Genomic DNA, 144,179 nt, shown 5'->3' with positions numbered 1-144,179 from the left:
TTTGTGAACAGGCTCAAATGGGTGCTTCATGAGTTGTTGCAGCACCATATTAAGCCTCCATTCTAATAGGTGGAAACGTTCTGAAAAGCCCCTTTAGAAACTGTTTAATAAGAGAATTAGAGCAAAGGGATTCCGCTCCTGTAGAGCGCCTGTAGATAGAAATAGCCGCTAGATGAAGTTTAACCGAAGCAAACATGAGAACCGATTTAGATAACAAGCAGAATCTTATTTGGAGAACATTTTAAAGGATGGACATTCTTGTTCCTACACCAGGAACAGAATTGTTTCAATTTTAGCGCAGACGTTTTCAAGGTAGAAGGAGCTCTTGCTCGAGAAAGAATGTCTCTGCAGTCTTGAGGTAAATTTGTCTCCTTAAACTCAGTGAATCCAGAAACCATGCATGAAGGTGCATTTGGACTGGACGAGGGTGAATAATCTGGCCTTTGCTCATTGACAATAGGTTCGGGACTGCTGGAAGACGGTATGGTCTGCGTTTGGATAGTCAAAGAAGCTCTGTCAACCAATGTTGATGTGGACATCTCGGTAAAATGATAATCATGCAGCATAGTTCCATCTTGAGCTTGTGCAGAAGTCTTGGGATCAACGGGAAAAAGGGAGAAATGCATATGCAAAAATCCTCGTCCATCTCATCCTGAAGGTGTTCCCCCAAGAGCCCTTCTCTGGCTCCCGACTTGCAAAAATTGTCCACTTTCGATTGTTCCTGGAGGCGAAGAGATCCAGATTTGGCTTGCCCCACTTCTGAAATATATTCTCCACAATTGTTTGATCCAGCTCCCATTCGTGACAGGACTTTGAGGTCCTGCTCTGAGTGTTTGCTAAAGTGTTGTGGCTCCATGGTATATGTTCCACCTTGATTTTGATATCGTGAGAAAACAGCCACTCCCAAATGCCTTGAGCGATAGAATGTGGGACCAGGTACCTCCTTGCTTGTTCAGATAATGCATGCAAGTGGTGTTGTCGGTTCTGAACAGTTGACCCTTGAAGCCTTGGGAGGAAAGACTGCAACGCTAGAAAAATGGCTCGAAGCTCCAGAAAATTGATATGCATCTTTGCCATTGCAGCGGACCATTTCCCTCTGATGCAAAGATCTTGAAGGTGTGCACCCCACCCCTCTAGGGAGGCATCTGTTGTGAGGATGAAATCCGGTACAGAAGGCTGAAAAGTGAGCCCAACTGAGGCATTCTTGGAGCGCATCCACCAGGTAAGTGCTTCTCGCATAACTGGAGTTATTTGCACTAGATCGTCGAACGACCCCGAGATTTGCAGCCACTGACTGTCCAGTTCCTCTTGAATTGGTTGCATTCTTAGACGGGTATGGGGTACTAGCAGAATTGCTGATGATAGTATTCCCAGAAAAGATTTGATCATCCTCACAGAAGCGAACTTTCTTTTTAGGGGGTCTGACACCAGAGAAGTGAGGCAAGATTGTCTTTCTTTGGACAAGAATGCTATGTCTCAGATGGTATCCAACATTGCCCCAAGAAATTGAATTCTTTGAGAAGGACAGAGGACTGATTATTGAATGTTCAGAGACAGTCCTAGGGAATGAAAAACCTGAAGGCATGTGGATGTTGCGTGAGAAGCCTGCCGAAAGGAAGGAGCCTTTATTAGCCAATCATCCAGATAAGGTAATAATTGGATGCCCTGAAGTCTGAGCTGCTACTGAAGCTAGGAATTTTGTAAAGACTCTCGGAGCCGAGCGCAAGCCGAATGGAAGGACTTTGAATTGGAAATGTACACCTGCCACAGTAAATCAAATGAATTTCCCAAGCTTGGATGAATTGGGATGTGGAAGTACGCATCCTGGAGATCCAATGTTGTCATGAAGTCTGCATGGTCCAAAAGCTGAAGGATTTCTTGAAGTGTGACCATGCAAAAGGATTTCTTTTGAAGAGATTTGTTCAGTTTCCTTAAATCCAGGATAGGCCTCCGTTCCCATGACTTTTTCTTTATTAGAAAAAAGCTGGAATAAAATCCTTTCCCCACCTCAGAGCGAGGCACTCTTTCTATCTCTCCTTTCAAAAGCATGGTTTTTACCTGTTTTATGAGAAGAGCAAGATGCGGTGGATGCTCCTTCAAAGGTGGATGAGGAGGGGGTAATTGATAAATTCCAGGGTGTGACCAAATTTGATAATGTCCAATACCCACTTGTCTGTGGTTATTCTTTTCCAATTTTTGACATATCTGGATGCATTCGGAATCCTGCAAACCAGGTGTGGCAGATCTGGTGCAGGTGTTAAAAGATTGTCACTGTTTTCTAGCAGAGTCCCTGCCTTGAGGTTGGTGTCTTCTGTTCTGTTGTCTATAAGCGGCAGCTGGGGGATTTCTATAGGACTGTTACTGTTGTTGATAACCATATCGTCCTTGACTGCCCTGATTTTGGTATTTCTGGTATCCTCCACAAAATGAATATGATCCTCTGCCTCTAGCTCCTCGAAAAGGAGTCTTTCTATATTGTAAAGTACCCAGTGCCCTGGCGGTATCAGCATCTTTTTTTGATTTCTTGTAACGCTTCATCAATATGTTTCCCAAATAATAAATCACCATCAAATGGCACGTCCAGAATCTTTGTTTGGACCTCCGGGTGAAAGTTGGTGGATTTCAACCAACCCTGACGTCTAAGTGTTGCTGCTCCGGCAAGTTTGGCCGAAAACCCAAAGAAGCTAGAGCCATTAGAGATGTCAATAATCTTTGACGCAGCCCTTTCACCTTCCAAAAGTATTTTTCTTGCTTCCTGTTTCTTGTCCTCAGGAAGGTATTCGAGAGAAGGTGAATGTCAGACCATAATTGGCGGTCATATCTGACTAAAATCGACAAAGAGTTTGTGGCACGAACTGAGGCACCCGCCCTGGTGGTAAAGCGTTTAGCGATGTTATCCAGGCGTCTCCCATCCTTATCTGGTGGCGCCGTTACCGGAATAGATGGATTACGATACTTCCGTTGGCCCACCTGTGAAATAACAGAATCTGGTCTTGGGTGCCCAGAGAGGCAAGCAGGAGCATCATCTGGTGCTTTATACTTTTTAATCGATTCTAGGGATAATCGCAGGTATCGAAAATGGAGTTTATTATTTTCGTTCCTTCTTCCCAAATCAGTTCAGTTTTTAACGTCTTTATTTCGAATATTCTTCATAAAAGACAAAATATTTACATACATATGAATAATAACAATATTACATAATCAATGACATTATATGAAAATTAAGCGTAAAGAACAATAGAACAAAAAGAATTAAGAATTGATTAAAACCTCAATTAAATATGTGCATAAAGACGACAAGAGAAGATTATTATTGAACAAATGCATATAAAAAGACACAACATCAATACTGGTCGGAGACTCAATCTAGTAAAGTATGACGGTATGTTACAAACTGTCTTAGACCTTAATAACCAAGCCCATCCAAGGAATTTGGCCAATCCAATGGAAAGACATTCAGAGGTGTTAGTTCTTAGAATGAGCAAGGCTTCACTGCTCGACCGGGTCTTTAATCTATAGCATATAGGCTTTAGCCACTTGTGGCGTGGTTCACGGTAAGCATTACAAACAAACAAGAAATGACCTATTGTTTCTTTATGGTCAGTACAACATGGACAAAGTGAAGTCGCCGGCTTCTGCCAACCACTGGTGAAGGCCCGTAATGGCAATGTACCTAGACGGAACTGAAAGTAAAGTTTCCTATCTAAGGTTTTGACAATTACATCCCAAAAGCACTCGGTATGAGGGACTATTTTATGTAGCAGAAACAGACCGGTCAGGTTCGGTTTCTCTGAAAGAGCAACGTGTTCATCTTTAACCATAGACCAGAAGAGAGATTTAAAATCTTTCCTAGAGGGAAAGATGTGAGAGCCCGGCTCAAACCACAACTGGGGGAGGCCCATTCCGATAAGAGTGTTTCTAATTGACTTAAACCATGGAATTTCACCTGCCCCCTGTTGTGATCTAACATCCTGAAGCTCTTGGGCAAACATGGCAAGTTCCGGTGTGGACCATATGCGTCTCCATAACGCCACCATCCTGTACTGGGCTTGATGTTTAATTGAATGTAACCCCATATCCATCAACAGTGGTAGAGCGGGTGTTGATGGAGGAAGACTGACTAGGTTTTGGAAAAATTTGTTCTGTATCCTATCAAGGACAGCCAGGTCCACACAACCCCATATATCAGCCCTGTATAATATGGCAGAGCTGATTTTTGCACTATATATTTTAAGAGCGGGCAATACCCTTTTGGTCAGAGAACTTCGCTGCTCCTTCACCAGACAACCGGACAGACGCGTAAATTTCAAGCTAAGCGCCGCTATTTGCTCTTTCCAGCGTAATCTATAGTCCATTGTCACACCAAGATAGGTCATAACTTCAACCTTCTTCCCAAATATGATCGATTATAGGGTTTGAACAAACCGATTTCCTACTTTGGTACTTAAAATCATAAAGAAAACACTCTTTTCTGTACTGATATAGGAAGATGAAACCTGGTTGCTGCCCTTTCCACGATTGCGTGAAAACCTCCAATATCCTCAGGAAGGGAGTCAAACGCCTGAGGAACTGGTGAGGATGGCGTAGGAGTTAAGTACTCATCCCATTCATCCGTAGTTGTGGGTGAGTTTGGTATCTCTAACTCTTCAGCCACAGTGTCGCCATCATCATCTTGAGTGAAATGAGCAGACAATGCCTCTTGAGGCACCGAGATAGGGGCAGCAGGACTCGCAACCTACAAAACTGTAGGTTAAGGAGGTTGTTCAGGAACCGTCACTGGTGGGAAGCGTGTATTATAATCCCTCAACATAGCAGTTAAATCTTGCAACAAAGCCGCAGGCATTTGAACCATTGGTTACTGATGAAATGATTCCTGAGGGCCTCGTAGAGAATCACAGGGCTCATAATATTCCTCATCATTGTCATCCTCCTGATATTTCATCCGAAGCGGAGAAGGATTACGTGCTGGGCCATAAGGTCCGTCATCATCTGACTCCTCCAGATAGTGGCTAGGAGGTAAAGGTGAGATATGGGAAACGTCCTGATAAAAATGCCTTGAAGATGACAATTTTGATGTTAACACTGGTGTAATTTGCAAAGATGTAGGTCTTTTACGCTTCAGCATCAACGAAATGTACATGGACGGCGAGTTAGTATCAGTAGAAATAGCCATTATAGAAGAAGCCATCGATGTTGAAATAATGGAGGTCGTCGATGGAAAACCCATCGTCGACGATGTCATCAATGTAGAGGTTGCTGTCATCGTAGACGATGGGCTCGTCGATGAGAGTAGTATCTCCGTCGACAGTGGGCTCATCGACAGTAGTGTCGTCGACGGAGGGCTCGTCGAGAGTAGTATCTCCGTCGACAGTGGGCTCATCGACAGTAGCGTCGACGGAGGGCTCGTCTTCGGGACCTGTATCATAAGACAGTAGACACGCTGACGGAAGCTGTATCGTCGTCAGCATTGGCATTGTCAACGGCATGGATGTAATAGACGACGAGAATGAAGGCTTCTCTTTGTTTGAGGAAGAGTGACCAGTCTCTGAGTGAGATTTCTTCAGGGTCTTATTCTGTCTCTCAGGGGGATCTTCAGATCTATCCCTCTTTTTGGCCGGAGGGGTTGACGCTGGAGGACTTACGCTGCCTTCATCTCCAGAAACCACATCCAATGTAGCCTTCAATTTCGAGCCAAACCAAAAGTCTTCCATCTCTGTCCTTCAAGGTTTTGGCAGGGAAGGTTCTACAGATCCTGCAGATCTTGACCTTGTGAACTGGATAAAGACAATATATACATTCTTTATGTGGATCCTCAAAATGTAATCTTTTCTTCCCACATGAAGAGCAAGGCAAAAACAAACTTTTCTTTGAAGAGTCAGACATATCTACTCACAAAGGTAGCTAAAGTAAAGAAAACTGAGCAGAGCTCAGGGACACTCCCTGTCACACGAGGTGCGGTAGAAAATCTGAGGGTTTGCTTCTCCGTGGAAGGTTCAAAGAGGGTGCTGCAGCCTGATTGGCTGGGTTCCAAGTTTGGTTCTTTATAAAAAAAAGACTAAGATAGGCTAATGTAGTGACCGTGTTGTCCATAATAGCCTATAGTGTAATTATGTTATGACTATAATGTATATGTTTTATTGTACCACGAGACTCCCACCTCGTCGGCTGGGACGATTCTAAGCATGTGAATCTATGAAAGATACCCCAATACTGGATAAGTAAGACAGACTATATGATATAGCTATATATGCTTATGCTTGCAACAGTAGGTCAAGTGTCCATACTCTAATGAGGATATATAGAAATAATCAGTTAACCTTGGTGTGAAAAAAACCATGAAGCTCACAACCCACATTACCTAAGGGGTGTGAGATGGGACTTTCGCACTCCCCCCCTTTGGGTATACCCCACACAGTTTAAAACCAAAATGGCGTAGACTAGCTATGCCATGGTTCTGTTCAAACCACAGATAAATGTTATGTTAATTGGGGGATTCTCTGGCATGATTGGGATGCTAGAGGGGGAGGGGTTGTTTGTTTTACCGGTTACTACCACAAAAATATACAGATTGCACGAAAATAGACATGGCAAGTGTATGGAAACATATATGTCACAGATATGCACGTGAATAGCCACCAGTGATGCACACCCTTAAAAATTAATACCTGGAATGTTAGGGGATTGAATGACCCAAGAAAAATTAGACAAGAATTGTCGTACCTAGCCACACATCAGGTAGCAATTGCTATGTTACAAGAGACCCACTTGACAAAACAGACTGAAAACGGGGTAGGGAGGCGATGGGCAGGTGTAACAGTATCCTTCTCATACTCTTCATATTCCAGGAGTTATGACTCTGATAAAAAAAGGAGTGACATTTAAAGTGGAAAAAACACTGATTGATGACCAAGGTATATATATAATCCTTCTTGGAATATTATATGGCTTCAGAATGGTGATAGTGAATATGTATGGCTCCAATTCAGATGATCCTGGATTCTATACAACTGTATGAAATAAATTAAGGCCTCTCCCTCAAAAGGAGATACTATGGGGTGGAATTGTAAGAAAACCGAAGACTAACTTCTCCAATTAGATCAAAACAAAAGCACTTGACTTACAATATGTAAGAGCCATATATCATGCCAGTTCGGTTTATAATTTATATTTCATCAATATAAATGTATTTATGCTTTACAACAAAAAGTTTTTTTGAGAATATATACGCACATTTTGTGAGCTCATAGTTTCCTTCATTGGACTCTTCTCTGCATCTTTACCTCAGGGACCTTCTTCTGCTTTTGATTGGATACTATGGGGTGGAGACTTGGATTTACCAGTGGATGCAACCCATGACAGATTGACTGCAATAACAGGACATAATAAACAGGAGTGAAGGTGACACTATTTGGTATGGACGAATTCAATATGGTAGATATGGGTGACTGCGCAAGCCATACAAGGGAGAAGGTACCTATACCTCAACAATACACACCAGCTGGTCCAGAGTAGACTACTGGCTGGTGACAGGGAGAGCCAGTAATTGGGAAAGTGAGGTTCAATACCTGCCCAAGATGCTATCGGATCACAAACCGGTGATAATAACATTAGATATTCCAGCACGCATACTCCTGCAATATGCATGGAGGTTCAAAACCACATCTTTACTAGTTCCAATATACAAAGATACCATTAGAAGGGCCATAAAAGAATATTTTGAAACAAATAAGGGCTCCATGGATAAGGGAGGTACATTATGGGAGGACTTTAAGGCTATGGTGAGGGGCGTTTACATTAGTACTAGCGCAGGTATACTACGGTACATACGTACCCATCTGCAGAAATTAGAAATGACAAATATCAGGAAGAATACAACTGTACACATCGAGCAGATACCCTCAGCAACATTAGGAAACATCTCACCCAATACAATGAGTTTGCAGAGAGCAAAATTAAATATTTGATGCATCAACAGGTAGCAAGGGCATACGGGTAGGGGGTAGACCTGGCCGTACTCTAGCTAATAAAACAAGGGCAGAAAAAAATGCAGTTACAAAAATAACGAATGATAGAGGAGAAAACTACTATGATATAAAAGGGATACTTGGAGCATATGTGGCATTATATGGAAGCCTCTATGCATCCCGCAAATCTGTGGAAATGCAGGAGATTACAAAATATCTAGAGGACATAGCTTTAGCATGGCTCTCGAGCGGACAGAGAGAATATCTGGCACAGCGAATCACACTGCAGGAGGTGACAGATGCTAGAAGTGCCTTGCCCAATGGTAAGGCACCAGGACAAGATGGGTCTATAAAGAATATGTAAAACTGGTAAACTCGCACCAAATGGAGATGTATGTAATAAAAAGATACTACCAACAACACTAAGGGAGGCATGATAATGGCGTTCTTAAAACCACATAAGACACCGGATAAATGTGACTCTTACCGCCACTTATCACTCATCAACACAGATGTTAAAATATTAGCTAAAATCATAGCCATGAGACTGCACTCACTGCCACAACCCCTTATGTTGCCAGACCAATCAGGCTTTATACCAGCACGCTCCACATCGCATAACTTATGCACCATCTTTGCACTTCAGCATCAGCTGAAACCAGAATTGGAGGCAGCAGCAGTACTCCTTGATGCTGCCAAAGCATTTGACTCAATAGAATAGAATTATCTTTTCACGGTTATAAAACAAATGGGAGTTCAAGAGATGCTGATATAATGGATCAAACTCCTTTACACTAAACTGATGGCACGGATCATTGTAAACAGACAAGTATCAGAACAAATACACATACACTGAGGAAATGACAGGGATGTCCCTCTTCCCCTATCCTATTTGCAATTGCACCTGAACCCCTAGCATTAGGCAGAAATATGCGGAAGCAGCACTGAAGGCTCGACTACGCTAAATAGGTATTTCCTTATACGCAGATTAAACGGTGATAAGTCCGAAACCCTAAGGATAACCAGTCACCCATTTTAAAAGAATACATTACATTCCGGAGATACTCGGGCCTTAGCATAAACTGGAACAAATCCACAATACTTCCTCTGACTGAGGCTACCATCCCTCATCAACTAGGCTTACCCTTGCAGTGGAGTGATGACCCAGTTAAATACCTAGGGATATGGATCCATAGTGATCCTGATGAGGTAATCAAAGCAAAATACGGTGCAGCGATGGAGAAATTGGAAACACAAATAGATCGAAGAAACGGGATGCCATTATCTATGGCAGATAGGATAGCCATCATGAAGAGGGTCATACTGCCTAAGTTTCTGTATCTTTTTAACAACATTCCAATTGTAGTGCCTACTAACTTTTTAAAAATATTACTTGCATGTATGATCAAATTAGCATGCGCTAGGAAACAACCCAGAATTGATTGGACTACATTGATGTTGCCGTACAAGCAAGGAGGCTTTGAGGCACCAGATATATACTTATATTATTTATGTGTTCAAACGCAGTATGCACACTATTGGTTTCACCCGCCACGCTACATGCCATACCTATCAGTAGAGATAGAGGATGCATACCCTATCCCTCTAAACAGTACTCTAACACAACAACATAAAGACATACCACGACGACGACAATGGTGTGGCACAAAATGGGGGCCAAAGCACACAAACTTCCACTATACGTACCGGCCATGCCCATAACAAACCACCTGGCACTTTCAGTGACACAAGAAAGGGGGAGCCTTGCATTACTAAGACAGGTGGGATTGGTAACACTGGGAGTTCTATACCATGAGGGCACATATCTAGACCCCAATAACCTGACATATTAGCAATGAAATGGCGCAATTCAGATTTACATATTGTAAACTACTTTGGGCAGCAACTAAACAGCTGTACCCATCCTTTCCAAAGGAACCACTGACACTAGAACCACTCCAAGTGATAATCACTAACATGGCCACCAAACACATAGTTACAACATTGTACAAAGCAATACAGTACAGGCAGAAACAGCACAAGGGGAGAGCAGGGCAGAAGAGCACTGGAACCTAACACTGGGAGAACCCCTGAAGAATGACGAGTGGCAATTTCGCTGCAAATTAATAGAAATGCTGATTCATAATGGGAACCTACATATTCTACCCTACAAACACCTACTTCAAGTATGCTATAAACCTGCACGACTATATTGATATTAGTTGTGAGAAGATACGAAATGTTGTAGATGTGGGGAACCAGATGTTGATTTCCTACATCTGGCGTGGAAATGTGAAAAGATGTATAAATATTGTGGGGGAAATGGAAATATTAGGCATGATAAAATGCTCTATAGAATATTCAGCACTAGTATGCCTTCTGGGTATTATAAATATGATACAGCTGAAACAACACAAATTTCTAGCAGTAGCCCTACTTCTAGCAAAGGGGAAATTGGCCATACACTGGGATAGTAGATTAAGACCTACTTATAGAAAGTGGATAATGGACATGATATAGTGTAGAGACACGCTAAAAACATATGAGGGGGAACTACCCCATGCATCAAGGCCTAAAGACTTTTGGGATCTGCTAACAACATATTTCATGGAGTATCCAGAAGTTATGGACAATACTTGTGGGGACTGAAATTAGAATAACGCTATAGAGCTTGTTGGGGAAAGAATTGATGAGTATGACATAAACCACGTGCTATGTATCTGAATACAAAAACTGTGGCATGACCTGGTTATGGTTGTTGAGAATGTTCAGTAAAAATTCATACAAAAATATCTTGAGACCAGCACAACAGCTGGGTTTCTAGGTTTCATCATAGATACAGAGAAGGTTCAACTTCAATTACCTGAAAGGAAAAAGTTGATCAAAAGAGAAGTGAGTCATTTGAAGGGAAGACAGGAAGTCACTTTGAGAGAGATAGCTCTAGTGTTAGGTCTACTATCATCTTCAATTTAGGCTGTTTTCCCAGGACCTTTACATTACTGGGCTCTTCAATGTCTGAAGACCTCAGGTCTATCGGAAGGTCTGTTATGGGGACAAAGTAACAGAGGACATGAAGCAAGAGTTAACCTGTTTTTTAGAGAATTTGGAAGTATGGAATAGTCAGGCTGGTTTTGGAACAGCTCCAGATTTTATATTACTATCGGATGCAAGTACCCAAGGACAGGGAGCAATGTGTTTGGGTCAGGAAACAGGAGGGAGTGTGAGGGAGAAAGAGAAACACAAATTACTTGTAGGTAATAGCAGGTTTATTTGCCTTTCACTGTTGCAAAGAGTGTTTACAGGGCTATTCAGTCCTTCTGATGATGGACAATATTTCAGCAGTAACTTATATAAACAAACTAGGGGGAAGGAAATCCAAGATGATGTCGGATGTTGCAAACAAAATTGTGGGAGTTTTGTCAGGAACACAAGATTGAATTGACGGTGCAGTACTTGCCAGGAGAAGAAAATGTGGTAGCAGATAATAATTCTTGACACATCAGGGATTACAGTGAGTGGATGTTGATTTTTTTTAGGAGACAGAATACAATTTGGTTCTGATACAAGTGGATTTATTTTCTTCACGGTAAACTTTCCAAAAGGAGAAATATTTCAGTTGGCATCCGGATTGAGGAGCGATGGCAGTGAATGCATTCACACAGTATTGGAAGGGTCTGAAGAAATATGCGTTGTCTCCGTTTGCCAGGATTAAGTGTTGACGCATGTGAGGAGACAGAGGTGGCAATTGGTTTTAGTGACTCAGTTTTGGAACACACAGATGTGGTTCCCATCGGTCATGGAAATTACAATGAAAATTCAACTGCTAGTAAGATCATGCAGGGGAATGTTGAATGGTGTAGATCAAGAGGAGCATCCATTGGTGGAAGCAGGTATGTTTAACTTTCTAGAATGGAAAATATCAGGGGTTCATAGAGATTCCGAGGTCTTTCGGGGAAGGCCTCAGAGCTTCTCAATGAGTCCTGGGCACCAGTTACAAGGAATAGATATCAGGGGCATGGAATGTCTAGTTTCCTTGGAGCATGGAAAGGGATTTGGATCCAGCGGAAGCGGACGAGATTGAATTAGCCAATATTTTGGGCAGAATTGTTTAGCAAAGGTTTTTTATATAGGAAAGTGGTTTGTCACAGATCGACGATTGCAGCAGGACATTCTCTTTTAGAAGGATTAGCTATAGGTAATAAGGCAGTTGATTTGTAGAGAAATTAAGGGTATTCAATTAAAAAGACCTCCAAATGTAGCTAATGCAGACTTTGGGATGTGAATTTCATTTTGAAATTAAGCAGTGACTGGTCATGAAATGGATTTGTAGCACTGAAGGAACTATCTTTGAAATTAGCATATCTCTGCGTTTGTGTTTATTTAGTAGAGTATCAGTGGTTTAACCCCTTCCATGCTCATGAAGAGCTCAGCTTGTCATGAGTCACAGTGGAGCTATGCTCATGATGAGCTGAGCTCGTCATAACAGCCGCGGCCCGCCCATGCGCCGTTAATTCCCCACCTGTGCGGGAGAATTAATCAGTGGGCGGGTCTGTCGTCATGAGCACAGCTCCACTGTGAGTCATGACGAGCTGGGAATCATGACGAGCTGGGCTCATCACGAGCACAACGGCGCCATGGACCCCCCCAACCCCCGCAATGTGGGAGAATTACCCCCGCAGAGAAGGGGTTATGCTCTGGACTTAGGAGTAGGTTTTACCAACCAGATTAAGTATTTTTTTTTATTTGGCGTAGAACTAAGACTATGTCAGGCAGTGTTTTCCTTAAAGTTTCAGATGCCAAAATTGTGTGTGGTATATTGCATCAGGAAATATAAGGCAAGGGTAAAATATTTAGCGCAGATGTTGGAACATAATTGTTAATATCATACGTAAAGCCGTACAGAGCTGTATCAGTGGCAACTATTGCAAGATGGTTGAAGAGCGTTATTAAGTCAGTCAGTCAATACCACTTTATTTCGGCAGGTTACAGCCGAAATAAATAATATTATATTATACAATATAATATTAATACATCAACTTCATCATGGAAATAACAATTAAGAAATTACAAAATTAAAGGAATTAAAAAAAACATAGTGGGAACACTAGGGAATATTTAAAATTTCAATTATCAAGTACTATCCCCGCTTCAAAACAGTGGAGCAGCAACAAGCACCCGGCTAAGATAAAGCATAGAGCCTTAGTACATACAGTAGTATTACGCTTTCGGGCATCAATATCAGCAATTTACTTGTCAGATTCAATTAAAATAGGCTATTAAAAAAATAAATAAATTACACTAGGAAATCTAGAAAGGATTGAAGGGTGCGAAGGGCTTTGTAAATCCAAGTAAAAAATCTTGTCATGGTTAGGAAGCATCAAAGTTCTCCATTCATCCTAAAACATGATGCCTACGTTTACACCACATTGCAAATAGGAACGTGGCGCTAGCAACAACAAAAACTTGACAGATGTCATATTTGAATATCCTATAGGCCACATTGTGACTTCTTATGCCCAGATTCCTACAAAGTTGGAGGATCCATATGGTCCTGGCCATTCTGTATGCAGGACAGAAAAAGATCACATGGATTTCAGTTTCTTCTACAGTTTTGCAGCCGGGACAAAGCAGCTTTCTTTCTTCCGCCCACCTGTTCGTAAAGAAATAGAGCGGAAGCGTCCCGTGCCTGAATTGGAGGAACAGTTTCTTAGCCGCTAAGGGCTGAATGATGGCAAGAACGGCTCCAAGCTGTAGCACTGTTTAACATACAGAAATCTAGCGGTTAAGCAGGAGGAGATAACAGACTGGATTAGACGCTCCATTCTATGTCCAGTCCAGGCCAGAGTTAGGGATTGTTTGGAGGTAGCTAAGCAGGCCTGTTCGGGTTCCATCCATAAATCATTTCTCCCTATGTTACCAAGCGAATCCCAGATAAAAATTAACCAAGGGATCTTCCCTGCCCCCCTAATTAACATGACTGATTTTAACTCCTCTTTAAAGTTTTCCAGTTCTGGCTTGCTCCAGAGCCGTCGCCAGTACTGGAGTGGAGGGAGAGCAATCAGGTCAGCTATGGGGATAACACCCAAATCAAGCCTTAATGGGGTTAATGGGGTGCTTTGAGGAAGACCCAAAAGCTGCCTTAAAAAGTTGTTTTCCGTCACTATCAAGGATTTACTAGGGCAGTGACCCCAAAGTTCCGCTCTGTACACAGTGGCCCCACCTTGCTTGACCGTATACATTTCTACCGGAGGGCCAATCACTTTTACAGTGCAGATTCTGTGGACTTTTAGGATGCCCCCACTAGCTTGGGTGAGTTTTAGGTTTACCTTATTAATCTGCGGCCCACATTCCATTTAGTTGTTTATAGCGAGACCCAGGTAATCGAATACTGGGACCTTCTCTAGGGGCCTCGAGTCTAAGTTGGGGCGAGGACAATTAGTAGAATCAGAGTGGAAGACCATGTATTTTGTTTAATTTATGTTAACCTCCAGATTTGTTTTCTTGCAAAACAAGCTAAATGCTGCAAGGACACGCTGCATCCCCATAGGTGTTTTAGAGAGGAGCAGCATGTCATCCGCAAACATCAGCGCGGGTATTTTGCGATTAGCGAGTTTTGGGGCATCTATGTCCCTTACAGCTAACAAGTCCTCAATTAAACCGTTGAGAAAGAGGGAGAAGAGTGTAGGTGCAAGTACACAGCCTTGTCTCACCCCCTTCTCAACCGGGAAAGGCGCTGTGAGTTTACCACCTTTTCCAGATCTTACCCTGGCAAAAGTGCCATCATGGAGTCGTTTAAGTTGTTGGCAGAGGTAAGTTGGTGCTCCCATCTCAAGGAATAGGGTCCCTAACTGGGTTCGATCTACCATATCAAACGCGGATTTGTGGTCCGTGAACGTAAGGTAGAGGGAGCCGCCTTCCAATATAGTGGTTTTCCAAAGGATCAGCTGAAGTCTAAACAGCTGATCAATTGTTGAGATTTTGGTCCTAAAACCTGCCTGCAGCAGAGTTAGAATGTTGTGGTGATCCATCCAAGTCTGGAGTCTTCCCAATAGAACATGGGCAAAGATCTTTTGGGTTACGTCTACAAGGCTAATGGGCCTATTATTTCCCGTTTCCAGGGGAGACCCGTTTTTAAAAATGGGGATGATCTTCGCCCCCGCCCAAGTTGGGGGGTGATTCATACCACACAGAACTGCGTCAAAAAGAGACTGCAGATACAGGGTCCAGATGGTCGGTTCAGATCTAAACAAGTCTCTTGGAACCCGGTCCAGGCCTGGGGCTTTGTTCGGCAAAACTTTGGCCAAAGCTGCTGTTACCTCCACCAGCGTGCAAGGTGGTATATCATCTGGGATAACCTCCGTTAGAACTTTGACTGGAAAGCCAGTCTCAGAATTTTCCGATTGATTCTTCGGATATAAAAGTTTAAAATGGGCACGCCAGACCTCTTCCCCGAGATTCGGTTTGATAGCAGACCTACACTCAGAATTACCGGTTTTCACCAGGTTCCAAAAACCTCTTGGGTCTTTATCAATTAAAGCAGTCTTTTTTGCCTGCCACCTATCAATTTCCCATTCACGTTTTGCAGCTAAAATAGTATTCTTAAAATGTACCTTTGCTGCCTTGCTGCCTTGATGCTCGTGTTGCCCACCTCACGAAGGTTTACCAGGAGGGAGTTTTTGGCGTCTTTGCAAGCCCTATTGTACCAGGGGTTGTTGCATCTAGATTTTTTCCTTTTGGGGATTGACTCATTAAAAACGAACCCTGCCAGGTTGCCTATCAAATCCAGATGATTATTCCCCAACTCCTCAAGGTAATCACTAGCATCAGCACTTTCAGTGATAAGGCGAGCCCTTTCTAAGAAGGGAATAATAGATTCGTACAGGGATGCCATAGCCTCCGGAGTTTGTATAAAGGTGGCCCATCGAATCCTTCTACCCACATCTATTAGTAGCAAGTCAGGGGGAGCTATACTATTGTCAGCATGGACTGGTTCCAGTTTGGGCCAGTCCAAGGTTATAACCAGAGGGTTATGGTCACTTTCTGTACGAAGGTGCACTTGAAAATCTTCAATCCTATGCCAAAATTCTACATTTACCAGGGCATAATCTATAGTTGAGTTCGGACCCATCCTCCCAAAAGTAAACTTGCCAGGATTGTCGCCTGATAAGCGACCGTTACAAGCCCTTAAAGAATGGTTAAGAGTGAGAGTAGTCATCTGCAAAACTAAGGGTGTCCAAGCCTTAATTGGGTAGTGCTAACAGATTGGAATTCCCCAGGATGAGTTCTCTTCACTCGTGATGGGGTGGGGTGGGGTAAGGGTTCAAAATGGCAATTAGAATCCCCCCAATAATAAGGAAGACTTGCTCGGGCAACGTGGTGAGGAAGGCTGCCAAAGAATCTAGCGTCTGTGAGGCTAGTCCGTGCCTTACAGGACGAGAGTAAACATTGATGATGAGAAACTTTGGGGAGTTATTAGGGGAGACCATGATGCATAAGATGTCCGGGGAGTGGGTTTCTATCAACTTAACTTCACATTCAAGATGTATAGCAACTCATGTACACAAACCTCCTGAGGGTCTTCCCCTGGGCCCCTGTGTGGTTGGTTTAGAAAATGTTCCGAATCCTACTCTGTGTGTGGGGTTCAGGGACCACGTCTCCTGGAATAGACAGATCTCCTGGGTATTGATGAATTCACCCCAATCCAGTTGATCCATCTTAGCTATTAGACCAGCCACATTCCAGGACAACATTTTTAAACCCTGGTGCACTACTATCTTGGGTCTCTGCGTAACTGCACTGGGGGTATCTAAATCGGTGTCCCCAGATGGATTCATTGCCTCGCCCACACCAGTAAGTTCTTCATTACCAATAGAGTTACAAACTACATTCCCTACAGCATTCACTGTGTTTCGGGGGAAACAAACATCGTCAATTGCTGGTCGCAAACTTCACCACCCTGTAACCTCTGCTCTTCATTGGCCTATCGACGACTGGCGGTAGATCCCTGGGAGAGAATGAGGGTTCTGGCCCATTCCCAACCTAACATGAGAGTACTAGCGACCTGTACATTCCCAGCGACCACCCTGGGGGGTTCCCCAGACCCCTCCTCCTCACGGGAGACCACTATACCATCACAAGGGTAGGGACCCTCATGACCGATCCAAGGCCCTAGTGGGTGGAACCCCACACCAAGGTTGTATCCGGGGGTCAGTCAATCCAGCTGGTCCAAAACACTGAACCTATTGCTTAGAGGGATAGGATCTGATGGCAAACTATTAAAGGTATGATCCCGAGAATTTACACTGGCCACCTGAGCAGAAATGTCCCATCTTTCCCATGGTCTAACTCTCCTCTGTAGTCGAGGGTGGGATTGTTGGTGAGGATAGAAAAAGGTAAGGGGAAATAACTCAAACAATGGCCCCATTCCCGGGTGCCAGTTAAATATATAGTCAACCACCCTCCTGTTAATCACAATACAATCTCCCTCAAAGCATTTCCTGCCTTGACCCACCCAGCTAACTCTTCGAGCGAATAACATTTCACTGTGCACCTGTGGTGGTAATGGTTTGTTCGTGTTTAACCAATGGGTGCACCTATTTTTCAGTTCGATATAGGTCTCCACAACACCCTGTTCCAACGCCGGTACTTTTGCCAAAACAATCACATATGGGGTCGAGGCAGGGGGTAAGTCAATACATGGTAAACGAGGTGTCAGTACACAGGGAGTGAAGTGGGACAGTCGGTCATCATAGCCTTTAACATTAAGCGAGGGATTGGGTACATTATCTCTCCCCAGAGGACAAGACCCTGGACACAAAAGCTTGTTCTATGAGGCCCCCCCAAGTTGCGTAATGCCAGTGTTCGAGGTTGTGCCACCCGCAACAGTTCCAATAACAGGAGTAGATGGCAAGCTGGGCGGCACACATGGCTACTGCATGGTGCTCTGAAAATTGCAAGAAGAGCTCTCCGATGAATCTGGGGGCCCCCGTCGAGAGCCCAGAGTTTTATACCCATTGTGATGATTTGATAAAATAAGTGAGCCAAGATGCAGCAATTTATCCTCAATAAGCGATAGTCTCTCAATGATAGGGGTCAATGAGGAGGTGAGTAACACACCCAGCTTAAACCAGAAAGCCTCATTGGCTTGGAAAGGTAAAGCCCCAACAGAGTCAATCGAAGGTGAACCCAAGGAAGTGGAGAGTGACCTCCTTTCAGAAGAGGCCGACAATGTGGGAGTCTAAGAAGCGCCAGTCGGGTTAGGTTTGTGCGTTTTCGTATTTTTCTTCCTCCTGGGACTCCGCCCAGTTTTCTCTTTGCAGCAGATTCAGGCACGTGGGCCGTAGCTTGGGATTTGGCGTCACATATCAACCTTGTTGATACTCATTGCAAAGGGATACCATCAGAGACTGTTTGTGCTGGGGCCACAGTTTTGACATTAACTGGGGGTTCCAGTGTGGGGATGGTATCGGCTGTAATTGATGTGGCATGCAGAGACTGATCAATAGCTCCCCCCTGTACTGGAATTTCACTAGTCCCATCCACGAGTCACTCCGAGGACCTTGCGTACATCAGCCCTCCCAAAGATGAGCGTTTGGGCTGTACTGACTCCAGAGATAGTCTCTGCTCAGTCATTGCAATTTCGTGAGCCAATACAGAAGTTGCCCTTATTATAAACGGATCTAAGGTGCCAGCAACAGAGCCGCTCAGAGGTGGGTGCTTCCCCTTTCCACCAGCAAAATCCATCGTGAGGATTTCACTACCACAGTGATATGCCAGGAAAGGTTATAAAGACGAAAGCTAGGCTAATACCTTGCGTAAATATAAACAGTAAGAATGGTTTTTAAATGTCAATCTAGATGGGCGCACAGCCTGTATGGAAGCACTGAATATGATAGTATGTGGTGCAACTGGGTGAGTGGAAAACCATGTAACCACCCGATGGAGATGTCAGCAAGCTGAACAAGTCCTGTAATTACTGAAGAGACGTACCCTATGCACACACTCAGTAATGTTCTAAACGTTGGTCAATGTATACATTCCTAATGGTTGGACAATTATGCAGAGAAACAGCAGTAGTAAACAGTAATATCAAATAAATATGATAACAAGATAGAAACCCAGTGTCCTTGTTTAATTATCATAGCTTGACAACAACCATCCGACATGTGTTTCATTGCATCACGCGAATCTTCAGGGCTCTAGGTGGCTGTGCTTAAGCCAATCAGTCTCTCTTCCGGTGATAATTCCGACCCGGAAGGGCCCAAGACCGTCAATTGCTCCAATATCCAATGATTAAATATAGACTTGAAGCAAAATGCGCTTGTAAAGTCACCCGGGAGATGTTGTATAAAAGGAGTTGAGCAGGTATCTTCCGTATCCAGTAGGTTCGGCGTATGTTGCCTGAGCGATAGAGGTTGCTCTATGCTCTCGTAATATGTAATTGTATTTTGAAGTATCTGAAAACGCGCTGCTCCCGGGTCGCCGTGTTCGTGGTGTGGACCTTGTGTAAACTAAGCAAAGAGGAGGGACTAACCTTTTCAGATGTAGCAGCTTAGAGGGGGAGCCTGGCCAGTCCTCTTCCGTACTCGAACGGGCTCAAACGGGCCCGGACTTCGCCCGGCGCACGCCCGAACGCATGCCGCGCTGCAGGTGCCACGAGGTGCTATGTAGTGGCTGGGGGCAGGACTGATGCGCGTCAGCTGGCGTGGCCCGGTTTCTACTGACTCCAGTAGTCCTCTGCGTTCGGCTTTCCCTGGCAAACTAACACCTCCTGCGATACGGCACCCGCACAGCGGGTGCTGGGAGGTGCTATGTAGTGGCTGGTGCAAAAATAACAGTTGATGGACAGAAAGCAGAACAAGGTCATACATTCACCCCAGTACAGAGATCTGGGCCTAAATTCATCGTTTTTTTGCACTCCACACCACCCCAGTTCAGACATGGCCATAGGCAAATCAGCCTTGACCCTGTGCCTCATGGGAACAGTCCAGCCCGAACTGCCAAGCCATGTCTTTCCTGGACCGGACTCAAGCATCCTAGGACCAGTTTCTGGCTATCAGCCGTCTTCAGCCAGGATAGCTTGACTCCAGTGGTGTGGAGAGCATGGGACTCACTTCTGAGCATACCCATCCCACTCGGGTGACAAATGCAAAAATATTGTAGTGGCTGGGGGCAGGGCTGATGCGCGTCAGCTGGCGTGGTGTGGCCCGGTGTCTTCTGGCTCCAGTAGTCCTCTGCGTGTGGCTTTCACCGGCAAACTAACACCTCTGGCGATGCAGCACTTGCACAGCGGGTGCCGCGAGGCGCTATGTAGTGGCTGGGGGCAGGGCTGATGGACGTCAGCTGGCGTGGCATGGCCCGGTGTCTGCTGGCTCCAGTAGTCCTCTGCGTGCAGCTTTCCCCGGCAAACTAACACCTCCTGCGCATGGGGTGCCGCGAGGCGCTATGTAGTGGCTGGGGGCTGAGGTGATGCGCGTCAGCTGGCATGGCGTGGCCCGGTGTCTGCTGGCTCCAGTAGTCCTCTGCGTGCGGGTTTCCCCGGCAAACTAACACCTCCTGTGATGCGGTACCCGCACAGCGGGTGCCGCGAGGCGCTATGTAGTCGCTGGGGGCAGGACTGATGCTCGTCAACTGGCGTGACCTGGTGTCTGCTGGCTCCAATAGTCCTCTGTGGGCGGCTTTCCCCGGCAAACTAACACCTCCTGCAATGCGGCACCCGTGCAGCGCTATGTAGTGGTTGGGGGCGGCGCTGATACGCGTCAGCTGGCGTGGCGTGGCCCGGTGTCTGCTAGCTCCAGTAGTCCTCTGCGTGCCGCTTTTCCCGGCAAACTAACACCTCCTGCAATGCGGCATTAAGGAGAAAGGAGATGATGTTGAGAGGTTTATATCTCATTCCTGGAGAGGAGCTATAGCTTCCAGTGTTTTGTGCAGGAGCTAGGTTGAACAAAAACATTTATGGTAGGCTGGTTGAACGCAGAGGTGTTCAGAAAATTTTATTTTAAACCCGTTTAGTATGTATCTAGGTTTTAAGAAGCTTTAAACATGCATAATTTTAGCCTCAGGTCTTGCCATAAAATGCCGATTCTCAAAGCAATTATGAATAGAGGATCACAATTTTATTTTTTAATTTCAGGAAAATTTTATTGAGCAATTTTTTAAAATAAATAAATGAAAAGAGAGAAAAAGACAAATCGGAGAATACAAGGGCCCAGTTTAAGATATACAGTTCAAATGCAGAGTCCTGGAGGGTTGATTGAGACCTTTGGGTCTAGATTTTAGCGTATATAAATGCAGGTGCATTCCAGCTCATATGTTTCATTCAGTTCAAGGGTTCAGCCCAGGGTTTTGAAAGGTGGTGGTAATAGTCGATATCTCTCTTATTTGTACCTAAGAGATAGAGGACAGGTGTATAAGAGTACCGGGTGGACAATAGAGAATCACAGTGGTTTTGGGGCTGCGAAAGAGTTATCAAGATAGTTCCAGATAGATGTATTGCATTTAATCCATGGAGAGTTTACTAATGAGATGTTATCTGCCTCTCTCAGAAAGGAGATCCAGTTTAGTCAAGGACGGAAGGAGGTGGCGGCTGTGTTCTTGCAGTTTGTTAGAATAGATTTGCAGGTACCAGTAAGAAGGATATCAATTAGTAGACTGTTGTTGCGGGATCCGATGTTCGGGTCTAAAAAATTCCTTGAGTAGTGTTAAAAAAAGTTTGCTCCACAAGGACCCCATAGATAGAGTGAATAAAGCTAAACACTGAATCACAAAATGGGCCGACCGCTCTACAGTAAAAGAGAAGATGGGGGAGATCTCCCATAGGGTCATTAGTTCCAGCAACTTGAATTCTCTCAGTGAGAGTTTGTGGAGGCGTGCCGAGGTCCAGAAGGTCCTGTGTAATAATCAGAATTTCATCTGTGCAAGAGAGTGGGATATTTTATGAGACCACTGACCTCCAAATCTGATGCCAAGATTGTGACGTAATCGTTTCGCTAGGATCCCATTTAGTTTGGAGACTAGAGGATGTGGTGGAGGACTTCAGTTGTACATGATGGTAGAGCTAGGAGGCCTGTTGGCCGGATTTATTAAAGGATAGGATGATCCTGATGAGTGAAGGGTAGTTATATGGTTTTAGTTTAGATAGAGCAACCTTAAGTTTCAAGAAATCGTAAAAATCTATGTTTTGCAAGTTGAAGCACTTTTTCACTTCTCTAAAGGATAGCAGATTTTGGGAGGACCCAAGGTCTTTCAGGAAATTGATGCCTTTCAGAAGCCCAGTGAGACTAGCAGGCTGGGGACCCTTGGATTCTGATTTTAGAGTTGTTCCATCTGGAAGTCATATTCGAGTTAGAGATCAGGATTTCCAGGGTTTTATCTATTTTCAAGAGGGCCCTTGTTGTGTTGTAGAAAATGTATTTCCCAGAGGACGGGGTTTTGGGGTTGCTGGATAGAAGAGAGATCGGGCAGAACTCACCTAGGATCTCCTTTAATACTGCTAGCCACGTGGGAGTATAGTCCGGAGACTGAGTGAACCAAAGTGAGCCCTGTCTGGCCAAGAAGGCGGTTTGATAATTCTTGAAGTCTGCTAGATTAACACAGCCAAGTTGAACACGGGAACACACAAGATGATGGACGGAATGTTGCACATTGGCAAAAAATTCACCCCCAGTCAAAGATCTGGGTTTAATCCATCGTTATTTTGCTCACCACACCACCCCGGTTCAGACATTGCCATATGCGAATCAGTCCTGAACCTGTGCCTCATGGGAACAGTCCAGCCCAAACTGCAAGCCATGTCTTCCCTGGACAGGAAACAAGCATCCTAGGATTGGTTTCTGGCTTTCAGCCGTCATCAGGCAGGATAGCTTGACTCCAGTGGCGTAGTGAGCACGGGACCCACGTCTGGATGATGAGGGTTATGAACCCGAAACCGGTCCCAGGATGTTTGTTTCCGGTCCAGGGAAGAAATGGCTTGGCAGTTTGGGCTTGACTGTTCCCATGAGGCACAGGGTCAGAGTGCTTTGCATATTGCCATGTCTGAACTGGGGTGGTGGACTGAGCTAAAGAATGATGATGGATTAAACCCAGATCAATGTATTTAATAGTTTGTTAGTCTTTTGTAGAAATTCCTCTGATAGATTTAAGGGGAGTATATTTGCAAAGTAGTTGACTATGGGGGTGATCATCATCTTGATGGTCTCAACTCGGCCCACCACGTCAGGAATTTTGGGTTCCAGCCTTCAAGAAGAGATTCTACATTTCTTAAAGTAAGTGCCTCATTAGGTTTCAGGGATTTCAATAAATCAGAGTTCAATTCCAAACCCAAATATTTTGCAAATTTCAGTTGCCAGGTAAGACCTGTGTTGGCGAACAGGGCCCTAGAGCAGAATCTATTCAGAGCAAGGATTTCAGATTTGTCTTTGTTAAGTATGTAGTTAGAGACTTGGGCGTATTCTACAATGGTTTGGAAGAGAGCAGGGATAGATTGGGTAGCCAATTCAAACTTTATTAAGATATTTTCAGCGTATGCCGCAACTTTCACATTGAGATTATTGAAGGCGATACCATGAATGTGCGGCTTAGATCTGATCTTGTGTAGTAAGGGTTCGAGGCTGAGGATAAATAATGAGGGGGGGAGAGGACAGCTTTGCCTCATTCCTCTTTGTAGATTAAATGCGGAGGAAAGTAAACCACTTTAGCTGACAAACCACTATACAGGGCCATAATCCTTTTGGTGAATGTATCTCCTAAATTAAATATCTTTAGAGCTTCACGGAGAAAAGTTCAAGAGAACCTATTGAATGCTTTTTCAGCATAGAGGGTTACCGCTACCGTTTCAGAGGGGGCCAATTTAGCGGTTTCAATAATATGGCAGAGGAGCTGGGTGTTATCATTGGAAAGTCTATGTTTCATGAAGCCCACTTGTGAATTCCCAATTAGTCCAGGAAGAAGAGGTTCAAGTCTCTTGCAGAGAATTTTAGCGTAAATCTTTGCATCCTGATTAATTAGGGAGATTAGTCTGTAGTTTTGTACTTGAGTCTGGTCTTGAACTTCTTCGGGGATTACGATAGTGGATTCACAAGTGGTGCCGGATATGGTACCAGTGTCAGCAAAATGTTGCAAAAGGGACAAGAGAGTTGGTTTAAGAACATGGGTGTAGGTGTTTAAAAAATTGGCCGTATAGCCATCTGGGACGGGGGCTTTGTTAATTTTTAAGGAGCGAATTGCTAGGTCTATCTCCTCCAGTAAAAAAGGAGAACTTAGGTTAGCTTTTTCTTGGTCCAAGATGGATGGAAGTGTGATGTCTCTAAGATAATCTTCACAGGCTGAAGAGTTTATCTCAGTCGTCTGTGTAGAGACTGGTAAAAATCATTTAGTATTTCTAATATTTTCTGGGGTCTGGTGTGTGTGATGTTAGATTTATCGGTGAGAGAATCGATTTCCTAGGTGTTTTGTTTATGCTTAAGGTAAGAGGCCAGAATTTTCCCACCTCTGTTTGCATTGTACAGACTTAAGCTTTTGTATTTGTTGACACATATGCCCGCTCTCTCAATTAGGATTCTATTGAACTCATATTTCTTGTTAGTGAGTTTAGAGAGGGTTTGCGGATCAATGTCAGATCTGTGTGCCACCTCCAGAGATTAAATGTCATGTTCTAGGGTTAGGAGATCTTTATTATGATCTTTGTTGATCTTAGTTTGTATATTAATAAGGGTACCCCTTACCGTGGCTTTCAGGGCGTCTCAGTGCATGGAGGGGGAGGTATCAGAGCAGAAATTATCTTCTAGGTAGTTTAAGATGGTTTTCTCAATCCTCTCTTTTGAGGCAGTGTCTCTGATCGAGTCATCATTGAATCTCCAGATCTTACTCTGGATATTATCATTGGTACCAGTAAGGGAGAGAGTTATAGCTGAGTGATCCGAGACTAACCTCGTTAGAATATCTGTTTGGTCGATAAGATGTACATGAGGTTTGGATATCATTAGGAAGTCAATTCTGGAGTAGGATTTATGGGTGCTGGAAAAGATAAGGTAAGGTATATGCTGTTTTGTGCTGTATGTTACGCGAGAATCAGCCCTCCTTTTTTCGACTGAGGCACTGAGGAAGCACGTAGATGCGGGACATGTGGCAGCACTAGTGCTCCTGGACCTCAGTGCAGCCTTCGACACTGTAGCACATCATACGCTGCTACAGTGTCTGAAGAAAGGAGGGGTGACAGGCATGGCCTGGTTATGGCTGGAATCCTTTCTCACCAACCGTAGCTTCTCGGTAGAGCAAGGAGGAGCACGCTCCGACACCTTTGACCTCGGTCAAGGAGTGCCGCAGGGCTCAAGCCTCAGTCCAACCCTTTTTAATTTATATGTCACCCCCGTGGCTACTACTGCGGAACGATATGGGGTAGAAGTAGTGACATACGCAGACGACACACAGTTGGTGGTCGCTCTGACCCAACCTGCTGAACAAGCCGCCGCTAACTTCTCAGCATGCCTCCAGGAGATGGCTGGATGGATGGCGAAGAACTGCCTCCGTCTTAACGGTGACAAGACTGAGGTGCTGATTGTTGGAAAAACCCCCTCAGTCTGGTCATCTGCCTGGTGGCCGCAGACCCTGGGGCCCCTCCCTACCCCTAGTGATCAGGTCAAGAATCTGGGAGTATGGGTGGACTCAAAGTTGGACTACGACTACCACACCAGACGGGTAGCCGGTACGTGCTTCTCGATTCTACGGAAACTCCGCAAAACCATCGACCTGCTCCCAGAATCATCCAGGAAGACCCTGGTCCACGCCCTTGTCACGTCAAGACTGGACTACGGCAATGCCCTGTATCTGGGTGCCAATGCCACTAGCCGGCGGCGACTGCAGACAATTCAGAATGCTGCCGCCCGCCTGGTCCTCAGGCTGCCCAGAAGAGCCGCCTCAAAAAAATCCTTACAAACACTGCATTGGCTTCCGATCACTGAAAGAATCGATTTCAAAGTCCTCTGTATTGGTCACAGGATCGTACATGGCAGGGGGCCGGCCTTCCTTCGGAACCTTCTCTGCCCCTATACGCCCACTCGACAACTCCGCTCGTTAGGAGCAGGCCTCCTCGCTGTCCCCAGACACAGGAAGGCCAGAATGGGAGGAAGATCCTTTCGTACTTTGGCGGCACACAAATGGAACTCTCTCCCCCTGAGCTTAAGAGTGGAAACATCGGAGCTCATCTTCCGTAGAAAGCTCAAAACATTCCTCTTTCCTAAAGATTAGCCCGTCTTGTTTTGACTGACGGAGTAGCTGGCTCTTCTGACAGCGCGGGGACACACTGACAGTGTAACCATGCGCTTTACAAATTCAGAAATAAATAAATATGTTTAAGGCAAGATAAAGTGAGGTCATATCAGGTAATAGCAGAGGTATCAGCGATGATATCAGAGTAAAGAGCTGTGTCTGAGGTTCTCTTTGATGCTCTGAGATTCTGTAGATTCGGTAAAGCGGGAATTATAAAAATACAATCTTGAACTCATGCAGTAGTACATGCTCTCCGCAGCCTAAAATGTTAACCCATTAGATATCAGATATGGAGTTATAAAAGGATATAGAGCGAGGAGCTCTGTAGTGACCGAGTCATGGTTTAGCCGAGGAAGCACTAGCCGGTGCAGGAGCAGGGCATGTGTTCATTGGTATACAACTGTTGTCATCTACAAATATCCGCTGGTCATTTGGATTAGTGAAGATGAGGTTTTTCCGGTTGTCAGTAACTTTATATTTAGCCGGACAGATGAACGAAGATTGCAGGTTTAGAGACTTGAGGTTGGATCTGAGAGGTAAGAAACCCTTCCTTTTCTCTAAAGTAGGTCTGGAATAGTCCAGGGAAATGTAGATTTTCCTTGCCATAGAACATAATTTTTTTTCCCGTACATAGTTGAGAATCATTTTTGCATGTTGGACTCGCAGAGGGCAGCATACGATTTGTCTGGTGATATTCCTGGTCGTGGGTCCGAATGATGGTACTCTGTGTGCCCTTTCCAGTTCAAAGTCTTTTTTGAAGGAGAGACCTGTAACTTGGGGAAGCCATATTTCTAGGAAATCCAGGCATGAGGATGATGTGTCTTCTGAACTTTACGGCAGACCGAAGATGCGTAGATTCTCCCTCCGATTGCGATCTTCCAACTCGGCGACATCTTTTTTCTGTAGTGATTTGTAATTTTTGGACGTCCTTTTAAGAAGCATGGGGTTTGTCCTCTAATGTGCTGAAGCAGTATTCAGCCTCTGATAGTTTTTTGTTGATGGCGCAGAGTTCAGTTTTGATAGAGCTTAGGTCAAGTTGCATGACATCCATGTTGAGCTTGGAAGCTTTTGCTAGGTCGTTGACCATTTCTAGTTTTTTGAGCATCATGCCCATTGTGCTGGTACTTTCACTTTTGTTTTTAATTGAGGAGTCAGGTAGTGGGGGTTCCACTTTGGTGTGTTTATTACCTGATTTGGAATCTTTTTCAGCCATGATTTTCTGTAGCGGGCCGAGGTTGGATGTGCGCCAGTGTGCATCTCTTTTAGGTGTAAGACGAGATAACGTTAATACAGCACAGAGAGAAGGTATTCTCTTGGAGGAACCCTGATGTCCGGATCTAGAGATCGTCTGCTTGTCTGTGGGTGGGCCAACAGCGCAATGACCAATGGGGCAGATTGCCCAGCATTATCAGAAATACCAGAGCTGTTTAAAGTTGTCTGATCCCGGAGTCCGTCAAACCTGTGTCTTTCTCCTGGTCCTGTCTGGTATGTGTGAGGAGAATTATTAAGGCTTTCCGCTGTTAAGGTCCTCTCCCCCTAACTGGTGAGATGAATGAACTCAGAAAAGGCTTCTGTTGCAGAGGTGAGACTCGTGGTTGGTGGCCATCTTAGGGTCAGGCAGCCTGGTGGACATGTAGTACATCACCCCTCAGTGCATAGCCTTCTGGATAAAGGTGGGAGAATCAGCTCCTGAAATATGGGCCTGCAGACCGGTGATCCCATCTGCAGTCACTCTGAATCAGGGAGAAACCGGGGTTTCCAGCAGCCTCGAGGTGGCAGCCATGTTGCAATGGCAGCACAGTGGCACAAGTAATAGATCTGCCCTCTGGGACCAAACAGGTTGAACTTGGGTAGAAAACCCAGTGCTGGTGGGCCAGGGTCCAGCACCAAAGACCAGCGTATTGGTTACCTCACCGGTCATTGCACAGAAACAGGTGTCCAATGCAGCATGTAGAAGTCCACCATCTTGGAAGCTCCGTATACCGCTCGTGGAGGGGGCCTGCAGACTTCCACGTAATAAAGGAAGAATCCTTTTGGGGCGATTTCCAATTTAAAATGTGCCCGTAGCTTTCTGATCTCCGAATCCGGTATTTAGGAGCCCTGCCCGCACTGCTGACATAGACCTTACTCAATCACAGGATAGAGACAATTTGCGATCGGCTAGTCAGCCGTGGTTGAGTTTGTCCACTCTGACCTTCAGAGAGCTCACCAGGTGTTGAACCACCAGGGAAATGCTGCGACGTTTCAGCCATGTCCAGAGACTAAGCCTCTTGACAAAGGGTCCACAACCCTGACCCTGTTCTTTTTGTTGCAATACCAAATGGCTGTGGTATTGTCCATGACCACCTGTGCCAGTCTTCCCTTAATTGAGGAAAGGTTTTCAGAGGTAATCGAATCGCCGGGAGCTGCAACAGATTGATGTGGAGCTCGGACTCCGCCAGATACCAGAGGCTTCTGATCTCCACTTCTGCCATTTGAATTATGTCAAAGAGATTTCCCTGATGCTGTGCCCACTGGGACTTAAAGTCCATTCAGTCTCCCTGGTTGAGGGCAAACAGGACTTGGGCGAGCGTGAGCATTTTGAATGTCGTTTTCCTCAAGAAGAGGTTGAGGAGGCGCAAATCTAGGATAGGAAAGTCCATCCTTCTTTGGTACCAGAAAATAACAAGAGTAACAACCACAACCTACTTATGATGCAGGCATCCTCTCTATGGTTTCCCTGGCCAAGAGAGCCTGCACTGCTGGACGGAGGAAGGGGAGTTGGTCCTCATTCAGCCAATTGTATGAAGGTGGCATAGGTGGTGGGATAGTCCAAAGGGTGAGGGAGTAGCCCCTTAGGACAATCTGAAGAACTCAGCAGTCTGATGTCACAGACTGCCAGTGGGGCATGTCCTGCCTCCCACTGGATACCAACGATGGTCAGAGGGCAAACTAAACAGGCTTGGAGGCAGCAGCTTCTGGGGGAGTGACTGACTTGACCGCTGGCTGCCTGTCCGACACGGTCTATGGGACCTGCACAGAAGGCAGGGAAGCCTGTTGGCCGTGGTGGCTGGGAGGGTAAGGGCAAGGAGTGGCCACAAAAGGGGCGGGTGTGTCTGGCAAGGGGCCCATAGAAAAGACCAAGGATCTGGTCATAGCTCTGCTGTTCTAAAAGCCCTTCAGCAATGAATTTGCCTTCTGTCCAAAGAAGAGGGAGCCATTTAAGGGACGTTACATGAGGCAGGACTGGACATCTCCTGGAAAACCAGATGTTCTGTCAGGCGTGGTGCTGCTAGGCCACTGACAAAGAATTTGTTCTGCCCAGCGAGTATGTCATGTCGAGCCCACACATTATTGTGAACTTAGCTGCATCTAACCCAAAAGCAATAGCCTACATGGAGTATGGTCCGGGCCCCCCCGAGACCGAAGGCAGCACTTGTGCAACAGAGTCTCATATCATATGGGAAGAATGGCCCAAACGGCATGTGGTGTTCACCGACCACAGTGCTAGGCTGGTGGAAGAGAACATACTCTTGCCAAAGATGTTCAGTCTTTTATATTCCCTATCCGGAAGAGTGGTACGGAATGCGCTGGGGTTAATCCTGGATATGGAGGTTTGGACCACCAACCTCTACAGTGTGGAGTGCTGGGTGAGGAAAGTGGGATCAGCAGGGGTGGGACGATGGCAGTGGGCAATCGTCCTATGTACAGGAGCCTCTGTGCAGGACTTCAACCAGGCCCCAAGTAGGACATCTCTAAAAGCTCCATTGAACGGGATAAGGGATTCCAAAGGGGGAGACTCACAGCTGAAGCACCTGTGTCAAGACGTGACTGCCACTGTGGGCAACTGAAAGTCCAAAACCTCTGCTGCCTTATGCACCACCATCGCAAAATTAGCTCCCACCTCTGTAGCCACGGTAGGAGAAGAGACCAGGCCAGTGGCAGGATAAGAGTGTAACCCACTGGCTTCCGCCAGTTCCTCATACCAGTTGCCCTGTTCTTCAGGGAACTGGAGTCTGTAGACCCCACCCATTCATCTTCCCCTCCAGGCCTATCAAGTACATAAGGCACTGTCCCAACTCTGGGAAGCATGGACCAGGCCGGTTCTGGAGTTGACCTGGTAGGGGCAAAGGTGGCACTGGAGCAGGCGTCGAGGAAGATCTTGCCAACTGCACCATTTCGGATCCAGCAAGGGTTCCATGCAGCCCGACTGATGTGGAGGGAAAACCTGCCAGCGTGGAGCCATGGGGCCCAAAGCCGCTCCAATAGGACCGAGCTATCCAAATATGAGGTGTGTGACCTCAAACTCTTTCAGCTGGGCAGGTGGTCGCTCCGGCTCAATCGGGGAAGCATGTCTCATCAGAAGACTTTGGCGGACATAGCAAAGTCACAGAACTCTTCGACTTCTTGGCGGTCTTGTGTTTCTGGGGCTTACTCAACTTCCCCAACGATTTTGAGTGCAACAAAAACTAGGCTTCCACAAATGGTCCCAGGATCTTCCCTGCAAACAGGATCTAGAGTGTTGACGAGTCAACTGGCTTCCGGTAGCGAGAAGCTTGAGGGAGAGCTCCCTAAGCACCTTGAGGTGCATGGCACGTAACTTCTCACAGGCCTTTGAGTCATGATCCTGCTCCATGCACCACAAACACACCAAATAGGAGTATGTCATCGACATCGGCCTGTGTCAGGCCCCACATGGTTTGAAAACAGCTGGTTTCTTAGACGACATATCTATATACCAGGAGAAATCTCAGTAAAGTTCATTAAAAAAATGGCAAAGAGACTGTCAAACATCCTAACTACTCTGCCCCAATCGGACAACCATGCTAGTAGCCGGCTCCCGGCTGTGGGTCCTCAGCTTAATGCTTTCAATCTAGTCTCAGTTGAGGAATTTCTCAAAGTTCTAGCCGTTATTAAAAGTGGTTCACCTAGTGACCCGGTCCCTATGCGGTTTCTCAAACAGATTGCCACTATTATTGCTTTACCGGCAACTGAACTCATCAACACCTCTCTTTTCCAGGGCAATTGTGAAGGCCCTCTTAAAGAAACCACATCTCGACCCACTGGAGCTGGCAAATTTTAGGCCGATCTCATTACTCCCAGGACTTAGTAAGATCACAGAAAGATTGGTGAATCACCAACTTTCTCACTTCCTGGAGTCTAATGAGCTACTGCGGAGCTCTCAAACCGGATTCCGCCCAGGCCAGGGCACGGATACAGCCCTTCTCTCTGTCCCCGGTAGCTTGTCTCCTTTCTGGTGAAGAATTGGCTTGGTAGTTTAGTCTGCCCTGTTCCCATGATGCACTGGGCCAGGGACAGACTGATTTGCATATAGCCAGGTTCTGAGCTGGGATGGGGCAGTGAGATAAATAACGGTGATGGATCAAGCCCTGATCTTTGGACTGGGTAAGAGTGGTCTGCTTAATTCAGACACTCTGTTCATCACCACCCCCTTTTCTGAATCGTTTTTGGCCACTATAGGTGTGGCAGGGTATACTCAGACATGAGTCCCTTTCTCACTGCTCCATCAGGATTCAAGCAAGCCGGGCCGAAGACGGCTGAAATGCCAGAAACCGGTCCCCGGTAGCTTGTCTCCTTTCTGGTGAAGAATTGGCTTGGTAGTTTAGTCTGCCCTGTTCCCATGATGCACTGGGCCAGGGACAGACTGATTTGCATATAGCCAGGTTCTGAGCTGGGATGGGGCAGTGAAATAAATAACGGTGATGGATCAAGCCCTGATCTTTGGACTGGGTAAGAGTGGTCTGCTTAATTCAGACACTCTGTTCATCACCACCCCCTTTTCTGAATCATCAGAAGACTTTGGCGGACATAGCAAAGTCACAGAACTCTTCGACTTCTTGGCGGTCTTGTGTTTCTGGGGCTTACTCAACTTCCCCAACGATTTTGAGTGCAACAAAAACTAGGCTTCCACAAATGGTCCCAGGATCTTCCCTGCAAACAGGATCTAGAGTGTTGACGAGTCAACTGGCTTCCGGTAGCGAGAAGCTTGAGGGAGAGCTCCCTCAGCACCTTGAAGTGCATGGCACGTAACTTCTCACAGGCCTTTGAGTCATGATCCTGCTCCATGCACCACAAACACACCAAATAGGAGTATGTCATCGACATCGGCCTGTGTCAGGCCCCACATGGTTTGAAAACAGCTGGTTTCTTAGATGACATATCTATATACCAGGAGAAATCTCAGTAAAGTTCATTAAAAAAATGGCAAAGAGACTGTCAAACATCCAAACTACTCTGCCCCAATCGGACAACCATGCTAGTAGCCGGCTCCCGGCTGTGGGTCCTCAGCTTAATGCTTTCAATCTAGTCTCAGTTGAGGAATTTCTCAAAGTTCTAGCCGTTATTAAAAGTGGTTCACCTAGTGACCCGGTCCCTATGCGGTTTCTCAAACAGATTGCCACTATTATTGCTTTACCGGCTACTGAACTCATCAACACCTCTCTTTTCCAGGGCAATTGTGAAGGCCCTCTTAAAGAAACCACATCTCGACCCACTGGAGCTGGCAAATTTTAGGCCGATCTCATTACTCCCAGGACTTAGTAAGATCACAGAAAGATTGGTGAATCACCAACTTTCTCACTTCCTGGAGTCTAATGAGCTACTGCGGAGCTCTCAAACCGGATTCCGCCCAGGCCAGGGCACGGATACAGCCCTTCTCTCTGTCATCGAGGAGGCAAGGTGCATCCTGGATCGGGAGGATCAGTGGCAGTGATCCTCCTGGATCTTAGTGCAGCCTTCGATACGGTTAATCACCGTATCCTTATCCAGCGCCTGGCTGAGGTGGGAATAAGGGGGTTTGCCCTGACATGGTTAACATCATTCCTGAATAATCGTACCTTCTAAGTTTGGGAAGGCAACTCACGATCTGCCTCACTACCCCTCCAGTGTGGCGTGCTGCAGGGCTCATCTTTAAGCCCCAAATTGTTTAATGTGTATATGGCCCCCCTGGAGGATGTGGTTGTCCCGTTTGGGATTAAAATTGTAAGTTATGCAGACGACACCCAACTTGTCGTCTCACTCTCCCAACTTGATCAATGCCCTGAAAATCTTCCCCCCGCTTTGATGATTTCGCCCCAGTATCTTTGGAGGAAACTGCTAAAGCGATTTTAGCCAGCAAATCGGGATCCCCTTTCGATCCCTGTCCCCCTCCGGTGTTGCATCTTTTAATAGAGATGGTTAATCCAATGATCAACAGGATTATTAATTCCTCTCTAACTACGGCAAGTATCCCTAATGATTGGAAACTTGCAGCTGTTAAGCCTCTCCAAAAAAAGGCCCTTGCCGATCCTACTACCCTCTCCAACCTGCGCCCTATTTCCTGGTTACCCATTCTATTCAAACTGACTGAAAAGTTTGTCAATAGTCAACTGTCTAACTTTTTGGAGAAGAATAACGTTCTCCATCCTAATCAGTCAGGATTCCGGTCAGAACATTCTACCGAATCAGCCCTACTCTTCACTGCAGAAACATTAAGGGCAGCAATGGATCAAGGAAAGAAGGCTGTCCTTATCCTACTTGACCTGTCGGCAGCCTTCGATACGGTTTCACATAACATCTTAGTGGACAGGTTGGCTGCCGCAGGGGTAGGAGGACAGGTTTTGGCATGGTGTAGGAACTTCCTTACCAACAGACGCCAAATAACAGTGCTAGGCCCATATCAGTCTGAGGTCAAAGACGTCAGCTCAGGGGTTCCTCAGGGCTCTAGCTTGAGCCCTGTTCTTTTTAACCTATATATGGTACCCCTGATGAAACTGATCGTGTCATTCAAGATCAGTTCTATTTCATACGCTGACGACACCCAACTTATACTGGTGTTGGATAGGGAGCGGCCAGGTGCTGAGGAAGATCTTAAGGACTGTCTTGCAGCAACTTTTAAATGAATGACAAACAACCATTTAAAGTGCAACGCCGGAAAAACCAAAATTCTACCTATAGGGAATCACAATCTTTTTTCCCCCCCAACAGTGTGCTGGCCAGCGGAAGCCGAAGTGCCCCCCCAATACAATTGCATCCGCCCGCAATCTGGGCATCAAATTCGACAACCAACTATCTTTTAAACCCCAGGCTGTAGCAGTAGCAGGCATGTGCTTTCAGATCATAAAAGAACTAAGGAGGTTTTTTGATCTTCTCCCACTATCGGCGAGGAAAACAGTCGCAGTGGCCTCAATAAGTTCTAGGCGGGACTATTGTAATGGACTATACGTTGGAGCTAACAAAACTGTTCTCCACAAATTACAAATGGTCCAAAATGCGGCAGCCCGCCTTGTACTGCGTCTGCCCCGTAAGTCATCAGCCTCAGCAGCACTAAACACCCTCCATTGGCTGCCAATAGGTAAAAGAATCTTGTTTAAACTTCTTCTAATTACTTTTAGGGCATTTCACCAACGAGGCCCAACCTATTTATGCAACGGGTTTAAAAGATATCACCCAACGCGTTGTCTGAGATCTGCAAGCCAGAACCTACTTACTCCCCCTCATTTCAAGCTGGCCACAAAGGGTGGCAAATCCCTTTTTGTACTGGGTACTAAAGCCTGGAACAAACTTCCTCTCTTCTTGCGGTCATTTTCTCAAGAAGCCCCCTTCAGGAAGGCATTAAAAACTTGGATTTTCTCTTTGCCTGACGCCACTTGTAGGACCTTAGTGTAATGTTTGTGTAGAACTTAGGACACCCCTTTCCCTTCCAACTCCTCCATCTGAGTTGTGTGAGCGCCAAGATACTCCTTGGAGTGAAAGTCGCCCGGTAGAAATGTCCTTTACATTACATTACATCTTATATAAATATATGCCTGGATGTGTGAATCCTCCCTTAAATTAAACGGGTCGAAAACCGAAGTCATGCTACTTGGTCACAAGGCGACCTCAATATCCACCACTATCTGGCCTGCTTGTCTGGGGATCCTCCCAGCCCAAAAAAAAGAAATTAAAAGCTTAGGGGTCTGGCTGGAGCAGGATCTATCGTTTAAAACAGAAGCAAAAAAAACGGCGGGAACTTGCTTCGGTCTTCTTCGGTCTGCCCGGAAAGTCCTCCCTCTCCTCCCGCAGCATTCTAGGAAGCTACTAGTACAAGGACTAGTTTTGTCCAGACTAGATTATAGGAATGCGATTTTTCTGGGGGCCCCTGAAGCCACCATCAACAAGCTACAACAGACTCAAAATGCCGCAGCTAGGCTACTGATGAGCACTTCAGTTAGGACGTCAGCAAAACCAGCACTCAAATCGCTCCACTGGCTCCCCATACGTGAAAGGATTAAGTTTAAATCTTTGTGTATCACTCATAAACTTCTTCAAAGTAAAGGACCCTCTATTATGAAGAGTCTAGTGACGCCCTACAAGGCTAGTAGGCCTCTGCGCTCTGATAATATATGCTTGGCGAGAGTGCCAAGATTCAAGAAAGCGCGCACAGGAGGCCGCCGCTTCTCCGTGAACGTGGCCTCGCTATGGAATTCCCTCCCCTTGAAACTCCGTGCGGAACCCTGCCATTTGCGCTTCCGGAAGCTCTTGAAAACCTTCCTTTTCCCCATATGACCCTCTGTTCTTCTTTCTCCCCTCTCGAGTTTGACTCTGGTGCAGCGCTGGGATGCCCCCGGGTAACCATGCGCTATATAAAACTGGTTACATTACATTACATTACTGTGGGGTAGCTCAGGTCAGACCATTACCTTAGAATATTCCCAGGCATCAGACTGATCTGGAGTTTTTCTTAGCAATTCCCCTTGAGCACCAATAGGTGGCGACATCCTCACTGGAAGTGACGTGGGCAATGTCTATATATGCGCCACCCCAGCATGCTAATCTCAGTTCTTGGTCATTTTTTCCACACCAAAAGCACTGTGCCAAGCTGACGAAGTGTGACTGGTGTGCCAAAAGTGAAGTGCAAAAGTATCTCTTAAGTGAGAGAAGACAGTCCGCAGAAAGTGCAGGATGGGATGGTCAGTAAGGAATCTGTGGCTAGATAGAATCTCTACCAGATAAAGTGTTACTGAAGGTAAGTAACTTGTTAATCTGATAGAGATTTCCAGCCACAGACTCCTTACCTTAGAACAGGCATCAAAGCAATCTCTCTCCATGGAGGTGGGTCTGTGGTTTGATTTAGACTAAAGTCTTGGAGGACCGAACAGACAAATTGCCCATCTCACCAGACCAGACTGTCAAGGCAGAAGTGTTTGGCACTCGTGTGCAGCAATGCCCATTTAACAACCTGATAGAAGTCCAAGACTGATACTCCTCTAGCTAACGCAGTGGCAGCATCTGTAGATCTGATTGAGTGAGCTCTTAAGCCCTCAGGTGGCTGTTTCTAGGCCAGTGTGTAGCAGATTTTAATTCAGAGAATTATCTATCGGGAGATGGTTCTCTTTTTGCCTTCCCTTTCTTTGCCCATTCAAATCCAAGAAAGAGTTGAATTACTATAGAATGATAATGCCCTTTTTGGATCCAGGCGGTGGAGTCGCTTCTTCTTTAGGAGCAGATGGGGGGGGGAGAGGGGAAGGGAGGGTAGACAGCCATGTTCTGGCATAAGTGAAAACATGTCACCACCTTTCTTAAGAAGGATGCCAGAGTTCTTAACACCAGTTTGTCTGGGGAAAAATGAAGTGTAGGGTGTGTTAACCGAAAGCACTATAACTCGCTAACCCTCCTAGCAGACACTATTGTCACAAGGAAGACAGTCTTAACTGAGAGGAGGCTTGGGGGCAGATGTGAATTGGCTAAAAAGGCGAACACATGAGAAAAGTTTAAACTAAATTCAAGTCCCATTGGAACACAATGAAGGGCGGGGGTTTAAACATGTTGCAAGTCTTTAAAGAATCTAATCACAACGGGTGACAAACACAGAAGGTTGATCTGGCAGCCCTAGGAAAGCAGATCTGTCGGACAGCCTTGCTGGACCAGGGATAACCAAAGATGAGGACTTCAGACACGAGTGCAGACAGAGGGTCAACAGATTTATTTCACATACTTTGGGAAGGGGATCAAACACAACCGTCACCACTCAATCTCCACTCATGAAGGACGAGAATGGACAGGTTCCGGTGCAGTTCTGTGCCCCGTTCTTGCTCGACAAAAGGTCCTAACAAAAGGGCAGCCTGACTGGAGGACAGATGAGAATGCTCAGGAGTTTGGGATTCCAGACTCTACATGCCCAGTCCTGAGTCACTAAGATGACCCGGTCTCCAGTCGTTCTTGAGCTTCTTGAAAACTCTGTACAGGAGGGGTATCGGCAGAAAAGTGTATAGAATCTCGAGCCCCACTCAAGATAAAATGTTTCTCTGATCGATATAAGCCTTGTAAACTCCATCATGCAGAAGTGCTAACACTGCTCATTCTTAACAGGTCTAACCAAGGTTCGCCCCAATCTTTATAGAGGCTTTGCATCACCTACGGAAGAAGTTGCCATTCGCTAGGCATCTAACAAACAGGAATATGTCCTAACATTCCAGTCATGTCCAGAGGCATAGAGTCACTTAACACAGGGCCCATGACCCCCAACCTGTCCGTTTGTTGAAATACCACATGGCAGATGTGTTTTCCGTTAACACCTGAACTAGCTTTCCCTTGATGGAAGAAAGAAAGGCTTTCTTTGCCGAACAGATCGCTGTCAGTTCCAAAAGACTGATGTGAAGTGAGACTCAACTGAAGACCAGAGGCCTCATTTCCACCCCTCTAGGGCGGCAGCCCCAATCCAGAAGTGACACATCTGTCACTACTATGAGCTTTGGGAGAGTGAGAGGTTTGCCACGTACCCAAATGTGGTCCTTGATCCACCACTGCAGGTCTGTTGCAGTTTACTTTGAAATCTGGATCCGGTTGGAGATATTCCCCTGATTCTGTGCCCACTGGGTATTCAGATCCCACAGCAGATCCTGCATGTGCCAGTGGGCATGTTTCACCTAAAGGATGCAGGAAGCAATGACACCCAGCAGCCTCAAAGTCAGTCTCATCGGAATCCAGGCTAGAGGCTGAAATATAATCCTAGACTGATTATCCTGGACTCGCTATTCGGGAGGTTAAGTCCGAACTGCACTGTATCCAGAACAGCTCGGATGGAAGGGCACCTCTTAGGGAGTTTGGTGTGTCCTCGACAAGTTGATAGTTAACCCCAGCAAATGCAGGAGGTTCACCCTATTCTGGAGGTGGAAAATGACTGCCTGGGGTAAGTCTGTCTTCAACAGCCAAACGTTGAGGTAAAAGACGACTGGCATCCCTAACAGCAGCAAATGTGCCGCAATCACCACCATCACCTTGGTAAACACCCAAGGGGCACTGGTAAGGCTAAAGGAGAGCACCACCAACTGATAATGCTCCTGGCCAACCATTAACCACAAATACCGTCTGTGGGCAGGCAGGAAAGGGATGTTAAAATAAGAGTCCTACAAGTGCAGATTCCACGGTCGAGGGCAGATAAGACCCAAGTCAGGGTAAGCATCATCAATTTTTCCTTTTTCCAAGAGCTAGTTTAGAGAGCACAAATCTAGGATAGGGCAGAGGCCTCTATTAACCTTTGGCACCAAAAAGTAGACAGGAGAGCAACCCCGTCCTAAATCTGATGCTGGTACCCTCGCAATGCCTCCATTCTTCAGACGGGCCCGTACTTCCAGTTGCATGAGTGCAAGGTGATCCTCCGTCAGCTGATCTGGGAATGTAGACTGAGGAGTCTGAGTTTGTTGCAATGGGAGGGTGTTACCCCATTATGTCCCTCCACTGCTGCAGATGGTGCCTGATCCTGCCGTCAACCGGATGGCCATTCTAGATTGAGGCTGGTAAGAGGCTTTGACTGTGCGGCTGCCGGGAGGGGGATGACCCCCAGGCTTTGGGCCCCAGAAGGCTTGTGGGAGCCACGTCCGCAAAATGACAGTTTACCTGCCGTGGTGGCTAGATGGGAAGAGACACAGCTGAGAGCCCCTACCGTAGCCACAGAAGGGGCATTGTTAACTTTGTTGTGTCTCGTCCATCAGCAAAATCTTGAGAAAGAATAGCCCAGTCCTTATCTGGCACCATAGTAGCACTTGCACAACTGTATCCCACACAGTGGAAATACACCCCAATAAGTATGCAGTGTTCACTGACCACAGTGCCAGGCTGTCGTAAGAAGAAATTCTGTTTCCGAAAGAATCCAGCCTCTTGGATTCCGGTGGAGTGGTAGTGAACATGCCGGGATTAAACCAGGAAGTTGAGGCCTGGACCACCAGACAAAGGGTAGGGTGCATTGAGAGGAAGGCTGAGTCCCCTGGAGTGGGGCGATGGAAGTGAGCAATCATCCTGTACACAAGAGTGCTTGTACAGGGTGTGGCCCAGGTCCCCAAGCACATCAGTGAGGGCTTCATTGAAAGGTAGTAGGGGGTTCGGATGGGGATACCCCCGGTAAACCACCTTGTTAAAGTTAGTTTAGACTTGAATCGTGAGTGGCTGTAGCTTCATCAGCCACACTCCGGACCACCATTGCAAAGGTAGCTCCTTCCTCCGTAGTCACTGTGGAAGGAGAGAGAAGGTCAGTGTCTGGTGAGTCCTTCTTGATCTGTCGGCAGCCTTTGACACCATCTCTCATAGGATACTGCTTGACAGACTGCGAGGGATTGGTGTCAAGGGCCCGGCTCTCAGATGGATACAAAGTTGTCTATCCGAGCGCACCCAAAGCATTCAGCTGGACTCTTTTGCGTCACAGACCACAGAGGAGTTCCTCAGGGATCTGTCTTCAGTCCCACCTTATTTAATGTGTACGTGACCCCCCTGGCTGAAATCAGAGGCCATGGGTTTGAACCCATCTCGTATGCCGACAACACGCAGCCGATTGTCCCCATTGAGGAGGACATAAAATCAACTCAATTAAAATTCAAAAAACTGCTTGTCTAGCATCGCGAGTTGGATGAGGAAGAACTTTCTACAGCTCAACTCCTCTAAAACAGAGATATTGCTGTTCAAGAAAGCCGAAGGAATCTGGTCTCCTGATTCGTGGCCTGCTGAGCTGGGAGAGGCTCCCTCCCCTGAAAACTGAGCCAAGAACCTCGGCATCAGGATTGATAATAAATTATCAATGGAGGAGCAGGTGAAGACACTGTCAGGCACCTGCTTCGGAACAATGAAGATGCTCAGAAAGATCTCTCCCTGGATTTCTCCCATCTGGCTCCCAGCTACTGGAACAGTCTACCACCGAACATTCGGGCATGTGCTGAGCTATCCAGTTTTAAGAAACTACCAAAGACCTGGCTGTTCTAGGTGATCCTTGCCTAGGAGTAACTATTTCTCGAAGCGCCGAGAGATCCCCCAGGGGATGATTCGTTCGCGCTCTACAAAGGGAGTAAATAAATAAATAATAAATAAGGTATCTAAACCACTGGCATCACCTAGGTCTTCATACCAGTTGTGATCTGCCATAGACTCTGCTAGGTGGTCAGAATCGGGAGCCTCAAATCCCCTCCACTCCTGTTCCTCATTGAGCCTTTCAGTATATAGGGCTGTCTCCAAATCAGGCAATGTGGGCCTGGTTGGGGCCAATGCTGTGCAACACCAGTTCGGCTTCATATAGGAGTCGATAATAACAATGGGTTAAGATAACACCACTGTAACAGTTCCCAGAGAAGGTCATGGCCAACCAGATCAACCAACTGATCCTAAGGGGTTGACTGGTGCTGAGGGCGAGGGCTGAGCTCGAGTCGAAGACCCTCCCAAACTTGTTGGACCTGGAGGAGCTCCAGAGAGATTCAACAGCCCAAAACGGAGGCCAATGGTCTCATAAAATTCACAGTTGGGCAGAATTTGCTCTGGCTTATTTGGAGAAGCACGTAGAGGATACATTATCCGATTGCAGCTGTACAGGAATCACCTGTAAGCAGGGCCAGGACTTGTGGCATTCTTCCCTTGCGTTGTGCTAAGAGTGGGAGCGATGCGGAGAGGTCAGAGTGCCTCAACTTCTTGGAATTCTTCTAGTGGGACTTACCAAAAATAGTTCTGGAGAGGGATGAGGACCGACATGAGTGACTCTAGGAGCAGTCTCCAGACCGCCCACACGAACAGGACCTGGAGCAGCACAGTCACGTGATGAGCGGCCAAAAGCTTCTTGCCTGCTCTGGGATTGCCTTCGGTTTCATGGTTCAGCACACGACGTGGAGTCGCGATCCTTTTCAAGGCGCCACAAACAGACCAGGGGTGGGGGGTGGGGTGGGGGGGGTGGGGAAGGGGGAGGTGGGTGTTAAAGAAACAGGCTTTTTGCAGGCACTGGTGTAATGGCTCTAAAATGCCCACAGTCCTGCGGAACAGGACTCCGGGTACGTGCTCTGGTCATTAAAATGGTGCATGTTTAATTGTCTTGTCCCCAACCGGCCTAGACTAACAAGTAAGTCCCTAATATATTACACCAGTGGCACCCAAAGCCTGTACATTAAGAATGTCCCCCAGGGACTGCAGCACTTGCTGTGCCACCCAGAGTGAGACAAGGTAAAACGTGGCTCCCAGGCTGCCACTACAGACTGGAGGGGCGGTTTTATACTGCTAACTCAACTACGTCATTTAAGATGATGACAAAGCCCAAACCTCAAAATAGGCCTAACGAGCTCCAAGGCAGTGTGCTGTATGTTAATTAGTAGAACATGTACTTTTACATGTTCCAGCAGTAAAAACCCTAAATTGTCGTTTTTACTCTGGAAGGGCTAGTAGCCCCATTGGCAAATACACAGTTATAGGCCGACACCTCAGCCTTGCTAACTTCTGAATGGGACTACTAAAGTTGGTGCAGTAAGGTATCAAAAGAACCAGTGCATTAAATCTTATTTAATGGTTACATAGAATTTGTCACTGGTAGGCAAACTTTGGAAGCTGCTACCTTAGTTGCCAGAGGTTTCCAATGCCCATTTACTGTTGCACTCAGAGTCTGTCCGGCAGACAGCTTTCTGCCCACCTGGGTAGACGTGCTAATGACTTCCAAGAAAGATTGAAATACAGGGCTGTCACTGGAAAAGGTGTTACCTCCCCCAGGCAGAAAGCTACACAAGTGTTATCCCAAAAAGTGAGTTTCAAATGTGAAGTCGCTTTTGAAGGACAAATGGAAAAACCTTGGGAGAGGGGCTGCTCCACTGCTTAAAAACACCGGCTGGCACAAAGTATAGGGAAGGGAAATCCAGCTGTCAAGCCGGTTTTACAGGGGATTGTAACCCTCTTGGTAGCCACACCTCTGTGTTGGAATACGGAGCTCTGGATAACCTAGAGAGGGGTTGTGCTATCTTGAGAATGGGCAGAATGGGGCATCATGGTATAGCATGATGCCGCACTTCCCAGAAAATGGTCATTAGGGGGTAGGGAATATGGTAGCCTTTTGGCTACCAGCCGCATACTACCATGCGTTTTCTATACATAAATAGGGCACCACTAGCACTCCAATCTCGACTGTCCTGGAAGAAGGGCCGAAGTAGGACTGCCCTGCTGAACAGTGGAACTGGCAAAGAGCAGCTGCACCATCGTAGAACGCACCTGGTGGCTAGCATAAAGAGAGGGTCTGTATCTGTTTGCTGCTCAAAGAGAAGTAGTCTCCAGATACCAAGGGACAGCTGACTTTCCTCCTGTTCGCAGCACAGAGACAACAGCTGAAGAAGCCTGCTGGGGCAAGTTGGTATCCTAAAGTTTTCAACCCGCCACTGTGGAGCACCAAGAACTAGGAACAGACACTAAAGGTTGCACCCAAGTTTGCTGAGCCTGGAAGTGAAGTCAGGGTGTAGCTGGGACCCCCTGAGGACGAGATATCGACCAAGGAAGGATTGGCTGGTGACTGCGCTAACAGGCAACTGGACTTCACCCAGCACAGAGGTCTTTAAGGGACCTAGACGCTGTGACCATAATCCCCTCATCCTCTTCATGGACCGAGGAATAGTCGCAGTGAGACCCCCATCAACTGCATTGCATCCTTGAGCATGTTCAGCATCCTTCATCCTTTGCACCAGGACCACTTCTATAGAAAGCCCTGTAAATGATAAAAGTACCTGGAATGCATTGAAGACTGCTTCACCTGCTGAGGTAACTGTTTGAGGACCTTCTTGGCCCTAATCTAAATCACCATAAAAATAGAGTTTGTTTTAAAAAAAGAAAATTCAATGGAATGTTTTAAATACCTAATGGGGATTGTACATTTGGCCCGTGGGACACAGGTGGACATGGATCGGTCTGTCATGGTCTAAACAAGGAAAAGGGGTGGGTATTTTTCAGAGAAACACACAGTTTCAAGATACAAGCACAAGACCTAGCGGTGAAACTAAAGGAGAGATTACCTACACTTCAATAAATGTTGGAAAAGAGCCAGGAACCAAAACCGAGAAAATATCCTGGAACCATCTGTGAAAAAGACCAATGATGATATGCTCACGTGTCGCAAACTACTGTGCTGCTTCCAACTCCATTAAAAAAAAAAAAAAAAAAAAAAAAAAAAAAAAAAAAATCGATCAACAAACACTCGAGTATGCTCATTTTAGGCTCCCTAAAATGGCCAATACCTAGATTTGCACATACAAAAAGCAAAAACAATCGGTATCAACTCAAAGTCCACTGAAAAGCCAGAACATGCACTAGAGAACATCGGAGTAACATCAGATGTAAAAATTTCACCACCAGAATGAGTAATCATTATCTCACATCACAGCATACAGTGAACGGCCTGAAACGGGTGGTCCTTAAGACACTGGATATCAGCACCAATGCAGAAGGCATCCTCTTTGAAAAATAACTCTGGATTTATCACCTTAGACCCTTTGAGAGAGGTCTAAATGATAACAACCCCAGGCTTGCACAGGGTTAGTTAGTCCAGTTAACAGAAATATCTCAAGAGACATTTTACATCAATAGCCCTCTGCCTAATTCACTGCAGACAAGAAACTGGGTTAGCTGGTCAAGTTAACAGAGAAACTTTTTCGAGGAACATTCTACATCAATAACCCTCTGCCCAATTCATTCCAGTCAACAAATTGGACTGAACTCAGTCTCTAGACCATACACTCTAGCGATAAATCCCTTCTAAAATGTACACGTGCCACCTTCTGAGATCCATAGTGATCTCCACCTTAGGTCACCACCTGCTGTCTATTTTGACTGTACGCAGAATCATGGCACCTCACACTATATCAAGATGCCCCTCAGGAAACTTAGCCTTTTTAAGGAGTGCATCAACATTTTCTGAATAACCATTAACATTGCTGCACTGCCGGCAGGCACTCTTAGACTTTTTTCTTTTTAAACGTGGGGGTAGAGAATACTCAATGTAATTCACTAATGTTCGCACATGTGTTTGCCTTCACATAGCGATTTATATAGTTATACCTAAATCCTGGAAGTAATCATCATTATTTAGCCACTTGCCTAGAACTGCGTCGCCTTTCAACGGGAAACATCACTTACAACGCATTTATTACAACGCACTACCATTACAACGCAACCATTACAACGCAAACCATTACAACGCATTGCGCTGGGGGGCGCTCTAGGATAGGGAATATATTTAATTTACTATCCAACACCTTCCCTACTATCCACTGGGACTGGAGTTGGAATAGTAAATTAAATAAATCACTATCCAGCGCTTAAAAGCACTATGCGTTGTAGTGGTATGCGATGTAAAAACCGCGTTGTAACAGCAGGCGTTGTAATAGCCTGCGTTGTAACGACACCAATCCCCTTTCAACAGCTGATAGACATGTTAAGACTTGAGTGGTTAACACCATCCATGATCCCATAGAGGTCTGTTTACACCATAGCGATACACATCATTATGCCCACATCGTGGCCAAAACAGCCAGCATTTTACACCACAATCTCACAGCAAAAAAGAATGTCATAAAATAGCAAGTAGGGCACAAGTTAATTTTTAATGTAAATGACACTCTCAAAATCTGATCATGCCCCGCAGCTGTGCTTTATTTCCATTGCTACGTTTCACCTTTTACATTGTCTCTCACCACTTCGTTATGCTCAATGGAGCAATTGGCCGTTTTCAAAATAGCCTTCGGACACACCAGTAATTTTTCACATGAAGGGAAGTCTGGTCTGGCATGCATTTCCATGTCTGAACTGGGGTGCTGGAGTGAGCTGGAGACTGATGATGGATTAAACTCCGATCAGTTGACTATGGGTGAGTGTTTGATTTGCTCAAACGCTCCGTCCATCACACCCTTTGGTATCGCTATGTATTTCCAAGAGCCAGGAGCCTCCACTTTATAAGCTCGCATCTGCAAGTCATTTCATGACTTAATAAATACCAAACCTCTCCTGTCACTCCTCGACATTTAGGTCAGGAGAGAGACAGAGCAACACTATGCTGGGCGGCCTCATACTAAGTAAACGGGTGATTCACTTGGGGCCTGAAAGACGCAGCGCCTTTCACTGCTCTAAAATACCCACCCCTTTTCCGTGTTTAGATTGTGAAAGACCAATCCATGTCCACTTGTAACCCATGGGATGCATCGTCAATCCCCATAAGGTATTTAAATGTTCCATAGAAATGTTTTTCTTTCAACCAATTCTGTTTTTTATGATGTATTTACAAAACAAAGCCTCATGACAGCCTCTATAACCTTTACATCAACAAGTGCTGTACCTAGCATTCTGGTATAAAACCATGCTCCTTATATGTTTTCTGTTTATTCTAGTTTTTAAAGTTAGTTTTAAGCAAGAATATGGTATTCTTATGCCTTGGACAACCTATACATTTACAAGTGCTCTACCGAACACCCTGGTACACCAAACACGCAAAAATATAATCATGGCATATGCACTCTTTTCCCCCTGCAATTCTGTGCACCACCTCTCCCTCAATACCCCCTCCCCCCTTAGCATACATTTTACATCTAAAAAAAGAACAAATGAGTCGCATCACTTTTTGGTACATCTGGTCACCGAAGAAAACGGTGTGCGACCTCAACCTATAAGGAGAGTAAAATGACCTGTTTCTCGTTTTAGTCTATATATATATATATAGGCATAAGACTATGCCTATAATAAAAGATCTATTCAGGCAATGTACTAACACTGAAGACCTGTAAGTTAGTAGCCTTACACACAATAACACGAGGGATCCCCTATAGTCTAGATTTGCTATACACATGCTCCTGATGAAGGCCTTAGACCCATAGGGGCAACCGCTTGGCTGAGACATGTCAGCCAGACCACTAGGTGTCGCAGACCAATAACCTATCTGCACTACAATGCTCCATTTGTAACCTTATCCCTGTCCATATCTTTGATTACAGTTTCCTTTTCAGTGACAGTAGATAATTTTGTAATCCACTTCCCACATCTTGACATGGTCACCACTCAATGACCTCCACCAGGAGGATGACTGTCACTTGGAGAACAGGACACTTAACTGATTAGAGCCAATTGTATTTCTAGCCACCATATCACACCTTGGGTGTTGACATATGCCATTGGTTGTGAAGACGTGACTTCGAGACAATCGTCTTGGAGAGCTCATAAAATATGTGGTCCACTCTACTTTTGATTAGTGACCTTGTTGGTCCCCCTGACTGGCTCCCCACTAGAGTTGGTCACCTACAGAGACCCCAATTCAACTACCCCAACTTTTTGGTGAAAATATTTTTAAGTGTCAAATTTGTATACAGCTGAGTAAAATGCTTTCGTTTACTATGCCTTGTAAATTCTATACCTCTGAAACCTTCCAGTGGATAATTTTCGTTTTGGTGTTTAAAGATCCATTTTTTGGTCTCGACTACTCTATCCCGCAGGGATAAATAGACGAGAGTAATGGAGTTGAAACAAACTCTCTGACCAAGAGGATTCCAAGCCAGATTCCTCCCAATGCATGTGGTCTACTGAAGCGTGAAGCTTCACCAGGCGTGCGCTTGGCCTGCTCATTCCCTCCCACTCCCGCTTGCTCCTCCACCCCCACCAGACTACCATTTGTTGCACGCATCAGACTTTCACGGCCTGCATTTTTTTCACTTTCGTGGCAAACAGCTTGCCAATTTGATGCGCCTCTAACAGCTACAGTAATGAGCCGCAGTGCCGGCCTCCAACTTGCCCCCCTTCCCTCCTCCCCTACAGCAGCTGATCAGCAGCGTAAACCGCCGCTGCAGATTTAAATGTATTTTCTGTTTACTTCGCTTCGCTCCCCCCACGCATGTATACTTTCCGTTCTTCAAGGTTTTCAGGAATGTGTGAGTTAAAGTGCAGTGTTTTGTTTGTTTCCGCATGGGGCATACTTTGCACATGGTGCTTTAAATGATGTGGTTTTTTTGTATTGCTTCTTCTCCAGCCTACATTGGATGCATTTTTACAAACAATGTTAATTTTAAAGCAAAACTTTAATCATGGTTACACTTTTTTTTTTTTTACGGGGGTGGAGGGGGGGGGGGAAGCGTGTTATGTTATACATTTCTGAACATAAAATAAAGCCCCACATCTTATTAGTTGTGTGACCGTCCTCCTCCATCTGGCTGCGCTCCATGCAGCATCAGCAGACCTGCGTCTACCATCAGCTCTTCCTACCCAGCCAATGTTTCTGAGAGTCTGGGCTCCTCTGTCGAAATCTACCATTAATTTATCTTGAATGGTTGTTCAGCGCACGGGAAGATACATTTATTGTTTATGTGCATTGTAACCTTACTCCATCACAGCAACATACAACTGGACGCCCGGTACATGAAATCTACCCTTGGGCTGTACTACCACTGTACAAGCACTTGATCTCTCTTCTCTTTTCTCTGTCAACATTTCTCCTCCTTCTGGGTATCTTTCTATTCCTTTGCTCTCCTCAAATACTAACTAGCTGTCTTTGTCGCATATTTATTTATTTGCCCCTACCCAGACGCTCTTACCTTGCTGTTTCATTCTCTATCTCTGACCTCAGTACTTCTATATATATTACATTATACTGATTTCACACTCTGTCCACAGTTTATGAGATATGCCCCTTACCACAAATTCAGTCTGACCTCAGAATATTACTTAAACAACGAGGGGCTGGTCAATATCTACGCCCAAACAGCACCACCACTGCATCACTCAGCACCACAACCGCATCACTCAGCACCACAACCGCATCACTCAGCAGCACCACCGCATCACTCAGGGCCAAGAATGCATCACAGCAACACCACAGCATCACTCGGCGCAACACCACAGCATCACTCGGCGCAACACCACAACATCACTCGGCGCAACAACACTGCATCACTCGGCGCAACACCACTGCATCACTCGGCGCAACACCACTGCATCACTCGGCGCAACACCACTGCATCACTCGGCGCAACACCACTGCATCACTCGGCGCAACACCACTGCATCACTCGGCGCAACACCACTGCATCACTCGGCGCAACACCACTGCATCACTCGGCGCAACACCACTGCATCACTCGGCGCAACACCACTGCATCACTCGGCGCAACCACCACTGCATCACTCGGCGCAACCACCACTGCATCACTCGGCGCAACCACCACTGCATCACTCGGCGCAACCACCACTGCATCACTCGGCGCAACCACCACTGCATCACTCGGCGCAACCACCACAGCATCACTCAGCACCCACCACAGCATCACTCAGCACCCACCACAGCATCACTCAGCACCCACCACAGCATCACTCAGCACCCATCACAGCATCACTCAGCACCCACCACAGCATCACTCAGCACCCACCACAGCATCACTCCGCACCCACCACAGCATCACTCCGCACCCACCACAGCATCACTCCGCACCCACCACAGCATCACTCCGCACCCACCATCAGCATAACTTTTATTTAAGTATTAAATATTTAAAAAAATTAAAAGGCATTGTTATTTGTAATAGCAATACATGTAAGTCACTTAAATACAACACATATTACATTACAAATGCTATAGGTGTCACATTTGCGAAAGTTATAACCATTAGCATTGTAAATGACAAAGCATAATTTCGCTATTTTCAAAAGCAACACATAAATAAAAAAAAATGTCATTTACAATACCAATATCTTAAACTTTCCTAATGCGAGACCTATTGCATTGCAAATGCTGTTATAAATTGGTGTTGGATTTCTTTAGTTTCTTCTTGATTAGTTCAACTGTTTTGGTGCGGTTTAAATGCTGTACACTGGTTCCTTTCGGTAAGTGCTGCTGGTCAGAGCCACAGCTACGCAGTGTTGAGCTGAATGTCTGACAAATGAAGCCTAAGGGTCATGAAGGGGTCGGAAGTATTACACAGTGAGGTCACACTATGTAGAACAGCACATTTCCTCACAGGGGGTCTGTAACCAACATCTGTCAAGGACAGGCTCCACAATAATTTTTTTAAGACATTTCTGTAAATAAATAAAAACATAGCACAAAAGTTTGTCAACAAAAGGGTTGAAGCCAGTTAACCCGTTCCATGTTCGTGTCGGCGAGCACTACATTCCGGGTGACCGTTGGCCGACACAGCCCCACCCACCCATTAGAACGCCCGCACTGCGGCGGAATGTCCGTCGTGGTAAACGGGTTAAACAAGAACTTGCAATGCAATAGGTCTCGCATTTGTAGGACTTGGAGCTACTGGCATTGTAAAAATCAATTTTCTTTTGTATGTGGTGGCGTTATTTTAAGAAAAAAGCACACACTATATGATATAATAAGCTTTTATATCAACTGTACAGTAACGCTAAGGCTATGTTAACAAAGGAGTGTGAGTGGATGAATACAAATACAAAAAAGATCTTAAAATGTAGGGCGAGATGTATAGGTGGCGACAGGGACTACCTATTTTTTAAGAAAAATACATATTTAAACTATTTTAAAAAACACAGGTGGCTGAAGACTCTTCTATAAGATTTTGGGGCAAAAAAAAAAATCGAAATTTTATTTACAGTGACTTTATTTGCCTTAACTAATCTACTACTATTTCAGAAATTAATGGAACACTACACAGAGTGATATTGCAGCTTTAACACACCTGAGTGACAGGATTGTGAGCTGGCAATGGATGGTACAGGATTATATATAGCCCGCGTAAACTGAAGATCTGTTTTGAGCAGTCTTGAACATCACACACTTTGAACCCGATCCCAAATGAGGTCTGCCCATGCGTACTGGAATAAATATTCAAAAATATATAAAGGCTTGAAGAATGCTTGAAGTGTCATATACTGCTACACCTCCTTGTGATCTGACTGATCACTGAGACCCAAGGGTCAAAACCAAGCAAACAATTATATTTATAGCTGGAAACACTTCTTGCATTGTAAACAAGAGCACAATAGGAACTTGCACGCTAATTCCATGGTCAGTCATTCACTTCTGACTGCCACCCCCACCTCCACCTCCACCTCCACCTCCACCACCTACCCCACGTTGGACAAGATCATGGCCACCCTCATTCAGATCAAAGAAGACATGCACATCATCAAAGAACTACTCTCCACACACCCCATACACCCCTCACCCACCTCCCCTCCCAACTTGTCCCCTACCCTTCCGGTTGACTCCCTCACTCAACACTCCCCACACCGGGCGTCAATCCCTGCTCACAATCGCAACAACTGCCCTCGTCGCCCCTGCAACCCCTCACCCAACTACACCTCCCCTCCTAACATGTCCCCCACCCTTCCGATTGACTCTCTCACTCAACACTCCCCACACTGGACTTCAATCCCTGCTCGCAATCGCAACAACCGCCCTCATCGCACCTGCAACCCTACTTCGGACCTCGGCACACTCACCCTCCTCCGCTCCTACAACCCAGCCCCCCAAAATCACACATCCACCTCACACCTCACCATTCCCACGATACACTCAAATCCCCTTAGACCCCCCACACTAAACAGCAGATTCTCCATCCCCAATAACCTTAAAAAAGTCCCTCTCTCTCTAGAACCCTCTACCACCCTCAACACACCCCGTCTCAAATGCACTCTCCTCAACTGCAGATCGGCCTCAAAACATTCCGCTGCCATTGCTGATCTCCTCCTAACGCTGGACCTTGACTTAATCATCCTGACTGAAACCTGGCTAACTGAATCTTCGTCACCTATAATGGACATTCTGGTTCCTCCCAACTACCACATCATCAGGCTTGACAGATCAGGCAAAATAGGTGGTGGAATCGCATGCATCTACAGGAACAACCTTTCTGTTCTGAAAGTCAATTCCACCTCCCTACCATCCCCAACATCCTGTGAATACATCTGCCTCGACATTATTAGTGAGGGCAAACCGATATGCTCTCTTCACACCATTTACCACCCACCCAGGGACAACCTCACCTTTTCTCAACAAATCATGGATATGATCTCAACCAATTCCGGACGGCAGCTCACCCAAATATACCTTGGCGACCTCAACCTCCACTGGAATGATCGCAATGACGCGGTGGTAAATAGTCTTAAAATGTCCTCGATGCCCTGGACCTCACCCAAATATGCAACAGCCCGACCCACGAGAAAGGCTCTATCCTCGACCTTATCATCTCCAAAGAGGACTCTATCCAACTCTAGTCCATCCAACCCTGTGACTGGTCAGATCATCATATTGTCACATTCTTCATCAATGAAAAAGTTAAATTTAACCCGGTTCAATCCTCCAAGCCCAAAGTCTGGAAAAGAGACATGAAAAAACTCAACCCAAGCTCTCTGCCTCATAACAGATGCAATCTCCTACTCCCACCGACCGGCGCTACGGACGTTTAATCCCTGACTGACCACTATCTCAACGCTATGACCTCAATAATTAATGAGGCTGCACCTCTGCAGCTAAAAAGAGTCTCTACTAAAATCTCCAATCCATGGTACGACGGGAGTCTCAATGAGGATAGACGAGACATGCGAATGGCAGAGCACACCTGGAGATCAGCTCCCTCTGCACTACACCTAAAAACTCTGAAGAAAAAGAGAAACGCATATTTCAGGAAAATAAAACTCTCAAAATCAGATTTCTTCAGCCTCCAGCTCGACCAAGCAAAAAAACGTCCGAGAAAACTTTTTGAGCTAATCAGATCACAATCCAAGGAACAACCCCAACCACTCAGCACTGTGCCCGAAGCACCCTCCTGTGAAGACTTCTCCGCTTTCTTTACCCAAAAAACTGACAACATAAAGAGATGTCTCCTCATTGACGTAAGCCTCTACTCCAAACCCCACTGCATAGCACCCACTGAACCAAAAAACAATGCTACATGGTCAACCTTTGGCACATACTCGGAAGAAGAAATTGGCAAACTGCTCAGCACCTTGAAACCATCAAATCACCTCACGGACCCCCTTCCTGCTAACGCTGTAAAAGACTTTACCCCTTTGCTTCTCCCACTCTGGACTAAAATTATCAACAGCTCACTTCAACAAGGAATCATACATGTCTCCCTCAAAGTTGGACAAGTCACACCTTTACTAAAGAAACCTACAGCCGACCCCTCTGATCTGAACAATTACCGTCCCATTACCAATATTTCCACTCCCGCCAAACTGCTGGAAAAATGCGCACAACTACAATTGACTAAACACATTGAACAATTTGATCTCCTCAACCCTCATCAATCAGGCTTCCGAGCAGGACACAGCACACAAACTGCTATGACTCACATAATTGACGATGCACTTCAAATGCTAGACCAAAACGACACCTGCCTCCTCATCCTTCTTGATCTCTCTTCAGCATTCAACACCGTTAAAGATGAGAATTTACTCAAACTACTAAACACAAGAATGGGTTTATCTGGAACTGTTCTCAAGTGGTTCACTTCCTTTCTACACAACAGGTCGCAGAAATTCAAGGCAACAACCTGATGTCCTCGCCAATACCTGTAACGCTAGGCGTCCCCCAAGGATCCTCTCTATCCCCAACTCTGTTCAACCTAGTTAAGGAACCTCTCAACACTTTGCTGCAAGCATCCAATGTACACTTTCACATGTACGCCGATGACACCCAACTTTATCTCAAATTACAATCCCCCAAAGACATTGCACTCCTGAACTCAACGATCAGAAGCACCCAATCCTGGCTTGCCGATAATCATCTCAAACTCAATGCCCTGAAAACAGAGTTCCTTCTGATCTCACCTCCAGCGAAGATCTCCACCACTCAAATTTGGCTTAAACATCTAACCGCACTCAATGTCCAACCCACCATCGTGGACTCAGCAAAATCTTTAGGCATAACACTCGACACCAATCTCAACATGCAGCAACATATCAGCAAGGCAACCAAGGGAGCGAACTTCCAAATCAATACTCTGAGGAAACAAACCCTTCCTCCCAGCCAAAGACTTCCAAACCGCAGTACAAGCACTAGTCATCCCTCGAATAGAATATGGCAGCATCGCCCTCTGCGGACTCCCCCTAACTACTACCGCACCCCTAAGAGCTTCTCTAAACGCTGCAGTGAGACTCATCACTGGGTCAAAAAGGCACTCTCATATTTCCCCTGACTTGAAATCCCTGAACTGGCTGCCTTTTGAAGCCAGAATACATCTGAAAATCGCCTGCATGACACACAAGGCGGTACACCTGAACTCACCCGGATACCTCGCTCAGAAGCTGACTATCTCTGGCGGAGCTAGAAACACTAGAGGCACAAACAATCTTCTGCTGAAACCTCGAAGATTTCGGAAGGAAAAAACCTATAAGCGCTCCTTCTCAGGAATGGCGCCCAGGATCTGGAACTCACTCCCTCCCGAAACCAGGCTCATCTCTTCCACTACACTCTTTAAGAAAGAAGTAAAAGCTATCCTCATGGCTAAATACACTTGAACTATTATCTCGAACTCTTTAAAGACTCTACACCGATCTGTACTACATGTTTGACCCCTTTGCCTATTTGTATTACTGGTCTTATTGATTTACATGATTGGCTTTGCATCCTCCTATTTGTACTATTAGCTTTACTTCTCTGTTCGACTATGCTCCCTCATGTACCCCTTCTATGTAAAGCGCTCTGATATCTGCAAAGATCTTGTCCGCGCTATATAAAACTTTCAAAATAAATAAAAATAAAACAACAATGAATAATGAAAAAGTTTTTAAAAAGCGCCATGACGCAGCCAGCATTAACGGCATAATAGTGTTATTTTTATTTTACAGAATGTTCTGCTGTGCGACGTCAAGTGCAAAAACAGCAGTGGGGTGTGGGTCTGGCAAACAAGAATGAGGAGGTGGGTAACAAGAATGTGCAGCAGACAAACACATTGTATTCTCTGCCATCTGACATGGTGGTCAGACTTTGATATTCGCCCACATCCTCATCCATTGAGTTTGTGCCTCACTGGATGTAAGACGGAAAATTGCAGACTCACCATGGCTACTTTATTGGTTAGGGTCGCCGTCCTCCTGCACGGACTACAGTATGAGAAAATAGGAAAGCGCACAGTGGACTCTCTCTGATCTAGAGCTGTTGCTTCACACTCAGATCGACCAATAGGCATAATGTAGGTGTTGCCTGCATTAGCTCCACCAGTCTAAAAATGGTAATTCACTAACCCACATAGGGGTAGGAAGCGCTATACAAATATCTTAATACAAAACAATACCTTAGATACTGTGCATAATGGGTGAGCACCTTGCCATGTTGTCTTTGTTTGATCGTCCTCCGATTCACACCATGGGTGCATACATGGCCCCGCCTTCATGCCAGGAGCACGAAATTTATCGTGTTAGCCCACTCAGTACAGAAAAATACTGAGCTTTTTTGGCAACAATCTCCTGTTGTATCTTCTCACATTGACTCTGCACACTGATCATCTCCCAATAGAATTCAATAAAGCACATCGAAAGAAAGCCACATTTCCCACTGCTTTCAAATAAATGTATAATTTGCAGTACAGTATGATCCCAACACTGGTAATTAGGGTGATTATGGACATCATATGCACAAAAGAAAACCACAAAAAAACCCAGTAATCTGGGTGTTAACGGCGCTAAAATGATGTTTACCTGTTGTACAGTTTGAGAAGTCTCGACCTATGGTAATCATGTCCAAGACGCTTATTGCATCTGGGGCCGGCCCATTTGTTATTTCTAGGAAAACAAGCAATAAACAATACGGAAGGGGCAACCGGAGTCACAGAGTGTACCAAGAGCAGCCTTGACTATCTCCACCCAGGCGTCATAACTTAATCTCAGCACGCCTACCAAAAATGAATGTGTCATTCTGTAACGTATATGGTGTCCATGTAAAGCACTCCAATACCAACGGATCGAGATCGCACATTAAAAAAAAAACCTGCCAATTCTTTTCCAGGTCCGGCAGCGGGGGCATAGTGCAGTGTTATTTGCCCGACCCTTGTGAAGACAGAGCAGGCGCCGCTGGGAACCAGCAGGACAGGCACAGCAAGTAATGCAAAACGCAGGAGTGGCGACTAGAGTCCCGGAGGTAGTGACATCGGCCCTGACTCCGCTCACTCAGGCGTCATGAATAACTTCATCTCCACGCGCCGACCGAAAATGAATGTGTCCTTTTGTACCGTTTTTGGTGCGTATGTTAAGCATTCCTATACCTATGGATTGAGTTCACGCTATATACAAAAAAAACAAATACAAAAACAACTCGCAGGTCTTTTCCAGGTCCGGCGGCTGGGGTCATAGAGTGGTATTCACCCGGCCCTTGTGAAGACACAGCTGCCGCCCCTAAAAACAAAGGCAAAGCAAATGCGGCAACCGGAGTCAGAGGTAGCGAGAGCAGTCTTGAATCCGCCCACTCAGGCGTCATGAATAAGTTAATCTCCCCACACCTATCAAAAGGAATGGGTCCTTTGTAACATCTTTCAATGCCCATACAGGAGAAGGGAGATAGGGCCATCACACGCTGTACAGTGTGATAGCCAACTAAAATGTTTTCTGAGTGAAATCGCAGGAAAGACAACAAAGCACACAAAGTAGGGACATTTACAGAAATGCACCAATAACAAGCCAGCATTTCTGGATGCCACATAAAACAACAAATGGCAATTAATGGGTGTGTCAAACCCCCCAGAGCAGATATAACCGGTCGATCGAAGCTCGACCTAAAAATTACTGAGGAGAGCTTGATCTGGAAAAGGAAGAATTAAGGCCAGCGTGCAGGGTTGGAGCCAATATAGGCACAGCGCAAGTCACTACAAGGGCAGGCGGAGCAGAAGGCCGCCACCGACCGGCGCACAAGGGGAATTGTTTAAAAGTTTCTGGATCCATTCACACTCCTGGGAATATTATAAAGTGAGGAATCTGCAGCTAGAAGTCTCTATAAGATAAATAGAATACACAGCCAAAGTATTTTAAAAATATCCTCCTCTGAAGTCAATGGCAATGCCTTATGATTTATTCACACTGTGAATGTTACAGACTAACATATAGGCAGTTTCCTCACTTGAAATGCATGGGCTTCAAGAAAAAAAAAAAGAGCTCCAAAATTAAAGAGGATGCAAATTTACTTCATATTTCTGGTCTTTTGAAAAAGAACATACAAAATACAGTTTCTACAATTCAATACCATATAGCTATCGGACAAAAGCTTAGACAGATTACAAACTCATACATATAGAATAAAAAAATGGAAAAGTGAGGTAATGACATAACATAAGCCACTTCACTGATATTGAATCAGCATATGAAAGGTGAACTGCTAGAAACTATTGTTAATCGAAAGTAAATGTATACTGGAATGGCTCTAGGACAGAACGCAAGAAATACCTGTGTTCACAGAATACTCCCTAAAATGTTGGAAAACACTATATACACAAATTGCCATTTTCAGTTTGCATGGTGAGTCAGTTGAGAATATGAAATAACTAGTGTTTCTCGGTTTCAAATACAAATATATCAAATAATTTCATTTTTGAAAATAAACATATTTTGAAAAGCCTTTTGTCCAGTACATTTTCTACCTGCTGTTGACACAAAGTAATTTAGGAGCCAGTGCTCAAAGTAGCTTAAATAAGGGAGGTAGCCTGCGAAACACATTGGACTTTACAAAACACAGTTGCAGAAAGATAGTGCTTACTCATTTTCCCGATACTTTGGTTGATTCAGCATTTAATTATTCCTGGCTCAAAGGAAAGTCTAACCTACATGAAATTGACTCTTTAACAAAGACGTAAGCCTTAGTTGCCGAGATTAAATTTGAAATTGCTGCACGTCTATTTTTATTATTCCTTGAAGTGGAAACCACTTAATAAACATTTTTGCGGTAAGGGTGCTACAGAAGAATAATTGCACAGAGAGTAGGTCACAATTTTGATCTGCAAATATCAATGATATGAATGTGCTGTACCATGTTCTACACATCGAAATGAGCATGACCTTATGCGGTATTAAATAGACAGTGCAGCCTCAAGCTTTAAAGGTTTACCTACTGATACTGTTAGCCACAAAGAAAACGCCTTCACCAACAATGATGCACCTGATGGGGAAATTTAGAAGAAATGAAGATGGGTAAATTTATGGCCACCACTGGAAATCACACAAGGAGGCATTTCAAAATACAAATACAAAGTAATGTCTGTCTTCTAACCAAAGGTTATTATTGGAGCGTGGAATGGAGTGATGAGGTTTTTAGGAGATCAAACCCACCAACTTCAGCCTTCTTCAAAATTAGATGAAGGCCATTTGCTTGCCTTCTTGAGCACAGGTGTCCAGGATGCTACAGAGACAGGGTAGCAGTATGTACTACAGTGATGACCGCTTCCTCCTAAAACTTGTGACATTCAGCACAGTAGAACTTACATTAGGGAAGGAAGCGAAAACTAAAATGGACATGAATTGCCGCTCATGACCCAATAATACAACAAAAAGGAATACGTAAAGAACACTCGTAAGGTAGGTTGACAGAGGAAATACATTTAGCCTAGCATTTCTGATGCACTGTTTTGCAAGTTCACATCTCTGCTTCTGCATTATATTTAATTGCTCATTTGTTGTATTTAGTGCTTCACTTCTGTTTTCCTCTTCTGTACCAGGAACCAATGAATACTCTCACAGGAACCACTTAAGACTCCGGTACTAAAGCTACTCCTTTCCCTGACACTTACCAGTCTCACTTCCTTCCCATAGTTAGAGAGTCAAAGGTTCAAGACAAGAAGTCACGGAGGAGGCAGTAGAAGTGAGGCTAAGGATACTAATGACAGCATGAACCACATGGCTCCGATACAAGCAATGCAACATATTTGGCTGGCAGCTTCACACCCATCTATTCTCCATTGTTCACTCCCTTTTGCGGCTTCAGGATTCAACCTAGAGTCATGAGAGAAGCAGGATACGCAGTGCCTTAGATTATTTTACATGGACTTCCCATAACTGAAGAGTAAAGTCATTCTGTAAGAACCAGACAACTTTGCTACTGTGGATATCGGTTATGTGCCAACAGTTGTAATTTCTGAATTCATACAGATTGAGATCAAGGTTAGAGTTCAAAGTCTACAGATCTCATTGTTTTGTAATCTGATTGTATTCATCAACCACTCATACACCAGTTTATTTGAGTCATTACGTCAATCGTTTCTCTGGGTGGAAATTATTCCACAAAGCTCTAAGGTGCAGTTCAGTTGCTGGTAAAAAAAGAAGATTCCCATATCGAGAGTTGACAGTCCTGCCATTTCTTCTTGGAGAACACACATTTTTTCCGCATAGGGCACAGGAATTATTAATTGCTCTTATTGGACGAATTTCAGATACACCGCCAAACGAAAAAAGAGCATATTTCCTACACTCACTTTGTGGAGTGCTTCGTCTTCTGTGGCAGCTCAAGATGTGCTCGATACCAATACATCTTCCCAAACTACATGGAAACTAGAACAGTGAGAAAGTGGCCAGGCTGACATTCTGCAGCATTCTTCTATAGAGGCCTAGAGGAGGCCTCACATTCCAAACGACTCAAGAGACACCTGCATGATGCCACCGTCAGCAAGACCGCTCTCGGTTTTGGGGGCACCAGCTGAAAGAGACTCATGAAGCTTGGCCCATGACTGGGGCAGGCTGCTCTGCATCGCCTCCATGAAGAGCTGCATCTGCTCCTTCAAGAGGTCTAATTCTGCCTGGGTAGCCCGGTTTTGACGGGCAAGCTCCTTGGTTTTCATGGTAATCTCAAGCAAACCAGACCTGTGCAGGACATCCAAAGTGTTTTGAAAGCGTTTGCTTTTGCTCTGTTGCTCTTGGACAGTCAGCTCAGAAGAGCTGCAGACTTCTCTTGCTGGAGGTGAGATGTTCACTGACACTTTTGCTAGAGATGGCAGTTCTTTCTTAGAAGACTTCAATGTCTGGGATTGCCCAGCTTTGAATATTGGCGCAGAATCCATGGGCATGTCGATGCTGGCATTGGACATTAGCGGCAAAGCCGGAGCATTGGCAAGTTGTGCCAAAGAACTCTGCAACACTGCACCTTTACCAGATTTCTGATCAGATATATTAACAGCATCAGGGCTAGGTGACAGAAGGTCGCTCTTGCTGGACAAGAGGTCATTCTTGCATGGTAACGAGTCACTGTTACTAGATAGAGTGCTACTCTTGCTGGACATTGTGCCTGGGACATCTATCCCATGCTTCTCTACACAGAGGCGTTTTTGCCTGCTGGGACCATCTGCATCGTTTGTCTCGTTCCCATGCAAAACAAGACCTTCCTTGTTAGGTTGAGGGGCGATCTTCGCATAGGAGTTCAAGATGGGCAGATATCCTCGGCGCTCGCTTGAGGTGGGAGGGTTGAGAAGGGTTGGGGCAGCCGATGGCAGGAAGAGGATTTGCGGTTGGGGTTGAGACATCACTTCAAACGGTTGATGGACTGCCCAAGTCTGCGGCACTGAGGCATTTGCCTGGAAGATAAAAGGACAAGCAGCAAATTAATTACCATTGTTGGCCAGTAAAGATACAGCACAGAAACAGTTCAGGAGAATTGTGAAGACTTTGTCAGCATTATCAATATGTAGAAGTTACATACATAGATAACGGGACGCCAAGTGCTTCAAAGAAACCGAAAGAGAATGGAATTTAGCAAAACAGACAGGAGGGAGAAAAGAAACTAAGAGGTAGAGAAAAGACCAGTAGAGAAATAATAGCACAGAAAGGAGAGACAGAAAAAAAGTAGGCAAAAGGCAGAAATATGGTCAGAGAAAAGGAAGAAAACGAGTGAGAGAGGGAGAAAGAAAGAAAAGAGTGGCAATGTGAGAGACAAAGGACAAAGTGCATTCCCTAGTTCCCTGGTCTGTCTTTTTAACCCTTTCGATGCTGATGACGAGCTCAGCTCGTCATCACCCACGGGTGTCGTGTGCTGATGACGAGCTGAGCTCGTCATGAATAATGGAAAATGAGCATATGCAGCACAGCGCAAAAATCCCCGCAGCAGCCATGTGGTTAAGCCCAGTTGTAGACCTTTGGTGTGTTTGGCATCCTAAAGTACATTCAAGCTCTCAAATGTTAAGTTCAGTGCCCTCGAGATAATGAAACATTCCCTGCCCTCTTCAAATACTGTGCAGACCCAGAAAAAGAGAGATAAGGCGAAAGCAGAGTTAGAGAAAAGCATATTATTGCAATATCAGTACAATATTTCATGTAGTCTGTATGTTGAATCATCACACCACAGTTTGGTGTTACTCATAACAAGTCATTGAATGCTTTACGACCAGCAAGTAAGTAACATTTAAAATGAGAAACATTTCCGTTTAACTACCAAAATCAAACAGCATTGAGTAAAATGAAGTAGAATAGGTACATTTTCTGGAACGAATTACAGGGGTAAAAAAGAAATATAAGCCGGGGGATACTGCCCAACCCAATTTGAAAAGATAGGGTTCTTGTAGTAGGCTCCGATCAACTGGCTTAGGAACACAACAGGGCTTTTTTTGGTCCACCATAATGAGTATTTCAATGGGTCATAAAGAAACGTTCAACAAGTGTTGAACCTGGCCTTGCTGCGCCTTGCATGACTCATGGTATAGTCTAAATAAAAATAAACTACGTTCTGCAATCTCATTTAACCCCTTCACTGCGGGGGCTATTCGGCCGCAGTGCTAAAGGGGCGGGGCGGAAGAGTTGCGGGCGCATGCTGGTGACGGAACCGCTCCGTCACCAGCGTCGGTTGCGCTGTGCTTATGACGGAGCGGTTCCATCATGGCCCCGCCCGCTCAATAGAACGCTCAGCGCAGTCGTGTAATTCGCGCCGCGCGCGGGCCATGACGAAACCGCTCCGTCATCAGCACAGCGCCACCGCAGCTGATGATGGAGCGGTTCCGTCATCAGCAGGGAAGAGGTTAACCACAAATTAAATTACATTATTTACCTTCTAGAAGTATGCAACAACAATTGGTTCTGTCGGGGAAGTAATATTTCTTTTACAAAACATTATTTAGTCCCATATGGTATTTGGGATTTGACAAATAAATTGTGCACCAGTAGGAACAAAATGATAATATAAGACACGAAAGAGGAGTTTTAAGACACTGTATACTACCAATGTCACAGGACCACACAGGACGGTTGCGTAACATATACAAAAAACTAAATGTAAAATACAGAAATTAATATTAGAACTAAAACATAACATACGACGTTACACAAATTGACATAAATAACTCATTAAGGTGTCTCAAGGAAACAGATGTCTGTACAAGCAGATGTCCTTTTTAGGTCTTGCCTAGCGTTGCAGCGTGCATGCGATGCTCGCTCTACGAGGCATATTGTCTCAGAGGATATTACAGAAGTGGAGTTGAAGCCCCACCGATCTTTTTGATTGGCTGGCGTCATCGTTTATAGTAAACGCTGGCTTCCGATTGAAAATGAGGTTTCTTTGTTACAGCCCTGTCTCCTTTTGGGACGGCCCATCCAGACAGGATCTTTTACTTACAACGTTATACAGTCTCCTTCAATTAGTGGGTAAGCACTTTTTTATTCCATTCGAGAAATGACGACAGCTTGTTGACTGTAGGTTTCAGGAGACAGGTCCACTGCACGAAGCTTCGCAGAAGTGACGTTTCTGCCCTGCACTACTATAGCACACAGTTATCTTTGCAACGCAGGCTTCACTGATTGCAGTTTCGCTACACTCATTATTTTTGTTTCAAGCGCCTCGTTCGTATTAGTATTATTTATTATGGAGGGCGGTTTCCTCCCGTTTTCGCTGCACTGTGTGTGACATGCGCACCACCGTGTCTTCGAGGAAGCTGGATTGCCGTAAGAAGACCTCCGATCCCCTTGCACGGTAGGGTAACTGCTTTCTTTTGCACAAGGTTTATTAAACTATCTAACAATTAATGGTCCTGTTCGCTACACTTGGTGCGCGCGCGGCTAATCTTAGACGGCAATCGTAACTTCAGCTTCCTCCAGTTTTCGTTGTGCTGTCTGCGACATTCGTACCACCATGCACCCATCTTTAACCCCTTCTTCCCTTTTGCTTCTCAGGGACCCAACCCTGCCCCCTCATAAGCACAAGAGGGTTTTACTTTTGTTAAACAGCAGTGTAGAGCAAGCATTTTCACTTTATATTTAAAGAGCTTCACATCGAGTCACTCTTCCAGAGCCCCTCCCTTCCACACCTCACAACATGCACATGCCACAAATTAAACAAAGTAAATTTTAGCTGCTATCTGCTCAGCTCGTGTTTTAGAAATGATTGCTTTTGCAACACTATTTTTTGTTCTTGTTTTATTTTCGGCACGACGTTCGCGCTTTGTTTTGTTTTCCTTTAATAATGGCAGCGGATGCTGCCACTTCAATAGCGGGAGGCCTGGGTTTTTGAAGTTTGAAGAGCGAGTAGGAGAAATCGGCTGAATGTTATAGTGGGAGCTATGGCTTGTGGGAACTGGTGTAATAGTGAGTGCTGCTTTGGTTCCAGTAGCAGGTCACATCACAACTCTGCACAACTGCTATAGTGGGTAAGAAAAGTATACAATGCATTGCACTGGTGATTTCAGTGGACACATTGGGAGAGCGGAGCACAGAAGCGCGCACAGAATCTGAACACGCCTGCACTGTTGTATATGAAGAGAAGAGGGATTTATTATCGCCTCATTGTGCTGAAAAAGCCTGCCAAGCGCCTTATATGCTGTGATCTATCGCTCGCTCTACCTCCTCTCTCTCTCTCCTTCACATTCCTTATCCCCCGTCCTTCCCCTGTAATTACCAATGATTTTGCTGCATCTATCCTCCTGCTCCGATGGCTGAGGCGGAGCTCAGAAGCTCTCCATTCTCAGTTTTGGATCCTCCATGATAAATCTCAGCCGCAATGCAGTCCATCTGTTTTTTGGTTACCATGCCTACAAACTGGGAAATGCAAACAAATCAACCCCGGTCCCTCTGGAATAGGAAGAGCCCAGTCCTTACTGCCAGGCTCGTCCCTTTTGACCCGTTTTGCTTAGTGGTTGGGCCTTACCAATGAGGTCCAGCATGAGCATTAGGCACTCTGAGCTAAGTGACCCTTATCTGGCTTTACCCGTCACACCTCGGATGTTTCACTTAAAAAACAGATGGGTAGAAATGCTTGAATTAAGCTAAACCACATTTCAGTGCATCGTATTATCTCTCCGAACTTCAGCACAATAAATTCCGCATTGTAAAAATATTTTCTTAACTGGAAAAAATGTTGCATCGTGAGGACACAAGAGAGACAGAGGCAGCTGCCAGGCCCCAGCACCAATCTAAAAGGCCTCCTGGCACCAAGATGGCAGGCCCAAACCGACCAGGTCAAGTGCAACAGGCAGAAGATGCTGAAGGGAGGGCAGTTTGTAACAGGAGAGGGGGCGCCAGCCCCAGTAGGCCGCACAGGGAACTTTCAGTAGACCGCCGGCAACTGGGCTGTCCCTCATGTCCACCATTCGGTCCCTGTGCCACATTCCAGGAAACACTGCCATTAAAGGACGAGGGCCAGCAGGACTGGCATAACGGGCCCAAGGCCCTATGAGGATGTCATCACCCCTACTGGTCACAGAGCCAAAGTCGTGTTGATTCGGCTCCCCAGACCACAGAGGTTGGGGGAGGGCCCAATGTGAATGGCAGGAAGTCCCTGCTGGAGAGGGTCTACCCGCAGGGTCCCAGATCCAGATGGTGGTCCCAGATCCAGATGGTGGGTCCAGATCCAGATGGTGGGTCCAGATCCAGATGGTGGGTCCAGATCCAGATGGTGGGTCCAGATCCAGATGGTGGGTCCAGATCCAGATGGTGGGTCCAGGTTCGGCGGTATCAGAAAACAAAAGGCAGCATGTGTGATGTTAAGTGGGCAGTGCTGCACCCATGCTGGCTCCACACATACAGGCTCCACTCTGGCAGGCCACAGCAACCCCCTCGGGGCCTGTAAGAGGCCGCCAAAGCCGTGGAAGGCAACAGTGATAATGGATGGCCGAGATGTAGGACTACATTTGAGAGCTTGAATGTACTTTAGGATGCCCTGTCACCCCATGTGTGATTGGCACAGCCGCTCATTCCTGCCAGGTCCTCTACACAGCAAGGAGGAGGCCTCCAAAACCGCCTTCCGTTGCCCCAGTTTGTGAGAGGTTGGGGCACTGCAGGATACAAGCCGAAAACAGCTCCTGTGGCCCATGGCAAAAAGGAACTCCGGCGCTTGGCTACCAACTTTTTCACTGTCCAAGCTTCACTCCCCCCCTTGAGGGATTTAAAGCGCTGAACTGAAACAAACTATGTTTGAATCAGCTTCTCCGCTAATAGCTTGAGTCTGGTTCGTCTGTCCTCTGTTAGATATTCTTTGTCCTAATTGGTGTCTAAAATGGCTCCCAAAAACATTATGGTTCTTGATAGGCAAAGTGATAATTTTTCATGAGTTGAGAGTTAAGCCTCATTTTCTGAATAGAGTTAGGCAGGCCATTTTCCTTTTGCCGCCTCTTGACAAGTAGGGGCTTTTATCAACCAGCCATCGAGCTATGGGAACATTTGATAGCCTTTCTGTTTTAAATGAGCTGCCACTGGAGCTAGACATTTTGTGAAAAATCAGAGAGCAATTGGAATCCAAATGGGAGGACTTTGAACTGATACTGAATGCTGGCTACTCTGAATCTTAAGAATTGTCGATGCTTTGGGTGAAAGGGGGAGGTGAAATTGGCATTATGGAGATCTAGAGTCGTCATGTAGTCTCTGTGTTTTAGGAACTGGAGGTTCAACAGCGTAAAGCCCCTAAGGTCCGACTCCATTTTATTTAAGCCCAAATTCATTTTTGAAAATGGAGGGCGACATCTTATCAATCTTAGACAATAGAAGTCGCCATCTTGCCCGAGCTATACAGAATTAGCGTCATGTCTGTCAGTTGAGGCAGATGTAATCTTCCGGTATCTTTCGCAGAACTATGAAAGTGTAAAGTAAATTCACTTATCACACAGATATAACACCTGATGCAACATTCGTCTGGGTTAAAAGGTCTACTTTTCTTCATGTCAAGGTTAACTAAGAACAAATACAAACATAGCCGAAATAGTGTAGTCTGTTATATGTTCATAAAGAAACATCTGGGACACAAACCTAGATGCACATGATCTATGTCAGACATTCCTAAACTTATGTCAGAAATTCTAATTTCTGATCAGATTTAATCTATAAGGTCTTCCACTTTACAGAAGAGGTCCTTCGACTAGATTATTGCACGAGATTGTACCAGGTGGTCTGACCTACTGCCAGCACACTTCACAGATGCTGTAAATCGCCTGATGAAGATAAAGCAAAGTCCTCTGCTGCAGAGTGTTTGCGCCCTTTGCAGGGAACGCTGCCTTCTCTGCTCCACTGATAAACAGCCTTTGCTGTCAACAAGGCATGCAGTGCGTCTTTTCTCCCTAAAGACTCTAGACTGAACTTGCTCTGCTGTCCATGCTCTTAGTGCAGTGCATAGAAGAACAAGTTACTGACCATCGGTAATGCTTTTTCTGGTGGATACAGTATCTGCCTGAGGATTCCTCACCTTGTGAATATCCCCCTGCAACAGCAACATTCGGAAATTCTTTTGTAGCTCCTCACGCCAACGTCGTAGTCACAGAAGCATGGCATCGCGCGCGGCTCTTCTGGCGCCACTGACTCCATAATAGGACTCAGTCGGTGTGATGACATCAGTTCCGCCCTTTTTTCTGTGCCTTCGAGGCACACGGACGGACCGACAACAGTAGATATATTCACAGTGTACACAGTACAAAAAAAAAATCAAGGAACACACACAGTGTACAGGCAATGCTGAAAAGCGATTAGAATAATACTAGACCTTTGAGTAAAATATATATACATTAAAACATTGTCACTAATGCAGGTATAGAAGAGTGGACAACGGGGAGGCGGGTGGGTCAGTGAGGAATCCACAGGCAGATCCTGTATCCACCAGAAAAAGCGTTACCGAAGGTAAGTAACTTGTTCTTCTGATAGATACATCTGCCAGTGGATTCCTCCCCTTGTGAATAGTTTCCCACAGCAGTCCCACTCCCGGAGGATGGTGTGACCCTTCTATACTAGGAAGTCCTGAAGGACAGAACGAGCAAAGTGTCCGTCCCTCCTCACCTCTGCATCCAAACAATAATGCTTTGCGAAAGTGTGGAGGGAGGTCCAAGTTGCCGCCCAGCAAATGTCCTCCACAGCAACACCCCTAGACAAAGCAGATGTAGATTACTTTGCTCTAGTAGAATGGGCTCTCAAACCTTCAGGAGGTTCCTTACCGGCCAGAGAGTAGCATATCTTGATACACAAAACAATCCATCTTGACGGTGTGCGCTTGTGCACCTCTTTGCCTCTTCTGGCACCAACGAAACCCATGAAGAGCTGGTCATCAACTCTGAACTCTCTAGTTCGGTCCAGGTAGAAGCTCACCGCCCTCTTAGGGTCCAAACGGTGTAGTCTCTCCTCCTCCTTAGAATGGTAAGGGGGAGGATAGAAGGTGGGGAGGGTAATGGACTGCCCTAGATGGAGGGGAGTTACCACATTAGGCAGAAAAGCAGCCCTGGTCCAGAGTATCATTCTTTCAGCATGAATGGTCAAGAATGGGGGTTTTGAACTAAGAGCTTGAAGCTCACTTACCCTCCTTGTCGAGGTAATCGCAATCAGAAAGACCGTTGCATTGGCGGTGTGAGATGCTGTGTTTTTCTGTGCTGCTCAATAAAAAGATTTAATACTAAAGATAAAAGCCTCAAGGGACACTTGTGCAAAGGCTCAAACGGAGAACCCATTAAGAAAAAAAGCACAAGATTCAAGTCCCATTGTGGCACAATAAAAGGAGTAGGGGGAGATTAATTTGTAAGGCCCTTTAAAAACCTTAAGACAATAGGAGACTTAAATAAGGACGGCTGATCCGGCAGAAAGAGAAATGCAGACAAAGCCGATAGATAACCTTTCACTGTAGCTACAGCAACCCCTTGCTGAGCCAAAGAAAGCGCAAACTGAAGAATGTCAGGCAATCGAGCCTCCTAAGGGTCAATGGATTTCTACCCACATCAAGAGACAAATTTGGACCATCTATAAGAGTAGATGGACTTGGTGGAGTCCCGCCTGGCTGATAAGATGACATCCACCACATCATGTGGGAGAGAAAAATAATTCAGGTTCCCCCATTCAATCTCCAGGCATGAAGGTGTAAGGTCTGGAAGTGGGGTTGTAGAACCTGCCCCTCCATCTGAGAGAGGAGGTCTGCCCTGAGAGGGAGACGGAGCGGCGGGCACGAGGAGAGGTGAAGAAGATCTGTGTACCACAACCTTATTGGCTAATCCGGGGCGATCAATATGACTTGGGCCCGGTCTTGGTGTATCTTCCTCAGAACCCAAGGAATCAAGGGTATGGGAGGAAACGCGTAAAGGAGTTTTAAATCCCAACTCACTGAAACGCGCCCCCCAGAGCTCCCGGTTTCGGATACTTGAGACTGCAGAATGATGGGCAGTGAGCGCTCTGAGTGGCGAACAGGTCCACCTGAGGAGTTTCCCACGTCCGAAAGACGTGACAAACCACCTCCGGATGAAACCTCCACTCGTGGTCGGCCGAGAACTGCCGACAGACTGTCTGCACGCACGTTCAGAACTCCGGCCAGATGATTTGCCATCAGACCAAGGACCAGAGTCGCAGAGCCTCTCTGCAGAGACATTGCGACCCCACTCCTCCCTGCTTGTTGGCATACCACAATGCGGTAGTGTTGCCCGTCAGGACCTGAACCGACTGACCGCAAAGGGAAGGGAGGAAGGCCTTGAGCACCAAGCATATCGCCCATAACTGATGTGAAGCAACCTTTTCCTCTGGAGACCAAAGACCCTCGATCTCCAGATCCCCCAGATGAGAACCCCACCCTACGGGGGATGCATCCATTATCACCGTGGCCACCGATGGAGGTAAGTGGAACAGCTTCCCTTGAGTCAGATTGCTTTCCATGTTCCACCAAGACAGATCTGCTGCAGCTTCTCTGGAGATCCTGATGGACTCCCTGAGATCTCTGTTTTGCTGATAGCACTGCCTGTGGAGGCACCACTGGAGTGCCCTCATGTGCCAGCGTGCATGATTGACCAGCAGAATGCAAGAAGCCATCAGACCGAGCAGACGAAGGACCTTCAGGACTGGAACGATCGCTCCATTGTAAAATAAAGGAATCATATCCTGTATGTCGCGAATCCTTTGCAGAGGAGGGAATGCCCGACACAGTGGTATCCAGTACCGCACCTATGAACAGGTTGCGTTGAGAGGGCACCAGGTGAGATTTGGGCACATTTATTGAAAAGCCTAATCTGTATAGCACCTGAGTTGTAACTTGCAGATGATGGAGCACCTTCTCGGGAGATTCCGCTTTGATCAGCCAATCGTCCAGATAAGGGAATACTGGTATCCCTGATCTTCTGAGATGTGCTGCCACCACAGCCATCACCTTGTTGAAGACTCGAGGCCTCTTTTTCTACCTCTGTACGATTTGTACAGAGAATTCTGCTGCTGTTGCTTGTAAGAGCGAAAAGAAGATCTACCAAATCCTCTGTATCTCTTACCCGATGAACCTCTGTTCTGAAGGCCCAAAGACCTAGCCGTCGCCTTACTGTCCTTAAAACTTTCCAAGGCAGCATCCGACTTTCTTCCAAACAGGCCGGAACCATCAAATTGAAGGTCTATTAAAGTAGCCTGTACATCAGGAGAAAGTTCAGAAAACTTTAACCAAGCAGCCCCCCTGGTGACAACAGATGATCCCATGACCCTTGCCACAGAGTCAGCTGTATCCAAACCGCTCTGGATCACCTGGCGAGCAGCAGCCTGAGTATCCTCAAGAACCTCATTGAAGTTCCGCCTGTACTCCTCAGGTAACGTTGGTACCAACTGTTTTGCAGAGTCCATCAAAGCATGTATATAGAGTCCTAAAAGGCATGTGGCATTTGTGGACTTGAGAGCCATGCTAGCCGAAGAGAAAACCTTAGCTGATTGGTCTAACTTCTTAGACTCCTTGTCACCAGGTACCTGTGGAAAAGCTCCAATTGCTGTCTTGGAACAGGCTGCCTGAACAACTAAACTCTACGGAGACGGGTGTGTTGAGAGGAAGTCCGGATCCCCAGGAGCCACCCTATATCTCCTAGCAACAGCCCTTGATACAGCAGGTTATGAAAAGGGCTATTTCCACACTTCTAGGACAGGCTCTGTAATTGCCTCATTAAAAGGCAGCATTGGTTCCACCACTGAAGAGGGAAAATGAGTACCTCGGTCAAAATGTTCGACAAACTCCGCAGATTCAAATCCAAAAGTTCAGCTGCCCTTCTAATAACCATATGATATGGTGCTACATCCTTCGAGGGGACGTCAGGGGCTGAGGAAATCTCCACTCTGGAGATAACCACTAGCTTCCTTAAGGTCATCAAAGAAGTCATCAGTCTTGTAGCTCTCCTTCTACCACCTCTTCTGCTCTATATCTCCGCTCTTTCAAAAGCCTTTGAGCCTCCCGCCTAGACCTCATCCTCTGGGTCAGCAGAGCCGGTGCCGAAGGATCAGTTTGGGGCGCACAAGGTCGGACCGGAGCCGATTAAGATGGAACTGGCGTCGATGACTTCGGAGCCGGAAAATGCCAAGCCGGAGCCAGCTTCGCTGTAAAAGGCATAAACGGCACTGGTGCATATGCCTGAGGGACGCCCAGATTAAAGGCATCGAACCCATGGGACCAGCCGGTGCTCCAGAGGGGTACATGGCTCTCTAGAAGACACCATAAATTGCATTCAAATAATGCTTAGGGTCCTATCCCGGGCCTGGAAATGGAGGGTACTGACCCACAGGCTGCTCCTGTCGAGGTGCAGTAACTGTGTCAGCCAGAACCTCTGGCTGATGCTCCGGAGTCGCAGAACCTTCTGGCAATGGAGCCTCTTCCTCCTCTCGAGGTGGAGAGTGTGTCAGCGGGGGAGAAGGATTCGATGCCGGAGCCAGAGAATGCTCCGGTGACTCCACAGGCGAGAGCTCACCTTCCGGATCCAGTACAACAGGTGAAGGAGACACATAATCCTTCCGATGTCGACGACCTAGAGACTTCGACTTCGGATCCGACTCCCTCTCGGAATGACGCCAAGACCCGTGCTTCCTCTTGTGCTTCTTCTTGGATCGAGAAGCATGCCCCGAACGCGACCTCGACCGCCACGAGCGGGACTTCAAACTCTTCCTGTCTTTCTTGCCTTTCATCTTCGCCACAAAAAAAGGTTTGCCTCTCTTTCTTGCAGCGCCTTGGGGTTCATCTTCTTACAGCATGGACACCCTTGAACATCATGGCCAGAAGAAAGGCACCATATGCAGTCTTCGTGCGGATCAGTTATGGACATCATCTTCCCGCACTCTCCGCACGGCTTGAACCTAAGGCATCTCAACAGGAAACAAAGAAACAAGAAAGCACTAGAAACGATCAACAGTAACAGAGTTACCCACGAGCTACTGAGGATCCCTAGAAAAACCGTTAGCAGCGACAACGCGGAACAATGGGAACTGATGTCATCACGCCAACGGAGTCCCATTATGGAGTCAGTGACGTCAGCGGAGCCACGCGCGATGCCGTGCTTCTGTGACGTTATCCACGTCGGCGTGAGGAGCTACAAAAGAATCTCCGAATGTTGCTGACGCAGGGGGATATTCACAATGTGAGGAATCCACTGGCAGATGTATCCATCAGAAGTAAGGTTCTAGAGAACATTTTAAACATGTCAGAAATTTTCATTTTATTCTAGTTCTTTATAACGTACCTTCTTGTTATTTTTATAATATTTGGTGTCGTTTTAGATGTACTGACAAAAAGGTTGTTCCTGTAGTAAAAAATATTTTACTTTAAAGTGGTCATTCTTAGTGCTGTGGGTGTGCGATACTGTGAATAACGAAATAGGTTTGTTATTGTTACCACTGTGCCCCTGATCACCTCGTAGGGATTGATAGTGACTCAAAAGTGATACCTCCATTTCCAGAATATATGGTGTAGTGCTCTGCGGGGGCACAATAGCCTGTCTTTCATATTCATCATTGGTGCACTGAGCCAAGTTCACACATCACCAGTCGGTGGGAAAAAACACCATGTGGGCCTTAGCCAGAGTCTTAGTTTACACAAGTCTTGGAGAGTAACCATATGAAATAATGGTTTCCTTAGGAATTTGTTTAACCTCTGCAGGTCCAAAATGGGTCTCAATTACCCAGTCTTTTTCTTCATTAAAAAGCAGGAATACAACCTCATTCCTTTCTGGTAGTGGGGTACTCTTTCTATCACAACTTTCCTGAGTATGGTAAAGATTTCCAATTGTAGTTGTTGGGAGAGGTGGGATTGACCCTGCCAGAGGTGTCTGAGGTGGTCTTTTTGTCAATTACAAGGTATGGCCACAGGAGATTAGGTCTACAACCCACATGTTAGTTATTAATTTCCAATGCTCAAAATAGCGTGTTATTAGGGCACAAATTGCTTCTGAAACTAGCAACTTTGTTTTGTCACTTATCTACATGGGACTCTTCCTTGGGAAGTTTGCTTCCTCCTTGCTGTTTGCTTGTTAAAAGACACAGATGGTAGTGGTCAGTATTGCTGTGGAGGATACCGGAGCCTGTATTACTGCTGAAAGGGTTGCATTGTTGTCAGCTATAAAGCTAATATCCTCCTTTGTAGGGAATACGCCTCTGCCTCTTGCTCCTTGGAAGGGCACGCGCCTCATTTGCAGATTACCAAGGGATTATGCTATGTCTGTGTCCAAATGTACGGATTGCAGAGCTTTCTCAATGTGTTAGCTGAATAGTGCCTCTCCATCAAAAGTCATATCTAAGATCTTACTTTAGGCTTCAGGCCTGAAGGAAGTAGGTACCTTTTAACCATCCTTGTCTGTGGAGCACAGCAACACCTACCAATTGTCGAAAGCCTGTGGACGCGATATCCATTGCACAATCCATTTCTAAAAAGGTTATTTCACCTTTCTGCAGAATCTTCCTTGGCTCTGAAGAATTGGTTGCTCTAACTGTAGTAGCTGGCTTAGTGGGAAAACTCTTTATGTTACCGAAACGCCTATTCTCCCGATCAGGTGGGATTGAGATGGCCGTAGAGGGATTCTTGGAGTGGTGCTGCAATGCCTGTGTTATGATAGACTCTGGCTTAGGATGTCCCATCAAACAAGTTGGTGAATTTCCTGTTGGCTAATATTTCTTATCCAATCCAGGTATAATTTCTCAACTTCAGCCAAGATAAAATCTACAACCGGGAAAGCTCTAATGGATTTTCTAGCTGGCTCCTTAAAGTCATACGGAAAACAATCCAATTGCTTTATTGGCATTAGTGAACCAAATTGTTTAGCTGCTCTCTCCATTAGCATCATTTGAGTATGAAAACCTCCCATATCATCAGGAGGGAAATCCAAGAGATGGAGACTGAATTGGTTGTGTTGGTGATGTAGCCTCAGAGGATTCCGGAAACCTCTTGTAATAGCCCTGCAATATGCTCTGCAAGTCATGAACCAAAGCCCTTGGTACCTGCACCACGCCCTTCTGAGGCTGATGATGTCTATAGGGATGGTTATGCTCCAAGTGGTGTGGATAGACCTTTGAATTTATCACAGCTTTTGATTACTAGTTAAACAAAACAAACTTTTACATCCTTTATGGTATTGGTCAAAGTAACCAATATATACTTTTTATTGTTAATCACAATTATTTCCCAGAATTTCAAGAAAATACAATATGGCATAAAATGCTTAAATATTAAGAGCGATCTAGAAATCCAAAGAAGTTCTTTATATAAAACACGCCCAATGCATTTTAGAATCTGATGATCCCTTCTTCAGGGGGAACTGGAAACAAATTAAAGAAACAGTGGAAAAACATTCACTATTTAGCACATTCTTATAAATAAAACGATGCACTCAAAGAAAAAGTAAGAAAGTGATGCATATACTATGCAACATAAAAAAAGCAAGCGGAGACCCATCATACAGAAAGATGTTTTGTTAGGTTAACAAACTCTAGGAGCTCCAAAACGTTACGTCCGTCAACAGATCATGTGTAAAGCAAGTGCTGATATCAGCAAACTTTAACCACGAGATAAATTAACCAAACCAATCAATCAGGATGCTTTGGAGTACGATGTGAAAGTAACCAACCACCTGTTCACCGTGATCAGATGCATTACGTGAAACCATAACACTCACGTAGAAAAGTAACCAAAGAATCCAATCAAGGAGAGTTGAACGAAAATGGAGTTTAATGTTATTCTTCACTCGCTCTATTTACATTCCTAAAAAGTGAGCATTCCCAGCTAAAGCCGTAATGTGAATGGTTCCAATCTATAAGGCTCATGAGTACACGCAGGTCATACCTTTATAACAGAAGATATTGGAAAAACAGCGTTATATGTTTTAACTCCAGCAACCGCAAGGCTTGCTGACCCAATCCTTCAACATTACAAACGTACGTTCTAATTGATTGAAGGACCAACTTTTCAATGTTGATAAAGGAAGCAACAACATTCTCGTGTTCTTGAACTGCTGTATAGTTGAGTGACGGTGTTCCACGTCCAATGTCTATAGTGATACAAGATTTCGAATATTTTATTGCAGAGACTACTACAGTGTTGGCTCTTCAGCTGTACAGTAACATGTCACACGAGATATAAACTGACACTGCAGCCACATCGTACATGCATTTTGAGAAAACTATATAACATGGAAAAGAGGTGCAAGTAACCTAAATTCACAATTACGGATTCGTTCTTACCTGTCTGAAGAATACATTCTTCATCATTAGCACAGGTGATAGGCCAGTGAAAGAACCATTCTTCGTACCAGGGGCCTGGACTGTTCCATCCTTGGCACTCCAGCACAAGACACCCCTCACGTCCTCTGAATCCACCGGCTCCAAGGAGCTCTGGCAGTCTGAAGCCCCATCTAGGAGAAGTAAGACTCAGTTAGCAGGTGTTCTAGAATAGTTGTGATCAGTCTTGCAGAGTAATTTACTAATAGAAAAACTCTGCTAACAGAGCACGACAAAGGCAAGTAAAAAATATCATTTTTCGTGTTCAATAAATAGCCTACATGAACAGTGCCAATTCGTAAGAAGCATTGTAAGGGGTGTTACCTCACTATTGATAAAAAAAAAACTTAAAGGAGAAAGAGGTTATTATTACTGAGATCTATTAAGTCTTCCCTTGTAGCGCCCCCCCCCCCCCAGTCTAGCACCCGTCAATTAGAAAATCTGCAAAATAAGCCTCTTGCTGTAGCTAAAACACAGTAGTATCAACGGCCTGGTAAACGTGAGTTCCGTAAGAGGTGGTCTCCCACTGTGGTCAGCTTAAGAGAAGCAAGAAAGTTAATAGTGAGCTCTGTAAAATGATCTCTTAAATCAATAACTTCTTACAAGAAGCAAGATGCTGTTGATTACGAGATGTGTAACTGAAGATCTTGCCCTCTCAATATCTAGTTTACTAGAGGAAGGACACCTAATAGGCAGCTTTGTATTCTCAATATCAATGACCAGTTTACAGGAAGAAGTGTGTCGAAAGAGTGTCTAAAAGAAACAAAGGACTGTTATTAGTGTGATCCGTAACAGGTGGTCTATCGCTCAACCAATTTGTGATCAGCAAGGGTCAGACAATATGTGAACAGTTAGAATAAGTGAATAAAAGGGTTCTGTATGTAGATGGTTGCACTTTTATACCAACATTTATGTATTTATCATTCATAAAGCACGTTTGCTAAACCACATAACTACCACAAAAATTATACAAAAAAAACACAGAACTACTGTAGGTTAACCAAGGAGTGCATAAAAACAGGTGAAATCAGGGTGTACTACTATCACAGCCGCTTGTTCAAAATGAGAACAGTACCTCCTCCACCCAAATGTCTGAGATGTGATGATGGGACTGAGTATGGGGCTACTGGCAGAAGATTACTGGGGAACTCGCAGCAGTCACAGAAGCATCAGTCTATTGAACCTTCATTTCATAATCTTAAGGATCCCAGGAGATGTCGACTTACCACAGAGAAATCACTTCATGACCAGAGGGACGCCAATGGGGAAGGCGGCGTGAGCCCGGAGCTCTGTGCCCGATCCCGGCATAAATCCTGATAATTATCCACCCCAGTGTATGAAACCCAGCGCATCAGGTCTCTGAAGTGCTCCGCTGCTTGGAGCCTCGGGAGCGGAGCGAAGAGGGTCAACGGCACGGCCAGAGGAAAGAATTGCGTGTCCAGAGCGGTCGGACAAAGACAGACAAAATGGGGCCTGGCCCCGATGCTGATAAACTGTTACCTGGCGAGCACTGGCCCTGTGATCGGCGACCCGGGACCCGAGCCAACCCGGCATTGAGGTCAGCAAATGGCGACAGAGCGATAGACCGGAGGCTGCAGCAGTCCAGCACCGGGGCTTGCAGTGGAGCTGAGTAATTGGAGCACCGTAGGACAGTGGTTCCCAAACTTTTTTGACCCGTGGCCCCATTGACCTAATTGGTAGTTGGCCGTGGTTCCCCACCATTTTTTTTACCGGCGCACACTTTGGGAACCACCGCAGTAGAATGTACTCTCTACCATTCCTATGTGACTCTTAGAGTGTATCCATTTGTATCTCTTCCTTGAGTGACTTAATAATAATAATAACTTTATTCGGATTTTTTGAGATCCATAAAAGCGGTACATATTTAAAATCTGTGTTACAATCAATTTACAAATAACGTAAAAGTTATAAAGAGATTGAATAATTTACGCAATACAGTTATTTTAGAGATTTTTTCGATGTCTGTATATACATTTCAAAAAATTAAGAACGTGATAGCATGTGGCTTCAGTGTCCAAAAGCTGCAGGCTCAGCATAGCTGGTCGACATTGTCTAAGACCCCAAGTTTTTAAAAGGGTCAGTAACCAGATTTTGCGGTGTTCCTGATAAAATTTGCAGAACAAGATGGTGTGGAGGGTAGTTTGTATTGCTTTTCCATCACAGGGACAAAGAGGCGGATTTGTGTCCCAAACGTTTGGGGTTGGAAAAGCTACCAGCTTGTGGAATATGTTTAGTCTGAATCTTATCAGGAGGTAGCGATTTAAGGTACTAATATTGAGTGTTAAGTATGGCTGAATAGAAGGGGTGGATTGGACCATTATTGCATGTTGGACAGACTGTTTCCCTGCTTCAGTTTGTAACCTCAGATTTTCCAGATGGCTCAGGGCTCGTGCTTTTAATTAGTTTTTTGTGAGTTCTCCCATTTTCTCTGGACTCGAGTAGTATTCTTCTACTCCGAGGTCAATGAGGAAGTTCCGGATATAGGCTAGCCATTTAATTTTTAGAGCATAGTCCAGGGACATTGCATCTGCCAATATCGACTTTGAGAGGTCATTCTTTTCTGAGGCCCAGATGCGGCGCCATAGGAGCAGTGGTTGTATTTTCGCAAGATCTTCGATATGTGGGACGCCCAATTCTGTGTGACAGGCGTAGGTCGAAGCTCGCTTTGGGGCTGATAGGAGAAATCTAAAAAAGTTATTTTCTGCAATTTGCAGGGAAGTAACGTCCGTATGACCCCATAGGCCTGCACCATATAGGGCTGTTGATTGGCATTTGGCTTTATATATAGTCAGTAGCTCCATGGGCGGGCGTTTTCCCAGTTTTTGAGTAAATGTCACCAGTGCAGCTAGTGCTCTTTTAAAGCAGTGTTTCCTGGCTTCCACTGCCTTTTTCCAGGAGAGTTTGTTATCTATTGTGACTCCTAGATAACAATATTCAGTTGTGGAGTCTATTTTTGGGGAATCAAGAAAGATGGTTTTTTGATGTTTTCTCCCGACCCCAGCCCTCATCGTAAAAGTCTTTTTCACGTTAATGTGAAGATCTAGGGTTCTCATGAACTGAGAGTATCTGTTGAAAGATTTTTGGAGTTCACAAGGAGTTCGTGCCAGGAGGACAGCGTCGTCCGCATAGAGCAGAGCGGGGATCGGGCGGTGGTTAGCCTGCGGTAGATCACGGGCACCCTTCAAAAGCTCTACCTCCAAGTTGTTAGTGTAGAGGGAGAAAAGGAAGGGTGCCAGGACGCATCCTTGTCTGACCCCACGCTCCACTCTAAATGACGCTGTCAGTTCCCCTTTTGTGCCAAAACGAACTCTTGCGGAAGGGTTAGAATAAAGTTCCCTTAAAAAGTTCAAGAGTGACGCCTCTACCCCCATTTGGGCTAGAAGGGACCATAGTTTACTGTGGGAGACGCAGTCAAAAGCCGCGGACAAGTCCACGTATATCATGTACAATTTTTCTTTTTTAGCTTGCACATATTTACCAATAATGACCGAGAGGTTCAGGGCTTGTTCCACGGTTCCTAGGCCTTCTCTAAAACCAAATTGTAGGTCTGATAATATGCCTCTCTCCTCCGCCCAATCCTGAAGTCTTTCTAGGATCACTCTGCCTGCCATCTTCCCCAGTGAGTCCAACAAAGAAATTGGGCGGTAGCAAGCAGGGTCCTGGCGGTTGCCTTTCTTGAATATCGGCACCATAATGGACCTTTTCCATGACTCCAAGATTCCTTTTTTTGCCGTTGCAGTGCACACCCTTGTTAGAATCGGTGCCCAAAGTTCTGTTTTATGTTTAAAAAAGTCAGCCGGGACACCATCGGGGCCTGGAGCTTTTCCTTTTTTGGTTGAGTTTAGTGCCAGAAGGATCTCCGAGATTTCGAAGTTCATGTCTATAGGGTATGGTGGAGATATTTCTTTTTCCTCTTCCGTTTCTTGATCAGAGGATGATTTTTGGAAAATTTTTGTGAAATAAGATACCCATTCTGCGGCGTCTATTGCAACTTCGATTTTTGGGCGTGTGTCATCAGCCAAGAAAGGACTTCTTATGATTCTCCAGAATGCTTGGGAATTTTTATCTTGTGCACTGTTATGGAGTTCGTTCCAGAGTGTTTGCTTAAGTTCCTCTTTTCTCTTTTTTCTGGTTTTGTGGTATTCACTTCTTAGGATGGCTATAGTTTGAGGTTCCCTTTCATCGTTGTTTAGGGCTAGTTTCAGCTTAGTGTGAGCCTTGGTACACTCTTGATTGAACCAACCTTTTGGTCGGGGTGGTCCAGTTTTATGCTTTGTTGTAAGTAGGGCCTTTAATTTATCCATGATTTGGGCAAAGTTATTAAGGAGCTCATCGTCCTCTGTTGATAGGTCCAGACAAATTTTAATTTGGGGGTAGACTGATTTTATCAGCTTTCTAGTGAGTTCCTCTGGGTTTATCTTTCCCCACTTTATTGAGTACCCATTTAGTTTGTCCATACTTATGTTTTCCTGGGTCAGTGCGTTGGCTATTGTCATGGGAGGGCATTGTTGTTGATTTGTGGTTACTTCCAGTTTTAGTATTGCGTGATCGCTTTGGCAATTCGGTTTGACTTCAAAGTTTTTTACTCTCGATTCTAAGGTTGCCGATATTATTATGAAGTCGACCGTGGTGCTATAACCTCTTCCTATATAGGTCGGTGCCAGCAAGTTAGTTCCGAGGTCCAAGGTGTTTGCTACTTGGAGGTCCAGATCCGATAGAAGGTCGTTCATAAAACTGCCTATGTTGTTGTGTGAGAAGTGGATAAAAGAAAGGCCTTCCTCTGTCGCCATGCCAGGGCATTTTTGTTTTGGTTGGGTACAGGCGTGGAGGTTGAAATCGCCTACCCATATTATGGATACCGGACCTCTTTCTCCTTGTTTCGTTCTAAGAGTGGTTAGTTTTTCATGGAGGTGAGTTAGGACTCTCTGAAACTGTGATTCGTCCAGGTTATTGTAGAAGTTAGTAAGGACTATTGACTCCTTTTTCGGTAGGGAGAGGTGAAGGATCTGAAAGTTAGGATCCATTTCGATGACCTTTATTTTGATGTTTTGAATTGTATTGGCTAGATAGGTGCATAATCCTCCCTTTGGTCTACCCTTCTGTCCTGGGGTCGCGGGGGAGAAGTACGACTTGTACCCCTGTAAGTGGTGTTCTTGTTGTGACCACGTCTCCTGTAAGCAGATTATTTGATAGCTGTGCGTGTGGTGGTTAATTGTCCCATCCTCCACTTTTGTCCTTAACCCTGCAATATTCCAGGAGATCAGGGTTAAGGATGTTGGATTGTCCCTAAAGGTTTTAGCTGTTTGTAATTCACCAGGAATCTCTCGGTCTAAAGGGGATAAAGGAGAATCCGATGACCCCTGTGGGTCAGTGCTAATCGGATGTTGTTCTTCTAGCTGTGATGGTCAGTCGACGCACTCTAACGCGCTATACTTATTTGCTAAGGGAAAACTATTCCAGCCGTCCCAACATGGGGGATCACTGTAGTTTCTCCGCTGTTCCTGTACTCTCCATTCGTCTCTTTCTCTGCCTCGGTGATTGGGACCTAATGGATTGAAGTGGGGGGGCCGTTCTTGCCACGGTTGCTGCCATTGGTGGGTGATGTGTTGTGTGGGTTGGGGTGGTTGTTGCCACTGAAGAGGAAAATGGTGTACGGGTTGGGGGAGTTGGGGGGGTGGTTGCCACTGGAAGGTTGTATGTTGTGGTAATTGTGGGAATCGCGGAGTGTGTGGAGGCTGCTGGTATTGGTACGTGGTGTATTCTGAGGGGTGTATGAACCCTCTAGTTACCGGAAAAGTGGAGCAAGGGAGATTTTGTCGTGAGGGTATTGGTAGGAAATAGCACAGGGGAAGGGGGTTTATTTGGGTGGCAGGACCACTGCTGGGTGTATTGCAGATGTAGTGTGCTGCCCCTATCTCCCTAAATTTGATGGTAATGACGTCACCCGCTATGGACTTCGTGTTCCTGCCCACCCAGTCTCCTCTCCGTGCAGAGAAGATCTCACCCCTGATGTAGGCAGGTAAGGGTTTATGCAGTTGGAGCCACTGGGCATATTTATTCCTTAACTCTGCAAAAGTTTCTCTTATACCCTCCTTCAATGGTGGTACAGCTGTTAAGACCACCACGAAGGGGGAAGCTTCCGGCGGGAAGTTGATTATTTTGGGGCGAGACTGCTTCGTTCTAGAATCTAGAGGTTTGTCTGGGAGGGGAGATGCTGCTGGAATAGTAGTATTCCCATTAGGGCCTTTTGTTTGTTGGTTTTTTGTTTTGGTTGGACCTACAGACACTCTCGGGGCTGCCTGGGTTGCAGAGGCGGAACCTGCCGCACTCGGGGTGGCTGGGGGAGCGTCTGATTTACTCGCTTTTTGGGTTGGAGGCTGTATAACTGGCGCTTTACTAGGTGGTGGAATATTAGGCTTGATCGATGTGCCTATTGCATGTTTGGTGCAAGGTGTTTTTTTAGGAAGAGTTTCTTTTTCCCCGTGCGTTTGCGCAGGGCCGTTCCCGCTTACCTTACTACCACATTTTGCATTAATTAATGACGTAAGTCTGTCCAGCTTTGATATTAATGGTTTAATTTGTGCCGCTATTGTGGCTTCGAGGTCTGATTTAAGGTCTATTACCATGTTTTCCACCCAGCAGGGTATACCTGCCTCGGAGTTGGGGGTGGGTGAAATCAGGTTATGATTCTTGACTTTTGCTTTGGCTTTTTCCTTAGTATTGGGCACAGCCATGGTAGAGGTGGAGGTGTCTTTCGTTGCCTCTAACGGTTCTAAAGTCATTTGTGTATCAGGTAGAGTGGGATGACTAGCTACGCTCTGTTCTGGTTTGTCAGTTAGTGATTGACATGCTTCTAAATCAGGGGTTGCCTCGAGGTCAACGTATGACAGATCGGAGTCTGATTGGGTCACGGATAGGTCTACAGCGTTCGGGACAGTCAGTGTAGGGGCCTTAGGTTGAGGTAAGGGTAAAGAGCAGTTGTTGACAGCCTGGTAAGCAGGGGAACTTGCGGTTGCGAAGGAACCCAGAGAGGAACGTTTTGCCTGCATTAAGTCCAGGGAGACTCTTTTTTCCAAGAGGATTATACTCTTGTCAATGGTTTCGTTGACCCGGGATATGAAGAGATCAATGGGGCCAGTCACTTGTGCCACGGCCGTAGCTTTTTTTGTGTTACTTCTTGTTTTGGGACGCATTGTGGTCATATGTGGCTTAAGTCAGGAGCTTCCAGATGGGCCTCTCAGGGGTTTAGCGGTGAATCCTACGGTTAGTCAGTCTGTGTTTAAAAAGCAGGATGAGTGTCACTGAGATGCCTTCCTTGCGTGTGACATAGAGAAGGAGGTCCTGGGAGACTGGGCCGGGGCCGTCCTCTGCCGTCCTCGAACGGCCTCAAACGGCCCTGTCTTTGCCCAGTCTTCGCCCGTGCTGCGTCCCGCGCTGCGGGAGTAAGATGTTATTAAGTAGGGGGCGTAAAGGGCAGGGGGCGGGCCAGCAGGGAGAGCGGACCGGAAGCTATACGTCGGTCTTGCAGGAACTTCTGGGAAATGAAGTCCCCGCACGCTCGCAGCCCCGCTGGTGCCTCGCGCCTCTCACCGCCTTTCCGCTGTTCTCCGGTGTTGCTACTCCTCCCAGCTGCTGCTTCGCTTCCAGCGCCCAGTGACGAGGCGGCACCCGCGGAGCGGGTGCGGCGAGAAGTGGGCTTGAAGAGGAGGGCTGGAGGTCTGCTGCGCTATTGAGCCTCTTTGATTTGGCCAGGTACGTCCGTTTGATTAGTAAGCGTCCCCTTGAGTGACTTTAAAACCTGTACATTTGCAATTTTTTATATTTGTCTCTTCCCTGTGTGACTTTACTACTTGTACATTTGCAATTTTTTTCTGCTTGTATCTTTTATGTAATGCATGTAATCCTAAATCCTTATGTATGGCAACTGGTTCTTATGTAAAGCGCTCTGACACCTCATGGTAATGCTGCTTCCTTGCGAATAAAAACAATTGAGGACCCTTCCCTCAAAAAGTATTTGCCATAAAGAAATATTTGTAAGCTATATTTTCAAATATCCGTTTCTTTGAACACTTGCAATCACACTTATTCGAGGCTGTCCACCTCTATTCGATATATCCAAACTGGAAGTAAGTGTACTGGCCCCACTGTAGAAATCCACCTCAGCAACAGTAATTATTAACACAACCTTTGCTGTTTTGACAGCTTTCTCCCTCTCAATTTTCTGCCGCGTTGCCCCGCAAGAAAGTGTTCGAAGCTATTTCTGCCTACAATGCAATTCCGGTTTATGACACAAGACGCACCCGGCTGGAACTCCGAAGGAAACCATATACAGACGCCGCCACACTCCAGGAAAGGTAAAGTAAAATGGAAAGCACCAGAGCTTTGTGTAACTTGTATTTCTCATCAACAAAAATACAATGCATGGGGTAGGACGTTCATTCAGGAACAAAGACTACTGCTTAAACTCTGAAACAAACCATACAGCAATGTCCACAGCACTCTCCATAACCGCTCCGAGCTCTTAATTGAGCCATTTAAAAGCAGAGGGCGAGGGCTGTGATCAAGTTCAGCACAAAGAAGCCACATCCTGGGCGGCGGCGCCCCTGGCTTCTCATCACGGTGCACCGGGGTGCCGCGGCGCACAGGACTGGGCCCCCGGAGAAGCCCGTGGTGCCTATTAGTGGTGGAGCTGACAGGAGCCGGCGTGCGAATCACCGGGAGTACCGAGCCTGCAGAGGACGAGGAGGGAGCCTTGAGGTCACTGGGGTCATCGCGGCAAAGAGCAACAAGGCAACGATCGGCGCAGGTAAGTGGAGTGGCCGATGCGGGATCACCGACTGAGCCTGGGTGAGTGGAGTGTTGCGCGCATGTCCCCTGTGCTATGGAGGTGAGGCGGGGGCCAGGCGCGCAGCGCTGCATGCACCTGAGCTGGTGAGAGCGGCATATGTGTTGGCCCTACGGGGTTGGCTCGGTGTTCGCACAGTGGGGGCATCAGCCCCCCTTTTTGCTGCATGTTGAGGGAGGAGAGGAGATCTCCAGCACCATCCACAACTGGCTGTCTGGAGCGGTGCAGCACTCGCTACGGAACCTTGCCTGGCGTATGGACCTCCTGAGCTGCCGGGGGGGAAGCGGGGGGGGCACTCCGGTCTCTGGTTGCCTCGCCCAGAGGCAGGATCATACCGGGCCTCATGAGTGGCCGTGCAACGACCAGCACCAACATAGAGGTCAATGCATAGTAGCACTGGGTTGCCGGATTGGGCCTCTAGTATAGTGTGACTTGAGTCTGCGGGTAGTACCACGAACAGAGGATACACACGGCCGTGCTTCCCATTGTGATTGGTGACATCAATGGCATGCTGGGACAAGCACCGCAATTAGAGCTTGGCCCGGCGGGGACTGGTTTGGGCCCCCATCTCTAGCTGGGGCTTCCGCAGACGCATTGAACAGAACATCGCCCACAAGTTGGGATCCCAGACGTCTGCACGGACACGGGGAGTGCCTGGATGGACACGATGAAGCCTAAAAGCAAGAAAGGCGAGACGGTGGAAATGAATGGTACAAGCAAAGCAGAGCAGGGGGCGGCGGGGGCAGGGCCGGAATCGGGAATCCAGCGACAGTTGGACAAGATCCTGGACGCCATAGCAGCATCAAAGGAGGCCCTTCAGCAGGATATCGCGCAGGTGGCAACCGGCTAGGACTGCTGCGGGCAGATCACTCGAAATTAGCGGATAAGGTGAAGACTAATGAGGACGCCCTCCAGGAGCTGCTCCTGGCTCACGCCGCCTTGACATCCAAAATGGCGGACGTAATGGACCGTGTGGTGGTCTTGGAGAAGAAAGCGGAGGACTACAAAAGTCGGAACAGACGCAATAATAAAAGTGGTGGGCCTTCCAGAAAAAACGGAAGGGGATGACATGATTGCCTACTTGGAGAATTGGCTCGGGTCTGTGGTTGCGCTTGAGGGACTGTCCACCTTTTTAGGTTTCGCTGGTGGACGGAGCCGTTAGGCTCCTCCTCCAGAGAAATCTATTGAGTACAGTAAGGCACTCTGGAACACGCCCCCGTCCCATTGGCTAGCTCCATAAATGGAGCCTAGCCATTGGACGAGGGGCCTGTCCATCAATGCCGGACCAGACACGGGGGCGTTCCCGAGATTCTTTGGCTTTTGCCGACGTCACGCGACGCCGGGAACGCCCCCGAGTCTCCTCCGGCCGGGCCGTGCTTGCTGCTGTCCTGCCTTGTGTCCCTCCTCCCGCCGTCCCCACGTTTCCCGCCTCCCTCCCGACGTCCGTGTCCTTTCCCGCCCCCCTCGTCCTCTCCCGCCCGCCCCCCCGAGAGTGCTTGCTGCTGTCCTGCCTTGTGTCCCTCCTCCCGCCGTCCCCACGTTTCCCGCCTCCCTCCCGACGTCCGTGTCCTTTCCCGCCCCCCTCGTCCTCTCCCGCCCGCCCCCCGAGAGCGGAGGAGGGAAGCCCGACTCGCCCAGCATGAGCCACGAGCCCTGTGGGAGGCACTAGGACCCAGGGCCTGCTCGAGGGTTTCTTCAGCCGGCCGGCCAATCCTAGCGCGGCCGGCCGGAAGTGCCCCCCCCCCCCCCCCCCCCCCCCCCCCGCCGCCCGGGGGAAGAAGGAAGACGGCGGCCCACAAGAAGTATGGCGGCCAGGCTCAGCCATCGGGACTCCATGGGAGGGGGAGAAGCCGCGCCTCCTCCCGGGCTCCTCCAGCAGCATTGGCGGCGGATCGGGGTGCGTGCTTGAGTTGCTGCCAGCCGAGAGCGGAGGAGGGAAGCCCGACTCGCCCAGCATGAGCCACGCGGTAAGCACACTACTAAACAAGGGACCCTGACTGTCGTCCTTCAGTGTGGGTCACTCTGCCACCCCTCTCATGCACCTCAGCTGGCCTCACCACTCTGTTAGACAGTGATCGAATTCGGCCTGCAGGGATCCACCTTTTGTTGTACTTGCTGTAAGACCAGGCCTGGTTGGGTGCCTCCTCCTTTAAGGTCCCACTTTCTCAGCATGGGTCAGGTGTACCTCACCTACCCGTATATTAATGGCTAGCCCTATCATGTATCCCTGCAGCCTTTGGAGACACTTCAGACATTCAGCCTCATCTGTGTTCTCATCAGTTTGCGGAGCCTCCCTGGGTCCCTAGAAGATAATCAACTGGGTATACGACTTCTCTGATGACTTGACATTGCCTGCACCAGTGGTGGTATACAACGCACTGACAGGTTTCTTTAGGATTTAAGCAGCATGACATGGAGTGAATTTAGATTGCAGCCTCCATCTTAGGTCGTAACGTCACACCTCGCCACTCTTCCAAGCTCCAGGAATTGCTGCTTCTGATAGGACCTTCACAGGGTGTATTTTCTCATGTTGGTTAATAATACCTCCTAGGATTGTGTGGCTCTTTCTTCTGGGTAGACCACACATGATATTTACATCCTGGCTTTTTAACAGTGCTTCCATTGGTTGGGTCTTTGTCGGTGCTGGGTGTACTTCATACAACAGGTTCCATGTGAATTCAAGGTCAGCCTTAAAATTCTGACCACTTGTAAAGTAGTAGGTATGCATTGCTGTGTCTAGTCTCACCCTCTCTCCAACACATCATGTCTATTCCCAGTGGCGTCCACTGCACCATGTTTAAAGCAATACCATGCCTCCGTACTGCATTTTTATTCCTATAAAATAAATAAATACAAACTGCTGGTTAAAAACCTATCTGCTGCGACATAATAGAGTTTTTAGGAATTTTGAGGTGTGTTGCTGAACATCCAGAAATAGTGGAGTCTCTGAAGCAGCCGCTGCAGGTAAGAGGGAGAAGGGGGGTAGGGGAGGGATTTGGAGAGACGACCAAGAGGGAAAATTAATTATTTATTTAATTTCCCCTTGTAGTCCTCTCTCGAAATCCCCCCAGCTGGCTCCACTGCTCTTGCCTGCTGCGGCTGCTCTGGAGATGGTAGAATGTGTGAGGCCTGTGGTGTTATTCCTTCTCATTAAATTCCAGATTCCTTAATTGCCGCAATCAAACCACTCCTTCAAAATATAGCGTTTGTCTGCCCCCTTCAAATAGCAGACTTTCATAGAGGAGTGTTTGATGCCTAAATAAGACACAACTTGATATGCCTCTTCCTGTGGTGGAAACATGCTACTGCTATCTGCGGCCTCCTTCGGCGGAAGAAACAACTTGACTGTTCAACTAGTATAATCAGCTCTGACACTAGGATGATGCTAGGGTGCACATTTGAGTTTTCGGGCCACTGGCTGTAAGATGTGGCTGTACCTGTTGGGTCAATCATTTTTCAACATGTTTAGAAAACTCTAAACAAGTGAACCACCTCAGTCCTGACCTTGTCAAAGGAGTAGGACCCGCACATTGCTGTTTCCTTGCACCACCCTTTGCTGGCGAAGTAATGTGTCCCAAACAGCTCTGTTAGTGCCTCTCAGACCAGCCCAAGCGCCGCGACTGCTCCAGTACTGGGACCCACACACTGCTCTGCTGAGATACCCACTCCTGAGCTGCAATGCCTCTGCCTTTCCAGGACTCGGACCCGCATGTTGCTTTGCCAAGGTTTATTTGTGTGGTCGAGAGTTGTCCAATAATAACGCCCACGAAGAGCAGACAGGAGCCTCTCGAAACGCTGCTGTCCTGGCCTATCATCAAGTTGGGATGTCAGATGGACCAACAGCAGCAACCAGGGCAACAGAATCCACATCCAAAAGTAAACATGTAAGAAGACACGTGCACATAAGGAACACCTGCATATGAATAATACAAAGCCCCAATATATCTCCCTTTCTTAACAAAACAAGAGAGTGAGAATACATACACCATAAGATAAGAAATGTTCAAACCAAGCTGTAAAAACAAAAGCGATACAGTGAAAAAGGAGAATACACAGTATCACCTAATACAAATAATAATTGTATTTTACAGGCAACACAGTTATCCTTCTAGTACCATTGCCAGTGGAATCAGAAGTAGAAGAATTAGAAACATTAGTGTTAAGATCACTGATTCTTCAACCTCATCACTCGCTTCCTGGTAACTTGACTCTGTGTGAGTTTGAGATGAATTCATATAATTTACAGTGACACATTCAGGAATTTGAATATCAGGCTGATACATGGAATGTGTGGTAACACTGCCAGAAGTAAAGTCTTTTACCTCTACACCTACATCCCATGTAATACAACTACTTCTCTCACTATCATAAACAAGCGTCTTTTTCTCTGTTAACTCCTTCTGAATGGTTTGGTACTCACAACCGCTCCTTTTATTCAACATCCACAATTTTTAAGCAAAACAGCAGAACGTGTGACTCTTACAATTTGAGTAGGATGAGATGCTAAAACTTACAAGAGCAGGCGGCACAGATAACTTATCAGCAGTAATAATAAAAACAGCTATTCCCCTTGGAACAACTTGCTCCACCTGCTTTTTCAAACAAATTCTCATGAAAAGAGCTTCCGAGATTGCTGGAAGGGGCAGTCACTCGAATCTGGGGTACACCTCCTCCACCTCTGGCCAAGTTCGACCCCCCGCCCCATGTATGGAGCTCTCCCTTCATTGTTTACCTCCTCTCTTTCATCACTTCTCCCTTACCCTCCCTCTATTTCATGCTAGAGGCTTCATGCGAGCCTCAGCTGGTGAAACTCTGCTTCTGTGCCACCCCTGACCTCTGTGTGGGGCTCTTTGCGTGTGTGTGGGGCTCTTTGCATGTGTGTGGGGCTCTTTGCGTGTGTGTGGGGCTCTTTGCGTGTGTGTGGGTCTCTTTGCGTGTGTGTGGGGCTCTTTGCGTGTGTGTGGGGCTCTTTGCGTGTGTGTGGGGCTCTTTGCGTGTGTGTGGGGCTCTTTGCGTGTGTGTGGGGCTCTTTGCGTATGTGTGTGGGGGGCTCTTGCGTGTGTGTGTGGGGGGCTCTTGCGTGTGTGTGTGTGTGGGGGGCTCTTGCGTGTGTGTGTGGGGGGCTCTTGCGTGTGTGTGGGGGGCTCTTGCGTGTGTGTGGGGGGCTCTTGCGTGTGTGTGGGGGGCTCTTGCGTGTGTGTGGGGGGCTCTTGCGTGTGTGTGGGGGGCTCTTGCGTGTGTGTGTGGGGGGCTCTGTGTGGTGTGTGGGGGGCTCTTGTGTGGTGTGTGTGGGGGGCTCTTGTGTGGTGTGTGTGGGGGGCTCTTGTGTGGTGTGTGTGGGGGGCTCTTGTGTGTGTGTGTGGGGGGCTCTTGTGTGGTGTGTGTGGGGGGCTCTTGTGTGTGTGTGTGTGTGTGGGGGGCTCTTGTGTGGGTGTGTGTGTGCAAATGCAATACGTCTTGCATTTGCGACAGAGTAAGCTATTGGCATTGTAAATGAGAATGCCATTTATTTATCTGTTTTCAAAACCAATACATAAATAAAAAGTTTGCCATTTACAATGCCAATGGCTCAAACTTTTCCGAAGGCGAAACCGTTGCATTGTAAATGCTTGTTCACACTGGAACGAGCGTATAGGGTCCCGGCGCGACTTCCACTACAGGGCCGCCCACCCAGGCCGGTTGTGGCTAGGCTACTCCACTACAAAGACAGGGATCTATTGATCCAAAGAGCGCGACCGGCTGGCCCCTTTGCAGTGGACTACACACAGGAGATTCAAAGGCGCCGAGACTCGTTCCTAGCAATTAAGAAAGAGCTCAGGGAAGAGGGGATCCAATACTTGTTGATTTTCCCTGCAAAGCTGAGAGTCATAATAGACGACAGTACACAGTTCTTCCTCACACCGGAGGAGGCATGGTCCTGGTTGGAAACCTATAGGGCGGGCATGGATCGAACAAAGCAAAGGCGCTCAGAGCAGCCCAAAGCGACAAGTGCGCACCAATCCCAGAGAATAAGGAGAAGAAACAGACGTCTGCAAATGCTGTCACAAGCAGCGGCAGAATGACAAGGAGCGCTGGCAGCGACGTCGGCAATCACTGGCTCGCAAGGAACTGAATCGGTGGCAGGGACCGACACAGGAGACGATAAGACGCATTCGGAGGCTGAACATTCGGACACGGACAGCGCTAGGGATCCGGAGGTCACACCCGGGACAGCGGAAGGCATGCTTGATGAGTAGCCTCACTGAAGGGCAGCTGGTGGTGACTACTTTAAAATGGACTGTTTGGACACATGATTGAGAACTGTAGTGAAATGAGAAGGGATGGAACTTGCAAATTAGATAGGGGATCACAAGGCAGCAGGGCGTGTGGCTGGCGTGGCCGCCTGTTGGATCTGAGCAACCCCTAATTGCCCTTAAGGCAACCCGTAGTTACTACTGGGGGATATAGTGTGTGAGTTGTAACAAGGTTTGGATGGGGGCTGATAGTTTCATATTAGGTCCTGTTCGGGGGGGAGGGGGGGAAAGGGGGGTAGTTACATGGGATGTTGTTGAACAGGGAGGCGCTTGTGGTGTGGGCATGCACGTGGTGATGATTTGGGTACGGGGGAATACTCACAATGGGGACGTTACCTGAACTGCGATGTATCACATGGAACGTACGAGGTCTGAATACTATGGCAAGGCGCCATAAGGTACATGCTTATCTGGTGCGCAGGGGGATACATGTGGCTCTGCTCCAAGAAACTCACCTCACTAAGGCGGAAGGGAAGGCGCTACAATGTAGGTGGAGGGGTCAAGTTTTTAGTACGTCGTAGTCGGCGTTTACTGGAAGAGTGCTGATCTGGATAAGAGCGTGTGTCCCTTTTCAGGCCACGGACCACATATTGGACCCGGAAGGCAGATATGTAGCAGTACAGGGGAGATTGTATGGCAGAGATGTTGTCTTTGGTAGCAAATATGCTCCAAATGTGGATCAGGCACGCTTCTTCGACAGGGCATCAGGAACACTTGCACATTATCTAAATGGCCCTGCAATAGTTGGAGGGGATTTTAACTCCATAACGGACGTGGTCCTAGATCGATCACATCCTCCACTGGTAGACTCCCCTGTTCGCCGACTCCCCTGTTCGCCGATTAGCTAAGAAGCGCTTAGATTGGCAAGATGGGTGGGGCTTAGTGGACATATGGCACACACACCATCCACACAATAGGGACAATTCCTTTTTTCGGCCTTGCATGAACTACATGTCAGGATAGATCCAATACTATGTTCTCAGCCCATGATAACACACTGAATATTTAGCTAGGACCATATCTGACCACAACCCACACTTATTGTTCATTAATTGGCTGAGGGAAAGATCAGCGATCCCTACTTGGAGGCTTCGCCCTGAGACGCTGGAAGCCCAGGTTTTCCAAACAGAGTTGCCAACGGGCATAGAACGCTATTTTGAGGACAATCAGGGTACAGCGTCAAGTCGAGCGGGAGAATGGGATGCTTTTAAAGGGGTGATGCGAGGGCTCTGTATTCGTAAATATTCCGGGGTAAGGAAGAGGACAGTGAGCGATGTAGCAAAGACAGAGGAACGTCTGAGGGAAGTTGAGAAGCAAAGGCCGGAACAGCCGACGCTGCAGGCGGAACTCATGGAAGCGAAGGAGGCAGCGGCGGCTGAAATAGAGCGCTTACGAAGGGATATGGCTTACTCACAGAATTAAATACTATCATGGTTTCTGACTTATTACGAATCCCTGTATAAATGTAACCTGAGACTGGATGACTCGGACATAGATGACTACTTAGAGGGGATCCCACTCCCGCGACTAGATGAAGAACAGGCGGAGCTGTTGGGGAAGGATATTACTTTGCCCAAGATCCAAGGGGCGATTATGCACATGGCTCGAAATAAAACACCGGGTGCAGATGGCCTGCCTGTAGAATTCTATGCACAATATGTCGACATCCTGGCACCCCGCCTGCTAGAGGTATATACCGCGGCCAAGGTGTTGGGCCGGTTGCCTCAATCCATGCGAGAAGCACTGATTATCCCCCTTTTAAAACCAGGAAGGGTAGACGCAGATGTGACCTCTTGTAGACCGTTGTCTATGTTGACGACGGACTATAAAATACTGAGCCGAATCTTAGCAACCCGTTTACTGCCATATATGACCACACTGGTACATGCTGACCAGGCGGGATTCATTCCAACTAGGAACACATCCTCGAACATTCGGAGATTAGTACGGATCATGCCAGCAAGAAGCGAGACTACCAGCAGCCCTATCAGTAGATATAGAAAAGGCTTGAGATAGTCTGGAATGGGCGTTCCTTTATAGAGTGCTGGAGAGATTCGGTCTAGGAGAGCACTTTGGGGCCTGGACGAAGGAATTGTACACCTCGGCAACTGCTAGGGTAAGATTGGGAGCGGTGGTCTCCACCCAGTATCCGGTCCTGCGGGGGATGAGACAGGGTGCTCCTTGTCCCCACTACTATTCGCTTTGGCGATAGAACCACTTGCAGTGCAAGCTAGGTCAGGACAATACTCCCAGGGTCTTCGGTCGAGGGACGTACCACAATACATATCATTGTACGTAGATTACCTGCTCCTGTTTTTGGAGAACACGGGGGAAGCGTTGCAGGGAGCAATGTCCCTGTTGTCACGATTTGGAGAATTATCGGGCCTTAAGGTGATTTGGCGCAAGTCGTGCCTCTTCCCGATGCTGCCACAAACACACCCGCCGATGTTGTTTGAGGGGATGAAATGGGAGCCCACATGTCTCACTTATCTGGGGGCTCGAATCTATCAGGACGCCAAGGATATACTAGAAGGGAATGTGGGGAGTTTTATTAGAGCTTTGAAGGGAAACATAGCGTTTTGGTCCACGCTCCCTCTTTCGGTGGCAGGGAGAGTAGCTCTCCTTAAAATGGTGGCCTTGCCCAGACTGCTTTATTATTTTCGGACTCTGCCTATTTGGATCCCTCTGCGCATGTTTAAAGAACTGCAGTCGTCGACTATTGGTTTTCTGTGGGGTAATGGGAGGAGAAGAGTGGCGTTAACTACATAAGGCCTAAAGCGGAGGGAGGGATGGCAGTCCCCGACTTCGAGCTCTATTATTTGGCAACCAAACTGCAGGTGCTCACACAACAGATAGCAGCAGAATTCCAGGGCCCTGAACAACTGCGAGGTTCGGGGATACAGAGGCATGTCCTTTCCTACATAGTACTGCAACAGACTGCACTTACGAGATTTAACATTAGAGGAAAGGACCCTGCGGCAGTGCTGGAACAGGAGTCAGCGCAGGGCGGGGATGGCGCATCTGTATGCGCCGGAAATTCCATTGGGAATGTGGACGGCGCTGCCGCACGGTGGAGACTGGTTCTCCCTTGTGGAGTGGGAGCAGCTGGGACTTCAGGTGGTGGGAGACTTATAAGAGGATGGGAAGCTGCTGCCCTTCCACACAGTGCAGGAGAGGTTTGGGCTCCCAGACGGTAGCTTCCCGATTCATGCAGTGGTGACGGCGGTGGTTCGGAAGCATTGGAAGGGGGGGCAGGTGGAGCCAGTGACCACCATGGCTTTTCAATATGTTGTAATGGCTGCAGGAACCTTTAAGGCGGTCACTTGCCTTCACTCTGGGATGTTGCATGAGGGACTGGGACCGTTAGACGGTTTGAAATTAAAATGGGAAACACAAATAGGCAGATCCCTACCGGACACGGCATGGGCCCACATTCTTGAAAGGACATGGAAGGGGAGTAGGAATGCACGTTTCCAGAAGGTACAGTTTTTTTATATTGCACCAAGCTTATTTGACCCCAGGGAAGATCGGAAATATTTCCGGGTCCAGAGTGCAGCTTGCCCTAGATGCTTAGAACCAGGTGTGGAACTAGAGCATATGCTCTGGACCTGCCTGTTTTTGGGGCAATATTGGCCCGAGGTGGGGGGAACTCCTCAATGACATAACTGATAGGCAATTAGATTATGATATGGCAGTGTACCTACTACACTTGTTCCCACACACGACTAAAACTAAAATAACTGGCAAATGTATTGACCTGGGATTATTATTAGCCAAGCGGGAAATCACCTGGTACTAGAAATCGAAAGATGGGCCATCGAGTAAGAGGTGGAGAACTGAACTGAGCAAATGGGCTAGCAGTGAGAGCTTTATTAGATTACGACAGGCCAAACGAACGGATAACGAAAAAACTCTGGAAATGGCTAGGGCATGGGAGACATTAGTGCAGGCTCTGCGAGATTCACAAGTGAATGATGAGGGTTAATGTATGAGTACATGGTATGTGATGCTTATTAGGTGCATTGTGTTCTGACCGTTACCCATATAAATGATCTAACATTGTGTTATATACATTTGGAATGTGCCCACACCAGCAGCCAGGGGAGGGAGGGATCCGGGTTAGTTGGAGACTATTAAGGTGACATATTGGATGGCTATTAGGGGTGAACTGTATTTTCAATTGTACGATGATAAAAATAACTAATAAAATAGGTTTACAAAAAAAAAAAAAAAAATGACCAGATGCCGAGCTTTGAAACTGAATGGCTATAGACACTAAAAAATGCTGAGCAGTTGTCAGGAATCAACCCGTCAGGATTCCAAGTTGCTATCTGCCTTGTACTCGCTGATCGGATGGGCCATTGTGAAAGCACTTTCAAACTCACCGGTCTGTCTCATGACAGTCGAACAGCCCAAGCTGCCCTTCGTAAAGTACAAGGCGTGGTTCGCAAACTCACCAAGACCTGCAGTTCATTCGGAGAGAGAATTACCGAAATCGAAGTGAGGGTGCTCTCCAATAAAAATGATGTAGCACTGAATCATGAAAAGATCGAGTCACACGAGGCTGAACTCGCAGATGTAATATGGAAGCTCGAGGATTTCGAGAATCGCCAGGGCCTGCCTGAGCTAACAAACTGGGACTGGGACTTCGAGATCCGGCGAGCCCATCGAATGCCCTTTAATTTACCATCAAAACCCGGGGTTTATCCTCAGGCAATTTTGGTTTACTTCGGTTATTTCTTATTAAGGCAGGCAATATTTGAGACAGCAAGCCCGGATTCTAGGCGTACCTTTAAAGACATACCTTATTTTACGCGCCCAGACTTTTGTCACGCCACTGTTGAGAGGCGTTGGCGACTTCGGATGTTAATCAAGCCATTCCAAGACAAAAAAAGCCCAGGCCTATTTGAACAATCCCGCACGGCTTAAAGTAGTTTATGGTGGACAAACTAAATTTTCTAGGTCTGAGATTAAGGCAAAAGCCTATCTGGATGAGATAAAATGAGTTACTTATAAATTAGCATAAACTAGTACCTTATGCACCATGTTCATACGGATCTATAATTGCTCTAATACATAAGACTAGAATAAGGTATTATTGTTTAACTATGTCTTTTTTAAAAAAAAATTTTTAGTCTTGATGGAAGGCGCAGGGTTGTTTTCTATTTTCCTTTTCTTAATTCTTGCTATCTTACTATGCTATTTTACCCTGATAAGTGGGGGGGGGGGGGGGGGGGATAAGGGGTAGACGGGTGTTTTATATGTATTTCTTTTTGTTGATATTTTGAATATTGTTAGGATATCTTGGTATCCTGTGCAAAAAGTATGAACCGGCAACCTTCAGGGGCTTCATATTTTTTTTATTATAGGTTTCACGATAATTGCTCAAGTGTAGCACTGCATCGCCATCGCCCAGAGTCTTATGGAGTCTGAATGCCTTTGTTTGGGGGGGGGGGGGGGGGGGGGGGGGAGGAGGGGGTGGGCGGAGGAGGGGGTGGGCGAGGGGTTGCTGTGGGTTCATTTGAAAACAGAACCAGTTACAAGATAGGAGTCATTGTTTTTTCTAATCTAGTATTAATTCTAGGTACCACGTTAACCAAGTCAAACCAAATTCGGTATAAGGAGCAGCATGAACTTAAGCATGAACTTAAGCAGCAGAGGAAAGGGCCAATATTGAATACATCTAATACACTCTTATGGGAAAGATGACCATTCAAACCTGGAACATTACTTGTCTTTTATCTAGTGATTAGCGCCAACGTCTAGGTGAAATAATTAATCAGAACCCTGTAGACATTATATGTCTCCAAGAGACCCACCCGCCCTGGGATAAGAGGACATTAGAATCAGGGGATATAACTTATTAGCATGTACGTCACAAACCTCTAACATTCGGGGTAGCCATATTAGCCAAGGCCTCTCTTGGCCAAGCAACACGCAAATTAGTGGACCCACACGGCAGGTGGGTTATTGTTAACCTTGCCCTTGGCATTACCATATGTTCAGTCTATGGGTCCAATCAGGACGATCCTGCGATTTTTGAAGAACTAGAACTTGAACTCGCAGCTTGGCAGGGCCCGCTTATTATATGTGGGGATTTAAATATCTCACTTAACGACCAACAGACATGCACACCAAAAATATGCGGGCCGTAAGCCACATGTCTTTAAGGCTATTAGTAGGCTTGTTGATAGCTTTGGCCTGGTTGATATGTGGGATGCTAAAAACTATCTGGACCCAGACTATACGCATTTTTCCTGCCCTCATAGTAAGCATGTCCGAATAGATTAAATGTTTGTGTCAACTGACCTAGCCACGCAAGCCACAATCACCAAACTCCCTAAAATTATATCCGACCATAATGCACTAACCCTCACAATTAGCATTACAACCGCAACAAGACAACACCGGGCTTGGACGTTTGACCGAAAACTTCTGGCAAATAAAGAGTATATTAACTGTATTGCTAGCTGGGCCAAAGAATATTTTGATACCAACCGCTACAGTGCCCCAAGAAATGTTGTCTGGGACGGTTTCAAAGCCGCATTCAGAGGAGAAAAAATGCGTTTTCAAGCTAGGGCTCGGAAGCTAAGGAGTAACGAATATAATCAAAAAATACAGGAGCTGGCTAGGGCTGAGGAAGAACATATTACACAAATTTCACGAGGTAATGATGGAAAGCAAGCTATGTATCAGCTATTAGTGTTAAAATCGGAAATTAACTCAGGCCTAACTCAAAAAGCTGCCGAAACCTATAAAGTACATCAGAAGGATTTATATGAAAACGGCGAAAGAGTCGGCAAACAACTTGCTCTGCGTACTCGTCAGAGTTTTCTTTTTAATGCTATTTGCTCTATACAGGCAAGAGGGCAGATACTTACACAGAACCCTGATAGTATTGCTGGAACGCATTAATTCTATCAGAACTTATATCAGGATGATAAAACTGCAAACAGGGCTGAATCAGACACTCATTTGAGCAATATTCTCAATAACCCCAAAGCATGCAGGATTTTAGAATATATTGCTCGAGAGGATCTTAAGAAGGAAATTACCCATGCGGAAGTACAGCTATCCCTGTCTTCACTTGCATCTGGGAAAGCCGCAGGTCGGGACAAAATTTCCCTTGAACTGTACATCTTGAGTCAATATCTGTGCCCTCTATCCACGATATATTTCTAGGGATCCAATGGAATGGTACTCCTCCAGACTCATGGAAGGACTCAAACAGAATTGTCTTTCCGAAAAAAGGGAAATCCCCAGACCAACTTATATCATATTGCCCAATGTCTTTAATTAATTCGGACCCTAAATTATATGCCAAAGTAATGGCATTCGGCTCAGCAGGGTCATCGAGCATCTGGTCTCCCCGTGGCAGCATGGATTTATCCTGGGAAAAGGTACCACCAATCACACCCGAAGGGCTATCACCCTATTTGATATAATGTCTGCAACGGGGGCCAGATGTCTATGATTCTTCTAGATGCTGAAAAGGCCTTTGATCGTGTATCATGGAACTTCCTCTGGGCTGTTCTGGCACTAAATAATTTTGGCCCCAAATGTGTTACATCCTTCAAAGCAATGTATAGTGGGCCCAAAGCAAAACTGCAGAATATGGGCTCTGAATCCGGCACCATTAACAGCTCTAGAGGTACTAGGCAAGGGTGTCCCTGCTCGCCAATATTATTTGCCCAATATATAAACCCCTTAGTTTTAAAGCTCCTTGAGGATCAAATAATTAAGGTTTATCAACAAAGGTCCACCTCACGTAGAGTTTGTATGTATCCTGATGTTCATGGAATACACACTGTGTTAAAATACCCCTCGCACACAAAAAGGGCCCTTGGTGTCATGCTTCATCATTGGGGTCTTCCCGCCCCGCTGCGGGACGGGGCAGTGCTTCAACAAGTGACTACGCTGGAGCACCTTTTTATGTGGGTGCTATGTGAGTGAATAGGAGTGAGTGTCAGTAGGGTCAGTGGTGAAATATAGAAAAGTGGTGTTAAAAAAGACCTGGCCTAGTGGTAGAAAAAACTATTTAATAGACACTATTGTATTGTTAAAAAAATGTGGTTCGGAGAGATGGAGCACGTTAATGGGCTTACTCTCCTGTGCGGGTCAACATGTTTAGGGGCGCTATGCCCCTTAGTCAGGACCAGGGTCAGATCCCCCTGTCACTCACTAATGTTTTACCACAAAAAATTATTTTAAGGTGCATGTACAAAGAAGTGTGATTATCTTTATCAATGTGTATATATAATTTATATTTACACGTGTCCCTAGCTCTATCAGTAATTCTTATGATATAAGCTTAGGAAGGTAGGAGGTCAGTGTCTCATGAGCCAAGTCTGGACAAAGGGTATTGGGGGGGTCCATTCAACCCCCAGCACGTCGGTGCTTCCTCCTTTGTCCGTGGCTTCCTTTTTATAACTGGCCAATTTGAAACCAAGATTTTGGCCTACGCCAATGACATTGCGATATTTACACCCGATCCCATAGAAGCAATGAAGGAAATAGAGAACCTCACACATTTGTATGGATATTACTCTGGATACTCCTTAAATAGAGGAAAGACAATTATGCTTTGTACGGATAATATTGTGTGCAGATCCTAGGAGAGCTAATAAAGCTAAGTATCTGGGTGTTAGTATTAGCCCGGATACTAAGCTTATCCCCAAACTTAATTATGAGTCACTACTGAATCATATCAGAAAAGATCTTGATGGTGTTAATAGTTTACATCTCTCAATCATAGGCAGGGGAAACTTTTTAAAAATAATGTCCTCCCTAGGGTACTGTATCTGTTTCGAGCTATCCCTCTGATTCTAGAAGAGAATACCCTTAAAATATTAGACTCAGTCATGTCTAATTTTATGTGGCAGCAGGGTAAGATTAGGAGGTCCCTCAAACTCCTCTCACTCCCTCAAAATAGGGGAGGTCTCGCGATCCCGAATATGTTATTCTACTTTTGGGCTTCATTCCTTCAACAAATGGCCCCGCTTCTATATTCTATCCCCTCTCTAGATGATACTGAAGCTATAATGATCCCATCTATTTATGAGCTCGCACTCGGGCAGAGAGCTAAAGGCCTCTTCTTGAGGCAAATAGAAGTAAGCTACCACAAAAAGAGTCAATTTAAAATTACATCCAATGCTTGGAGGGTATGGTCCAAAATGACTACATTTATGCAAATTTTAACAATAAACAGGTACACCCCCTCTGGCATTCTAACCTACCTACGGGCCTAGGGTTTGATGTCATCTCAAAAAAATGGGAATCTCTAGGAATTAACACTGTTGGGGATTTTCTGTTGAGAAACTACGAAATCACCTTTTTAGATCTACAGACAAAATTTCATCTATCTAATGGGGACTACCTTAAATGTGTTCAGGTATACACTATACTCAAAATAAAAGCGCCTTGTGTCTGCACGGGAAGAATTGATATTGTTGAAGCAATTGCCAGAAAAACAACTAGAATCGGCTCAATTTATGAATTATTAATGGTAAAACTCCAAGATGATTTAGAAAAAATGGAAGTAACCTGGGCACATAAACTGGCTAACCCTAATGTAGATATTGATAGAAGCTTAGAATTAACACATCGTCTCCTTATGTCAGCTAGCCTTAAAGCCCAGACGTACAAAACTATCTTTAATTTATACTATACTCCCGCAAAGTTACATGCTTGGGGTAAGAGGGAGAACGATCACTGTCCCAGATGTTTATTCGGTCCAGCTACATTAACTCATATGTTTAGTGAATGCAGGGAGCTAGCCCCAATTAAAAGAATGATGTCCGATTTTTGGGAAGAGGTGTTTGGTCATAAAGTTCCTAAATCTCCTACACTTTGTGCTCGGACAAGACAATACACTCAACCTTAATACTAACGAGGAAACATTGTTATTTATTGGAACTGCTGTTTTAAGAATCATATCGTCAGCGCGTTGGAAAGATACTGATCCACCAAGTTTTCAAATGTGGCTCACTCGCCTTCTTGCTGTTTTCAATCTTGAGAAAGCTATATTTGCAACTAAAAGGCCTAAGGCTTCGAAAGGTGATGAGGCGATTTGGTCCCCCATAACTATTTGGAAGTCCGGGATTCGACCACGTATGTCCTAAATTTGTTATAAACTAGCTTTGTGTCCTCTTCTCTTGAGCCTTTCTTCCTTCTTTTTTTTCGTATTTTTTCTTCCCTCTCTCTAGTGCTCAAAGAGCATACTTTAAGCTGCGATTGTGACTTTTTTGATTGGTTATTATTGGATCATTTGATTATGTACTCTGCATTTTGACTGCTGTCTTTACTGGTTCTGAAAATAAAAAAAAGAATTCCTTTTCTGCATATTCGTATTTGCAGTGGCGACGAGAGATATTAAGAAACAGTGGGGAACCTCTTAGGTGCCCATCAAACACATATGGGTGGTCGACATGACCCATTGTATGGAAGCAGGATGATTAGTGTATCAAGTCCACCCGGAAATTCCAAAAAGTGAAGAGGGATTGGTTGGTACACTACAGAATTGATGGAGACGTTGAGGTGAGCTGCCCCGCGTACTTACTCCTCCAAACTGGACATGGTTACACCAGTTGGAGCTTGGGCAAGGGGGATGGGGGCATAGGAGAAGAATACTGAACCGACTGGGAGAACGCTGTAACCAGTTTTCGGATAACAGCGTGGTTGTTAGTGATGTTGCCATTTTATTACCAATGATGAACAGTTGTGTGTTGTGTTTTAACTTAAAAAGCATAATAAAAGTGGTTTTAAAAAATCTGGAAAATTATTGCATAAAGCAAGGCAATGTGTTTACAATGTAGCAGTCAAAAGCCTGTATGTCCTCCATCAGCATAATCCTAATATTTCTGAGAAAAAAACCAAACACCAAGTGTCTGGAGCAAGGATCAGGTCATTTAGAACTACAAAAATTATCCTGAAAGGCCTCTGGGAAATGAATGTTATTTAATGCACTACTTAGATATGAATAACAATTAAACCGGTGTCCCTGAAGGAATTATTCCAATACTATTCCATCAATTCAAAATCTTGCCACAAAAGTGGTCAACAATTGAAAGTAGAGCAAGGAAAAAAGAACAGATTTAAACTGTTTTTTATTACTCAAAATTCTCACTTTTTGGATTTTTCTCTTTTATACACAAATCTAAAATATGGCAACAAAAATACTACTATGCAGATGACGAAAGTTCTCAGTAGTATCAGGCAACTTTTGCTATACACATGAAAAACCACATATCATGTCGAAACCAGTATTTTCCAAAATACAATTATTTGATATTCAAATTAATGTGACAACAGTAAGCAAAACGTTGCCAGGCGTCGACGTTTCGGTCCTTAATTGGTTGAAATAATCCACAGGACCATCTTCAGGACTATGCGCTGCACATATTAATCCAAGACCTCCAGCCGGAAGTCAAAAATGATCGAAAGGTTATACACTGTATCAACCTCCCAACAATGTGGATGTTAACTCCCAAAATGCAGAATCCGACTCCAAAAATTCATATAACAGTGAAGGATTTTGGCTTTTATCCGAGTCACTCGCAACACTTAATGGCGGTGGTGAGGGGGCCGTAGTACACAACTTCGTATCGGCATCGGAGCCGACAGAGCTACTTAGATATGGACACAAGTTCAAGTTTTTTTTTTTTAAACTTAAAAAAACAAATAGGCTGTTGGAACTACCCTTGATGGCGAGTCATGTTCAGTTTACCTAAGGAAAAGTTCTGCTTTTCACCTCAAGGACACTGGTACGAGAGAAAGAGTTACTTTTCTTTGGTAAAATTGTTTCTGGTGAATACATAATCTCCCAGCAGATTCCTATCTACCAGGTGCTAGAATAATTAATAAATATTTTTGTTGACTTGACCCTCAACTAACTAACTCTCTCGCTCGGTCCCTGGTTTAAAGCTTCAAGATAGGCCATCAAGATACTGGCACAAGCGGTACTGAAAACGAATCTCAGCTCAACTAAAAATACAGTAACATGATACATAATACTAGCAGAGTAAGACCCACTAGACATCTTTTACCATTACAATGAACGCTCAAGGAAAAAAATAAATGTACCATGAATGATCAGCAACAAACCCTGCATACAAAGAAAAATGGCAAATGCCAAGAACATATCAAGTATAATCTAAATATAGAAAAATGGTACAGTTTAGGATTGGGACAACATTACACACTTCGGGAACATTTGTACCAACCACAGTAAAACACACCAACATTCCTGGTTCCATAAAGAACATAGGGCCCGATGTAGGAGCGCTTTTCTAATGTAGGAACATGCTTTACAGAATCGGTATTTTACCGAATCTGTATTTACAGATTCGGTAAAATTACCGAATCGGTAAATACAGACTCGGGAAAAATACCGATTCTGTAAAAGCACATGTAGGTAGCACATCTTGGAGTGCTGCAGGCCTTTCAGATTTGGTATTTTACCACCCAATCCAATTGGGTGGTAACATACCGAATCCAGGTGTGCATGCACATCTGTGCATGCACACCTGTGCAATGTGACACACAGACATGCCTGTGTGCCACATGGCACACAAGTCCGGAATTGGGGTGCCAGAGGGTGTCAAAGTGACACCCCCTGCACCCTTGCAAAAATAGGAATTTACCGAATCGGTAAATACCGATTCGGTATTCACCATTGATTCCTATGGGCTTCAAGGCCCATAGGAATCAATGGGGGATACCGATTCTGTATTTACCGAATCGGTAAATACCGAATCTTACAGATTCGGTGTTTACAGATTCTGAAATACCTACATGTGCCCCCTTCTATTTTACCACTTCTTAAATACCGAATCGGTAAATTTCGGTATTTTAGAAGTGGTAAAATAGAATTACCTACATCTAGCCCATAGTCCTTTAAATTGGCAGGTTTCCTCCGGGCCTCTGCCCTCTGCGACCTCTAATGGATAACACAATTTCTTAACCTGCCCACGGTCCTCACCCAGAGGACACACATGGTGGAGTGAGTTAGAGTTCAAAGGTGAACTAGAGGATTCAGAGAGCTAGTGTGGAAAACGTGAAACCAAATCTAGGGAGAGATCAACAACCAAAGTGCTACACGTGTGGGGGACCAGTCCAGTAATCTGAATGTTTATGCCCATAATGCTACTGAAAATGTGGTAAACATTGCCTTTTGGCAAGGTTTGCACATGTGGTAAGGCGCACCTATGTTTGTACAGGCATAATGTCAACAGTAAGACATGTATTGGGAGCCTCTGTCAGACACTATCTGCTTCGCTGTGGCGGACATTCCGCAGCGGTGCGGAAAAAAAATGATGCATGTGCAGTTTGGACGGCCAGCGGCCGTCCTCCGCACACACCCACCGTGACGTCGGCCGGCCACCAGCCGTCCAACACATGGAAAAGGCTATACGATCAGGCTGGCCATGTACTGGAAAAGGCTATACAATCAGGCTGGCCATGTATTTGGAAAATGTCAGTTAAGAATTGTTTGGCCCTATTGGTTGCAAAAAAGACCGAAAAGTAAAAAATGTGCCAGCTTGGAAAAAACATTGAATGTGACTATGATAAGCGGGCAACCATCAGAGGGGGTTAGTCAACAATTAGTTTAAATTGTGTTCCAGGTGAAACTGGTTGTGGCAGCAATTATTTCAGTCATGGCAGCTCTTTGCTTGGGAACAAATTGGACAGGATTTGATGTTGAGTTCTACGCCCTGATAGACAGTTGGTCACCAAAAAGTACTTTAAACTAGATCTAGCATACATTTTACTCAATGCTCTGCCACTGCGTCATCTAGTCAGGACTCCTTCAAGACTTCAGTCTGTATTTCTTTAGAAGGGATAAATAGAGCCTGTTAAAAAAGAAAAAAAATTGGCAAGTTACCAATTGATCATTATTTTATAAGGCGTTAAAATCCTCCTGTGATAGCTGGGTTTGGGACCTTCTAAGCCACCGTAGAAAGGATGGACCTAAACTGAATACCCAAGAGCAGGGGCCTTTGAATTTGCCAAGGAAGAACATTGTCAAGACGGGGTATCTACTTACAGATTTTGAGCGCTAGGAATGTTAAGTTACATCGAAATCAGGCCGCAAAAAAATAAATAAAAAAAGCTCAAAGAGCTTGGCAGCTACTACTACATTGTATACTTTGAAAGACCTTCAGATTCCGGTTATCAGTTAGGACTTCAAATGGCTCTGCTGCTTCCATTAAAAGACGTCTCCCTACTGCTAGGACATGCTTCACTGCAAAAATTCACCTTAGAGTAGTAGAGTACCTTGGTTCACAAGGAATTAAAACACAGGATAGGTAGAAAATTGGAAGTTCTAACATGTCTTCAGATACCAACTGTGATAAAACTGCTCAAAATCGCCTTCTATGAGGCATCGGTCTCTACAAATAACTTTTGTGATGGGTCTGGTTGCCTAAGAAGGGGTGCATGAGTAAAGGCATTTTCCTCAATTTTGAAAAGCTAGCTTTGCTCTTTCAGTCCACTGAAATCTTTTTGACAAATTCTCTTTTGAGTTTGGGAAATAGGAGTAGTACACTTGCAAAAGCTCAGACAAACTTATTTAGGTGATTTCTTGAGCGCACGAATACCCTTGGGTGTCTCAGTGCTATGGACGATTGACAGTAGGACAGAGAGGCTGCTGGTGAGGTTATTGGTTAAATAGCCAAGTTTTCAGCTGTTTACGGAAGGCCAGGAGTGAGGGGGGTGGTCTTGTTGTGGAGGGGAAGTGAGTTCCAGAGTCTGGCGGTGACAACTGTGAATCTTCTGTCGCCCCAGGATGTTTTTTTTGTTTTAGGGACTTTTATCAGATTTGCTTCGGAGGATCGTAGGGGTCTGGTTGGCTTGTACGGGTTTTTTTTTTTAAACTCAAGTCCTGAGTTGTTTACTGCTTTATAGACAATACACAGGGTCTTGAACTTTGTGCGGCTTCTGATGGGTAGCCAGTGGAGCAGACATATTAAATTGGATGTGGGTTTAAACTTGGGTGTGCTAGTCAGGATCCTTGCCGCTGCGTTTTGCACCATCTGGATGGTTTTTTTTTTTACTTTTTCCTGAGCGTTAAGGAAAAGACCATTGCAGTAGTCTACCTGGACATGATTAGCATGCTCACGAGAGTTCTGCCGGCACTTGATGTAAGGTAGGGCAGAAGTTTCTTTATCATTTTGATGGTGTAGAAGGCTTAGGATACAACGTTGTTGGTGGGTTGTAAGAAGGATAGTTTGTCGTCAAAGATGATACCTAAGTTTCTGACTTTTGTTACTGGCGATGGGATTGGGCCCAAATCTGCTGGCCACCAGGTTGGGGACCATATGGGGATGAAATTGCCAAAGATCACCACCTCTGTATTCTCGGAGTTCGGTTTAAGGCAATTGTTTGCCATCCATGTGCTTATTGCTAGCATTTCAGTTTGGAAATTTGTCGCTACTATCACCGTTGTTGTGGATCTCTAGTACTAGCTGTGTGTCGTTGGTGTATGTGGTCAGTCGCATGCCATGAGACTTTATGACCCTCGCCAAGTCGGACACATACATGTTTAATAAGGTCGGACTCAACGAGGATCCTTGTGGGACACCACGGTTGGAGAGGTTGGAGAGGAAGGAGGTTAGGAGGGCTTTGGCTTTGTTTTTGATACCTATGGCAGAGACACGGTCGATTAAGTGTTGTGTGATCGACCATGTCAAATGCTGCTGAGAGATCCAGCAGCACCAGGGCTGCTGCTCCTCCCTGATAGAGTATCATTCTGATCTCGTCGGAGGCCTTGATAAGGGCTGTTTCGGTGCCATGGCCCTTCCTGAAGCCAAATTGGGTGTCATCTAGGAAGCTGTTTACGTGATGAAATGTGACAACTGAGTGTTGATTACTTTTTCGAAGATCTTGGCGGGGAAAGGGAGGCAGGCAATAGGTCTGTAATTTTTAGTTTCTGTGGGATCGAGGTTGTGTTTCTTTAGTAGCAGCTTGATGACTTTTTCCAAATGGATGGGTATGTTGCTGTGGTGAACATGGAGTTGCAGATGTTGGCTAGTGCTGGGGCAATGAGGTCTGGTATCAGTTTTTTTACGGTGGGGGCCATGGGTCGTTGGGGGATCCCGATTTGATGAATCAGATATTATCTATGATTTAATCTGGTGTGACTGGATTGAATTCCAGGAGGGTGGGGAAAGTGCTATTGTTGGCGAGGGCAGGTTGAGTAGGGATAGGAGAGTTGATCAGTGGGAACAGTGGTCCGGTTTTTTGCAGAGGAGTGGGCAGCAAAGTTGGTATACATTTGGCTAACTTTTTCTTGAATTAATGTGGCTAATGATTTACAGAGAGTTTGGGTGGGAGGTATAGAGGGGTGCGGTTTTGGGCCTGATAGTCTGGTTACGACCTGAAACAGCCGTTTGGTGGAGTTTTGTGCTATTTCAATTTGGTTGAGATAGTATTTGCTTTTTTCTGTGATTATGAGGCGTTTGTATTACCGTAGGTGAGTGCAAACTTGTAGCGCGATTTCTTGGTTTTGTCATAATTCCGACGCCACTGTCTTTCTATGGTTCTGCAGGTTTGTTTTTCGAGCCAGAGTGCTTCCGAGACCCAAGGGCTGCTGATATTTTTCTATTTTTAAGAAGTATTTTTTAGTGAGACTAAGGTGTTGAAGGCTGAGAGGAGCCATAGGGTATATTGTGTGGCTGCTAACTCCGGTTCATACGGTGGATCTTGTCGGGAGGACAGGAGCTGTTATTTGAGGGCAAGCAGGGAAATACTTCTTCAAGCCCTGAGTTTTTTATGGGGAGGGGAAGTTGCGTACTTGGAGGTTTGATTTTGTATGTGAATATTGTAAGAAAATAAATAAATAAAATCGCACAGTGGTCTGTCCAGGGTAAGGGGAGGATGTTTCCTAGAGTGATTTGCTTATAGTTGGTGAAAAGACCGTCCAGAGTGTGTCCGGCTGAGTGGGTGGGTTTTGTTACTAGTTGAATAAGTCCTGTTGCTTCGAATTCCACTAAGAGGGTTGAAGTGTCATGATCGTTGTGGGCTTCCATATGGAAATTAAGTCCCCTAGTATAGTGACGTTATTTTCTCCAGCTAAGGGTTCAAGGAGATGTCCTATGGAGGACAGGAACTCAGCTCGGGGTACAGGTGGCCGGTAGAGGAGAATGCCTTTGAAGGCATAGGAGTGTGTGAGTAGTATTGTTAAGGTGATGGCTTCGCAGGTTTTGATGGGGATTAATTCTGCCCTTATTGTGTAAAGGTCACAGTGGATAGGTGCCAATCCGCCACCCTTTGTGGTGGTTCTGTCAAATCTAGTGGCACAGAAACAGTCCGGGGTTACTGTGGAAAAATCTGGTCCGGAGGATAGATCTCCCCATGTTTCTGGTTTAAAAAGGAGATAGAGTTTGTTGTTTTCTAGGAGGTTTAGAAGGTCGTATTTAGGTTTGGGTAGGGGGCGAGCGCTTAGAAGGGCTGCGTTGATAGTTGTTTGATTGGTCGAGGACTGGGGGTCTATGGTCAGTGGGTATTTTTGAGTAGAGTTTAATGTGAAAGGACAACTAGGGCAATGTGTGGCTTCTTGGATGGGTAGGGTTTCTGGGTTAAGATGAGGGCATATCTCTTTGTTATTGAAGGCGCTGGATATGTTTTTTAGTTGTGTGCTTGAGTAGGTAATAAAGTTAGTGCGTGGTTTTGGTTGAGAACGACCAGGGGGGGTGGCCCTGGGCCCGGTTAGGCTTGCCTTTGGTGCGCCTTCGGCGTGCCAGCTGCTGGTGGGGAGAGGCATTCCATTTTTAAAGGGGAAACGCTCAGCTGCTGGTCAGCTGACTCGTCTGCCAAAGCCGAAAGTTGTAATCACCTCCTGTATGCCCTTGATTGGTTTCCTCCCACTCAAACCGATAGTCGGTGGTGGACCGGGAAAAGCGTGAAAGAAGTAAGGTGAGCGCTGGCAGTAATGGTGGGGGCAACAATTCTAAAAGCGTGATTTTAAAACAAGCAGTTAGTTTTAAAACATGCGAGGCAAGATTGAGGAGTCCTTTGCCAGGCTCTCCTGTTCCAAGCAGTGCCGAGGTCCGACTCGCCTTAAGCGCGTCCTGTTGGGGGTAGAAATGGACTAGACCCAAAAAAACTGATTTTCTTTGAAGGACTTCAATGAAGGACCATCAACAATAGCAGAGATATTGTTTCTATCTACAGACAACTCTTGACCAGAAACTCAATACCCCAAATACTCAACTTTTTGCCTTTCAAACTTGGACTCTTCAGGCTCGCATGAATGATGGAACTGTCAGACAAAATTCAGTATCATGGTTGGGTATTGCTTAGCTCAGAGAGCATTCATTAGTCAATACTCATAGCAGCTAAAAAAAGATACAAAAGCCCGTATTCCACTCATCCATCTCTATGACTTGGAGCAGCGGTAAGCCCCATGAAGACCTAGCTTACTAAAAACATGTGGCTCCCTCCATTGACTCAAAGATCTCTTTAATGAGAGTGAGTGGATAACGTCCCATATGGTTACCTTTTTGCGACATCAATTGGCCTATGTTTCTTACACTTCATGGGCACAAAAAACAGATGCCGCAGCGACAGAGCTCGAGTGCACAACTACCCGTTCTAAATATTTTCTTCTAAATCTGCTTGAGATCTTTCTTTTCTCACTCTGATAAGGAGTGAACTCTTCCTGTGGATATAATGGCTCCTTGCACACTTCGACTAGCACAGTCAGAATTCCGTTGGGAGTGTACCGAGACTGAAGTTGGCTTCTGAAAGACATCTAGGAATTTATGATGACGCCAAGGTATAGATGATATAAAGGTTATTATAGGAATGCATAGTGACTCACTAGAATTTTCTTCCATTTGCAACCAATGCGTTCCATCAGAGTACCGGGTGTCTCTGCAAAATCGTGAGGACAATGAGATAGTCCAGGTGGCCAAAATAACGGGATTATGTTGCTCCAACAATTTAAGGCCAAATCTAAGTATATAGTTGGGTGACGTTATAAAATCAAAGGCTACCACAGATTGTTTAAAATTAATTGTAGCAGTATGGTCATTAGATCTTTTATCGTCAAGAATAGGAAAAACTAGGCAAGGATATAAGAGTTACTCGTCCTTTTCTCCCATTATATATGGCAATACTTGTTTTTTTGTCCAGAACACGGCCTGTTCTTACTGTACAATCTTTAACCCAGAGCCCTGAGTGATCACCATACAAACAAAGGTCAACTATGCACCTTCAGTCCTTAGATTCTTTTAAGGGTTCCCTGGCAACCATAAATTGCTTAGGCTCCTCTTGTGAGGATATAGCCAAGTCTAAAAATGGTTCAGTGCGCCTGAAGAGCTCAAGATTTTCATCTCTCGAACCTTTTCTCCTGAAGTCTTTGTTCGAATAACAAGATTTGGTCCATCAATTCAGAAAAATAGGTTGGGCAGGAGGTTAAAGCATGTTTGACCTCTCTCCCCTTCTTATGACCCTGTCAAAATAAAGGCATCTGGTTTGTTCTAAATGGGAAGCATCAGCAGCCAAAAGCTGACAAACAGTAAGGGCGGGAGGGGAATTCCTCCCTTTGGAACTAGGACCCTCACCCAGCCAGCTAGGCGTCATGCTATATCATTGGGTCTGCTTCTCGTCGGGTCGGCGCTGCAATACCAGACGGGCACCCAATAGGGGACTCTTTAGCGGAGATCTTTTGTGACTGCTGTTTGGTGCAGTGGGGGTGAACGGCCTGGAAAGTGTAAATGTGGTTTAGTGGTGAAAGGAAGTGAATAAAGCAGGTCAGTTAGTCCTGAAAATACCTTTATTCTGGTAGGCTGACTGCCTGATTAAAACTGTGGAGTGGCGGCTATATAAGAACAATGTGTCTCAGTAACTGCACTCTACTCTAAAGAGGTCAACATGTTTCTTGCCTGTGGTGTCTGGAGGATCAGAGGAAATTCTTCAGGACCATGTTAAATTACTACAGTGATGTATACCAAGAGATCTGATTTTCCATGCGAGATATCAAACAACGCCGCCTCTGTGGAAACCTCCAGATCTGGCCTCTTGAACCTTCTTCTAAATTTTTTATTATTTATTTATCTGAATAATTGCTTAAAAACTGAGTTTTTGCAGACACCAACTACGTGGCTGATGTTCTTTATCAAGAGCCGTATTAACCAAACAGATAGCCAACCCTGGCTCTATCAGTAGCAAATTGTTCAAAGCTGAAGGCAAAACTAACTATTAACCCATCCAGAAGTTCCTTTACTTTAATTTGATCCCATGAGTAACACGAAGTACTGGGATGGGCACTTACAATGCCACTGGCCCTTGAAGCTAAGGACTGTCGTTGTGCCACATTTACAGCCTAACCTAAACTGTAACAATGTTTGATTCCGTTGCTGCAAAAATAGCAGCTGTACCTAAATTTCTATCCATCTCTGGACCCACTAGTGAAGTATGTTGGCAATCCTACCTGTCTGAGGCTTGACGAACGGCAATCTTCTTAATCTGTGACCTCAGTAGCCTGAGGTAAGGGTTACGCCTTCCGGAAACCTCAAAACCGACGTACTACTACACACATGTGAAGAACAGATGTACGCTAGAAGGGTCACTGTAGTGGAGGAAAAAGTATAAGACCTAAACAAAAGAAAACTTCAACCACATTGATGGTCATTTCCTTCTGAGCCAGGAGTCTTCACAAACTTCTCCAGAAAACTAGGGCTCAGAGTCAGTAAGCAGCACTGGGAAAAAAATTTAAGGCACAATGAACCGGACGAAAAATGTTGCGGCTGAGTTGCAATGCAGCTTCAGAAAGAAGGGACATCCTTTTATAGAGCCAAACATGGACAAGAAATTAAGAACTAATTGCATGGCTAAACACCATGAATTCCTGGGGAAAAAAAATATATAAAAAAAAATTTTAAGTCTCCATCTTAGCTTGGAAAGCTGATTTACAAAACTCAGGACTGCTCTAGAGACGAATGAATGAGTGTCCGGTAAAATACGCTTTTGAAAGGAGAGTAGTCTGTCTTTTGTTTCTCTTACTAGTCCAGAATGTCGTAATGAGGCACCGGGACTCCAGGAGGCACAAGGCGAGGGAAGTCGGATAGTGCACTCCTCCCCGCTGCTGACTGATGAACCATACTCTTGGACAGCTGCTTAGAGCACAATCCTCCCTGCCAGGCTGCTGATCCTCGCACATGGTCGGACCACCAGAGTCATAACAAAGGGAATAAAATCGGTTTTCCACATGGGTACCACCTCTATAACCTCCTTGTTCAGCAGGGCATGAACACTAGTCTCCAAAATCGAGGGATGTGCCAGAGAGCCTGTCCTGTAAATGGAGGGCCGTAAGAGTAGGTCATTGATCCTGCGGGCTAGCTGGAAGACTCCGTGATCTGTAATAATCATCTCCCAATACTTTTTGTAAAATGGTCACGTGATTCACAGCTAAGGCTAAGCTTCTGTTTTCCCACTCAGATGTCAAAAGCGGACTTCAAAGGCTTTGAACTTGATACCAATGCAGCTCTGAGAGTGGAGTCTGAGTCAGCATCACAGATGGCACAGACCGATTGGGCAGTTCCACTTTGGAGAGCACTGCTTCTTAGATGCCAAGCTGGAGCCCCTCGAGGCACAGTCAGAGCCACAAGAGTCAATACAAGAACAGGCTCGCCCTTAGACAATAACTCAGAGGGTTCCAGAGATGTCTTGAGCAAATCCAGCATGGAAAGCTGAAAGCCCTTGCTCTGCGCAGGGCCAGCCCATGGAGTCATAAATTCTAGTTTCATCTGCTTTAAAGTCAGGATTTTCTCAGTTGATGAGGAAGAGTCCAGCCATCGGGGAATGGTGTATAGAGAGGAACGGTTCTGAAAATGAACTATTTTCTTAATGCTTTTGGTGGGATATCATTTAGAAAAGCTTTCCAGTTCAGGGGACTTACCTGAAGGAGAAGTGGGAACACTTTGGCTGGTCCCCGAGGGCTCTGATGAAAAATAGCTTGGATTCCCACTCATTGACTGCCTGTGCATAAAGGAACGTGATTCTCAGGCCAAGGGATCGTGACTAGATCTGAGACTCCACATGCAGATGCCATGTGGGTCTGACAAGGGCATCTTCTTGAGGTATCTACAACAGTGATTAAACACTGAAATCTAAGGAGACATTTGACCTAGTCATTCTTGAAAGCAGAGGAACTTCTTCAGTAAAACACTCAGGAGCACAATGATAACAGGAAAGCACCAAAGTGTCAATAGCTGCCTAATATACCCAGATGTATTCACATCCAGCAGATTGAGTCCCAGCTAAAACCCAATGGCACCACATGGCAACAGTGGAGCGCTTTTCTGGGGGAAATTTTTCTGGACTAGTCTGGCGCCTGGAGGATATTCATCAGAACAATTTAAAAATTACATATATCCAGCATTGCGGTTGCATTTTAAGAAGAGATGTGCTAGTGAACTTTTCATACTGAAACCATTTCTAGGGCTCTTATACTTCAAATAAAAACATTTTATCACGTGTAAAAATAGGATAGTTTCTTCAAAACTCAAAAACGTGTATGTCATTGGCATGCAGAACAGTTTCACCTTAGTACTTCCAATGATATCAATACATTGAGGTATTTTTATTTTATTTTCTTAGATGAATGTTTTCAAGCATGAATTTAGAAACATTCATGCTTCCACCGACCCTGACAACAATGAACTAAAAGGTAAGTCAGTTTTCATGTGCGCTCTGAGTGGTCTGGGTTACGATTATAAATGGACAACATTATAGTTTATTTAAAATCAGACACATGAAAAGGAGGCAAAGTGGGGGGGGAAGCATTTTCCTAGGATTACACAAGTAAGCCAAGTGGGGAAGCCGGGATTGATCTCAGGTTTTCTGGTTTTGCATTGTGCAATTTAGCAACTACATGTACATGCTTCGCTTCCCCTACACCCACCTTACAAACTCCAAATCTCCCGACCGCCACCGGCTGGTATCAGTGCAGCCTTCGGTCACACCATATACCATACTCTGTGGCCCCTGGGAAAATGTTTGTGAGTGCCCATGACTAGGACACTTTTTGCACAAAAGGTACATCAGCAGACTCACACACCAGTGGACACATACATGTTCTAGGTACCAGGGTAGACGAGAAAATGCAGGTAAATTACTCTAGAAACAGGCTCCAGGGAGCCCTGTAACAGGTTAGCTGAATTCATCTCATATATCCAATGGATTCTTTATGGAAAGTAATTTTAAATAGGCTAAAAGGTAATTCCTGTGTATAAATTATTTACTTTTGAACTTGGACAATGTTCAAATGTTCGCATTTATCCGCCTGAGAATTATTTTGCAGACCTCAAATAAAACAATGGAGACTCTGAAAATAGCATTAACTCAAATGGGAGACTGGTCAAACACGAAAACCAGCTCTTCAACTAAACAGAAATGCACCGTATACCCCACATCGGCCCCCCCAAATACAACAAACGGTACCAGTCAACATGAAGAAACACAGATATGTATTGGTTTAGCTTCATTAACCTGAAAACCCAGAGTCCTTATCTGATTCAGCAGTTGCCATTCCAAGATAAAGTGCTCGCTGCTTCATCTCTGGAAACCTGCTCAGCCTGCTCTTTGGACTCTTATGGGCTCCCGCGGAGAGTTGCTCCCCCTCCATGCTTCAGTGGAAAAACACCTTAGACAAGCAGCTCACATCCTCAGGATGGCTTTGAAAAAGAAAATGATATCATTGATTAGTGCGAAAATGGAGTACTTGAATGAGCCCAGGTGAGTGGCTGGGAGGTCATGAAGTGCAAATCAAGAGGTGAGCCACACAGACATAGGAATATTTGGTTACATCTAAGCCCTTCTTGTGGTTTCACTGTGCAGCTTTCTCTCCGGCCACGTGTGCTCAAAGGCACATGTTCCAAAAACATACTAGTGCATAACAGCCAATAGTGTGCATGCTGGTTCACCAAAACAAGATCTGAGAGCAGAAAATTATCATGAAACAAAAAACGCCATTCAATCGGTGTGTTCGCAGCAGGCAGGGAGCATGGAAGACTGAACAAGGCAACGCAGCCGTTCGGTGACCATGGCAGTACTCTATGTACAGAAGCAAGGTTCGCTCTGATTTATGGGCGAGATTCACAAATGGTAGAAAGACAGATATATACACAAATAGACTCACTCTTATATTAATAAATTCCTTACATTAATATCATTAAAAAAAGAATTCCAAAAAGGATTCACAGATGCTGCGAATTTCGCAATTGCACACGTAACTCAAATATGCAAAACCATTTACGCATAAGGAAACATAGGCGCAAGAGCATTTGAGGGGTGTAATTTTTTGTTTCCATAGGGAGAACATTTTTACCTGCAATTACGCCCTTTGACCAACACTTCAAACAATGTTGGGGCTGCTCCCTATCCATCATATACACCCAACAACGTGTAAGTTTGTGGATGTTCACCAACTCTCAATTGGACAGAGCTTTGAACGCTCACTAAGCCAAGCATGAAAGCAAATTTCCTCATAGGGTAATTCCACCACAACTCTGTGTGGCAAATCTCATTTATACATGCAAATTCACACTAGTGATGATTATGAGACTCAGAAATTTGAACTTGTCCTCTAACCTAAAGTATCTGCAAACCAAAGCAAAACCTACATGCACAAATCGCTATGAGAATTGTTAGCCTATATGTCCACATTGTCTAGCTGTCCTCTTTACTGCAATGCCTAGTACTGCTTGGTATTGTAATGTACTACCTGTACCTGCTCCTTACGACTTTTTACAGTCAGTGCTGTCCACGTCAAGTCGAGTCAAGTGTTTTTAATAGAGCGCACTTATCACTGTGCGGTCTCAAGGCGCTTGCAGCAAAAAAACAGTCGACGTCAGGAGCCTGCTCCTGAAACAGCAGAGGTTATTTGGGAAAAAGCCATGTTTTGAGGCATTTGCGGAAGAGTTTGTGTTCGGTAATAGATAGAAGATGTGGAGGTAATTTATACCAGAGCAAAGGGGCAAGATAGGAAAAGGAGGGACTGCCGTTACGGGAAGTACGGACGCGTGGCTGTACCAAAAATGATTTATTGCTGGACCTTAAAGGTCTTTTGGGTACGTACCAGTTGAGTTTCTTTAAAAGATATTTAGGACCGGTATTGTAAAGGATATTGTGCGTCAGACTCAAAATCCTAAAATGGCTTCTCTGACGAACGGGAAGCTAGTGGAGTTTTTTCAGACAGGGGGCAGAGGCTGCTCTAGGAGGAAGGTCCAGAATCAGTCTGGCCGCAGCATTCTGAAGGGTCTGCAGCTTGGAAAGCAAATCCTCATTGAGTGCTGCAAACAGGGCATGGACGTAATGACCACGCCCTGCACTAGAGGTTTCCTGGCTTCAGTGGGTAGCCACTTGATCATCCGGAGATTACGCATGATCCCATAACAGATGCCAGATACCTGGTTGACATGATTTTTCATGGACAGGGCACAATCAATTGTCATTCCCAGGTTACGGACAGCTGATTTTGGGGAGGGACATGTTCCCAAATCCAGAGGCCACCAATCTTGTGACCAAAATTCCTCTGCTTTGCCAAACAAGATGATATCAGTTTTACTGCCATTCAATTGGAGTTTTATATTACTCATCCAATTGCTTATATCAATCATGCAGTTTTTGAAACGAGGACAGGTACCATAATAATCTGTACCGCATGTGATAAGCAATTGAGGGTCGTCAGCATACAATAAGGTTTCAAAACCGTATGATTTGATAATATTAGCCAACGGAGTTAGATACAAATTGAACAGCAAGGAGATTAGGATTGATCCGCGAGGTACCCCCACAATGACTGGACGACTACTTGAAACCAGATTATCAACTTGAACAGTGGTGAAGCAGTCAGTAAGATAGTTTTTAAGCCAGTCAAGGGCCTTTCCTCCGATACCCATCTCCCACAATAGATGTTTCAAGATGTTGTGGGAGATGGTACTGAATGCAGAGGATAAATCCAGAAGGATGAGAATTGCTGATTCACCTCTGTCCAACGTGAGCCTGATATGGTCTACAATCTCAATGACAGTCTCCACGTGCCTTCTGCCTCCTCCTAGATCCTTCCTTCCTTTTTACAGTAACCACTACTATTATTCATTCATTCTTTGTTGCACAAGCCTCCTTTTGCATATTCATGCCGGTTCTTGCTTGCTTGGCACAGAGATGGTTAGCATCCCTTTTGTACTCAAACTGCTGCCTATGTACTGTAGCAAACTCAGTACAGCCTACATCGCCTTTATAAATACACTTTTCCCAATTTACCATTGCAAGCTTACTGCAGTGCATGCACCTATATGCACATTGCCTGCTAACATGAAACACTGCTGCCCATGGAATCGCTTTGCACACTCGCTGGTCACTTTTTGTCTAACACATGTTTAAATGGGTTTTATTTTTTTTTAAAGAATTAAAAAGTCACCTAATTATTAAAAGTTCAAACTTATCGAAATTACCAAATATATTTAGGCACACCTCATTGGGTATTGCATTCATTTAAAAATACACTATCCCTTATACATCATGTGCCCTCTACCTGTGTAGATTTATTCATGTGTATATTTTTAACAACGCATAGTAGCAACTTTACTTTTTTTAACATTTTTATTCACCATTTCGGAGTTTAAAAGTACTCCCAGGTGAAGATGTACATGTGTTCACCATCTGGTAGCGCCTCCTACAGCAGTAGGTATGAGTGTTAAATTACTACTTGTAACTTTCCACACATAGGAGACCTACTTCTCCAAGGCAGCAGTCTCCCTATTGGAACATATAGGGAAAATCTAAAACATTTATTAAACCTTTTAACAAATAAACAAGTAAAACAATTTAAAATATTTATATTAGCTCTAAAACTAATAAAATGGTAAAGCACATTACACGTATAATAAATAATTAATTAATTTAAAACTAATTTAGAAATATTTTCAAGAAAAAGCAAAATATAGCACCTACAACAATAATGTATTTAAATGTAATGAAGGTTATGACCAGAATATAAATTACTTTTGTTTTAACAAACATTTACAATATTGAATTTTCAAATAAGTTTCTTATTTTAAAATTATACTATTTATTTATATATATATATATATATATATATATATATATATATATATATATATATATATATATATATATATATATATATATATAATTCCGTAAGGGAATAAAAACTTGGCTTTTCAACAATTAATGTTTGATCTTATGTTCCTCCCTCCCTCTCATCATTCAGTTTGCCCTAGCGCCGGGAAACCTCCGGGTAGCTGCGCGCTCAATAAATGTAATTATAAATAAATAAATACATATTTAACATTAAACAAAATAAGCATGGCCAAGATGGCTACCAGATCGGATGTGTAGTGAAGGAGCTCCATACCACAAGTCAGCCTGACACTATCCTCATGACTCTGCGTGGAGGGCATTGGCGCTCGCCACAGGCTTTTTTGACCCCGGCTACACTGAGTGAAGCACTGCCTGGGGCGCTTCCAACAGAGTGCTAATTGTCCATGGGCTGTGGACCATCCAGGCCAGAGGCGGAGGCCTAGAGTAACACGCCCAACCCATGAGAGATGGGGCCTACACGCAGAACACTCTCCGGAATGCTTTCCGGCACCCGCAGCGGTCCTTACTAACCCGCCATGTTCACCAACAACGCTGATCGTGGATGCCTGGCTGTAGCACCAAGAGACTGGGGAAATCAGAGGCGACCCTCTGCTGTTTGGACCTGGGCGCCACCACAAGAACAGCCTCCCCCTTGCGCCTCAGCACAATAATCAAGCCACCTCTTCCTTGAGAGCAACTACTTCGGTAGGGGAGAGGAACGCAGGTCAACTGGACAGTGAGGGTCTGACTCCCAGCGCTCAACCCAGAGACAGTTGGCAGCAGCTGTACCCATAGTGAGGCTCTCCTTTTGTGGACTGGTATTCAAGCAGGGCGGACGCACCAGTGCCACCTGGGCAATGGAAGCCTGTGATCTGACATTGGTGATCAGCCCCACAATGCCTGCCTTGGGACTATCTGTAGCAGCCTCAGTACAGATGCAGCAGGTGGGCCACCTTTCACTGGCTGACTGGGGAAGGTTAGGGGAGCAACGCCCCTTACACTGCAGAAGGATCACCTGAGCTCCAGGTTTTGGCCTCAGTACATTTGTCGGGATAGTTGACCTCTGGATTTCAGCGCACAAGTACAGCAAGCATTGCCCCCCACAAACCATTAGATGGACCCAGAGTACGACTCACACTCAGACCAAAAGACATGAGGGTCCTGCACGAACACTGTGGAAAACCCACCTGCCCCTGCAGTGCTTTTCATGGCTGGCTGGGGTTCCACCTGCAGCCCCCCCCGCACGTCCTTCAATATTACATAGGCAGCTGCACCCCATATGCTGGGCGGGGAAAAAGCAGGAGGCTGGTAGGGACACACGCCTCTGCTCCACAGCAACCTCGGTGCACAACAAACAACTTTGGACTACCCGACTTGCCGTGGCACCCACCTGTTGTCCCGGTGTGGACGGTCTTCACTCCACCTGCTCACTGGCAACAAGAAGATGGTAAAGCAACAACCTGCTAAAGGAGGTGTGGACCAGGGAGGCAACTACTGCCCATCTCCTTTCTTCCAAATGTGCCCAGTGTGGGGTGCCTCTCTCACCACCCAACAGACAAGAGGTAACGCTTCGATGAGCTACTGCGGGCCAAAAAAGGATTTGAAAACCACCTTGGAGTCTAAATTAGATGCGATGGGTATCGACAAGGGCCTCTTGTGAACTGACCAAGCACACCTCAGAGAAGGGGTGGAGGCAAATGAATCTACTCTAGCGGGAGTGTGCCCCACACTGACAGAGATGCAGTCCCGCATTAAAGCACTACAAGCAGAAATCTCCCAACTGCGAGAGAGCTGAGGATGCTGAGGGCCACCACGCCAGAATAACATTCAGCTGGTTGGCCCACCGGAGGGAACCCATAAGCCCCAACATGGAACTGCTCCTGGAAAACTGGCTTCTTCATGAGGTACTGGGCAGTAAACGAGCTATTGTCTTTTCAGAATAAAGAGACCATACAGTACCAGTCTTGGCCTGTGGTGGCGTGCCTTTAGAACTACTGGGATCGTGACCACATCCTTCAAGTCATAAGAACAGAGGGCCCCTAGTGGGTTGAAAGTGAATTGGTGAACATCTACACTGACTATATTGTAGAGGTTCACGTCTTAGGGCATCATGCATGCCAGTTAAACAAAAGATGCATCAAATGGGACTAATATTCTCGTTTTCCTGGCCAAACTGCAGATTGTGGACGACATCACCACATTCTTTTTAGGCCCCCATTAGATGCCTGGGAGTGGCTGGTTTCTAAATGTGTTTCCCTGACTACCTGCGACACACAATTGGAGGTAGACATCTGTGCTCAAGAAGCCGATCCCGCAGGTCCAGCGGGGGATGGCAGAGTGGGGTATGTGTTGGCTCAGAGACGCACTATGACAATGCGCCCACTGCAAAACGTCCTTACAAACGTTATCACCTGTAATGTCTGGGGAATAACTATCCCTAGATGGCTTCATCTGATATATTTCTACCTGCGGAGTAGGCAGACCCACATTTCATGCCTGCAAGAAACACACGAGTGCCACAGAACTTCAAAAACTGCAGAGTAGAAGGAGAGGCCATATTTTTGGTACCGCTTACTCTGGATACACTAGTGGAGTACTCGTCTGGGTGGCTCCAGGAGTACTGCAAACATTGACCCACAGAGTGGTGGATCCTGAAGGCATATTTGTGGTTGTAGAGGAAACACTAAATGGGGCTCAGATTGCCTTGCCTGCGCTTTATGCACCTAACAATAATCCACAACAGCCTCACCCCCAAGTTGATACACAGCTTGACAGCACCTAGTATACGGTGGAGGGGATTTCAATACTGTTCACTTTATCACATTGGACAGGTCATTGCCTCCCCTGCATGGAGGATCGACATCCAGAACAGGCATTGCCCTAAAGAACTGGCGTACAAATGGGCAACTGATTGAGATGTAGTGCTCCATGTATCCCAGTACAAGAGTGTATTTGTTCTTCTCCCCAGTCCACCATTTACATACCAGACAGGCTTGCTATTGTGCAACTCCCACATGGCATCTTAGATAGCAGCCACCGAGTACCAGGGCCAAACACTTTCTGATCACAACCCCACTCAAAATGACAATACAGTGGGGCAAATGGAAAGCGCCGATACCCACCTGGAAAGTGCACAGTCCAGCACAACAAGACATGGATTTTAGAGACACCTTGGGCACACACGTCACCAATTATTTTGACAATGAGGCGACTGCCACTGTGACAGGGGTTCAGCGAGATGCTTTTAAAGCTGTCACCCAGGGTCTGTGCATCAGAACCTCATATGTACTGCAAACTCAGATACTCAAACAAGCCATAAGCCATAACAAACAGAGATAAGGGCAGTAACTGACACAGGGAAAAACAATGAGGTGACCTCCTCCCTCTCAGAAGGAAACATAGGGCAGTGTTTGCTAGAGTCCGGAAGTTAGACTATGCAGAATGCCTGGCTAGGCAACATGCGGAAGGGGATAGGTCTGGATGAGTACAGACATGGCTCCTGAGATTTTCGGTACCCAGAGCCCCCATGAATGCTATTCGAGCCCTGGCAGGTCTTGTGTTGAATACACAGGACAACATTAACAGTGTTTTCTTTGATTACTACACTTTGTTCTATAACGCGGAAGCAGATTGTGAGGACACCACACTATGGGAGTATTTGGACAGATTGCCGATCCCCCACCTTGACGTTCTACAGCACCATACCGTAGATGGGGTGCTGTCTGTGGAGATAATCCACGATTGAACAAAAAGCATGAAACAAAACTTGTGGGATAGACTGACTTCCAGCAGAGTTCTAGTCCACCTCACCCCATAACGAGGGTGTCCTCCAAGCAGCCTTTGGGGAAGCAATGCTAGTAATCCTACCCAAGCTGGTTAAGGACCCAATTGGAGATGCGCTTCTATAGACAGCTATACCTCCTAAATACGGATTACTGATCGGGGTGTGGAATTTCTATAAACACCCAGGATATTGTTTGGGGTCAAGGACAAAAGGTTGTTATGTTTATTTTATCCACTGGACAATTAGGCCCAACCCCTTGCGGTACAAACCATTTGGCTGCCAATTTACAGTAACACATTATGGATCAGGGAATTGTCTGCTGCTAAGGTAGTATTTGTACCCCTATGTTAATGCTATTCAAACTTGTATTCATGGTTCATTAAAACAAATGCGTGCTGATATGCTTCTTGCGAAAGCGCAGAATGCTGCCACAGTGAAGCCAGCCAATAGAGAAAGAGATACACTTTCAATGAAAACAAAAGATCTTGGTTAGCACCAGACCTAATTAAGTGCCCAATTCTTAATGAAAATCACAAAGGTGCGTCCACTTTATTTGCCCTTGCATAATTGCAATTTACGTTCTTTCGTGAATTTACACAAATTTACGCAAGTAGGCTTGGATATCATAGTCCTAGAAAATATTTATTTTAGCACAAACAAATATGTATGTGTAGATTTGCTCAAGCAAAAATCTGTTGAGCGTTTACAAGTTCACTTTCCCTCCAACCACTTGTTTCCAACCCTGGAAGAAGTTTTACTTCTTCCCTTGTCAAGTAGGGAATTTCCAACCTCTCTCAGTATGGGAGAATATTCGATTAGAGCTGCTGAGAACCCCAAAACATGCAAATTAGTAGGCTTGAACAGATTCAAAAGGGCATTCCAACTCTGGAACTATTGCTTACCACTACATCAAATCCCAGTATGCAGATCTGCGGAAATTGGGCAAAATAATGGAATTACCACTATTCAGACCTTACTATAGAATGAGCCCTGGCATAATCAGAGGGGCTATTATCAGTGCTCTTATATAATGAGATTGCTGCTATGATATGGCACCAAATGGGACAAGTGGATTTTGTTACAGGAGAAGTAGATTTAAGAAGCAACCTGTCCCATTGACAAGAAGATATTTTATTAAATTCACAACCATGCTTCTACAGATATTTGCACCTTATCAGAGAGCATTCTGGAAGCATTACACGTAGCCTCATATTGTGAAACTTGGCAAACGTGTGCACATTTTTATACTGGAACCACTGTAAGTAGTGCAAAACGAGATTCCAACATTTCCTGCGAGTACTCCCCTTAATAATAATGGCTCTGTATTAACCCCTTGGGCTCGGCCGCGATTCTGCGCCTGTGCGGCAGAATTGCGAGTGGGCGAGTTTATGACGTCCCCCAGCCGTCATCAGCACACGCCCACCGTAGTGCATGACGGCTGGGGGCCGTCATCAGCATCGAAGGGGTTAATGAACCATAAATATACGTTTGAATAGCATTAGCATAGGGACACAAATATTACCGTAGCAGCAGACAAATCCCTTCTCTGATCCATATACTGTAAACAGGCAGCCGAATGGTTTGTGCTGCAGGGTGTTGGTCCTACTTGCATCATGGAACAAAATAAACATAAAAACCTTTTTGTCCTGGACCCCAAACAATATGTCCTGGGCGTTGGGGTATGGGAATTCCACACCGCTGGAAGAGCGTCAATACTTGTTGTACAACGCGCCACCGAACAAAATAGAACTATTTTGGGGACCAGAGCGTCAGGAGCCCCAACTTTCCCAGCCCTGCAAACCCTAATTAACTATGGGAATGCCAGACGGGCTATCATGGTGCAGTATAAAGCACTACTAGACGCCCACATTACGAATTTCCCCACTTTTAAGGAGATATGGGCAGACACAACAGGCTCTCAAATCGACAATGGGCCTCAAAACAAGCGCATATAAGCAATGTATCTAGAAAAGCCTGAATTAATTTTACATGGGACGAGGTGGGCAGGTTGCGAAGGCGATGGAGGGGGGGGGGGGGGAAGGTTTATGCCACTGGATACTCTGCCTTTGGGTGATACGGGCAGGTCCAGGGGTCCCCTTCGCAGTGACCTGCACTTTATTGGATACGGCCGGTCAGTGTGTGCTGGTGGCAGAATGACTGCTGGGGCAGGAGTCAACACTTTGTTGCTACTACGCTCCCAATCACAACCAATTGACATACTCTATATCCCTTTCGGTGGGGCAGTTGGTGGTTGGAGGAGATGTTAACGGTGTAGCGGATGTACAACTAGACCATTCTCGCCCACTTTGCGGGAGCACAGACACAAGACAGCAGCGGGTTTGCGGGAGTGGATGGCACATTGGGATTTGCACGACATATGGCATCTGAAACCGCAGTGCGAACAGAGAATACTCTTATTACTCGCACTTGAACCACCTCCACATGAGAATTTACACATTTTGGTGCTCACAAACCATTGGCTCTCTCACCCACTCTACCGAATACCTGGGCCGCACGTACTCCTACAACAGCCCTTTGCTGCTGACTCTCCACCCCCAAAGGAATAGACCCCAGATATCTGCATGGCGACTCAGCCCTGTGGCCTTGAAGGATGTGCCGTTTGCAGAGTCGTTGCGCACTGTAGTAGACGCATATTTTTTATTTTACGAGAACGTGGACACCGCATCTACGGCCTTAGTTGAGTGGGAAGCTTTTAAGGTAGTGGTGTAGGGGTTGCATGGGGAAAACCGCTGGAATACAGAGGGAACTCCATAACGAGTTCACAGAGATTGAAGGGGAATTGCGGACCCTGGATAATATGCAGGGGCTGGATCCCCGAGCCCAGGATCAATTATTGGCTAAGCGGAAGCAGCATGATGAACTTTGGAAAGGCTCAGATCACACGTTTACACAGCATATATGGACAAAGTGCAGAGCGAGGAAGGGAAAGCGGGCGGTTGTTAGAGTGGCTCATTAGGCCTGAATCTAGGGGATCCCATATTACCAGGATTAAGGTTGTGGAGGATTAAACTGAGTATGACCCGGATAAGATAAACAGTGCCTTTCAAATATACTATGAAACACTGTACATGGCACCGCCGGGACCCTCGCGGGAGGAGATTACCGCCTTCTTGGCCCCCTTGGCCCTGACAGAGGTGGAGGACGACACTGTGGAAGTACTGGGGGGTCCGATCACCTTTCAGGCAGTCAGGGGAACCATAGCTCTGCTAGCTGGAGGCAAAACACCTGGCCCAGATGGCCTGCCTGATGAGTTTTATGCAGAATATGGGATCGTGTTGGCCCCTCGCCTGGTAACCATGTATAATGAAGCCCTTCGGTTGGGAGACTTGCCACCCTCTACACGATCTGCAACTGTAATACGCTCCCCAAGACAGAGCGCTTAGAAGCCGAGGTGCGGGACTATAGACCTCTGTCTATGCTCAACACCAACTTAAAGGTACATCGTGAAATACAGGCCCTCTGAATGCTCCTCTACATGAAAAATCTGATTCATGCAGATCAGAACGGGTCTATCCCCTCCCGTAACACATCGTATAATCTATGTCGGTTGTATTCGGTTCTGTCCCACTCTAAGGCGAAAAACTTGATCCGTGCTGCGCTTCTCTCAGTGGACCAGGAAAATGCTTTCAATACGGTCAGTTTTGACTATCTAATGGAGGTAATGCAGAAGACTGGGTGTGGCTTGTAGAAGTGGGCCCAGCTGTTATCTACATCCCCAATGGCGCTGGGTCAAGATGGGCAGCACCATTTCCTCAGAGTACGCAATAACCTGCTGGACCAGACAGGGATGGACCTTGTTCCCACTGCTATTTGCATTAGCAGTGGAGCCGTTGGCTGCACTTTTTCGTACAGGAGGCGAGGGGCTGGGGATACCGTTGAACGGGAGAATATATATAATTTCCCTGCATGCCGATAATTTGTTGATCTACCTTAATGATGCTGCTAAGGGGGCGGACTCTGCTTTTGCGATGCTGAAGGGGTTTGGTAGCCTGTCCGGCTTACAGGTGAACCGCCGCAAGACATACTTGTTCCCGGATCTTCCACTAGTTCGGAGAATCTTCCGGACAAGCACAACTGGACGCCAGACTCATTTCTATATTTGGGTATTCAGATCATCCACTCCTTGGAGGATATCAGGGAGGGTAACCTGGGGAGGATGGTACGTTCATTGCCGTCTTGTGTGACCTTTTGGAGCTTGTTGAGGTTACGCTTGATGGCCAGAATTTCCTTGACGGAAGATGGTCATGTTGCCTCACTTGTTAAACTTCTTCGCCAATTTACCGGTCATGATGCCTGTGGGCTGGTTTAAGCCACTGGACGCACTAGTGCGTGACCTTATATGGACAGACGGGAGACGCAGAGTTGTGCTGCGGACACTGCAGCATCCTATAAGAAAGGGAGGACTGGGAGTTCCAGATTTTGAATTTTATCAAAGGGTTGCGCAATTCCAGTGGCTGGCACAGTGGCTGGAAGGGGTAAACCAGGAAGGAAGATACTTAGTCGAGCCAGGACAAAACCCACAATTATTAGGGGCCAAATTGCTGAACCGGGCACAAAAGGGCCCTATGCATTGACTTTGTAGACCACAGCCTTACAGTACTAGAGAAGATGTATGGTTCAGCTACCGTCAGGTCCGAAATACACACCGGCGCTGCCACTGATACGGATGCTCCATGGAGAGCCCCAGGCGAGTCTGGGAACATAGTAGTTGTCCGCATGGACCGATACGACCGGGGACTGTTTCCAGGACCAATGGTTGCTTCCCTTTGTGGAGCTTGTGGAGGGCTATGGAGTCCTGCCTGGCTTGGTTCCTCTTGTATGAGACGCTGCTGAGGACATTTGAGCGACTGTGGGGTGCAGGGTGAGACGAACCATGGGGCTCTTCATTCCGTACTTATGCTAGGCACAGCCAAGCATCAAATTAAGTTGTTCTACGCATCGCTCCTGGAGGCATCTCTGTCCCAGTTGTTAGATTTGCGGGGGAAATAGGAGAGATCTCTCAATAAGATGCTCACTGATGCAGAATGGAAGTGTGTTTAGAGTCTCCCAAGATGACCTGCCGCAGTTCCAATACTTACAATTTAACTATGTCCATATGACATATATGGCCCGCACCGCATACAGGCTGCATTTGGAGGCGAGCCCAAGGATCGTTCAATAGTGTCGGCAATTGGATGCAGACTTAGTCTACATGACGTGGAACTGTATAACATTACAACGGTTTTGGGGGCAGTGGTGATTAAACTTATTGACATATTGGGCCCGCGCTGGCCCGCTCAGTGGAGGTTTGTCTCCTGGAGCTATATCACACACCGCCTAAGCGCAAAGTCGGGAAATGTTTTATTGATCTGTCCCTGGCCAAGAGGCGAATTGCGATCTCATGGAAATCAACAATGGGGTCACAAATTGGGGCTTGGACCCTGGAGGTGCCACACTGGGAGGCGGCGGAGGGCAGGGCTCTGCACAGGGAGGATCTGAAGGGATTGCGTAAGTGCCCCATTGCCGAAGCCTGGAGCGAGGTCCTATTCAACAGAGAACACCCGAACTGCCCAAATAGTGAAGAGGGGGAGGGCGAGACAGCCCCAGTAAGGGGGAATAATTACTGTATTCCGCAGGGAGGTAGGTGGGAAGATCGGAGAGGCGACACCACAACTCCTGGCATATGACCCCGACTATCGACCATGCTTGAGCCGCACTCTTCCCCTGTAGCAGCCCTCCCTGGCTCCTTGCCCCGCCCTTAGCCTCCCCACTGCAGACATGGACTATTAACTGAACTGGAGGATGGTCCTGACGCCACTGACGGTCTCCACCTGTTTGGACCATGATGGGGTGAGGACCCCCCACACTGAGAAGAGTAGTAAAAGAGACGTAAGTATGCGTAGACTGCTTTTGTTTTTTCCATGTTACAGTTTAATGGGTTCCTTATGTAATGGCACATACAACTTGGCGTTAAGTGAGAATGGTTAAAGATGGCACATTACAAATAGATGCTCGTCAGGCCCCAGAGATTGCGAAAAGACTTGGTATAGCCGTGATTGAACCAATAGATGGAATGGACTTGGCCCATCCGCACACCGCAGTGGGGTGCACAGAGCAACATGAGCAACATTTGAATGTATGGTTTGATCACCAGATTACCTCTGTATTATACATTGTCAGCCCTAGGCTCACTGCTCAAACGGACAGAAATTACCTATAATGTGTACAATAGCCAGTACATCTCGAATTTATTCATGTAACTGTTCAAGTGTATAATCATAAATGCCAATAAAAATAATGTTAAATAGGAAATCCCGAATGAAGTTAACTGAATTCAATAACCTTCGTCAGACCTACCTTAAACCCATGCATATCAAATCACATGCTCCCAACTACAATCCCTGGGTGCCCACTATAACCCCAGCAAGAGGCAGACTAACCAATTAGAGTGGACCTGCCTCATCATTGGGCACTTGAAGGGAGTGGTAATATCTACTCTCTTGGACATTACTGGACATACATTGCCCGCTGACCCTTTAACGTGTTAACTAGGGATCACATTGCACACGCACAAGTATGCCATTACATTTCTCAACATGGTGTATGGGTTAGCAAAACAATCGCCATGGCCTGGAAAATCCCAGATTCACTTTCCATGCGGCTTTGACTCGAGATCCGTTTAAGTGGGCGACAGCGTGAGGAACGACGCAGCACTCGTTAAGTACACAAAAGAGGGACCCACCACAACGCAACACATACTTGGACCAGCTGACAGCTAAAACAGACCACAGGCACCTATGAGGGAACCTATGTTTTTTTATATCAGCCTCAGGATCGTCATCCCACTGAACATTACCCCTCAAATTCACACATGCACGAGAAACAGGCCTCTTAGTTCCTGATCCTTGTAGTCCTCATGTGTTCGTGGTCAGTTCATTCCCTCCCCAAGTACGGACCTATGGCTGTGAGATCATTATCTTAGTTTTCACCTTAAACCTACCCTGTACTTTTTTTTATAGTAACGGTAAGCAGTGATGATGGTTTACTCGCATTGCAGGCGATGTCAGGCTATTTCCATGTAAACAATGTTTATTAGTTTGTGTCCCTGTTGGGTACATTTTAGACATTAACAAAAAAGGGGCTCTTGCACTGAACAAGAACGAACTCTAATCTCTCCATGGGGAACCAGCGAGTTTAGCACGATGACTGAATGCACCTGGCGTGTACCCAATATATTTATGTATGGATGTTGATCCCAATTATAAATGGTCTTGTGACACAGAGCTTTGAAGTAGCATCTTTTATGCAGTTAGCAGACCATCTAGTGTTTTCTTATGCTGGGCGGTAGGTGCGCTTCTCCTCAATACCAAAATTCCCCACGGCATTTTGAATGAGTTGGAAGCAGTAGATAAAACGGTTAGGTAGGCCAAAATACAAGCCATTACAATAATCCATTCTGGATTAGAAGCGTTTGTACAGGTCTTTCCTAACAGATAATGGTGTAAAATGGAGGATCTGCCCAATTATATTTAGGAGGAGCAAACCTCCTAAATAGATGGATTGGACATGTTCTGCAAAAGTCAGATTTTTGCCAATCACTACTGCCAACCTGAAAGCATTAAGCGAAGGAGATAGCAAGGTTACAAGAAACAAGCCATCAGTCGGTGGTCCAATTTGTGGCCCGAAGGAAAACTATTTTTTCAGTTTTGTCCGCATTTAGGGATATGGAGAGGAGGCTCAACCAGCTGGCAACTTTCTGGAGACAATTTCTGAAATTCTTAGCGCCCTCAGCCGATTCCGCATTTAGTCCGACGATCATCATCTGGGTGTCATTGGCATTAGTCAAGAATGAAATGACGAACAATTCAATTAATGAGGCCATGGTATCCACGTACAGATTGGACTCGGTACAGAGCCCTGACAGACTCCAGACAAGGATCTATAGACGGCAACGGCCACCATTTGGGCCCAACCCATTAAATGAGATTTAATCTAGTACTTTGCCTGAGATCCAAGCTTCCGCTAACAGCCTGCCAAGAGGGGTGAGTGTGATGGTATTGTAGGCTGCAGGTAGGCCTAATAAAACCAAGGCCACCACTCCACTGTTGTCCCTAATTTTTCTAATATCTTCGGTTGCTTTGGCCAAGTCAGTTTTGGTGTATAGGCCTCTACGAAAAACCAACTGAGCCTAGGGCAATAGTGGGTTGGATTCAACAAAACCCTGCTGTCTGTGCCATATTTTCACATATACTACAGCATGCTAAATAAATGATAAAGAGTAGTTACTTACTCACCAATCCGCTAAGAGTGCGGAAAATTCTTTACAATCAATTGTAACACCACAGCTCATGTCCTAATTCCACACTCACAACTGCCTATTCTATTCTGCACATGTACTGCTGGATATTGCTCTTCTACATATACAAGACCTCTATCTTTTTGCATGTTGACTGCTAACATGTGCCAGTGAAGACTTGATACTACCAAATTCATCAGGGTTTATTCAGTGCTACCCAAATATCGCCTGAACTCACCGATAACTGTATCACCTTAAAAGTACTCTTCTTTGGTCCATGTTGACTGACTTCCCATAGCTGAACGTGCCTTTGAACACGCATGGGCGCCGAAGACACTCTGATTCTATTGTGCCACTTGAAGTGTAACTACTGTATCCCTCTGAAGGCACAAGATCTATTATCAAAACTCTATAAATGATATAGCAATGTACAGGAGTCACTGTAACATCAGAATGAACAACTGGCTCCAAAATAATCATAAAACTAAATTTATGCTGGGCACAAAAAAAGCAATTGGCCAAGAAAAATTAAAAAAATTGTAAAGCTAAAACCAATGTAGTCTTAACTCCTCAATGGCCAGAAATTGCTGAATCGTGACACATTCTCAGTGCATGCAATTTTAATTCTTTAGTTGGCACGAAAATAGCTTGTTGGCTGCAATAAAATGAATGTCATCGAACTACAGGGCCTTCAGATGAAAATCTTCAAAATCCTTTGGACCCCATTGCTCCCGAGTCATCTTGACTGTCTAAAAAGACTGAATGATTCCAATACGATGATGAGAGTGAATTCAAGGTTGATCATATGCAAAGACATAGGATAACGATGGGAGAGCAATAAACAATCCTTTTTTTGAATCAGGCTATAGCGAAATGATACTATGTAACAAAAAAACACCCATCTAAATTGACAACTATTCCCACGTTTAAGATTTATTGAACACTCCACATTCAGATTATCAGTTCAGGTTTCTTATAGTTTTCTACTGCACATCAAAAGAGGACTGTTAAGTATAAGCCATCTTTATGGCTATAATTCTTTTACAAAAACTGAACTGTTCTATTCAGAATGACAAGCCAGGAAATAAACAAGAGACATTATGTTTTTGGCCATCGTCGTCTTGCTTTTATAACAGAACTACCGCAACCGCTCTTTCATAGGGGTCTATTTCCAGAATAACGTATTTGAAACATCAGGATGACAGAAGATTGGTTCTTGAGCAAACATCAGTTTGCGTATTAAAAGCTCTCCCAATGTGCTCATCCCAGCAAATACACCTCTTCCTACTCTCCTTTTTAAAAACAAGAGCGATGTAAAATGTTAGATATGTTTTATGATAAAAGATTATAAATGCTGGAAAGGTCTCTAACAGTATATTAGGTGAATGTCAGTCCAAAACAATGGAAACCTTCATTCCACGGAAAGGACAGAAGGAATCATTCTAAATCCAATATACTCAATATCTTCCTTCTCAAATTCACGTTTTTCAGGTTTGAAAGACCAATAATGTAACTTAAGTCTTGAAAGCATCAACCTCACACGTTCTTGGTGTTATGCAAAAGTCTTTAAAAAGCCATTAAAATATTATTCAAGACATCAAAAAAAATATTGATTTTATAAAATGTTGAAAATTACAGGAGCAGTGCACAACCCAAATGGCATTAGAAGATATTCATAATACCCAAGTGGTGCACGGTAAGTCAGTTTCCATCTGTTGGACTCTTGTGCACAATACGTGAAAAGCACCTTAAAAATCAAGTTTAGTAAAGACTCCAAATTGTCATTTATAAGAAGCAAAGTACATCTATCCTTGTGATCTGATTGAAGACTCTATACAGTGACAAATATATTGATCTTTCTGTTCCAGCAGGTGATGGAGATGGTATAATCAAAACACTTGGACACTTCTCTTGTACAGCTGAAGAATAAATATGCCCAAAAGGAGCAACAGTATTAGCTGTGATTGGTTTTGTGCAATCCAAATTCCTTTACTGGGGACGCAATCAAACTTTAATGTTGGAAAAACTGGAGAAAAAGCATTGTAGTGCAATGGCACTGAATAAGATTAGCAACAATTAAATTGGATGTCTTAACTCATGTGGAGATTAAAACCATCCTGACATAACAAATAACATGACAAATCTGTGACAACAAAGATATTGTTTCAGTAGACAAAGTGACACGCAGATTAAGTCTCTTTCTCAAAGGAATTCCACAAATCAAAAACGTCATTGGGAGAGGCAATAATGTCAAAAGATAATTTCTGTATGATCTCCAAATGAGACTTTCTACTTCCCGAGAAACCTTGTAGGTCTTGGTTGCAGATTAAGATTAATCCTAAAAATGCTAGCTAGGCACCAAATTCTCTCCGACATCAAGAAAGAAGAAACAGCCATACAAGACTATTCAGAAGACCAAAGTAGAAGTTAGGAGCAAAAATAGTATTAAGAAGGCGAAGAATGCTCCATCTTCTCCTGAATAAGTGTATTCACATTGTAAACTCTTGGCACAGATGTAACACACTGCCCATGCTCCATCCACTGAAACCCTTGGCCAATTTGTACATTCCCTTTTTGCCTGTCTCTCATTTGTACAGTCATGTTAACACATGCCACCACTGGACACTCAATTCTGCCAATCCATCAGACAATATTTGTTTCCACTGTAACACTATGGACAGGGTCGGACTGGGACATAAAATAGGCATGGGTATCAAAATACACACATTAGCGAAGGATATAGTTAAAAAAGAGTGGAAATATATGGGAAGCAGTAAAGAACGGTCCACAAGGCCATAAAACTGCCCCAAAACTGCTAAATACCTGCCCTCACACTGATATGTCAGACCAGCCCATCGGGCACTGCCCGACCGCCCTATAAACGATCCACCCAGAACATGGCGACACTGGTCACCCCTTTTTACCCATAGTCTCATTCTTCACTGTTGTCATGCGCTATTCAATATCAAGGCTACCCAGGTTTTATTTACCAACATATCAAAGCCATTGTACTTTGCACATTCACTGCACCCCATATCGCCTTAAAGTAGTCACTTTTGGCAATTACCCTTTGACACATCTCTCCTACGTATATACTCAAAGCTGGCAAAGCCTACTCTGCACACTTAAAAAAAAGTTAAACCATTTTTGAGGCTTTTTTTTTAGGTACACTAGTCATACAACAGACATGAGGGGCATTATAGTACAGGGGTATACTCACAACTTTTTGTAACACAGATGTTCGATGCCAACATAGCCCCGTGTATCATGATGATATAACTGCTTTGAAACATTATTACAAGAACCATAACATTGAACCGAACCTCTTCTCACATCTCAGCTCAGCAAACTTGGTATTACCCTTTTACAGCCTTTTGTCCAGTGCACACTACAAGATAGGCAGGTTATTTGGCACTTTTACGATTTGTGACCGTTTTTCATACTTTCTGTAGTCCAGGGCCCAATATCTTCTAAAGTCATGTTTTTTTCAACACCTACAATAGACCACATGCTTCTTGCATACTCACTGGGCGATACTTAACATACTAATCCAGCGACCAAACTCACGTCAAGCAAGTCATTCCATAAGAGTAATTATCACAGGGAGTTTCAGGCACGACCTGAAAAAAATAATAATAGTGGTGCGTGGAGGGCAAACGATAACACTAATAAATAGCGCTAGAATGCCTTCGAATGGTAGACCGTGCGCTATACAAACGCCAATAACTTTATGTAACTACCGACTGATGTGTTTCAACGCCTACTATTGCGTGGGAGACCTTGCTCGCTATTCTAGATCGTATTTGTGTCCTTAATGACGAAAATGCCATCGAACCTGTCAAAGCATCCGTTGTTCTCTGATTGGAAAAAACGTCTTTGGCCCACTTACTGCTCCCAACACCGGTCTACTTGTTGCTACAACAGCAGTGATGCTACGGTCTCAAATGACTGCTGAAACTCCATAGCTACCCTGGGGCATCTATGCCATGTTTGAGCGCCCGAGTTTTCAGTCAATGGCATTACGCATACTGGGATTTTGCAGTACATACTATTCACGTCAAAAGCGAAACTTAAAAAACCCAAATGTAATGGGTGTCACACTGTCAGTTAAAAAGGCAGGACGTCCGAATGCGTCCAAACAGCATTATGTCATTTGGGATGTACGCAGACGTCTCAATAGCGCCCTGACAGCTTGCCTCAACCTCCGTGTACAAGGAAGGAAGGAAGGACCGTCTAGAACAATACCGTCTGCGATACCTCTGCAATCTCCCGGCTGTCGTCCGCAACCACTCGTATTCCCGTAGCCTCCCCTCCGCTCTTAGCTCAAGCCCACCTCGCACCTACTGCGACCCTTGCTATGTTTCATCGCCTCGTTCTCTTCCTTGCTTTAACACGATCCGTCCACACACACGATCACGCCTCTTGCCTCTGTTACACGGTGGTCCCGCATCCCCCATACCTCACCGGCACTCACCTTCAGTATACACCGATCCGCTATCTGAAGCCTGCTGTTCTGTGCGACGCTAGGACAACTTCACGTCATGAGTCACGTGCTCCAATCATGTACACGTGAGGAGAAGAATTAGAGGGAGGGGATACCATAGAGAGCAGAACATTGACTAGAAAGCTTTCTGACGTAACTTCCGGCTTCCGTAACAGGTGTGATAGGTTGTTTCCGTGGTAACCGGCGCGTGAGGTGGCGTTTTCCGACTCTGCGAATAACACTGAAACGGTGGATGCTTTCGTCTCTCGCCTTTCAGTCTTAGTGTTTAATTGGAAACGGTACCCGTGATGATAGGTAGTAACTGTGCTAGGGTCGATAGGCGCGGGTACTCGCCGTCTTGTGGTAAGTGAAAGGAAACAACACAACTTGAATTTCGTTTGAATTATTCTCTATCTTTACCCACGTCATAGAGCCACTCTCTGGACAGACGGTCGATCCTCAACTGCCACTGCGCATCGAACCTTATCTCCAACATCCTCCCCCATGCACGTAAAAGCTTTACTTACCACATTATACATACAGTACACCTCCCCCCCTTACACAGTATAGACAAAAGCAAAACACCCTCATCACATTCGAAATATATGTACATCCGCAAATACAAATAATTGTTCAAAACTCAGATATTCTGATCTATAACTTCTTCACCAATACTTGTCTCCCCCTCTATATACGAGAGAAACATTATAGACAAAAGGAAACACAGAAGAAGAAATAATACCTAACAAAATCCTTAAACCTAATAGGAACCCTTCTGACCCGGCCGCTAGGCCATTCCCTCAAGGAAGTGGACCCCACCTCGGACCCACAACCTCCTTATGTCACTTCACCCGCCGTCCCATCTTGCAGCCAATGTCTCCGCTCATGAATCATGATCCATTATCCTGTCCTTCCTGTGCTAAATAACCTTAGCATGCTTCTGTGTTACTTTCACCGGCTGCCGCTTGTTCCACCAACCCTTACCATCTACAAAAGCTGGTCCTTTATTGACCCTGCTAACTTGCACTGGAATCGAACATATTGAGTTCTCTTTTTTTACCTTAGGTTTCTTAATCATCACCCAATCACCTACTGACACATCCTTGTCCGCAAGATCATTCTTTATTGTCAAATGTTTTCTTCATCAATAACTGGTTCTCTCTCACCTTAGTTGCCACACCATCTTCACTGAACTCCGCACCTACTCTCTTACTCTTCACTACTCCCAAACAAGATGGAAATAAAGTTGTGTGTGCTGACCTGCCTCTCAGCAGTGTAAAAGGTACCCCACCTATGGCATAGCTGCCAAGGTTTCAAATTGCTATGTGTGACATTTTTATAATTTCATTGTAATTATGAGTGACATTTTAACAACTATGAGTGACACTTTATTGCGAGAAAAAATCAAGCAATGAAACATATAGAGAAACATATAAAATATCAGAATGTACACCCATTTGAGCAACAAGAAAATTGAAGTAATTGAAATAAAATGTGCTAACAGGGGCCTGACTGCGAAGAGTGCCAGTGAACTGCTCTGCCACTCAATGCAAACAAAAGCAAATGCTCACAGTAAGTGTAGAGATAAGATCCAGAGTGGAACCCAGCATATTCACACCATGGTCCTATGTTGTTAGCTTAGCCCCCCATTACACCTTCCCTAACACAAACAAAGTTATCCTCCACGGAAACTGATTGCAAACTCGTCATAAACAATACAGGTGGAAACAATCCTTTAAAACATGCGGCTGTTAATTTACAACCACATATCAAGAAGTATAAGAAATACGTGACCCTCTATAGTGAATCATACTGTGGCTACTCACCATGCCTTCTACGTGAAAATGATACCAATCTCTAGATTTCTCAGTCAATGCACATGAATAGTGATAATCACAATTGTAAAATGGCGACAAAACGGAGGTGCTAGTGGTAGGGAATAAAACCTCAATATGGTCCCAGGCTTGGTGGCCTACTACACTGGGCGATTGCCTCCCAGTCGAAATGGTCAAAAACCTAGGAATAATGATTGACTCGGATTTGTCGGGAAGAACACAAGTCAATAAAACAATTGGCAAATGTATGGGCACGTTAAAAATCTTGCGTAAGACTATTGATCTTGTTCCCATTGAAGCAAGGAAAACGTTAGTGCATGCCCTGATAACGCCCCACCTGGATTATGGAAACGTTCTCCTTTTAGGTGCGAACCAAAAACAACTGCACCAGCTTCAATGCATTCAAAATGCGGCCGCCCGCATGGTACTAGGTTTACCAAAAAGAACATCCGCTACAGCAACCTTGTCCAAGCTTCACTGGCTTCCAGTTAGAGAAAGAATCAGATTTAAGGCTCTCTGCTATGCCCACAGAATTGCACACAACAAAGGACCCACTTATTTGAGAAATCTTCTAACTATCCACCGCCCTACCAGAAACCTCAGATCCTCGGGTATGTCACAATTCAAACTTCCCCGGATCAATAGAGCAAGACTGGGCGGTCGCTCCTTTAGTTTTCTTGGAGCAAAGCATTGGAATGCCCTGCCAGTTCATCTGAGAATGGAACCATCAGAAATCCTCTTTAGAGCTAAACTAAAAACTCATCTCTTCCCTTATTAACATTTCCCTGTCTCTCTGTCTCGGTGAGCTGTAAGGAGTTTTTGTCAGCAATTAGCGCGGGGATACACAGTTGTGCAGCCATGCGCTTTATAAAACGCTTTATTATTATTATTATTTTTTTAAAAAGCAAAAATGTAGTAATTGCTGCCTAGATTAACAAAATAGTAACTATGTCATTAAACCCGATGATACAGTTCACACACAAAAGTTTAACATCCACCCTGTCATTGAAAACAAAACGAATAAAGAAAAATTAATCAGTGCTCCATGAACAATTATTCGCCATTTGCTGTTGTATAAAGATGAGCAACAGCATTTCACTGCCTGTGGCACTAATGTCCTCTTACTGAAAAATGCACCACATTCCTGTTACATGATCACTTACATATTCCTCTCTTCTTCAAAACCCCAGCGCAACTCCTGGGGCAGCGTGACTCTCCCTCAGCGACGACCGGCCCTCTCACAGCTGTTGCATAATCATGCAGCACTCTCCCTCAGAGGCCTAAAGTCGGCTGGCCTGACGAAATTCGCTGGGGGGGCGGCGTGGACAATAAATCACCTCCTGGGCCTGTCCTGCTCCAGCGTGAGCAGCCCTGCAGGGCAGAGGACAGGGTCTGAGGTGCGAACAGCAGAGTGGTGTGAGCCAGCGGCCGAGCACCATGATTCCCGTGCCCCTGGCCAGGTCCGCAAACCAGTGAGACTGAGGAAGCAGGCTGCTGTCAGGCAAGGCTCTCCGCACCAGTCTTTACAAAATGTTTTACTCCTGGCGCCCTTTGGTAGCAGGACGTCATGCCCGGTTACTCACCGGTAATGACCATTACTCCGAGTCCTGGTCTCCCCGTCCCATTCCTGATGAAGTGAGCAGCTAGTCTGCTCTACAGAACCCCTACCTAGCTGAGCTGTTGGCACTTCCCCCTAGGATGACGTCACCATCACGTGACTACAAAAGGGGGAAGTGCCGGAAGAAACATCTTGAAAATACCAAAGACAACAGAATGAAACACATACAATCACCCACAGACACCCCAAATCAGGGAGGGAGGGAAGGGCTCAGGAATGGGACGGGGAGACCAGGACTCGGAGTAATGGTTATTACCGGTGAGTAACCGGGCATTACCTCCTCGTCCTGTCTCCCCGTCCCATTCCTGATGAAGTGAGCCCATACCCAAGCACACGGTGATTGTAAGAAAAAAACAGACCAGAATAATGCCAAAAAACAGGTCCATTTTAATCCACAAAAAAAAGTACAAATCATAAATCATGTACAGCAGACAGGACAGAAGCCCCAAAGGCAGCAGAGGCCGCCATCTTCAACTCCAAACGATAATGGGCAACAAAAGTGTGGGGAGAAGCCCATGTGGCAGCATTGCAAATGTCCCTCAATGAGGCCCCTTTGAACATGGCCCAGGAGGAAGAAACACTCCGAGTCGACCGACCTTGAACAGAAGAAGGCAGGGGACAGCGGGCAGAATCGTAAGCAGAAACCACAGCGCCCCTGACCCAACGAGACAAGGTGGACAGAGAAGGGCGAAGCCCCTGACCCGACAGGCCATAGGTGACGAACAGGGAATCCACTTTACGAAAACCGGCCGTACGCTCCAAGTAGATGCTGAGAGCCCTCAGCACATCCAGCGAATGGAGGAGCACCTCCTCAGGAGAAGAAGGAACCGGAAAAAACACAGGGAGAACAATATCCTCCTGACAGTGAAAGGAAGAAACCACCTTGGGAAGAAAGAACTGACTCGGACGGAGAATGACCTTGTCAGTGCAGAAGCGTAAGAAGGGGGGTGAAGCCATCAGCGCACCAATCTCACCAACCCTCCGCCCAGAAGTAATGGCCACCAGGAAAATAACCTTCGCAGAAAGGAACTTCAGGGCCACGGAGTCCAAAGGCTCGAAAGGAGGACCCGTCAAAGCCCGCAGAACCAAGGGAAGATCCCAAGGAGGCACAGGTGAACGGAAAACAGGACGCTGAAGCAAGAAACTCCGCAGAAGGCGAGACACCAACGGGGAGACAGAGGAACCCCGAAAGGCAAGAATGGCAGCCCACTGCGCCCGCAGGGAAGAAACCGCAAGTCCCAGGACGAAACCATCCCGCAAGAAGTCCAGCACCCTCACGGCCACACAGGAGGCAGAAGACAGACCCTTCCCCAGACACCAAGTGGAAAAACTCTTCCAGTGGCGGGCATAAGACTTCAAGGTGGAAGGACGCCTGGAAAGCTGAAGACATTGGGCAACCTCCATCGAGCAACCCAAATCCAGCAAACTCAACCTCTCAAGTGCCAAACCCCCAGCCGGAGGCGCCGCAGGGAGGCAAGACTGAGAAGAGGAGCCCGCAGGGGGGAGGGAGACAGGGGAAACCTCCAATGAGGGCAAACGGCAAAAGTCAGCAGAAGGGGAAACCAAGACTGCCGAAACCACTCTGGAACCACCAGGAGAACCTCCGCCCGATCAAACGAATCTTCCGGAGGACCCTCGGAATTAACGCAAACGGAGGGAAGGCAAACAGAAGACCCCCCCCCCCCCCCCCCCGACCAAGGAATCGAGAAAGCATCGGTCGCCCAAGCCAATGGAGACGGAATGATGCTGCAAAACAGAGGAAGAAGGGCGGAATCCTCCGAGGCAAAAAGATCCAGCCAAGGAAGGTGAAACCGGAGGACAATCTGCCCGAACAGATCCGGGGACAGACAGAGGGACACCGAGGAGGGGAACACCCTGCTCAAAGTATCCGCAGGCCCATTCTCCTTCCCCGGAAGATAGACCGCCGCCAGAGACAACAGATTCGACTCGGCCCAAACGCCGATCTCCCGGGACAGGAGAAATAGAGAATGACACATGCCCCCCAGGTGATTCACATAGGATCGAACCACCTGATTGTCGGTCTGCACAGAGACCGCCCGACCCCGAAGGAGAGGAGCGAACCAAAGGAGAGCAAGCCAGACCGCCCTCAACTCCTTCCAGTTTGAGGACTGGAGGGACTCGAACCGGGACCACCGACCCTGACCCTTAGAAGGACCCAGAACAGCCCCCCATCCCAATGCACTCGCATCCGTGGACAACACGACCACAGACTGAGGGGGAAGGAGATCGAACCCCCCGGAAAGGGAGAGAGGAGTCAACCACCACTGGAGATCCGCCCGAATCCCCGGAGTGACAGGTATCAGAGTCTCGTAGTCCAAGGAGGCGGGATCCCAGTGAGACAGAACATGATGCAACAGGGGGTACAGATGCAGTCTGGCCCAAGGAAGGAGATGTAGAGTGGACGCCATCTCCCCCTGACTCCGCAACCAGAGACGGGCAGACACCTGCGACTGGGAAAGAAGCCATGAAAGGTGGCGAAACAAAGTCAACTGGCGCTCCTGGGAGAGGAACACCATGCCCAGGTCCATCTGGAAGAAAGCCCCCAGGAACTTCAGGGACTGAGAGGGCACCAGGGAGGACTTCCGGTGGTTGATAAGGAACCCAAAGGAACCCAGCAGATGACACACCTGGGCCACATCCGACAGAGCCTGCGAAAAAGAGGGAGAGACAATCAACCAGTCATCCAGATATGGAAACACCAGCAGCCCCCTGGAATGAAGAATACCCACCAGAGGGGCCAGGAGCTTGGTGAACACCCTGGGCGCAGAGGACAGGCCGAAAGGCAGCACCCGGAACTGGTAGTGATGGGTCCCCACAGCAAAGCGCAGAAAACGCTGGTCGGCAGGATGGCTTCACCGCCCCCTCAACACGCTTATCCACAGCGTCCGCAGAAAGGGCGTCCTCAGAAACGACCAAACCCTGAGAGGAAAGGCCAGCCATCAAATTGTCCACTGTCACAGCCTGAGGGAATTCATCAGCAAAACCCTCAAGAGGGTAACGTCTGGACAGGAAACGAGGAAAAGAAGATTTGTCCACCTCCTTCCATTCGTGAGACAGCACATTACGCACAGCACCATGCAAAGGCAAAGAATCCGGAGCAGGCTGGACATACTGCGTAAAAAAGTCATCCTCAACAACAGCATCCGCAGGAGGAGAAAAACCCAAGTTGGACCTCACATGGGCAAACAGTTCAGTGAGCTCAGCACCCTGAACAAAACGACCACGGACACCCTCATCCTCACCAGGATCAACGCCATCCTCAGGAGCATCTTGTGGATCTAAAGACACACGAGGCACCTTGGGAGGAGGCCCAGCCGCGTCCCTAGCCAGGAAAGCAGCAGCCACAGCCTCATTAATAATGAGGCGCAGGGCATCCAGAGGGGCCGCAGAAGAAGAAGCATCTGAATCCATTGCAGAAGCACAAGTCCAAACAACACTCCCAACAGGCAATAACAAGGACAAAAACATCCCAAAAAGGACCCCAGATATAGGTGAGGACCCGAACACCTGTGGGAGGAGAAAGAAATCAGGCCGGTATAAAAAGCCCAACCAGCCGCCAAAATCGCCCCCTTAAAAGATGCAGAACACCACACTCCACAGAAAAGCCCCTGCCCGCTAGAGCAGGGCGAAAAACGGACCGGAGAAAACCCAGGAACGGCCGCTGGAGCATGCCAACCTAAGCCAGGTGAGCACCAAGAAGCACAAACAACAAAAACGGCCGCTAACGCGAGCCGCGTGTAAATCAGTGCCCCCAAACAGAGCCGGCTGCTAACGCGAGCCGCGTGAAATAAAGAAGCCCCAAAACGGAGCCATCGCGGGGGAAACGGCAGCGCATCAAGCACAGGCGGCCGCTAGAGCAGGCCGCCGAAAACACAAAATAAAACAGCAAGGAGACTTACCAGGACACAGGAAGACTCCAAACAGCACAGCCAGGTACGCGGTCGTAGACTGCAGAAAAGAAAAAACAAGATGTTTCTTCCGGCACTTCCCCCTTTTGTAGTCACGTGATGGTGACGTCATCCTAGGGGGAAGTGCCAACAGCTCAGCTAGGTAGGGGTTCTGTAGAGCAGACTAGCTGCTCACTTCATCAGGAATGGGACGGGGAGACAGGACGAGGAGGTAATGTCACGTGCTCCTACGGCGCTACGGCAAGTCTAAGACTTGCGTCCCTCAGCGCCGAGGAAATAAAAAAAGATACATGGTAGCAGGACTGCTGGCTCAGGCTGCCGCTGCTCGGCTGAGCCTGCTTGGCTGCTGGGAGCACACAAAGCCTGTGGGAGAAGTCAGTGCAGGCACTCGATCGCGCTGCCAGCTGCCACATAAGGTTGTTTTCAGGACGCTTTTTGTGACAGCAGAAACCACTGCATTATGCGTGACAATGCATTTCAGTGCGGTGATGCGGATCACCACACTGAAATGCGTTAGTGTCACGTCTGATGCGTGATGCTTGACAGGACTGCTATGGAACAGTGTGGTGACGTGTTATAACGCCACACCTTTCTGCTCAAGAAACTCCTCCACATCCAGTCCTGCTGCATTCGCCGTTTGAATCCCTTCTTGTAACCTTGCTCTGCCAAACATTTCGAACTGGGTGAATATAATGCCACTTTAAGTTGCATAATATTTCGTCCCAGCATGAATTTGCACATTTTATTGGACACAAAGGGCCCCATTAGGATGGCGGGCGCAATCCGCCCGCCATCTGTGTTGAAAAGACCCCCCCTCCATAATATTATGGCTGGGGGTTTGCGGCAGATGGAAACACCGTCCGCCGCATTTCCGCGGAAAGGCTGCAATATGGTGGCAGTGTCTTTCAGACACCGCCAGCCATATTGCAATGTGCGTGTAGGGATGCCTATCCGTGGCGGCAACTCCCCCACGGAAGGGCATGCAGAGTCTGCTAGGGGGGCCCGTTGCAGACCCCCATGGACTCCGGGGGGGTGAGGGTGTAGTGTAGTTCCTATATTCCCAATAGGCTCTGCGCATTGGAATAGTATATCCTATAGATTAGACCTAGGACTTGGGTCGACTAGGTCTCTATTGAATATACTAGACTTTAATAGTGTGCCAGCTAGCTCAGAGGTCACTAGAAACTTTCTCGAATTCACAAGAACGGATTAGTCTCTGACAACGGCATAAACATGACGACTTTGTTTCCCCAAGATAAAACGTATCTTCAGAGTCGTGGAAACAATAGAAAGATATTTCACTCAGTCAATCGTGCATGCTTCGTTTCACCAGAGGTGCAGAGAAAGAAGAGAGAGAATCGTTTTCAATGAAAGGAATTATTGAACAGTCTTCTTTCTCAAGCATAAGAAATTAACTGCTACAATAGTAAAACTATTTGTAAAATATAATGCCTACAGTATAAATAGTAGAATAAAATAATACTGTAAGAGCATTGTATAGTTCCTAAACCATATATAAATACATACATAAATAACAGAGGCTAAAAGTACTCAACTGGTGCTTCTAAAATACGCCTTCCCCGGTGTACCTAAGCTTTGTACGAGGGAAGAAGTAAGTGAGGTGTAGCATAAATGTAGTATTCTTTTGCCAAGAATCTGCTCAAGATTTCTCTAAGGATCTAATCAGCTCCGTACCTTAGTTTAGAATGAAGAAGGTCGGTCTCGGGACTCGATTTCCAAACAACCCGCAAGGGTAGCTTGGAAACACTGGAGCTGGATTTCTCGGCAAGAGAAAAGACAGCGTCTCTCTCAGTGCGTCTGCTGGAGCGTCTGCTTCCTTCGGCACTTGCTGTAGCAGGGCGCGTCAGGCAAGCAGATAGTCGAACTGCTCCAAACCACCGTGTGTTTGCTTGGGCGAGTGTGGGCATATTTATACCTTGAAGGTGCCGACTTTGAAGTACAGTTGGAAATAATAACGTCATCAAAGAGTCTCAGTTCTTTGAAAACTCCATGAGTTCTTGGACAAATCAATATTCAAGCAAGGGGAAGTCCCCGGCTGCTGTAGCTGAGTTTTCCAAGAAATCGTTGTGGATTTTCGGAACTAGTGGAAGTACCCCTGCTGTATTTGGACTGCATGAGCTATGCCTAAATATGGTTATGATTTCGATGCCTATAAAAGGATATGGTGATTTATACCTATATAAGGGCATGAATCGGGAAACTTACAATAAGGTCCTAAAATGATACATAACAGCTGGTGCACATGGGGGGTACCTATGGTACCACCCTGCAGTTCCATGCACAACATGGCAGGCACCGCACGGTGCCTGCCATGTTGTGCATGGAAGTGTACAACATGCCTCCCTACCATTGTTGCGGGCAATGCTGAGTGCACCGCCCGCCACAATGTTAGGGATGCAGGATGCGCCCGCCACTGGCGGGTGCATCCTAATGGCAGGCACGAGAAACCTGCCCGTATGGTGGGCGGTCCCTCTGTCCCAGGGGATGGCGGGCTGATAAAGTCTGCCCGCCATCCTAATGTGCCCCAAAGTGATTCCCATTGTTAGTGACTACAGCTGAAGGAGACCCAACCAAAAGAACGTTTTTAAAACTGAATGGTATTATTCGTATCAGGCGCTTCCACAAATTTGTGATACATCCATTTTGAATGATAATCCATGACCAGAATCGAATACTTAATTTCTGCTGGTAAAATCGCATATGATCCTGAGAAATCCAACCCAACTTTTTCCCAGGCAGCCTCAGGAAAATGAGTGGAATGCAATGGTGTCTGCACAGTCCTTGAGTATTTATCTGAGTCCAAGCAGTTAGGACAGTTATATATCAACTTCCTAACCTGAGCATCCACCACCGGCCACCAATAGTGCTGTTTCACTTTCATTTTAGTCTTAGTAACCCCCATGTGTCCCTGATGTGCCACCCTTATGATAGATTCCCGTAAAGCTGCCGGCGGAATTAATCGATCCCCTCTCATCACCATGTCATCTTTCACTGACAACTCATCTGCAACTTGTGCAAAATTTCTCAAGTCCCTATACAAACATCTCACTTCTGGCCATTTATGCGTAGTATACTCTCTAACTTTAGTCATGGTGATATCTTTTCTGGACGCCACCCTCCAATTGTTTTCCAATATAACTACATTTTGCGACAGCATCCCCCATTGCTACACATTCCACCTCATCCTCAACAAGATCCTTAACATATCCTTTTCCATCAGCATCCTTGATAAGCAATCTACCAAGAAATATTTCCCACCTGCGATGTGCCTTATTTCGAAATTGTTCTGTAACCTTGACAAGTCTAGTGAGTCTGGTTGACATGTTATTACCATTAACATTGCTAAAAAGGAAGGCTAACGGTTTGTGATCTGTACATATCTCGAACTTGCGACCCCAAATATATATTTTGAATTTCTGAGTTGCCCAAACGCAGCCATTTCCTGCCTTTCGATAGTGCTGTACTGACATTCGAACTGCTTTAACAATCTCATTGCAAATGCCACTGTTTGCTCCCTTCGATCCACCCTTTGGCTGAGACGCATCCACCGTTATAATCGAGGTGCAGTCCTCCTGGAAAACATGAAGAGCTTGAGCAGATATAATTAGCTCTATCACCGTCACAAACACCTCTTCAAGTTCCTCAGACCAGTTAA

The 144,179-nt window shown here is 45.9% G+C and overlaps 1 protein-coding gene across 2 annotated transcripts; it reads right to left on the bottom strand.

The window, feature by feature from the left end:
- Window positions 1-56,554: 56,554 nt before the first annotated feature.
- CIPC (CLOCK interacting pacemaker) lies at window positions 56,555-133,217 on the bottom strand. 2 transcript variants are annotated; one of them, XM_086937541.1, is made up of 4 exons: window positions 133,113-133,217; window positions 112,944-113,128; window positions 74,256-74,425; window positions 56,555-59,944 (listed from the first exon to the last, which is right to left on the bottom strand). In XM_086937541.1, the coding sequence occupies exons 2-4, from the start codon at window positions 113,077-113,079 to the stop codon at window positions 58,997-58,999; spliced, it is 1,254 nt and encodes a 417-aa protein (XP_086793667.1). In that variant the 5' UTR covers window positions 113,080-113,128; window positions 133,113-133,217; the 3' UTR covers window positions 56,555-58,996. The 2 variants fall into 2 exon arrangements, with proteins under 2 accessions (XP_086793667.1, XP_086793668.1); XM_086937542.1 differs by lacking the exon at window positions 133,113-133,217 and adding an exon at window positions 132,979-133,098.
- Window positions 133,218-144,179: the final 10,962 nt, after the last annotated feature.

This window comes from Lissotriton vulgaris, chromosome 9 (assembly GCF_964263255.1).
Source record: "Lissotriton vulgaris chromosome 9, aLisVul1.2, whole genome shotgun sequence".
NCBI lineage: Eukaryota > Metazoa > Chordata > Amphibia > Caudata > Salamandridae > Lissotriton > Lissotriton vulgaris.
Note: the sequence above shows the minus strand (reverse complement) of the source record. Positions and strands in the feature narration are given on the sequence as shown.

Bases quoted from the DNA above. Each gene is read 5' to 3' on its own strand.
- CIPC (XM_086937541.1), bottom strand. From the start codon at position 113,079: ATGGAGGGGGAGCAACTCTCCGCGGGAGCCCATAAGAGTCCAAAGAGC. The intron at 74,426-112,943 runs GTTAATGAAGCT...TACTTCTCCTAG, and splicing joins TAAGGACTCTGGGTTTTCAG to ATGGGGCTTCAGACTGCCAG. The intron at 59,945-74,255 runs GTAAGAACGAAT...TTTATCTTCCAG, and splicing joins AGAATGTATTCTTCAGACAG to GCAAATGCCTCAGTGCCGCA.